At 39.6% G+C, this 131703-nt stretch overlaps 4 protein-coding genes across 4 annotated transcripts; all 4 read left to right on the forward strand.

Annotated features, from left to right (window-relative positions):
* The first annotated feature begins 9335 nt into the window (after positions 1-9335).
* Positions 9336-16506, forward strand: LOC139324511 (vomeronasal type-2 receptor 26-like). The gene is made up of 4 exons (XM_070954223.1): positions 9336-10166; positions 10764-10991; positions 12708-12834; positions 15611-16506. Exons 1-4 carry the CDS (start codon positions 9336-9338, stop codon positions 16504-16506), a joined length of 2082 nt encoding a protein of 693 aa, XP_070810324.1.
* Positions 16507-23470: 6964 nt separating this feature from the next.
* On the forward strand, positions 23471-37576 carry LOC139324512 (vomeronasal type-2 receptor 26-like). Its single transcript, XM_070954224.1, has 4 exons — positions 23471-24307; positions 26431-26658; positions 35010-35136; positions 36675-37576. The coding sequence occupies exons 1-4, from the start codon at positions 23471-23473 to the stop codon at positions 37574-37576; spliced, it is 2094 nt and encodes a 697-aa protein (XP_070810325.1).
* An 11637-nt stretch (positions 37577-49213) lies between these two features.
* On the forward strand, positions 49214-60366 carry LOC139324513 (vomeronasal type-2 receptor 26-like). Its single transcript, XM_070954225.1, has 4 exons — positions 49214-50053; positions 52604-52831; positions 56248-56374; positions 59471-60366. Exons 1-4 carry the CDS (start codon positions 49214-49216, stop codon positions 60364-60366), a joined length of 2091 nt encoding a protein of 696 aa, XP_070810326.1.
* Positions 60367-94176: 33810 nt separating this feature from the next.
* LOC139324514 (vomeronasal type-2 receptor 26-like) lies at positions 94177-103450 on the forward strand. The gene is made up of 4 exons (XM_070954226.1): positions 94177-95013; positions 97815-98042; positions 99139-99265; positions 102555-103450. The coding sequence occupies exons 1-4, from the start codon at positions 94177-94179 to the stop codon at positions 103448-103450; spliced, it is 2088 nt and encodes a 695-aa protein (XP_070810327.1).
* Positions 103451-131703: the final 28253 nt, after the last annotated feature.

Here is a 131703-nt window from a genome sequence, read left to right on the forward strand (position 1 = left end):
GGCTTTTTGGAGGAGCCCCTGCTAGAGCCCTCTCCGATTGTGACTACAAGAGATGTGGCTTTGGACCTAGTACAGATGGCAGAAGCTAAAGACCAGCATGTAACTCGAGCAATTTCTAAGCAACTTAAAGAAAAGCAACAACAGGAAAGACCCAAGTTACAACAATATAAGAAGGGAGTCAAGAGTACTACACAAGAATGTGAAGCCATGGGGGGAGCAAAGTTGAAGACTTCGGAAGATATTCGACAATTCTGCTCGTCGCTTCAAAAAAGTCTACATGACGATTAAGTTTCTATCTTGGAACGTGAATGGATTAAATTCACCACAGAAAAGGAAGAAATTATTTACATATTTGAGACAATTTAATAATGATATAATTTGCCTACAAGAAACTCATGTTAGAACACAAGATCAAAAATACTTGATAAATTCAAAACTAGGAACACATTTCATAGCTTCAAATTTGGAAAAAAAGAATGGTGTGGTTATTTATATAAATAAAAGACTGTCAGCTAAAATTATAGAAGCAGATGAAGGTGGTAGGTTTATAGCAATTGAACTGCATACAGTAAGTGGCCAAATTCTAGTGATTGGAATTTATGCTCCTAACCAACAACAGGATCATTTTTACAAAACTTTGCATTCCAAAATATTGCAATGGGACTATAGATCTATTTTAATCATGGGAGATTGGAATGGAGTAATTGATTCTAAAATAGATAAAAAGAGTTTGGCGAAGTCAAGGATTAGACTACCACAGACTTTTTTTGACATGAAAGAAGATTTGGAATTAAAAGATATCTGGAGAATACATAATCCAAAAGAATTGGACTTTACTTTTTTCTCAGATAGACACAGATCTTTTTCTAGGATTGACTTTATTTTATTATCAGCTGATCTACTTGTTAAGACAAAAAGAACAAAGATTTTTCCAAGAACTCTAACCGACCATAGCCCAGTATGGATAGAAATTGAGATGGGAAAGATTGACAGAAGATCATGGAGATTAAGTGAAAATTTGTTTAGATACGAAAAAAATATAACAGAACTTAAAAAGCAGATGAAAGAATTTTTTGAAATGAATTTGAATAAGGGTACCCCTATTGAAATCGTGTGGGATGCGAGTAAAGCGTATATGAGAGGGGTACTCATTCACATGAATTCTAAACACAAATCGAATCGACAAATGAAAAGATCTGAAATGGAAGCAGAAATAAAGAATAAAGAACAGCTACTTATTAAAAATCCAACAGATGAAAGAATATGTGGTGCTATAAAACTTTTGAAAGATCAATTTCAAATGCTTATGGCGGAACAAACAGCAACAAATTTACAATATGCGAAACATAATACATTTTGTAATGCTAACAAACCGGGCAGATGGTTGGCTTATACATTAAGGAAGAAGCAGAGCACACGGACTATTGATAGTATTGATATTGGAGGGAAGGAAATTTCTCAACAAAAATTAATTAAAGAAGTTTTTGTAGATTATTACACTAAATTATATGCTAAAGATAACACGCAGAATGGACTTATAGAAAAATATTTAGAAAATAGAAGAGTTACAAAAATTACCAACCAACAAAAGGAGAGAATGAATTATCCTATAACAGCTGAGGAGATTATTGCCGCAATTAAACAACTGAAAACAGCTAAAGCTCCTGGAACGGATGGTTTAACAGCGGTGTACTACAAAACTTTGCAAGCAGAAATGGTTGAACATCTTAGAGATTTATTTTGTAACATACAACAAGGGGGTAAAATACCCCCATCATGGAAAACAGCTTACATTTCTTTGATACCAAAAGAGCAATCAGGTCCTAAAAAACCTGAGAATTTTAGACCAATATCTCTTCTGAACAATGACTATAAAATATATGCAAAAGTATTAGCCAACAGGTTGATGCCAGTTATCCAAGAGGTGATTCATGATGACCAAGCGGGATTTATAGAGGGCAGATATATGAAGGACAATGTAAGGCAAGTTATAAATCTATTGGAATATCTTGAGAAGAATAAACAGATCCCTGCAGTGCTGGTTTTTCTGGATGCGGAGAAGGCCTTTGATAGAGTGGACTGGAATTTTCTATTAAAGACTTTAAAAAAGATGGACTTTGGGGACCAATTTATACAGGCGGTTTCAGCAATTTATCAAGAACAAAAGGCACAGATTATTATTAATGGAAGTTTGACAATAGATTTTAATATTGAGAAAGGAACAAGACAAGGTTGTCCGTTATCCCCATTGTTATTCATTTTAACACTAGAAGTCTTGCTGAATAAAATACGGGACTCGAGTACCTTGAAAGGAATAGTGATAAGGCAAGAGTACTATAGAATAAGGGCATTTGCAGATGATCTGGTTGTTACCCTAACACAGCCGATGGAATCAATAATTCAGATGAAAGACATTATAAAAGACTATGGTACAGTATCAGGATTTAGATTGAACCAGAAAAAAACTAAGATGATAGTTAAAAATATGACACAAGATCGAAAACACAAACTTGAAAGGAGGGCAGGTTTTGAGATTGTACCAAAGGTTAAATATCTAGGAGTTCAGGTTGCAGAATCAAATATGAAACTGTTTCAAAATAATTATGAGGTGTTGTGGCGAGATGTACAGAAAGATATGGAGACTTGGAAAAAACTGCAGCTGTCTTTACTTGGAAGAATAGCAGCAGTTAAGATGAACATTTTGCCAAGATTTCTTTTTTTGTTTCAAATGATTCCGGTGCTTAAAAGTGATAAACAATTGAAAGAATGGCAAAGTGGACTGAATAAGTTTGTCTGGAACGAGAAAAAACTGAGAGTGAAATTGAAAATTATGCAAGATGTTCCAGAAAGGGGAGGTCTTAAACTTCCAAACCTACAATTATATTATGAAGCAGCAGCTTTGACTCAAGCAAGTGATTGGTTTGGAAGGAAAAAGACTGGAATATTGAATATAGAAAGCTTTGATCTCGAATTTGGTTGGCATGCTTACTTATTTTATGAAAACAAAGTGGATAAAGTATTTAAAAGCCATATACTTAGAGATTCCTTGATGAGAGTTTGGAAGAAGCACCGACTCAAATGGGATTACAAAATACCGCTATGGCTGGATCTTGGTCATATTATGTGGAATACAAATATAATGTCACTCGGGGGGGTTTTATATAAAGAGGTTCTTTTTGCAGATGCGGGCAGATGGCAACTGAAGACATTAGAGACACTGTTGGAAGAAGGGATTAATTTAACTTGGTTACAGTATAATCAACTTCAACTGAGATGGAAAGAGGACCAAAAAATTGGTATAATGATGCATGAGGAAGAATTGGTTAGACATATAAAAGAGAAAGGTCCAATGCATATTAAAAGGCTTTATAATGTTTTGTTAGAAAGGGATTCAGAAACTGAATTGGTTAAAGACTGTATGATTAAGTGGGCACAAAATTTTGCAGAACCAGTGATGTTGGAAACATGGGAAAAAATATGGGTTCAGAATGTTAAATTTACACAGTCGCAGAATCTGAGGGAAAATTTTTATAAAATGTTTTATAGATGGCATTTAGATCCTAAGAAATTGTCATGTATGCACCCTAATGTTCAACCAAAATGCTGGAGATGTGACTGCCTAGATGCCACATATTATCATGTCTGGTGGACTTGTAAGAAAGTAAAGGCTTTTTGGATAAAAATTTGGTGGGTTATGCAGAATGTTTTAAAGAAAAAAATTCAGTTTTCTCCACAATTGTTTTTATTGGGTATAGTTAAAGGTTTTACATTGGGTGAAACAAAGTTGATATTGTATATGATAACTGCAGCGAGATTACTTATAGGCCAACACTGGAAAAATGAAGCTATGCCCACCATTGAGGAATGGACTTTGATGATGGCCAGCTTTGCAGAGATGGTGAAGATTTCAGCATATCTAAAAGATCGCTCACAAGAGACTTATGAATGGGAATGGAAAAAGTGGATAGATTATGTGCAAAACAAATATCAAACTGGGAAGTATCAGATAGCTTTTAACTGAAAGTATTATAAAGATAGAAATAATTGAATTTTGTAAGATGAAAAAATATATTGGGGGTGGAGGGGTTCAAGTTTTATAAAAAGGGGATTTTGATTTGGATTATATTCTGTGGAAGTCCGGGGGGGGGGGGTTAGGGCAGGTTAGGGAGGGTTAGGGAGAGGGTTGGGGGGGGGGAAATGGGGAGAAAATGTAATTGTAAAACTTTTAAAATAAAAAAAAATATGAAGAAAGGTTGCAAGATTTGGGTTTGGGTACTCTTGAAAACAGAAGGACTAGAGGGTACTTGATAATAATATTCCAGTATCTGTGAGGCTGCCACAAAGAGGATTTATTTATTTTCCAAATTTATTCACCAAAGAATCAGAGGACAGGACAAGAAACAATGGACGGAAAATAATCAAAGAGAGAAGCAGCCTGGAATTGAGGAGAAACTTCCTAACAATGAGAACAATTAACCAGTTTGCTTTCAGAAATTATGGCTGCTCCATCACTGGAGGTTTTTAAAAAGAGACAGCCACCTGTCTGAAATGATAATGGGTCTCCTGCTTGAACAGGGGGCTGGACTAGAAGACCTCCAAGGTCCATTCTAGATCTATTCTGATTCTGAGGTTCCTTCCTCCCAAAAAAGAAAACTCCTCCCGATATCGTCCACAGTCATATTTTTAAACATGGAAGACAATCCACATTAATATCCCTTGCCCAAATCTGAAAATTTGACGGTTATTTTGCTGTTGTAGGAAAGGTTCTGGACTAGAATTGGGAAATCATGATTTCTAATCCTCCCATAAGCCTCAGCTAGTATGTTGTTGTAGGAACTGAAGTATGTTGGAAGAAGTTGGTGTTGGAGAATTGCTTCTCACCTTCCCTGATATAATTCACTTTATTCATGATGACAAGTGCCCCATCTTTATCAGTTTGCTTAATTATGATATCATTCTTTTTAATGAGTATTAAATGTGTAGACCCCCCCCCCTCACCTCATGTAACAATGACTCTGGTCATTGTACATAATAATACAGTCCATATAGAATTAAAAAAAAATAAAGGGCAATGAAAAAGATGCAAGAAATTACGGTCCAATTAATTATGATATAACCAACTAGTAGGCTCTGTTCTATCATGACATTATGACATCATGATATTATGGCATGCATAAGTACACCAACAAGCCTACTGTCCCTATCCTAATGTCTCCTTTTATTCATATCCATTTCATGTATTCATAATCATGTTTATACTTATATCTGTTATCTAATACATGCTTGATAAATAAATAAAATAAATAATAAAATAAAATAAAATAAAATCCCGAGGCCAGTTATCAAAACCACTTTTTAATGCCCTTCCAGAACACCCACTGGATTGGAAAAAGCCTTAATTTCTGGAGAAACATTATTCATAGGATGGGCATCAGGACAGAAAAGGCTTTCCTTCCTCTTAAATGAGATCATCCCCAATGCTCCTTCTTTTTTCAAAATTTATTTATTTATTTATTTATTTATTTATTTATTTATTTATTTATTTATTTATTTATTTATCAACAAGCACAAGGAAACAAATAACAGTACAGACATAGGCATGGACACATGAAAAAAAAAATTGGCACAAATAAAAGGAAATAAATAAGCAAAACATAGCCATAAACACATAACATGATTTTTTTCAAAATCCCACAAGACTTGGCTTTGTCATCGGGCCTGCAGATCTCAGGAACCTGTGATATCTTGAGGTGGCTCCATTGCTGATCAAATCTACTATAATTGATTTTTTTTTACAGTTGGTGGAATTAGGTATGTGTAGTTTAATGAAAACAAGGATAAGGGGTGACATGATAACAGTCTTTCAACATCTAAGGGATTGCCACAAAGAAGAGGGGGTCAACCTAACCTCCAAAGCACCTGAGAAGAAGCAATGGATGGAAACTAATCAAAGATAAAACCAACCTAGAACTAAGGAGAAATTTCCTGACAGTGAGAACAATTAATCAGTGGAATGATTTCATCCAGAGGTTGTGGTGCTCCAACAATTGAATTTTTTAAGAAGAGATTGAACAACCGTTTGTCTGAAATGATATAGGTTTATTGCCTGATAAGGGGGTTAGACTAGAAGACCCCCAAGTCCCTTCCAACTCTGGTATTCTGTTATCTCTGTTCTGTTGTCTGTTCTGTTTATTGCTTTTACATTTTTTTATGTTACTCCACCCAGAGTTATTGTGAGATTGGCAGCAATCTAAATTGGATAAATAAAAAATACATCTTATTTCATTGACTCATACCGTGAGTTCAGCATTATTTCCTCCTTTCAAACCATCCTTAACCTCAAGAATCATGTTTCATCCCCACTCTTCATAGCAGCTTCTGCATTGAGCAGAAGATTGACAAAATGACTGCTGTAAATGAATTTATGATTTTTTTTTAACTATGTTTTACATCATGAAAATTTGGGCTCTGATTATACATCTGTATCTGCCCAACATGATAGCATCTTTCGAACAAAATGTCCCCAAATTTTCTCCCTCCATTTTTTGCTTCTTGTCTAAATTTTAAAAGTTTACAGCAATGGAGTTAGTATAACATAAAATCAACATGTTTCTCTTTGACAGTTTACAAAGATGCAAGAAAGGGAGAACTACAAGTAAGCTATTATCTCCCAGGTAATTACCAAATTAAGAATTATTGTTCTTTTCTCCATGTATCAAGGGAATCCTAACAAACAAGAGACAACCAATAACCCAGGTTAAAAAAAATCACATTACATTAATATCAGCTTAGAAGTACAGAATTAAAAGTAGAGAGAATAAGAAAGATGCACATTTTATCTGATATTTTAGTTTAGATACTATTCATGAGAGGCTGATTGATTATGCTTCAGCACATCAGTGAAATGGTAACATTGGAGTTACACTTTGATTTGTACAATGACTATATTATACACTGAATTGCTTCTATCCAGAACACTGGTTTTATTCCTTTTTTCTGAGACAATATGCATTTCTCCAGTCTGCAACCTCGGAAGTCCACTTCCAATTGTTCACAAGTATTATCAGTCTGGGGACATAATCATTGCTGCAATTATTTATCAAGTGTTATTTCTTTCAAATGAGATCACTTTTCAAAGCTTTCCTTCTCGTGAAGTACTTGATCAGTACATGTGAGTATCCTCATCCACATTCTCAGACTCATCTAGTTCCACTTAAATGCTCCTTCCTTCCTTCCTTCCTTCCTTCCTTCCTTCCTTCCTTCCTTCCTTCCTTCCTTCCTTCCTTCCTTCCTCCCTCCCTCCCTCCCTCCCTCCCTCCCTCCCTCCCTCCCTCTTTCTTTCTTTCTTTCTTTCTTTCTTTCTTTCTTTCTTTCTTTCTTTCTTTCTTTCTCCCTCTTTCTCCCTCTTTCTCCCTCTCTCTTTCTCAATCTTTCCTCAAATATAAAATGGTTACTATATTGCTAATTCCATTTGCCCTTAGCCATGCTGAAATTCTACACTTCAGAGAAACTTAGTCTCTCCTGATACTGCTGTCTCAAATGAAACAAGTGTTATCGCTTTTAATCACAACATGATATGGGTCATTTTTCCTCAGGAACCTTTCACATTCTTCTGCTTTTTGAGGGAGAAACATGACTAGTGTTATGGGGATGTCATGGAAAATAAAATGCATGTGTACTAGTATTCCCTAAAGATTTTCCATGCATCTAACCAAAGAATGAAACATGGTGGGACAATGGAAATGGATGGCCATTTTTACAGAATACAAAACCCAAAGGAAAAGTTAATTCTAGAATGTTATGTCCATAAGAATGAAAAGATATGAATCCTCTCCCTCACCATTCACTCTGAATTGGGATGTTATTGCAAGCTGCCAAATTAATCCTGGAAGAGACATCTCACCATTATTTTGAGAGTTTTCTAGAAGACATATCTTAAAGACAAAATAAATCAGACTACAAATGTAGTCAACGCTGAATATTGGTTTACTCTTCCCCCATGTCAGTTCTTTCTCAACCATAAAATCTAGAGCTGTTGTTTGTTAAAGACCACATTACAAGTGTCCCAAAGATGCCTTTTCAAGAGGCAACTGGACTTTCTGGTTTTTCTTTTAAGGCATTTTGCTTCTCTTCCAAGAAGCTTCTTCAACTCAATTCAGAGCTGAAGAAGCTTCTTGGATGAGAAGCGAAACATCTTCAAAAAAATCACAGAAAGTCCAGTTGCCTCTTGAAAAATCACTTTTGGGACAACCATGACCTAGATGACTGAGAATCTCCATAAACATTTCAAGTGTCAAGAGCATTACATATTGTGTGAATAAGAAAATGCATAATAATCAAAACATTGCAACTGTCTGATTCTGAGCTGGAAATATACTGATATAGTTTATAACTCTCACTGAAGGTTCCTCACTCATAATTACCAACACGCTTTGGCTCTGGCATTTGCTGTAAAGGAGATCAATGAACATTCCTCAATCTTACCCAATGTTACCCTTGGTTTCCACATTGGTACTGACTATCTTGAGGAAATTACAACTTATCATTTAGCAATGGAATTTCTATCTACAAAAGATAAATTTACCCCCAACTACAAATATAATGACCAGACCAATACGGTAGCTGTCATTGGAGGACCCCGTACTAAAACCTGTCTCAATATGGCAATCCCTCTGTGCAACTACAAGTTTCCTCAGGTGAGAACAGAAATGGAGCAAAATTGAAAGATCCAGTAGCTATTTACTATATCATTTTCAGATATTGAGTCCTCATGGTAGTTTTTCCCCAGAAATATACCAAAGCATCAGACAAGAATAAACCGGTTCATGATCTATAATGAAAATCAGACACATTATTGTATTTTTAACATAGTATGAAACTTCCTGATGCTAACTTGTTAAAGTAATTAGTTAGTAAGGCTCTTATGCTCTTTCTATTGAAACCAGAAGATTAGCTTACACTGATTGTTCATTTGTACTCTATGACTATCATTAAGTGTTATACCTTATGATTCTTGATGAATGTATCTTGTCTTTTTATGTACACTGAGAGCATATGCACCGAAGACAAATTACTTGTGTGTTCAATCACACTTGGCCAATAAAGAATTCTATTCTATTCTATTCTATTCTATTCTATTCTATTCTATTCTATTCTATTCTATTCTATTCTATTCTATTCTATTCTATTCTATTCTATTACCTGGGTACTGCCTAAAAAAATTAAGTGAGGATGCCAATGAACAAACAAACATATTGCATAGTTTATCTTGCAAGAATGCATTTTTGCCTGTATTGTTTTCTTCTATTTAGATCACATATGGATCTGCTCCACTGATGAACAAGGAAGCAGAAGGACATTTTGTCAAATGGATGTTCCCAGATGAGATGCACCAGTTTAAAGGAATACTATTTTTACTGTTGCATTTTGGATGGACCTGGGTTGGGTTGATTTCTCTGTACGAGGAGGATAAAGAGAGGTTCATTCAAAAGAGGCTTTCTATGTTTTCAGAAAGAGGAATCTGCTTCGACTTTATAGAAAATATCCCCCAAGTAATGTACGCTAATGAAGCTGCTGAGATGGTGGAGGAGGCAGATAAATTATACAAAGTCATCATGGGGAGTGCAGCCATTGCAGTGATCGTAAATGCTGAAATTACAGGTGTGGTGACTTTGAGAGTTATTGTCTATGGTTTAGATTCTGATGATATTCCAAAAGAGAGGAAAGCCAAAGTTTGGATTATGACTGCCCAGGTGGAGTTCACATCCATTCTTATACAAAGAAAGTTGCCTCTTGGTTTTCTCCATGGTGCACTTTCCTTTGCAATTCACTCAAAGGAATTGACAGGGTTCCGACAGTTTATGCAGAAGAGAAATCCAATCGTAGAAAGTGAAGATGGCTTTATTAGGGATTTCTGGAAAGATGCATTTGAATGCTCATTCTCCAGTGATATTAAAGATGGGAATGCTAACAGGATCTGCACTGGAGAAGAAAAGCTGGAGGCTCTTTCTCAATCTGTGTTTGAAATGAGTATGACTGGACACAGCTACAGCATCTATAATGCAGTCTATGCTGTGGCACATGCTTTGACAACCATGTGCGCCTCCAAAAATGGTAGAATAATTGATGAGAACAGATGGAATCTCTTCTTCCAATCACCATGGCAGGTAATGTTAGCTAATACAAAATTCAGGAATGTCATCAGGGCATGTAAACTGTACTGAATTGTTCATTTGATCAGAGCAAATTTATCTGTTGGGTTTCTAACTTTCTCAATTATTTGTTGGAATTCTCATTTTAAAAAAAAAATGTTCAATTATCATATCTTAGTTTGAGATATGATAGATAATGCATATCGGTAGTGGGTTTCAAATCCCGGCATTACCGGTTCACTATTGGGAGCGCACGAGTATGCATGCTTGCTTCACGAGTGCATGGCCCTTCTGTGCATGTGCAGAAAGTTCTGCGCATGCGCAGAGCATTTTTGATGACATCTGGGCAGGTAGATGGAGCCTCCTGCCACTGCTGCTACCAGTTTGCCCAAACCAGGGTGAACCGGTAGCAACCCACCACTGATGCATATGACAGAGAACATAATTTTATTCCCATTCTAAATATTATAAGACTGATGCAAAATTTAACAGCTTACTTTTTACTGGGCATAGGCCAAATTGAAATGAAGAAACAGAGTTACTTATACCCTTTATGGAATCTTGTTAACTTTCTGGTTTCTTCTTTTTTTTTTCTTGTTGATCTTCTTTTAGATCCATCGTTTTTTGCAGAAAGTCTCCTTTAACAACAGTGCTGGGGAAGAGATTTCTTTTGGTCCCAATGGGGAATTAGTAACTGGATTTGATATTCTAAATTGGGTCACATTCCCAAACAAGTCCTTTCTGAGAGTCCAGGTTGGAAAGATTGACCCCATGGATCCCCCAGACAAATTGCTTACCATTTCTGACAAGGATACTGTTTGGCCACTCATATTTAACCAGGTTCGTCACAATTTCCACTTTGAGGAAAATAATTTAGCCACTAGCCCCATATCATTAAACAATTTAAATACCATAATTTAACTTTAACTTTGGTTAAATTTTTAGCAGCCACAATTAGAAGAAGTTGCTTAAAGAAACTCTGTTTTTGAAATATATTTCAAATATACTAACTATATATCAAAATTTATCATATTGAAATATATTATTCAAAAACAAAGAATTTATGCTATAGATTCTGTATCTTCATTGAAAGAGTAGCATCATTCAAAACATAATTGCACAGTATCTATCAGATTCATTAAAGTGATGAAGGAAGACATTATTTTTCTAAGAGTGTAACTAATCTATGAGCGAAGGGATATGACACAGTAAACATCTTTCTTACTTCTTTCTATGTTTGTAAAAAAAAAAATTCTAAAGCTGATTTAGGAACATTATAGATCAGTTCAGTCTAATAATTTCAGAGAAACACCTCTCCCCAAATAGTTTAATTTGTAAAATAAAGAGAATCATTTTAATCTTTGGTGGGTATACCTCAAAGTAAACATCTTTTGGAAATTAGTGTGAGTAAATGTTTAGGATTATCGGCAAATCCTTAAATAGATGAACAAATTCCATTTGCTTTCAAATTGCTTCAATTTTCAGAGAAATAAATCAAGAAGGCCTTTCAAAACTACATCATTATGCTTTTGGAAGCAAAGCTGAATATAGCTCAATTTTGAAGATCAGATTTTTATTCTACAGAACATGCACAACAGTTTCAATAATAGATGGACCAGGCCAACAATGAAAGAAATCAACCAAGTTATAGAATAGAATAGAATAGAATAGAATAGAATAGAATAGAATAGAATAGAATAGAATAGAATAGAATAGAATAGAATAGAATAGAATAATTGTTGTAACTGTCAGGAAATTTCTCCTTAATTCTAAGTTGCTTCTCTCCTTGATTTATTTCTACCCATTGCTTCTTGTCCTACCCTCAGGTGCTTTGGAGAATAGCTTGACTCCCTCTTCTTTGTGGCAGCCCCTGAGATATTGGAACACTGCTATCATGTCTCCCCTCGTCCTTCTTTTCATTAAACTAGACATACCCAGTTCCTGCAACCGTTCTTCATATGTTTTAGCCCCCAGTCCCCTAATCATCTTTGTTTCTCTTCTCTTTCTTTTGAAAGAGATATGGTAAATGTAGAACCAATAAAATTTTAAAATTGGATCTCAATGAAAGTGTGTACCAAAAGATCCAGATTTGAAAAATCTCGCACACCAGTTTTTATTTATTTATTTATTTGTTTATTTATTTGTTTATTTATTTATTTATTATCAATTTTATATACCACCCTTCTCCCGAAGGACTCAGGGCGGTGTACAGCCAAAGTAAAAACATAGATACAAACATTAAAATACAGTTAAAAAGATATATATGCGTTTGGCTCCATAATTAAAAGAACAATAACAAACCTATTAAAAACATTTTAAAAAGTGTTAAGACAGCTCTGATTTTGGCTCTGATTTCCTCAGGAGGTATGTTTAGAATGCTATTCCTGGGAATGATCAGTTTATTAGTGCAATAGCTGTGAAAGAAGAGGCAACTGAAGGTTAAGAAACAAGTTTTGAATTAGATATGAACATTTGGGGTATGTTTAATTGATGAAAAGAACAATCCTGAAATATAAATTCTTCAGCTGAAAGACATCTCACTTTATTTATGAACAGACATTACCTCTTTCCATCTGTAATGAGAAATGTCCTCTTGGTCATAGCAAGATAAAAGTGGAAGGGAAATTATCTTGCTGCTATGATTGTCGACGGTGTCCAGAAGGAAAGATAGCTGACCAAATGGGTAAGCAAAGAAATGTATTGAATATATCAGTGATTTTATAAATGTAAATGGGTTCTGAATTTTTAACATTATGGTGACTGAAAATCTTGAGCTTCACATTATCATTGTACGTTACAGCAATGAAGTAATGGAATTGAATTTTCATAGTTCGACAAGCTATTTGATGCTAACACTAATCAGTACATTCTAACAAGTTGGATCAATGGATTTCGTAGATTTGAGTTGTCCCTTCTTCAGGTTCCTTGAATATATTTTAATTATTTTTGCAGGTTGATTGGTAGACTATCTAAAATGCTGACAATAGCAATAGTACTTAGACTTATATACTGCTTCACAGTGCTTTACAGCCCTCTCTAAATGGTTTACAGAGTCAGTCTATTGCCCCCAACAATCTGGGTCCTCATTTTGCCAACCTTGGAAGGATGGAAGGCTGAGTCAACCTTGAACCTGGTGAGATTCGAACTGCCAAATTGCAGTCAGCTGGCAGTCAGCAGAAATAGCATGCAGTACTGCATTCTAACCACTGTGCCACCATAGCTCTAATAGCATTTGCATTTAATACAATAGTAATGTTTTTCCCTAGATTTATACTTACTGTATTTTTACTTCCTAGTCCATACAGAATATATTCCTATACAATACAGTACATATGGCTGCCTAGGTGGCTTGAAACAAACCATTAAAAAAAAAAAACCTTATAAAAACAAAACCACCCTTGCCATGAATGCCAGACAAATCAACCTTCTGACTCAACTGCCATCCTAGATCTACACTTTGGGGAAAAGACATCTTCCTAGCTTACTGCAAGGCTAAAAGTGCAGTAAGTTCACAAAACTCAAATGAGAGACTGGGGCAAATGACTGGGGCAACTAAACAGAAAGTGTGCCTCCAAACTCATTAGATAATAACATTTAACAGAGGCAATCTGGGCAGGGGTGGGCTTCAAAAATTTTAGCAAGGGGTTCTCTGCCCAGTTGCTGGGTGGGCATAGCCATGATGGGCATGGCCTAGTTGGCCTCCTGCACCATGGTGAGGGGGGCATTTTTGTCTTCCCTGGGCTCCGGAGGTTTTCCTCAAGCCTCTGGGAGGGCAAAAATAGGCTCTGCAGGCTTCGCAGGCCCTCTCCGGTAGGCTTGTTTTTCACCCTCCCTGAGCCTTTGTGCATGCCCTGTGCTTACCTGCATCCAAATTGGGCTGCGTGGGGACTCTTGGGAGGGGCAGGATGGGCGGGGTCAACCAGGTGTGAGATTTAGAGGTTCTCCAAACTGCACATAATCTTAGCTAAAGGAGCCCCTGTGAACCCCCAGCAGCCCACCCCTGAATCTGGGGGTGCCCACTTCTCTGATGGCAGATAATCCATCTATAACTTGCAGGCCTTTAAAAGGGGAGAACCAGAAAGTTAAATTGCACCTGGAGAGCACCTAGGAGTCAGAACAGTTCATGCAACAGTAGAGTGACTCAGGTGTGCCATGAGGCAACCTGTAAGGACTTGCCTCTCCTCTCTCCTCAGGAAAGCAGAACGCTTGAAAAAAGCAACATTTCAAAAGGAAACTTTTATTGGGGGATAGTGATAGCAAGAAGAGGAAGGCAGGATGTGAAATTCCCACTCAGAACTGTTAGAATAAACATTGCAGAAACCCTTCCCTTATACCCAATCCGAGGCAAGCCAATCCACAGGTGCGAAGTTATTGTGAGAACTTGAGCTGAGAAGGCAATAAGAAGTTGTTCTCGGGTGCCTCTTTGCCCATTCTTTCAGAGCTGAGACAAAACAGATAGCCCCAGGCCTATCCCTCCCCCTCCCTTTCCCAAGAAGCAGGGGTGGGATACAGCTTATTTGGTCTGGTTCGGGTGAGCCGGTTGGTCCTACAATCAGCTGAGAGTGAACCGGTTCGTTCCAAGCATCAGCTGGGCCCGCCCGCCTGCCCCTGTGGTATGCTTACCTATATTTCATTCGTTTGAAGCTCAGCTGATCAGCACGGCAGAGTGGATTGCGGCACCTCAGCTGTTTCACTCACTGGGGCTAGTGGAAGGTAACTTTTAATGTTGTTTTAAAACCGCGATTGGAGTGCACTCAGCGAACTGGTTGTTATGTTGGTTGAATCCCACCACTGCCAAGAAGGTACAAGTGACAGAAATATCAGAAACAGGAAAAGTTTATAAAGGAGCATCCTGGCTGTCCCCACCAGCATTCTGATAGGGATCTATGGGGACCTGACACAACCAGACCTCCAAGTGCTACTGCATTGTGGACCAGTTTCTGTTTCATATGATCTTCAGGTAGAGGACATTTTAGCAATACAAATAGGATTTCTCAAAAGCTAGATATATCTGAAACATCAAGGTGTGGTGAATTTGAAGTGCTGTAACAAAATAGAAGAAGTGTCTCGGGTTTCATCTGTGAATCTTTGCTGTTCTCTTGGTTATTTTATTTGCAGATGTTTCACTACTGAATTGATAACATATTCGATATGAATTTCTCTGTGTCTATATACTGTGGTTTCCCTGCCATTTTTGGTGGGTATGGTGGTTCTTTGATTAGCATATTTTTCTGCCTGATTATTTGACTTTTTTAAATCCTTGCTTATCTGGTTGTTGGCTGTTCCTACTGCAGCACATTGTAAATTGTATTATGAATTATTTAAAAAAAAAATAAGCAAAATCCCTGTGTAAGTCACAGAATCTGGATTACTGGATCTAGTGTGTATTAATAATTGATGTTAAAAAAATGCTAGCATTTCCATGAATGGTTTTCTTTTTTGTTTCTTTTTTCCCCCAGACTTAGATTACTGTTTCCCATGTCCAGAAGATCAATATCCAAACAAAAATCAGGATCGTTGTCTTCAAAAAAACATGACTTACTTGACTTATCAAGAGCCTTTGGGGATTTCTTTGGTAGCCATAGCTATCTCCTTATCTTTCATCTCAGCTTTAGTGCTGGGGATCTTCATTAAACACTGGGACACCCCCATTGTCAAAGCCAACAATCGGAACCTCACCTACACGCTTCTCATTGCTCTCCTGCTCTCCTTCCTTTGCACTTTTCTCTTCATTGGACAACCAAACCAAGTCAAATGCCTTTTGCGACAAACTGCTTTTGGCCTAATTTTCTCTCTGGCTCTCTCTTGTATATTGGGGAAAACAACCATTGTTGTTCTTGCTTTCATGGCTACTAAGCCTGGATCAAAAATGAAGAAATGGATGGGGAAAAGAATGGCTCTTTCTATTGTCTTACCATGCTCCCTGATACAATTCACCATTTGTGTAGTGTGGTTAGCAAATTTCCCCCCTTTCTCCGATTCTGACATGCACTCCATGGCTAAAGAAATTCTCCTGCAATGTAATGAGGGTTCAACCACAATGTTTTATACTGTCCTTGGCTTCATGGGGTTCTTGACTGCCGTCAGTTTCATGGTGGCCTTCCTAGCTAGGAATTTACCTGACAGCTTCAATGAAGCCAAATTTATCACCTTCAGCATGTTGGTCTTTTGCAGTGTCTGGTTATCATTTGTTCCTACCTATTTGAGCACCAAGGGGAAATACATGGTGGCTGTGGAGATCTTCTCCATTTTGGCTTCATCCGCTGGATTACTGGTCTGCATCTTTTCCCCAAAATGCTATATCATTATACTGAGACCTGATCTTAATAAGAAAAAGCAACTAAAAAAGAGATAAACTAGTTTTCATGCCTGAAGCCTTGTATGAAGCAGAATTGATTATTTTATTTTTTTAACCATTTCTTGTACTTTGGTGTTGTACCTTTTTTTGTTGTGGGGATTGAGAAAAGGCCTTGGAAAAAGATGGGGTTGGCAAATTGCTTCTCAGCTACCCTGCTATAATTTACTTTATTCCTGATGAAAATTGCCCTAACTTTGTCAGCTTGCTTGCTTTGGTGAGCCATTATTTATAGATCAAATTTTTATATACCTCTCCACCTCATATAATTATTCTACACAATGTACATAGGAGGAAAAGTCCATATACATTAAAAAATAAAATAAAATGCAACCAAATTTAAAAGGTAAAAAGATAAAAAAAATGTGAAAAAGGATACAAGAGACTGCGTTTTAGTTCATTATGATATAACTATCTAGTAGGCCTCTGTTGGAAGGAAAATCCACTTGGTTCAGTTCCAAGAGGGGAGAAAGATGCTGGAAACAACATGGAGGCTGATTGGAAAAAAAAGTTTATTGATGAACAGAACCACACACAAAGACAGTGTGCAGTTCTGGGTCATCTGAACAAATGGCTGAATAGGTGGATGAATTTTCATAGCTTCTGTAACTTTGAAATTTGGGCTTTGGGTTTCTAAAAGAGTGTTGGACAATTCCTATTGTGGCTAATGGCTTTCGTCCTGTGTTGGATTTGGGTGAGGGGCTGCTTGTTCTAATCCTACCATTCTGCTTTTGTTACCTGTCAAACTTTGCTGCAAGGGGTTTCAAAATATCCTGTCTTGAATGGATTGCAGTATTTGCTTTGCTTATGAATGGAGCCATCTAGATAGTTGGCTTCTTCTTTCAATAAGCTCTTTATCTCTTTAAGTGGTGGCATCTGCTGTGGGCTGTTAAGAAAGACTGGGGGCTGCTTTCTCCCTCTAAAAACACGTTTCTTCATTTCTCCTTTAGGGAAATATAATATTCTGCCTTTTTTAATATTTCCCAAAATATTTCATTCTTTGGGGGAGGGGGTCTTCCCACATCCCATTCTATCATGTGATTACCAGGCCTATTGTCAAAACCACCTTTTAAGGGGTTTCTGGAAAGCCCAAGGTTCCAGTGACAAAATCCCCTAGGCAACAGGACCAATGGCATGCCTCTCCTGCTGGGCTATATATAAAATACCTTGAATTGACACCACTGTGTAAATGCTGCAAACATTGGTCACTCTGAATTAAATTTGATGGGAAAGGACATAAGTACATTTCTTATTCTTACTCTGACACCAGGACAGATAATGTAACTTGTCTCTTTTTCTATAAATGAAGAATCCCAATAGAGAGAGAAAGAAATCAAGAAGTTAGAGAGTAGCAAGAGAATATAGAACAACCATTGTGGCTAAAGAGTCCTTTCAATATCTAGAGAGCTAACTAAAAGATTGATGATGATGATGATGATGATGATGATGATGATGATGATGACGACGATGACAGATAGATGATAGATAGACAGACAGACAGAGATAGATAGAAAAATAGATAGATAGAGATATAGAGAAAGATACATAATAGACCTGCATAATTTTGTCATTTGATGATGTCAAGTTTGACGTCATCAGATTTGCAGATGACACTAAGCTGGCAGGAATAGCCAACACGCCAGAAGACAAGCTCAGGGTCAAAAGACAGACTTTACAGACTTTAACAATGGACCCTATCCAACAAAATGAATTTTAATGTGGAGAAATGCAAAGTTTTATATTTAGGCAAGAAAAACCAAAGGTATAAATACAGATTAGGTGAAACCTGATGTCAGCATTCCAAACTATGATTTCCCAGGCGCTGACATGAATGAGTAGGAAAGAGCCTGTCAGAAATAGTAGCTTGACTTTTCACCCAGTTCTTTCCCCCCGGCAGATAATGACACCTAGGTGATGAGAATAGGGGGGAATTCCTGTGACTTGTAGTAACTGAAATGAAAGATGGACTTGGAAGGTGGCCAATGAGACACTGAGATTTGAGGAACAGAAAGGGAGGGGTTTGGGATCGGAGGATCAGTTTCGGCTGCAAATGAGTTCAGGACTGGATCGTTATTCTTCAATAAATAAGAGATTTCATCAAAGACTTTGTGTTTGAGAATGAAATTTATTTGAGATAACATCGGAACCTGACACCTGGCTCAAAAACAGTAACTGTGAGAGGGTCATTGGAGTCCTAGTGGATGATCACATAAATATGAACCAGTAGTGTGTGGCAGCAGCCAAAAAAAGAAAGCTAATATAATCCTTGGCTATATAAACAGAAGCATAGAATCAAAGTCACATGAAGTATTAGTACCACTTTATAAAACCTCAGTAGGAGCACACCTGGAATACTGCATCGAGTTTTGGTCACCACAGTACAAAAAAGATGTTGAAACAGTGGAAAAACTGCAGAAAAGAGCAACTAAGATGATTAAAGCCTGGCGACTAAAACATATGAAGAACGGTTGCAGGATTTGGGTTTGGTTAGTCTAGAGAAAAGAAGGACAAGAGGTGACATGACAGCAGTATTCCAGTATTTAGGGGCTGTCACAAAGAAGAGGGGGTCAACTTATTTTCCAAAGCACCAGAGGGCAAGTGAAGAAACAATGGATGAAAACTAATCAAGGAGTGAAGCAACCTGAAATTAAGGAGAAACTTCCTAACAGTGAAAACAATTAAGCAATGGAACAGCTTGCCTTCAGAAATTATGGGTGTTTCATCACTGGAGGTTTTTAAGAAGAGATTGGACAGCCACCTGTCTGAAATGGTATAGAGCAGGGGTGTCAAACTCAAGGCCCAGGGGCCGGATCCGGTGCTTAGATCTGGCCCATGGGGCCTCTGAAAACAGCAAAGGACTGGCCCACAGTGCCTCTGCCAGTGAAAATGGAGCTTGGGAGAGCCACGTGCAGCCTTCCTGAGCTCCATTTTCACTGGCAGAGGGTCACAGCCGAAAACGGAGCTTGGGAGCCCATTTTTGCTGTCAGAGTGCTCGGGCCACCACAGGGCTCCCTGACATGAATGATGTCAAGGTGGCCATACCCACCCTGACCACGCCCACTGCGGGGCCCCAGGTCAAACACAATCCTGATGTGGCCCTCGATGAAATCGAGTTTGACACCCCTGGTATAGAGTCTCCTGCTTGAGCAGGGGCCTGGACTTGAAGACCTCCAAGGTCCCTTCCAGATTCTATTCTATTCTATTCTATTCTATTCTATTCTATTCTATTCTATTCTATTCTACTCTACCCTACCCTACCCTACCCTACCCTACCCTACCCTACCCTACCCTACCCTACTCTACTCTACTCTACTCTACTCTACTCTACTCTACTCTACTCTACTCTACTCTATCCCATCAGACCGTACAAGAAAGGCATGTCTACTACATGAACTGTCTCTCTGGTAACTATATATGGCATACTCAGGAAGGTGGGTCTTCTCTGCCATGGTACCTGCCTTATAAAAGCTTTCCCCCTCTAAAGTGAGGTCAACTCCATCCGTCCTTATTTTCTGGAGGTCCCTCAAGACCTGGCTTTGTCATCAGACCTAGAGTTCTCTGGCAACCAGTGACGTCTTGTGTTGGCTCTGTTGCTGATGAAATCTATTGTACGTGGAGGGTTTTATATGACTGTGGTTGATATGTTTATTGTAATTATGCTATTTGTGTGGTATGTACAGTACATCTTAACTCATTGACTCATAGCCTGACTTCAGCATTATTTTCCTCTTTCAAACCATCTGTGACCTCAAATACTCATATTATACTGCCATTCTTCAGAGCAGAAATTGCATTAAGCAAAGGAGTGACAAAATGATTGCAGCAAATGAACTCCTGCTCTTCTTAAACTATGTTTTAAACCAATCTATGTTTGGAATCTGGTTATAGTTATGTATCTGCCCAACATGGTAACGTCTTTCAAAAAAAAAAAAAATGTCTCAGATTTTTGGTTACATTTCCAACATTTACTAGACATTTTTTTGAACATTTTAGCTAACCTAGTAGGTTGTAGGTGCCATCTATAAAACATTGTATATAAGTTTTCTTTATACAAAACTGCCATTGTTAATTTATATATTACCATCTGTGGTGGACTTGTGTTATAACCAAAAAAAAAAAAAAATTGGGCTAAAAAAAGTCTCATGATTCATGATTAAGTTAAAAGTTCAAAACATTACAGCAGTCCTGCAGATATAAAATCACATTTTTTCTTTTGACTTTTTTTGCAAAGAAAGTACTATTGCAAATAAGCTATTATGTTCTAAGTAATTACCAAATTAAGTATCATTATTGTTTTTTTTTTCCTCTATGTCTCAAGGGAATCCCAGTAAACATGAAAAAAAATCTACAAGTACAGGTTAAAAAAATTGCACTACATTAATATCAGCTCAGAAATACATAATTACAAGTAGGGAGAATAAGAAAGATGCATGTTTAATTTGTGATAATTCATTTTAGATAAAGTTCCTAAGAGGCTGGTGGATTATGGCAAGCCCCTCCATTGAATGGTGAAATTGGAGCAACATTTTGACACTTACAATGACTGTATTTTATACTGAGTTGTTTCTGTTCAGAATACTGGTTTTGTTCTAGTTTCCTAAGACAATGTGGAACTCTCCTGTTCGCAACTGCAACCTCAGGGGCACTCTTCCAATTGTTCACAAGTATTATCAGTCTGGAGACTTAATTGTTGCTGCTATTATATATCAGGTCTTCTTTCTTTCAAATCAGATCATTTTTCAAAGTGTTCCTTCTCACGATGTGCTTGATCAGTACTTGTAAGTATGCAAGAAATAAGTGAGAAATATGTTTCCCTCACCCTCAAACTCAGCCACATCATCACCTAAATACTGTGTTTTCCTTCTTTCCTTTCTTTTTTCACTTCTCCTGTTCAAATGTAAAATGGTTACCCTATTGCAATAGTCCCCATGAATGTATATATTCCAGAGCTCAGAGAAACCTATCCTTCACTAATACTTCAGAATGCCCCATGATGTTGACAGATTTTATTTTTAAGAAGAGGAAACTTAAGAACATCAGGAGCCAATCTACAAATGTCTCAGCTCAATGTTAGATACTTATCCCCCACATCAATGTGTTCCAAATCATAACATCTAGGGCTATAGCTTGCTAAAAATCACATTTTATATGTCAAGGACAAATGATAAACACTGCATTTTAGGGGATTATGAAAATTATATATATATATATATATATATATATATATATATATATATATATATATATATATATATACACATACATATATATACACATACATATACATACATATATATATATATATATATATATATATATATATATATACATCAATTAAAATGTAGCACCTGCCTGAATTTGAATAAGAAATTTATTGACATAATTTACAACTCTTATTGAAGGTACCTCACTCATAATTACCAACACACTTTGGCTCTGGCATTTGCTGTAAAAGAGATCAATGAACACTCTGAGATTTTACCCAACATTACCCTTGGTTTCCACATTGCTACTGACAATCATAAGGAAACTACAACTTATCAATTAGCAATGGAATTTCTATCTACAAAAAATAAATTTATCCCCAACTACAAATGTAATGACCAGAACAATACAGTAGCTGTCATTGGAGGACCCCGTTCTAGGACCTGTCTGAACATGGCAACCAGTCTTTGTAACTACAAATTTCCCCAGGTGAGACATAAATATAGAGCAAGATGTTAAGTTCCCTTGCTCTTGAATGACTTCAGAATAGAATAGAATAGAATAGAATAGAATAGAATAGAATAGAATAGAATAGAATAGAATAGAATAGAATAGAATAGAATTTTTTATTGGCCAAGTGTGATTGGACACACAAGGAATTTGTATTGGTGCATATGCTCTCAGTGTACATAAAAGAAAAGATCCAGGTATCAGATCTTCATGATAATTCTCTTTACAAAGATCCCAGAAGCCTGAAACATTTGAGACAAGAAGGGATCAAATTTATGAAAAGGAAATCATCAAAATTGCTACACTATTTTGCTCAATGAGTAGCCCTTACATTCAGTTCTAAAACTGTGTGCTAAAACTGTAGCATTGGTTTTTTTTCTGTATTGCACTCAAGAACAGAAATTTTGATTAAACAAACACATGAGCACTGCACAATGTTCTTTAGAACAATTCCTCTTTTGCTTTTATTACTTTCTTACTCCCATTTACATCACATATGAATAGAATAGAATAGAATAGAATAGAATAGAATAGAATAGAATAGAATAGAATAGAATTCTTTATTGGCCAGGTTTGATTGGACAAACAAGGAATTTGCCTTTGTGCATACACTCTCAGTGTACATAAAAGAAAAGATACATTTGTCAAGACTCATAAGGTACAACACTTAATGATAGTCATAGGGAAACACTCAATATAAATCTTAAGGATACCAACAACAAGGTTACAGTCATATAGTCATAAGTGGAAGGAGATGGGTGATAGGAACAATGAGAAGATTAATAATAATGCAGATTTAGTAACTAGTTTGACAGTGTTGAGGGAATTATTTGTTTAGCAGAGTGATGGCATTCGAGAAAAAACTGTTCTTGTGTTTAGTTGTTCTGGTGTGCAGTGCTCTATAGCATCGTTTTAAGGGTTGGAGTTGAAACAGTTTATGTCCAGTATGCAAGTAAATATTTTCTGTAAATATTTTCACAGCCCTCTTTTTGACTTGTGCAGTATACAGGTCCTCAATGGAAGGCAGGTTGGTAGTAATTATTTTTTTTTGCAATTCTAATTATCCTCTGAAGTCTGTGGATTATATGGATCGTATGGATATGGATCAGCTTCATTGATGAATGGAGAAATTTTAATTAAACAAACACATGAGCACTGCACAATGTTCTTTAGAACAATTCCTTTTTTTTTTTTTTGCTTTTATTGCTTTCTTACTCCCATTTAGATCACATATGGATCAGCTCCATTGATGAATGATGAAATAGCAGCACTGTTTGTCAAATGGATGTTCCCCATTGAGGTGCACCAGTTTAATGGAGTACTACATTTACTGTTACATTTTGGATGGACCTGGGTTGGGAAAGTTTGCTTTGTTGAGGAAGATAAAGAGAGATTCATTCAGAATAGTCTTTCCATGTTTACAGAGAGAGGAATCTGCTTTGACTTTATAGAAAGTATCCCTCAAATAATGTATGGTAATGAAGTAGGTGAGATGGTAGAGGAGGCAGCTAAATTATACAAAGTGATCATGGGGAGTACAGTCATTGCAGTGATCTTGAATGCTGAAATTACAGGCCTGGTGGCTTTGAGACTAATGATCTATGCTTTAGATTCTGATGATATTCCAAAGGAGAGAAGTACCAAAATCTGGATCATGACAGCCCAGATGGAATTTACCTCCCTTCTTGTGCAAAGAGAATTGCCCATTGATTTTCTCCATGGTGCTCTTTCATTTGCAATTCAGTCGAAAGAGCTGACAGGATTCCAAGAATTTATACGGAAGAGAAATCCAAACTTAGAAAATGAAGACGGCTTTATTAGAGATTTTTGGAAAGATGCATTTGAATGCTCATTTTCCAGTGATATTAGAGATGGGAACATTGACAGGACCTGCACTGGAGAAGAGAAACTGGAGTCTCTTTCTCAATCTATATTTGAAGTGAGCATGAGCGGCCACAGCTACAGCATCTACAATGCAGTCTATGCTGTGGCACACGCTCTAAGGCAATTGTATTCTTCTAAATTCAAATATGGTCAAAGAGTTGATGAGAGGAGATGGAAGCTCTTCCTTCAGTCACCATGGCAGGTAAGTTTGGCTAATGCAAAATTCAGGAAGGTTACCAAGTAATTTGCTTAATACCAGAGGGAGAATAGTGGAGAATTTGCTTTCTTAAAATACCTGAAGGGGACACAGTGGCTCAGTGGCTAAGCCTAAACTTGTCAATTGAAAAGGTCGGCAGTTCAGCGGTTCAAATCCCTAGTTCCACGTAACGGGGTGAGCTCCTGTTACTTGTCCCAGCTTCTGCCAACCTAGCAGTTCGAAAGCAAGTAAAAAATGCAAGTAGAAAAATAGGGACCACCTTTGGTGGGAAGGTAACAGCGTTTTCGTGCGCCTTTGGCGTTTAGTCATGCTGGCCACATGATCACGGAGACATCTTTGGACAGTGCTGGCTCTTTGGCCTTGAAATGGAGATGAGCACCGCCCCCTAGAGTTGGGAACAACTAGCACATATATGTGAGGGGAACCTTTACCTTTATCTTACTAAAATACCTGAAGGCTTGTCTACCTTAATTAATAATGATATGAGTTTGTGTGTTCATAGCAATAGCACTTATATACCGCTTTACAGTGCTTTACAGTCCTCTCTAAGCGGTTTACAGAGTCAGCATATTGCCCTCCAACAATCTGGAAGGATGGAAGGCTGAGTCAACCTTAAATGTAGGAATATGTATGTATTAATGTATGACTAAATGTATGTATGTGTATTTAATGCACATTTGATGTGTTAAACTTTGTCAGCTACTTGGGTAGCATTAGCATTTCTCTTGTCTTAATTTTATTGAGAGTAAGATTTAAATGGAAAAACTTTTCTTTGATTTTTTTTTATTTTTAAACAAAACTTAAAACATAAAACAATTATCATCCATTACAATTACAGAAAGTGTATTGATCGGTTACAAATCTTTTGTGCTTAATCCTCTATCCAACATTTTCTTATTTAACAGTTTATTACATTATTATTCTCATTTACCAATTATTTGACAGTAGCTTATCCTCCATAAAGGAAATAAACCCCTCTTTATATGTTTAGAAAACTTAGAAAAACTTTTCTAAGCAGTTATAGATGGGCACATGCATTGTTATTCCTAGAGAAATGTAAATTACATGTCTGGATCCATTGGATGGCTTTCCTGATTTTTAGTACAGTACAAACTCTTAGCTACTATGATTTTCCACGTATCCATGAACATTTAAATACTATTCCCTACCTCCATCATAACATTCTCATCCTAAGGCAAAATGAAAAGAGAGGAAGGAAAAGAGAATATTATTAATTACAATGATAGCACATTTGCCAATCAACTGTATAAAGTTCATTTTTTATTATATTATATTTTCAATTTTTTAAAGACCATCCATATTTGGAAGAAAAGGCTTAAAATTTTCTACGATAGAGATTATTTTATGTACATTTTATGAAAACAGTGTGAATTCATTGTTCCTGGATTGTTTGATTAATCGATGCAAAGTGATCTATTGAAATTCTTCTTTCTTGATTTTGTGATGGAATTTTTATCTGAAATTGTTTTAATGAAAACAAAAATTAGGGAATAAGATAGTAAAAATATGTGGTGGAGAACACATTTCTCTTCCAGTTTTAGAAGTTGGTGTAGAGTGGTGATAATTCAATTTTCCATTAAATCCAGGCCAAACTGAAAGGAAGAAACTGCCAATCCACTCCAAAAAATTCTATTAACTCCCTCCCTCCCTTTCTCCCTCCCTTCCCTCCTTCCTTCCCTCCCTCCCTCCTTCCCTCTCCATGAAGGTTTCATCAGGGGTGAAATCCAGCAGGTTCTGACAGATTCTGGAGAACCAGTAGCGGAAATTTTGAGTAGTTCGGAGAATTGGCAAATACCACCTCTGGCTGGCCTCAGAATGGGGTGGGAATGGAGATTTTGCAATATCCTTCCCCCAGGAGTGGAGAGGGAATGGGAATTTTGCAGTATCCTTCCTCTGCCACACCCACCAAGCCACACCATGCCCACCAAACCATGCCCACAGAACCGGTAGTAAAAAAAAAATGATTTTCACCACTGGTTTCATGGTAACTGAAATAATAAGGAAGAAACTAAGATTTGTTTAACCCCTTCAAAGAATTCTGTTAATCCTTCCCCCCCCCATACTTTCTTTCTTTCTTTCTCACTCAGCTCCACTCTTTTCTACAGCAGCTCTCCTTTAATAACACTGCTGGGGAACATATTTCTTTTGGCTCCAATGGGGAATTAATAACTGGATTTGATATATCCAATTGGCTGACATTCCCAAACAAGTCATTTCTAAGAGTCAAAGTTGGAAAAGTTGAGCCTATGACTACTCCAGGCAGTCTTCTTACCATTTCTACCAAGGACATTATTTGGCCCCACAGATTTAATCAGGTATGTCTCAATTTTCACTATTATTATTATTATTTATTATCATTATTTATTTATTTGTCAAGCATGTATAAGGTAACAGATATAAGCATAAATATGATTATGAATACAGGAAATAGATATGAATAAATGGGGACAGTAGGACAAGGACGGTAGGCACGTTGGTGCGCTTATGCACACCCCTTACAGACCTCTTAGGAATGGGGTGAGGTCAACAGTAGGCAGTCTAAAGTTAAAGTTATGGGGGTTTGGGGATGAAACCACAGAGTCAGGTGGTGCATTCCAGGCATTGACCACTCTGTTGAAGTTGTATTTTCTGCAATCAAGTTTGGAGCGGTTTACCTTAAGTTTGTATCTATTGTGTGCTCGTGTATTATTGTGGTTGAAGCTGAAGTAGTCATTGACAGGTAGGATGTTGTAGCAGATAATTTTGTGTACTACTCTTAGGTCAGACCGAAGGCGGCGTAGCTCTAAGTTCTCTAAGCCCAAAATTTCAAGCCTGGTGGCATAAGGTATTCTGTTGTGAGCAGAGGAGTGGAGGACTCTTCTCATGAAATATCTTTAGACATGCTCAATGTCCAATATGCAGTCCGGGTTCCAGACAGATGAACTGTATTCGAGAATTGGTTTAGCAAAGGTTTTGTATGCCCTAGTTTGCAGTACAATATTACCAGAGAAGAAGCTTCACAAGATTAGGTTAACAACTCTTACAGTGAGCTCTGATACTTAGATCGTTAGAAATGAGTACTTCAAGGTCCTTGACAGAGTGAGGGTCATCTATGAAGTCGTATCTGCCCAGCTTGTATTTTGTGTTTTGATTTTTTTTTTTTTTGCCAATGTGTACAACAGAGCATTTGTTGGTTGAGATTTGGAGTTGTCAATTGTTTGACCATTCTGACACATAGCCAAGGTCTCTTTGTAGGGCAGTAGCATTGTCAGTGGTGTTAAACAGTTTTATATCATCAGCAAAGAGAACACAGTTGCTTATAAGATGATCGCAAAGGTCATTTATGTAAAGTATAAAGAGTGTGGGTCCTAAAACGCTGCCTTAGGGGACACCACTGTTAACAGGTGCAGGGTTTGATAGACTGTTCCCTATTTTGACTACTTGTTGCCTGTTTGATAGGAATGCAGCTATCCACTTATGCAGGGATCCGGAAATGCCATAAGATTTTAGTTTTAGAAGTAGTTTGTCATGTACCACTGAATCAAAGGCTTTATAGAAGTCTATGTAAATTGCACCTATTGCTTTGCCCTGGTCGAGTTGTGTAGTCCATATGTTTTTGCAGTGTAGGAGTTGAAGATTACAGGACAAATTTTTCCTGAAACCAAATTGTTTGTTAGAGAATAAGTTGTTTGTCTCTAAGTGGAGGGTAATGGATTGGTTTATAATTGATTCCATGACTTTGCAGGTGATACAACATAAAGAAATTGGTCTGTAATTTTCAACTAGGCTGGGGTCACCCTTTTTGAAGATAGGGATGACTGTGGCTAGTGACCATAGGTTGGGCAGGGAGCTGGTCCTGAAAGATTTTTCATAGATTATGCTTGGAGGTTCTGCTATGGCAGTGGAAACCTTTTTTTTTTTTTTAAAGAAGTAGGCACATAATCCATAAGGTCCAATAGATAGAGATGGTTTTAGGCTGCATAGTGGCTTTTCAGTGTTATCTTCTGTTAAAATTGATATGTAGTAGATTGTTGCAATTAGCTGTGGTATAACTAGGAAATGTGGGGCATAAGCCATTGCTGTTTACAAAGACTGAACCAAAGAATATGTTAAAGAGATTGGCTTTAACAGTTTCATCATTACAGTCTTTACCGTTATGTCCTTTTAAGGATGGGATGGATCTCGAGTCTTTAAGTTTGTTATTTACAAAATTATAGAAGGTGCAGGTGGATTTCGTGCATAGCAGGTTTTCCTCTTGTTTGCTATGGTAATTGGTGCATTCTGTCTTTTTCTGGTGGCATAAGGTTTTGTAGTGGCTTTTATTTTATTTATTTATTTATTTTTAATTTTAAAACAAACTTTATTCATTAAAAAACATTTAAAACAAATATAAGAAAAACATACAAGTTTCTCTTAATCAAAGACAAAAGTTACATAAGTAGTGGCTTTTAAAGTTAGCTACATAGCCAGTTTTGTTTTTTCACCAAAGTGGTTTTTTTTTTTTTTTTTTTTTTTTGATTGAAGCTTCCTTATTGTTATGGGAAATTTGTTTTTTCTGGTTTTGGAGGATATTAGTGGTACGTATAGTTTAATGACTCATTTGATTTCAAGTAAAAAAATGTTATAATGGTGTTCAGTTGTATTACTGCCAGTGAATAGAATTTGCCAATCAAGAGATGAGAGGTCAGTGTCTATGAGATTATAGTTGGCTTTTTTAAAGTTATAATTGGGGATCCCATCATTATGATAATCTTTGTAAGGATGTATATTGAGACAAAAGTCAATCATGCTGTGGTCAGTGTTGGAAATGGGTTCTTTTATTTGTAGACCATAAATTGAGTTTAAACTGTTGCAGAAGATGAGATCAAGGCAGTTGTTGAGTCTAGTGTTGTTAGTTACTAGTTGATCCAGTCCTAGATTAGTAACAGCATTGTCAGTTTTGGAAGACAGTTTTCTATTTGCTTCTAAACTGCCACATATTTTTGCTGGGGAAGTTGGGAGGGGGTTGTTGTTGGAGCGGTAGAAAGTTAGTTATAACAACATTCCGTACTCAAGGACTTTTGCCTGCGTCTGATGCAGACTGCATGAAGATTGTATCTGGTGGAGTGTGAAGAGTTGATTGGACAATGTGATGAACTTGTGGGTGTGGGGCAGGGCTGTGAACTCTTATCTGGGTGGGGGAAACCTGGAAGCTTTCAGATTCAGGTTTTCCCAGATATGCCAACATGACATCTCTAATAAATTGGAACTCAGGCCTCAGAGCTTTATTTTGTTGGGGGTGTTCCTTGGAACCCTGACACATTGTACAGGGTTGCATGTATGGGTTCAGTTGCACATTCATTTAGGGTCCAATTAATAAGAGGTAGATTGAGGTCAGTCTGCTACTGACACACGTATATGTAAATGTATGCATGTATCAGTCTATTCTTCCCCCCTTTGGGATATGATATTTATCTATTTTTAATTTCTGTGTCACCCATCTCACTAATACAGTGATTTTAGGTAGTTTACAATATAATAAAATGTTATAGAATACTACAAAATAACATTAGAATACAAAGATTAAATGTTAAGTAACAATATGATGGGAGTGAGTATTTTCCTGGGGGAAAGAATTTTTTTTCTACTGTCAGCCACCCCCCCAACATAGCAGTCTCCTGTTGGGGCCCCAAATCAAGCAGCAGAGCTAAGTTTTTAGGATCTTCCAGAAGACCATAAAGGAATATGAACATAAGTTAACTTCAACTTAAGCTTCAAACAAAAATGCAATCTTCACATAACAGGTAATATCAGTCATATTTTATTTATTTTTATTTATTTATTTTTAAATTTGTATACCACCCTTCTCCCTGAGGACTCAGGGCGGTGAACAGCCAAGTAAAAACATAAACTACAAACATTAAAATACAATTAAAAAGATATATATAAATTTGGCCCCATGATTAAAAATAATAACAGACAATTAAAAACATTTTAAAAAGTGTTAGGCCAGCCCGGCTTGCTGGAAAAAGAAGGTTTTAAGGGCACGGTGGAAGGCACCGAGGTATTGGATTCTCCTTATCTCTGGGGGCAGCTGATTCCAGAAGGTAGGTGCCCCCACAGAGAAGGCCCTCCCCCTGGGGGTCACCAGCCTACATAGTTTGGCTGATGGCACCCCTAGGAGGCCCTCTCTGTGGGAGCGCACAGGTCAATGGGAGGCCGTCAGTAGCAGCAGGCAGTCTCGAAGATAACTAGGTCCTTTGCCATGGAGCGCTTTAAAGGTGATAACCAACACCTTGAAGCGCACCCGGAAGACCACTGGGAGCCAGTGCAGCTCACGCAGGAGAGGTGTTGTATGGGAGGCCATGCGGCTCCCGTGACTACCCACGCGGCCGCATTCTGGACCAGTTGGAGCCTCCAGGTGCTCTTCAAGGGGAGCCCCATGTAGAGAGCGTTGCAGTAGTCCAGGCGAGAGGTGACGAGGGCATGAGTGACTGTGCACAGGTAATCCCGATCAAGAAAGGGCCACAACTGGTGAATCAGGCGAACCTGACAGAAGGTCCCCCTGGCTACAGCCATCAGATGTTCCTCCAAGGACAGCTGCGTATCCAGGAGGACTACCAGATTGCACGCCCTCTCTATGGGGGCCAAAGACTCGCCCCTGATAGTCAGTGATGGAGTCAATTGACTATATCAGGATGCCGGGAACCACAGCCACTCAGTCTTGGAAGGGTTGAGCTTGAGCCTGTTCCTCCCCATCCAGATCCGCACAGCCTCCAGGCACTGGGACATCGCTTCAAGGGCATCGTTGGGGTGGCTTGGGGTGGAGATGTACAGCTGGGTGTCATCAGCGTACTGATGGTACTTCACCCCAAAGCCACAGATGATCTCGCCCAGTGGCTTCACATAAATGTTGAACAGAAGGGGCGAGAGGACCGACCCCTGAGGCACTCCACATATAAGAGGCCTTGAGGTCGACCTCTGCCCCCTTGCCAACACGAACTGCGACCGGTCTGAGAGAAAGAAGGAGAACCACCATAACACGGTGCCCTCCATCTCAACTCTTCCAACCGGTGCAGCATGATACCATGGTCGATGGTATCAAAAGCCGCTGAGAGGTCTAACAGGGCCAGAACAGAAGAGCAACTCCTGTCCCGAGCCCTCCAGAGATCATCTACCAATGTGACCAATGCCATTTCCATGCTGTGCCCGGGCCTGAAACCTGACTGGAACGGATCTAGATAAGACGTTTCCTCCAGGTACTGCGGAAACTGTTGTGCGGCCACACTCTCGACAACCTTCGCCACAAAGCCAAGGTTGGAGACAGGACGATAGTTGGCTAATACTGCTGGGTCCAGGGAAGGCTTCTTGAGGAGAGGCCTCACCACCGCCTGTTTCAAGGCCATGGGGAAGTAACCCTCACTCAACAAAGCATTAATAATTCCCTGGAGCCAGCCTCATGTAACCTCCCGGGAAGCCAGTACTAACCAGGAGGGACACGGATCCAGTAAACATGTGGCCGCACTAAGTCTCCCCAGAATCCTGTCCATGTCATCAGGGGTCACAGAGTCAAACTCTTCCCAGATAACGTTCTCAAGACTATTCCTCGCCACCCTGCCCGAATCTACCCAGTCAGAGTCCAAATCCCCCCGGATCTGAGCAATTTTGTCATACAGATATTGTCCGAAATCCTCGGCCCTGCCTTCCAAGGGGTCCTCCCGTCCTCCCCGGTGGAGCAGGGAGTGGGTCACCCTAAACAGGGTGGCCGGAAAATTCTCTGATGACGCAATAAGAGCGGAAAAGTAATTAAACTTTGCCACTTTTATCGCCACTAAGTAGGTCTTAATATGAAACCTTACCAGTGTTCGGTCAGATTCAGCGAGACTGGCCCTCCAACCTCTCTCTAGGCATCTTTTCCAGCGTTTCATCTCCCTCAGCTCCTCGGTGAACCTAGGAGCCGTGAGGGATTGACACCGGGTCAGAGGCCACAAAGGTACAACTCGATCCAAGGCCCCACCAGCTGCCCGATCCCAGGCAGCCACCAGGTCCGCCGCCCAGTCGTGTGCCAGATCTTCAGGAAATGGCCCAAGCTCCATCTGGAACCTATCAGGATCCATCAGGTGCCTGGGGCGGACCCACCTAATTGGCTCCACCCCCCTGCGGCGGGGTGTAGCGGTTTGAAGGTCCAGACGAAGGAGTGAGTGATCTGACCATGACAAGGGTTTCATGTCTATATCCCCTATAATAAGACCACTCAACCACTGGCCAGAGACAAAAATCAAGCCCAGAGTGTGTCCCCCCCCTGTGAGTGGGGCCATGAACTAACTGGGTCAGGTCCATGGCCGTCATGAAAGCCACGAACTCCCGTGCCATCTCCGACATTTCACGAACGGACGGCAAGTTGAAATCAACCATGACCATAAGCCTGGGTGTATCAACTGCCACCGTGGCTATCACATCGAGTAGCTCGGGCAGGGCCATTGCTACGCGGCAGGGAGCCAGGTACGTAAGCAGCAAGCCCATCTGAACCCCATGACCCCATCTCACAAAGAGGGACTCACATCCGGCAATCTGTGACACAGTGATCCCTCTCGGACCAAGTCCTTCTTTAATAATAACCACCATCCCCCCTCCCCTCCCCTGGGCCCTTGGCTAATGGAATGCTCTGAAGCCTGGTGGGCACATCTCAACCAGAGGGACCCCTCCCTCCGGGCCCAACCAGGTCTCCGTAATACCTGCCAGGTCCGTTCCCCCCTCTTGAATAAGATCGTAAATGAGGGGGGGTTATTTACCACGGACCTGGCATTGCACAGTATCAGCCAGAGGCCCAGGTCCTGAGTAACTGTGCCACCTAGTATCCGAGAGGAGCCTTGGGGACCGGGGCGCACAATTGCTCTCAAGTAGCAAGTGCGCACCCCCAACACATGATATGGTCCCCTGCTCCCGCCATATCTGCCCCTCCCATCCACCGTACTAACTCAATTTTGTATCCTAATTCCTGCCATTGTATGCCATAATTTTTAAACTAAGATATAGCCCATGAAAAAGTTAACATATTCAGTGTATTAGAGAATATAGCATAATTGTTATAACTCTATTATATTATATTATATTAATAAAGACAATAAAGTTAAGATTACTCACAATTATTATTAAACAATTAAACAATATAATATAATTAATTTAATTATTTTATAATTAATTAATTTATAATAATATAATTATATAAACAATATAATTAATTTGCTGATAAAACATTATACTGTTTTAAATTATTGTTTATATTGATCCAGCTTAAATAGTTATTTAAATAAAATAAATGAAAGACACAAAAATATGTGGAATAAAAAAGAATTTTAATACTAGGGTTTCAAATTCTTTAAAATTAATCTGTTTCAATGCTTATGTGACTGATTGGAGCCTACATTTCAAAGAAAGTTTTTAATGTTAGAATTAATAATCTAACGTTAATTTGTCTGAGACAGATTACTTCACAAAATCCATATTGTAGTGAGGCAAGGGAATTTACACTGACATTGGAGGCATGTCAATTAATACATTTTTCATGCCTATGTTTTTGCAGATCCATACAAAATAATGAATGTAAGATTAAAGAAACTGCATTTTAGTAAAATAAATCAAAGTGTAGCCAAAAGATGGTATATTAATACTCACAGTAACTCAGTGGTGGGTTTCTACTGGCTCGCCCCGGTTCACGCAAACCAGTAGTGGCAGAAGCAGGAGGCTCCACCCACCCACCCAGACATCATCATGGATGTTCTGTGCATGTGCAGAAGGTTATGTGCATGCACAGAAGTGCCGCACGTGGTCACAGTTCTGAACCGGTAGTGAAGATAAGTGAAACCCACCACTGCAGTAACTGCATATTATACTAAACAGAGCACAGTCCTTAGCCTCTGATATTTCCAAATTGGTTTTAAGTGTAGCATGCCCCGTATCAGGCATATACAGGTAGACTATGCTTAATGATAATAAGTTCCAGTTACTATAGAAAGTGGTCTTACATATCGTGGATTTTATATGAACGTCACCACATTGTACCAAGTACCCAGATTGCTTTAAGAAGAGTAGGAACCCAAAACAAGATTGGAATCTTAAGGAAAGTGTCTTTTAAGGGCTCCAGAATGAAAAACTGTCCAAGCAGCTTCTGATATTGGTTTTCTTCAGAATAGTTTTTAAAATATAGTGTTTGCCACAATCACACCATTAGTAATATATGAGGGATAAGGAAAAGTAGAGGGTTTTAGTAGGTAATTTAAACCAGCAACAATTCTGAAAAATGGACCACCAAGTTTCAGATTTGATATAAAGATTTTGAGTATTTGTAACTGATCAAAAGTTATGATTTATAACAAAAAGTTATAAATCATGAAACATAACTTCTTTATCCCAAAGGTGCCATTTTCTTTTCTTTTCTTTTCTTTTCTTTTCTTTTCTTTTCTTTTCTTTTCTTTTCTTTTCTTTTCTTTTCTCTTCTCTTCTCTTCTCTTCTCTTCTCTTTTCTTCTTTCTTTCTTTCTTTCTTTCTTTCTTTCTTTCTTTCTTTCTTTCTTTCTTTCTTTCTTTCTTTCCAAGAGGCAACTGGACTTTCTGGTTTCTCTTTGAAGACGTTTTGCTTCTCATCCAAGAAGCTTCTTCAGCTCATAAACTTTTTTATGTGAAAGAATTCTGATTTTATTTATCAACAGACATTACCTCTTTCCATCTGTAATGAGAAATGTCCCCTTGGCCATAGCAAGATAAAAGTGGAAGGGAAATTATCTTGCTGCTATGACTGTAGACAATGTGCAGAAGGAAAGATAGCTGACCAAATGGGTAAGCAAAGGAATATATTAAATATATCAATGATACGTATTGAACAAAGTAGTACTTGTTGATAGACTATCTGGGATTCTTCCTTTGTATCTTCTTTTGATAGTAAAGGTAAATTGAGAGTGGTAATTCTTTTTCCACGGGTTTCTGGTTGGTTTTACATCCTATTCTATCCAGATGTAATGATAGATTGATTTGAGTGACAAAGTTATAGAATTTATATCATTGCAATTCTCATATGAGAATTAGATGACTGACAACCACCAATAAAAATAGGAATAAAAACAATATCGTCCCCACAAGGCACCAAACCAATCTTTATCCTGAACCAATGATTGGAGAAGAATCAGGTTCCACAAATATCTTGGCTGTAATACAGGACTTTAAAGATGATAATAGCCACCTTAAAGTGTACCCAGAAAGCAACTGGGGCCAGGGCAGCTCACGCAGCACTAAGATAACTCAGGTGAATGATATGGTACCCAGAAATGCTTTGCTGCTGTATTCTGGACTAGTTGCTTATACCAGATAGTCTTCAAGGGCAGCTTCATTGCAATAATTCAGTTGGGAGGTGTGATGAGAAGATGAGTAGATATTGAGGGAGTGAAGGAAGGGCCACTACCAAGGCAATGATCAGATAAAAGAAAGTTGTGTCCAAGATAGACTGTGAGATTTTGGTCAGTCGTTCAAGGTAGAGCATATTAGGAAACTAAACTCATGCAGGATATACTACATTTAGTATGAGGCAGGGGTGAAATCCAGCAGGTTCTGACAGGTTCTGGAGAACCAGTAGCGGAAATTTTGAGTAGTTTGGCGAACCGGTAGTGGAAATTTTGAATAGTTCAGAGAACCAGCAAAATACCACCTCTGTCTGGTCCCAGAGTGGGGTGGGAATGAAAATTTTGCAATATCCTTCCCTCAGGAGTGGAAAGGGAATGGGAATTTTGCAGTATCCTTCCCCTAGAGTAGGGTGGGAATGGAGATTTTGCAATATCCTTCCTCTGGAGTGGGGTGGGAATGGAGATTTTGCAGTATGCAGTAGCCCTGCCACGCCCACTAAGCCACGGCAACCAAGTCACAGCACGCCCACCAAGCCACACCCACAGAACTGGTAGTAAAAAAATTTGGATTTCACCACTGGTATAAGATTATAGTAATGGACTCCTGCAAATCTAAATGTGCTTCTCTCCTCCCTCCATTTATTTGCATGAGAACTAGGGAGGACTTATACTATAAACCCCGATTCAGCTTTCTTTTATCTGGCAGTGGCTCTTCCTCCTACCCTTCAAGGTCAATCTTTCTGTCCATTATATGAAGTGATTAAGAGCAGAGGTAGCTGTAAAGCTCAGGGCTTATTGAAAATGAGCATTCCAATAGTGCTCAGACTCTGCTTACATGCTCCTATAAATTACTTTAAGAAAAAAAAAATATCCAAATCCCCATGTCAGTCATTATATCTCAGTGTAACTAGTCTGTGATATGCATGCTTAAAAACAATAATGTTTTTATGACCTGTTTTGTTTTTCTTTCTTTCTTTTTAGACTTAGATGATTGTTTTGCATGTCCAGAAGATCAATATCCAAATAATGACCAGGATTGTTGCCTTCAAAAAATTGTAGTTTACTTGTCATATCAAGATCCTATGGGCAGTTCTTTGGCAATGATTGCAATCTTTTTTTCTGTGATGACAGCTTTGGTGCTGGGGATCTTCATTAAACACAAGGACACTCCCATTGTCAAAGCCAACAACAGAAACCTCACCTACATTCTTCTCGTTGCTCTCCTCCTCTCCTTCCTTTGCACTCTGCTCTTCATTGGGCAACCTGACCAAATGAAATGTCTCATGCGACAAACTGCATTTAGCATCATGTTCTCTATAGCTCTTTCTTGTATATTGGGGAAAACAACCATTGTTGTTCTTGCTTTCATGGCTACCAAGCCAAGCTCCAAAATGAGGAAATGGGTGGGGAAAGGGCCGGCTATCTCTATTGTTCTATCTTGCTCCCTGGCACAATTCTCCATTTGTGTGATGTGGCTTGCTATTTCTCCTCCCTTCACCGATTCTGACATGCACTCCATGGCTGAAGAAATTGTCCTGCAATGTAATGAAGGTTCAACCACTATGTTTTATACTGTCCTAGGCTTTATGGGGTTCTTGACTACAGTCAGCTTCACAGTGGCTTTCCTAGCTAGGAATTTACCTGACAGTTTTAACGAAGCCAAATTTATCACTTTCAGCATGTTGGTCTTTTGCAGTGTCTGGATGTTATTTGTTCCTACCTATCTGAGCACCAAGGGGAAATATATGGTGGCTGTGGAGATCTTTTCCATTTTGGCTTCAGCAGCTGGATTATTGGTCTGCATCTTTTCCCCCAAATGCTATATCATTATTCTGAGGCCTGATTTGAATACAAAGGAGCAAATAACAAAGAAACAAAATTGAAGTTTTAGCTAACAAAAGTGAATGAAGTCCAGTTTGTGACCGTTATCTTTTCAATTTTTTTGTAGTGTTTGGGTCTTCTGTACTATGTCATATTGGAACACCAAATTAATACACACAATGGTAACTATGAGATGTCTCCTGAGCAATCTCATGAACCTAGATATCTGCTCTGAATCTGCTCTTTCAAAAATTAGATAATATTGCTGACCACTCATATAAATAAAGGAAAATCAAGGAGGAATTAAAATCTCTGGGTAGTTTTATAATGTGAAAAAAATGTTATTGGTCTCCTCCAGCACATGAACTTTATACCTCTATGAGGGAGGGAATTTGGGATTTTGTCAGAGTTTGTTGCAAAATCAAATCCAGAAAGCACACACAGGCAAACACACAGCAGGATTCATTAACTTCTTTATATACATAATAATACATGAAGTAAATTTACAATACCAACACAAGGAGAGCACAGAAGTCTAGTTTCAGTTCAGAGTTCAGAGCAGGTAAGCCCAGACATGTTTATCTCTCAGCACAGAATCAGAATCAGAGTTTAAAGCTGCAGGGTTAAGCTATGCTCAGACTTCTTACTTAAGTTTCTGTTTCTAAACAGTTCCCATTGGCTGACCTGTTACCATGTCTATCCAAAGCCCCCATTGGCTGACTTAGTTGCTATGCCTATTCATTGACTGATCTATTTCAACTTTCAATTTGCATTCAGGTGCAGTGTGGCAGAAAGGCTTCCCAGCTCTATTTACCTCACACATTCAAACACCCCACATAACTTTATTCCCAGGCATCCAAGCAGGTGTTTCATCTTCATGTGATAAATGAGCCATACCCTGCCATTTCTAAGATGTGCTGACATCCAGAGGCAGCCAAACCACACCCAGTCTGTTAGCCTACAAAAGCAAATGCTAAGATGGAATGAGGAGAATTATAGAGGAAAGATGATAACAAATCTGCAGATAGGGAAATGAAAGTGAGATCTGGAGATTGCCAGCAATTACAAGCAGGCTGTCAGGGTTCTGACAGATGCCCTAATTAATTCATGAGTCTAGAGCCAAGTTTTTTAAAAAATCCAGTTATTTATTAGGAGCAACATGTTGGCACATACCCAAGTGGAGTCAGCTCTGCCCCATGTAATTTACGTCCCAACTATGACCCTGTTTCCCCCCTGCTCCTAGAGTGTGTCATAAATCACATTCTCCAATGGAGCACTTTCACGGGCTATAGAAAACACGCCTCTCCAGCTGGGTCTGGTAACCTAGGTTGCAGCCTTGAGAAAGTTATGCGTGGAATGTGCTTCTGGTTGCTGCCGTGTTGCTCCATCAGTTTTCCCCCCTCCCACCTATGGCAACTTGTGAACAGGCCAGGAATGCTTTACAAATTGACACAGACAAGAGGATTATTACACAACTGCCAGGACCTTAAACTACATTAAGCAGCAAACCTTGGTAAGGTTCATATCTGACCATGCCCATTGCTTGGAGTTCCATAGCAACTAGCAAAGGAGCAATCACACTGCAACAGCACTTCATTACAACTAATGCAAAAATGCAAACATTTTTGGAAAAAGACAATGTTGCATACTACTGTGTAAACTTCCTTGGGAAGCCACATTCTGATAATTCAGAATTGCTTCTAATATGCTTCATTATACTTGATTCTCATGAAGTTGGGAGAGGGGCAAATAGAACAGAGACAACACAGGGGAGACCCTTTGCTTCCCTCTATTATGGCTGCCTACTTTTTTCTCTTCTCCCTCTATTGCATTCCTCCTTTTTATGAACCTCTCAGCATTGAAAGGCTACATTTCTTTATGGCAGAGATAGCACTTGTACTAAAGTTGAAGCCTGGGGATAGTAGCAGCTGGCTGAGAGTGCTAAAGATCCCAGACTTCTAGCACTCTCACTTTTAGCCCCAGAAATTTTTCTGGGAGAGAAAATAATTGTACAGGATAATTTCCACTAATATTGCCTATCCAAATTTTGAAAATTGGACAGCCACTTTGGTGTAGCAGGTAAGGTGCACTTGGCACGAAACTGGGAGACCATAATTTCCTGTCCTAGTGATATGCTTTTGTGGGAATTGAAGAGAGACACTGGAAGAAGATGGTATTGGAGAAATGTTTTCTCATCTTCTGTGGTGTAATTTATCTTACTTATGATGACAACTGTCCTGCCTTTGTCAGGTTGTTTAATTATAATGTCATTGTTATTCCCGAGTCTTGGATGACATCTAATTCAGTCATGGTCTTTAGATATCAAATAGCCATTGGGTATGATGTTACACCATTCTGCAAACACTTCAAACTTTATTAAAATTTAAATTATGACATGATGGGAAAGAATATATGTAGATAACTTACTCTTGCTCTATGACAACATGACTGTTGCAATATTTTCAGGATCAGACTCAATGAGATTAGTAAGAGTTAAAGGTTTAAATATATTTCCTTTTATTTACAATAGGCATTCTATATTCACTGAATATTCACAGATAGAAGCGAGGAAAAGGGTGCAGGTAGCTCCTTATATATACAATGGGTGGAGCTATATGTGGGAGTGGTGAATTATGAATACATTAAGAAGTGAAGAATAAGTTAACCCCTGATACCCCGTTCATATACTATTTACACATTAGAGAATAAGGCATTTACATCTGACAAATCCCCCTCTAAATGCCGATTCGTTATGCAACACCAATTACATTCAGATTCAGGACAATACAAAACATATAACTTAGAAGTTAAATATTTATGCTGCTTAGAAGGTAAAGGCTTTGTCAATATGTCAGCTAATTGTTCTGAAGTATCGCAATGCACTGCTTTAATAAATCCATCCTGAGATAATTGTCTCACATGTTTAAATTTTATATCTATGTGTCTAGACCTTTGTCCAATGGCATCAGATCTAGATATTTCAATGGCTGCTTTATTGTCTTCATGCATAACAAAAGGCAAAGCAGGTTTTTTCCAAACATCTGAAATTAATCATTAAACCATACAAGGTTATTTGCAGCTTTGGATAAACAAACATATTCCGCTTCTGTCGTTGAAGTGGCCACTAGTTCTTGTTTACCAGTGTACCAGTAAACTGGACAGTCATTTAAGAGAAATATATAACCAGATGTACTTTTTCTACATGAGGTGTCTCCAGCCCAGTCCGCATCTGCGTAACATGTAAGCCTTGGTTCTTTATTATCATTAGGTTCTAACATTAAACAAAAGTCTAGTGTACTTTTCAGATATCTTAAAATTCTTTTAACAGCTTCCCAATGATACATTGTTGGTTTGCTGACATGTCTGGATAATAAATTGAGTGGTAAGGCGATATCTGGTCTTGTCCAATTAGATATATAAAGAAGTGAACCTATGATTGATCTATAAAATGTGTTATCCTTGAATTCGGGGGAAGATTCATCAGTATTTCTTAGAAAATCAGTTTGCATAGGAGTATCACAAGGTTTGGCATTGTTTAAATTGCATTTATTTAAAAGTTCTATGATCTTATCTCTCTGAGTAAGTTTGAATCCCCTTCTAGTCTTATTAATTTGAACACCAAGATATTTGTTTACTTTGCCTAGAGATTTCAACGAGAAATGTTCATTTAGCTTAGTTACAAAAGTTTCTCTTCTCTCTTTATGTTTTCCTATGTATAAAATGTCATCCACATAAATCAATACAAATTCAATGTAATCATCACCCTTTTTGACAAAGAAACAGTTATCAGCAGTGGTAGCGTTGAAGTCCATGGTTTTGAGTACTTTTACTAAACAATCATACCATCGTTTACCAGATTGTTTTAACCCGTATAAACTCTTGTTTAACAACCAAATCTCATTTTTGTTTGTGTATTGACTGTGAGGTGCTCTTACGTATATTTCCTTATCTAGTTTTGCGTGTAGATACGCAGTCTGTATGTCATATTGAAATACATCAAGATTGAGTGCTGATGCTACCACTAGAGCTGTTTTGACACTCTCTGTTCTTACTGTGGGGGAATACGTGTCAGTATAGTCCTCCGGATATTTCTGTGCATAACCTTGTGCAACTAGTCTAGCTTTGTATAGAGTATTGCCTCCCTCTAAGTTCTTAATTTTATATATCCACCTGGTACCAATAATTGTTTTATCTTTAGGTGCAATTGCAGGTGTAAATACATTTAATCCTTGTAAACTTTCCATCTCTTTCTTCATCGCTAATTCCCATTTTTCTTTTTCTTCATGAGGGAGTTTTAACACTTCCTCATATGTATTAGGTGTTGTTGGCTCACCATCCATATGCATTATATAATCCTTGTATTTATTTGGCATTTGATTTCTGGTGTTTCTAACAGTTTTTTCAGGTCTACTATCGTTATCATGCAAATATCTTGCTTCCTTTTTTGTTAGTGTGTCTGTCTTTATTTTGTGTTGGCTATTTGTCCAAGTTTTGGTTTTGTTTTTATATTTGTTGATATTTTGCTTTTCTATGGCCCCTTTCTCATGAGATTTTGTATCTTTGTATTTATTTGGAAATATTTCATTAAGATGTAATTTAGACCAGTTGGCCTGTTCATGGAACACAGCTGTTCTGGAGACTATAAATTTGTTATTATTATCAATGAATCTGTACCCTTTAGTGCCAGTCTCATATCCCATAAATCTGAGTCTTCTGGATACGTTTTCTCCCTTTCTTCTTAATTGCTTAGGTATGTGTACGTCTGCAGTGACTCCAAATATGTGCATGTGTGCTAATTTTGGTTTCCTATTATACATCACTTCATATGGTGTCTTATTTACAATACTGGACCAGGTTCTATTTTGTGTGTAATTTGAATAATGTAAGGCTTCTGACCAGAATTGTTTGCTTAAGCCAGCATCTTCCAATGTGCATCTAATCATGGTTTGTAATGTTGAATTCTTCCTCTCTGCAATCCCGTTCTGGAACGCAGAAAATGGACTAGATGTGTAATGTAACATTCCTTTGTCTTTTAACCATTGGGAGAATTCTTTAGACATGAATTCACATCCCCTATCTGTCATGATTTGTTTTATTTTGATATTGTGTTGTGTTTCTATGCGTTTGTAAAATTCTTTAAATTTTTGAAAGGTTTCATCCTTGTGTTTTAATGTATAAACAAACCCATAGCGGCTATAATCGTCTACTATTGTCAGGAAGTAACGTTTTCTATAAGTGATTGATGGAGTTAATGGACCAACTAAGTCCATGTGTACTAAATCAAAAATTTTGTTAGTTGATCTAGTAGATTTTCTTGGCCTGGGACTAGTTTTTAGTTTTGTAGATTTACATACTGAGCATTCCAAATAGTTTTCACAATTTTTTATTTTAACACCTTCTGCGTGTTCAGTCATTTTTTGTACTACGGGAAAACTGGCATGTCCTAACTTCCTATGTAAGATGTGAGCACACTCATCATGAATTGGCTTACCTATTTTTGGTTTTTTTTTTCATTGTGTGCATCTATGTGATCATGAGATATTTTACATTCATCATTGTCACTGTTGCTAATATTTTCATCATCTACTTCAATACAATCTTCCATATTTGAATCAATGTTATGCAACCATTTCTCCTTTGTTATCAGATAAGGTAGGCCTCCTTTAATCATCACAGTGCCTATATTTATTTTATTCTTTTCTAAAGTCGCTTTTCCTTTTGAAAAAACAATGTTAATGTCAGAATCTCTACTTTGTTTTATGGCACTTAATATGTTATGAGGTATTTCAGGTATTAGCAATACCCCCTCTATTTTTCCTAGACCAGGCAAGGTTACATTCCCTCTACCTAATACTTGAACCTTTTCTTGGTTAGCTACCTTTATTACAAATTTGTCTTCTGCAAATGAAGACAATATATTTTTGTTATTAGTGGTGTGATTAGTTGCTCCAGAATCAATAAGCCAATTATTGTTCTCATTTTGCTGTATGTTAGTGTTGTCTTGTTTATTTAATCCATTCAGTGAACCAGATTTTCTATCCTTTGAATTATCTCTGCCCCCTCTATTCTCTTTGTAATTTGGTGGGCTTCTATATCTATGTCTATCTATAGAAGACTGTCTATAATTGTATTTGTTTCTATATTCTGACCTATGTCTATCCTTTGAAATTTTGGGACAATCTCTTCTATTGTGTTCCCTGGATCCACAATTGTGACATTTAAATGTTTCATTATATTTTTCTTGGAAAGCTACTTTCCTATATGGTTTGTGTTCTGTGTGATTGTTAGAACGATTCCTTCTTGAATTGTCTTCTGCTATCAATTTATTGGATAGACTTTCTATGGATAAGTATCCTAGATTGATTGTGTCTAAATGTGACATAAAATTGTCCCATGATGGATCAAGTGAGTTGATAATAACACTTTTCATTGTTTGGTCTGAAATCACCTCCCCCCTCAAATGCAGCTCAGCTCTTATTTTGTTTAAAGATATTAAATGCTCACTTATGGAAACCCCTGGTTTTACCCTAGATGAAAAGAAATCTTTAGACATCCTTGTGGTGGTAGCTACACTGTCACTGTGAAACAAATTAAACATGCATTGAATAATTTCTGAAACAGTCAGATTTGGCTTAATGCTGTGATACATTGCAGGAGACACACTAGATATTATTAAGAAAAATGCTCTATGGTGTAAACAATCTATTTTTAGAGTCCAAGGTCTTTTTGGGGGACTAGTGATAAAAAACAGTAAGTTTTCCTTCATAAAGACAACCTGGAGCTGTTGATACCATTCTTGCAAATTAATGCCATCAACCCTTAGCTTTGGGAAGTCACTGGGTAAATTTCCGACATTATTGGGTCCATTACTTACAACCTGAGGTAGTCCGTGGTCTCGTAAATGCAGAAAATTGCAAAACGGCGTGGGGATGCTCGCAACGAGCCTGCACGGTCTTCTCGCTAGTTCATGTCTTCCCGGACCGTCTGCGTAGTTTTGCGCATGCGCGTTGTCCATTTCTTCTTTGGAGTCGTCGTGGAAGGTTCTCCCCATTGCGGCTCGCTCGTTCTGCTCCTCTTCAGACGAATCGGTCTCTGGTTCGATTTTGGGAGTCCTAACGACGGCGGCTGCTCTTCCTCTTCTTTTGAGGGCATTGGTGCTTGCTTCGGTCTGTGGCGTAGGACGGTATCGGCAGGGCTCTCTGGGTTCGGGCGTCGGCGCTCTCATAGTCAGGATGGGAGCGGGCAGGTCTTGAGGCATTGGCTTGCTCGCTCGCTTCTTCGTTAGTTTTTTAGTAATTTTTAGTTTTGGCCCAAATGCAGCAAAAAGCGTTTTCATTGCTGATTTTATTTGGTAGTTTGTTGAATCATCTTCACTTTCTGATTCTGATTCTTCTGAGGTGTTTGAATCTTCTTTTTCATTTTCGTTGTCTGATAATGCTTTTCGCGCCAGAAATTTTGAATTGAGCTTTTTGATTGGCTCTGCTTCGCTCACCTTGGAGGCCTGTTGAAACCAAGATGGCTGCCATTCAAAATTTCGCGCGGGATCACCGTTTTTCTTCTTCGCAATGACTTTCTCTGCAGTCATATCACTCACTATTTTTGGGTCTTTAGACTTTTCATTAGTGATGTTTTTCTCTCTCGCTGCTCCGCTGTTCTTCAGCATATCTTGGAGGTTCGCGATGAAGCTTTCATCATTCTTCTGGCTCTTTAATAGTTTTAATATCTCTGACCTGAGTTCGTTATTCTCTATTTCGATTTCCTCCTGGTCATCATTTTCATCTATTATTTCTTCGTCTTCAGTGGTGTATTCTTCGGATTCTCTCGAAATTGCGTTTGTGGATTCGTTGATTATTTCTTGTTCTGTTTCCATTTCTTTGCTGTAGGCCCTGGTGTTGGGCCTATCTTTCTTAGACATTTTTAAGTTTTTATTGAGTCAATTAACCATCCTCTGCTACCAGCTTGTTGCAATATTTTCAGGATCAGACTCAATGAGATTAGTAAGAGTTAAAGGTTTAAATATATTTCCTTTTATTTACAATAGGCATTCTATATTCACTGAATATTCACAGATAGAAGCGAGGAAAAGGGTGCAGGTAGCTCCTTATATATACAATGGGTGGAGCTATATGTGGGAGTGGTGAATTATGAATACATTAAGAAGTGAAGAATAAGTTAACCCCTGATACCCCGTTCATATACTATTTACACATTAGAGAATAAGGCATTTACATCTGACAATGACAAATAATATGGCATGTTAGAACAGTACCAAGAATGTAAATGTATAGAGAGCCATGTGATTGAAAGAATCTCTCAAAGACCCATTGAAAGAATCTCTCTTTCAAAATTCAGAAAGTTTTCTCCTAAATTAACACCCTTTCCTTCCCTAATGATAAAGACATGCAGATAGCTAGAGATCTAGAGAAAAATCTAAATGATGGTGGGTAATAGATGGTAAGTAGATGAGAGAGACAGGGAGAGAGGGAGGAAGGAGGGAGGCAGGGAGGGAGAGAGAGAGGGGGCAGGGAGGGAGAGAGATGATATAGGCCTTCTCCTTAAGGAGATCATAAGTATCAGAGGTGGGTTTCACAGAATTTTTCCACAGATTTGCTGTGCACCGGAAATGTGAGCATGCACTTTGCTTTCTCTCATGGCTAGCACGCATGTGCACCGTTTAGAAAACATGGCTAAATAGGATGGCATAGCACCGGTCACCACTACCAGTTCACCTGAACCAGTCTGAACTGGCTGAATACCACCTCTGATAAGTATGTTATAATTCATTGAGCCATATCATGACTTCATCATTGTTTCCCTGTTTCAGACCATCTTTGACCTGAAGCAATCATTACACTGCCATTCTTCATAGCAGATCCTGCACTAAGCAGTAGCAGCAGAACAAGCTTCTTGGATGAGAAGCAAAATGTCTTCAGTGGAAAATAAAGTCCAGTTGCCTTTTGAAAAGTCACCTTTGGGATAAGCAGAGGATTGACAAAAATGACCACAGCAAATAAACTTCAGTTCTTTTTACACTGTACTTTGAGTCAAGAAACTTTGGAATAAAAATGACCCAAAGTTTTCTTTTGTTCCTGTCTGTCTGTCTGTCTGTCTGTCTGTCTGTCTGTCTGTCTGTCTGTATATGGTGTTCCCCACCAATTTCAATGTCTAAGCTATACAATTTCACAGCAGTGCAGCTGATCTAGTGAGATAAATTAAATGTTTTCTTTTGACAGTCTGCAAACAAGCAAAGAAAGTATTATTGGAAGTAAGCCATTATCTCCAAAGTAATTATCAAATTAAGTATCAGCATGATTCTGTCTTCTCCATGTCTCAAGAGAATCCCAACAGACACTGAAAAAACCTGATGACTGCAGGTTAAAACATTAAATTACAATATATTAATATAATTGTAGGACTGCATGTAGGGAGAAGAAGAATAGGTATTTTAGGTATGATACCTCACTGTCCTCACATTCATGAGAGGCTTATTAATTCCACCTCAGCTTATCTGTTGAATGGTAACACTGGAGCTACATTTTTATGTATTCAACGACCATATTATATACTAAGTTGGTTCTATTCTCTACTTTGGCGTATCTATTTTTGTCCTAAAACAATGTGCATTGCTCCTGTCTTAAGCTGTAACCTCAGAAGTCCTCTTCCAATTGTTCACAAGTATTATCAGTCAGGAGACTTAATCATTGCCGGTATTATATATCAGGTATTATTTCTTTCAAATGAGATCACTTTTCAAAGTGTTCCCTCTCGTGATGTGTTTGATCAGTACCTGTAAGTAACCTCATTCCTAAATTTTCCTTCCTTCCTTCCTTCCTTCCTTCCTTCCTTCCTTCCTTCCTTCCATCCATCCATCCATCCATCCATCCATCCATCCATAAAATGGTTACAATATTGCTGACTGCACTGGCCCTTAGCGATGTCTAAAATCTGGGCTCAGAGAGATTTAAGCTCCCCAAATACTGAAGTCTCCAATGAGACCAATACAATTGCTTTAAATTTTAATATTAGATGGGTTATTTCCCATAAAAAAATGTTTCATGCGGAGAAAAGCATAACTAATTAGGCTGCAAGGTTACCCTGAAAATAGTATACTTATATCTTGTACTGTCTGAATTTTCTTCCTTTGCATCTCACCATCGAATGAAACAGTCTGTGGTGTGCCAATGGGATTTGGAATTACAATTTTTAGAGAAAACAAAGCCCAAATGTTACTCGCCTATAGAGATTCTCAGTCATCCAGGTCATAGTTGTCTCAAAGGTGCTTTTTCAAAAGGCAACTGGGTTGTTTTTGAGGAAGAAGAAGAAGTTTTACTTCTCATCCAAGAAGCTTGGATCTTCTTCTTCCTCAAAAAACAGTCCAGTTGCCTTCTGAAAAAGCACCCCTGAAACAAATGTTACTTGTAAGAATGTTATCAGCATAAACTTGAAATGATATGCATTCTCCCCTTTCATTAATTCTGAATTGGAATGCTATCGCAAACATCCAAATTAATCCTGGAACAGATATCTCATCATTAATTTGACAATTTTCCAGAGGAAGAACTTCAGTAGAGAAAAAGCACGCTACTAATGCTTTCTCAGTATAATATTAGGCTACTCTTTCCCCACATCACTGCTTCCCAATGCATACAGTAGGTTATAATTAGCTAAATACTGTATTCCAGTTGTCCAGAATAAAGAATATGCACCACATTTTCTGTATTTATGAATATACTGTAAAGACTATATTTAAAAATATTAACTATCTTATTCTGAAGCAGAAATATATTGACATAGTTTATAACTTTCACTAAAGGTTCCTCACCCATAATTACCAACACACCTTGGCTTTGGCATTTGCTGTAAAGGAGATTAATGAACACTCTGAGATTCTACCCAATGTTACCCTGGGTTTCCACATTGCTTCCGACTATTTTGATGACATTACAACTTATCATTTAGCAATGGAATTTCTATCTACAAAAGATAAATTTATCCCTAACTACAAATGTAATGACCAGACTAGTACAGTAGCTGTCATTGGAGGACCCCGTTCTAAAACTTGTCTCAACATGGCAGCTGCTCTGTGCACCTACAAATTTCCTCAGGTGAGTTTTTTAAAAAATGGTGTAAAATGGGAACTTCAGGATTTATTAATTTCAGATGCTGAGTTCTCATAATACCTCTTGTAAGAGATATCCCAAAACATCAGACAAGAAGGCAACCGATTCATATTCTGCAATGAAAATCACCATCCTTGCTGGTCTTAAACACATTATAAATCTTTCTGAAACCCAACTGACGTTTAACCTTAGACTATCTACTGTTGACCGCAACCCATTCCAAAGAGGTCTATAAGGGGCATGCATAAGCGAACCAACATTCTTACCGTCCCTGTCCTAATATCCCCTTTATTAGTATCCATTTCATGTATTAATAACCATGTTTATACCTATATCTGTTATCTAATACATGCTTGACAAAATAATAAATAAATAAATAAAGTTGTTAAACTGATAAGGAAGGCAGTCTATCCTTCCTAGCCAAGCCAGAAGGTTGGCTTATGCTAAGTTGCATTGTTGTTTTCAAAAATTAAACAAGGGTGACAATAAAGAAACATACACATCACACAATCTTTGGAAAAAATCTTTTTTTATTATTATTCTTTTTCCATTTAGATCACATATGGATCAGCTCCACTGATGAATCAGGAAACAGCAGCACATTTTGTTAAATGGATGTTCCCAGACGAAATCCATCAACTTAAAGGAATACTACACTTATTGCTGCACTTCGGATGGACCTGGGTTGGGTTGATTTCTCTGTATGAGGAAGACAGAGAGAGGTTCATTCAAAAGAGTCTTTCCATGTACTCCGAGAGAAGGATCTGCTTTGACTTTATAGAAAGTATCCCCCAAATGATGTATGGAAATTTAGCTGCTGAAATGGTAGAAGAAGCACGTAAATTATACAACGTCATTATGAAAAGTACAGTCACTGCAGTGATCTTAAATGCTGAAAGTACAGCCATTGTAACTTTGAGAGTCATTATCTATGGTTTTGATTCTGATGACATTGCAAAGGAAAGGAAAGCTAAAGTTTGGATCATGGCAGCCCAGATGGAATTCACCTCCATTCTGCTTCAAAGACTGTTGCCCATTGATTTTCTCCATGGTGCAATTTCCTTTGCAATTCATTCAAAGGATCTGACTGGATTCCAACAATTTATGCGGAAGAGAAATCCAAACTTAGAAAAAGATGATGGGTTCATCAGGGATTTCTGGAAAGATGCATTTGAATGCTCATTCTCCAGTGATGTTATAGATGAGAATGCTGAAAGGGTCTGCACTGGAGAAGAGAAGCTGGAGATTCTTTCTCAAACTGTCTTTGAAACCACCAACTTTGGTGGACAAAGTTACAGTATCTACAATGCTGTCTATGCTGTGGCACATGCTCTGAGGGCCATGCGCTCCTCCAAACTCAAAGAAGATCAAATAATTGATGAAAAGAGATGGAAACTCTTCCTTCAATCACCATGGCAGGTAATGTTGACTAATGCAAATTTCAGGAAGTGATCTGTTGGATTTCTCCTTTTGTCAATATTTTGTCATCTCAAAAATTTTCAACTGCATTATTTTAGTTAAGCATTCGGGTATGAAGAACATAATACTCTGCCAGTTTTAAAAAGTATAGGCTGATGTGAAATTAATCCATTACTTTTCATTAAAATTAAAAGAAACAAGCCAAGATTTGCCTGTGCCTTCAAAGAATCTTATTAACTTTCCTGTTTCTATTTGATGAGAATGTCAGGGTTCCAAGTAATACACCCATTGCAAACAGAACTCCGAGGCAAGTAGGCTCCTCAAAGAACAGTTTTATTAGGAGATATCATGTTGGCACAAACTGGTGGAAAGCCAGCTCTGAGGATTCCCACACTTTCCACCTCATTAAAAGTGAAAGTTCCCCCTTTCTCCAAACAATAAATCACATTGCCCAATCTGGGTATGGGCTGGTTGCCTGGTTTCTCCTTTCCTCCTCCTCTGGCCGCCGGCAGTTGAAATATCCTTGACTTATTTATTTATTTATTTATTTATTTATTTATTTATATTTATATACCGCCCTTCTCCCGAAGGACTCGGGGTGGTGAACAGCCAGCAGATAAAACACAAGAAATACAAAATTTAAAACAGTATTAAAATCTGTCTGCAATTAAAGTAAGATCGAATCTCGCCAGGGTCAAGGTTGACTCAGCCTTCCATCCTTTCTAAGGTAGGTAAATTGAGGACTTTGTATAAATATACAAAAGTATGAAGGCTATTGCTTAACACACTGTAAGCCGCCCTGAGTCTCTGGAGAAGGGCGGCATATAAATCAAATTAAAAAAAAATCCAATTAAATTAATTTGGCTCACAATTAAAACACCCCTATATTAAAACTGATAATTAACAATTATATTGCTGCATAAACAACTATATTGTTTTGGCTACAAAACCACATCTATCTCTACCCCACTTCATCTCCAAGCTGTGTCAAGCCTGAAGTCCTGTGAAAATAAATCCTGATAGGAAAAAAAAAACTACAAAAAAGAAAATGGCCACAGCCAAGTCAGCTTTGGGGTTGACAGAGAGGAGATGGAAGCAGTTACTTCAATCACCATGCATATATTGTTCACTAATCTTTGGAAGAATTAGTGCCTTTGAACTGTGGTGCTGGCATAAATTATTGGGTATGCCATGGACAGCCAGAGTAACTAACAGAGAGGTATAAAATCATATAAAACAGACACACCACTAGAAGCTAAAATCATAAGACTACATCAGATTTACTTTGGCCATATCATGCATACAAATTCATTGGAAACTGCAGTGATGCTAGGAATAGTTTGTGGAACAGGAAGAAGGGGTAAGCAAAGAACACTCTGGCTTGGTAACATCAAACCTGATACAAAGTTGAACATCCAACAATTGGAAGAAGCTATGCTTGACAGGGTAGCATGGAGAGCATTTGCCTACAAAATCGCTAAGAGTCAGACACAACTAAATGGTTAAAACAACGACAGCAACAACAATCAATGTCACTGTTTTAATTTTGGAAGTACTGAAACTCACAGAGAATAACTTTTCTAGACAATCATAAATGGACCCATCCACTGTTATTTCCTAGAGAAATGTAAGCTAAATCTCAGGATCCAATGTAGGCTTTCCTGAGTTATAATATTATCTCTTAGCTACTATAGTTTTCTAGGTCTCTATGACCTATGAGTTAAGAATTCCTGAACAGCATTCCATACCTCCATACTTAAATTGTCTACATAACAGAAGGGGGAAAGAGTTAGCAAATTATGTTAAAATGTACATAGCATTAACACAAGTAGATAGCAAATTTGCTATTAAACTGTATGAAGGATTTTTTTGTCTTTTAATGATCCCGAAATTCCTTGCATCGGGGTGGAGCCGGGGCAACTGACTGGAGCTGAGTATTTACTGGCCAGATGCCCTTCCTGTCACCAATGCGGAGTTCACAGCAGATAAATTCTCATTGTGCCCAGAGAGAGTAATATTTGCCTCTACCTAGGATCGAACTCACAGCCTCCTGATTGTGAGGCGAGAGCTCCATTTCTAGGCCACTGCACCACTCAAACTGTATGACGGAAATGGACATATAAAATTATTTGAAGTTATCCTTTTAATATCTTTTAAAGGTAAACCTCTGGTTTGATAGAAGGGCCACCTTGGCCCACATTTTTTTTTTTTTTTTTTTTTTTTTTTGTGATGGAGGATTTTCTCTTCTCTACCTTTTATGCAAGCAATATGAATTCACAATTCTTGGATTGATCAGAGCAAAGTGATTTGTTGGATTTCTCCCTTACTAGATTTTGTGATGGTATTTTTATCTGAAAACTTTTCAACTGAAAAAAAGTTAGGCAATAGAATAGAAAATGCATGCCATAGAAATGTATTTTCCTTCCAGTTTTAAAAGTGTAAATAAACAGCTTACTTGTTAAAATGGAAAGGACCAAACTGAGATTTGATCATATCCTTTAAGGAATCCTATTAACTTACTGGTTTCTTTTCTGTTTCTTCTTCATTTAGCTCCACCATTTTTTGCAGAAAGGCTCCTTTAACAACAGTGCCGGGGAAGAGATTTCATTTGGTCCCAATGGAGAATTAGTAACTGGATTTGATATTTTCAATTGGGTCACATTCCCAAACAAATCTTTTCTCAGAGTCCAGGTTGGAAAAATTGACCCCATGGCTGCCCCAGATAAGTTCCTCACCATTTCTGCTAAAGATGCTGTTTGGCCTTTCATATTTAACCAGGTGTGTCACATTTTTCAATTTTTAGGAAATCATTTAATCATCTCTGATCCAGAGACATAAATGATTTTTTTTTTAAAAAAAAACCAACAATACGTGGATTGAGTTATTTGGCAGCCTCCAATAGATGAAACTGACTAAAGAAACTGCTTTAGCGATATATTTCAATTATGCTGAATATATATCAAAATTAAAAGTATTGAAAAATATGCCTCAAAAACAAAGAATGTCCTCTCTCTCTCTCTCTCTCTCTCTCTCTCTCTCTCTCTCTCTCTCTCACACACACACACACACACACACACACACACACACACACACCTTTTATCTATCTCTCCAAAGCATAGCACTAATTTCATATATGACTGCATGCTATCTTTAAAATTCATTAAATAGGTGGTAATAAAACATAAACTAATCAATGAGGGAAGTAATATGGCAAACACACACAAATCACCTTGCAGCAAGATATGTAGTAAATAAATTTAATAGATAGATGATGATGTTAGATACATAGATAGATAGATAGATAGATAGATAGATAGATAGATAGATGATAGATAGATAGATAGATAGATAGATAGATAGATAGATAGATAGATAGATAGATAGATAGATGAATGTAGATAGATATACAGTAAATAGTTCTTTTGCACAACTTTCTACATGTGTAAGACAAAATTCAAAAGCTGATCTAGAAACAACATTATATCCCAGTTCAGCCTCATAATGTCAGAGAAATAAAACCTCCTCAATTTCTTTAGTATGAGATAAAAAAGGAACCATTTTAATCTTTGGTGGATGTGCTTCAAACTAAACATCTTTTGGAATCAGTTAAGTAATGTACAGGTGAAACTCGAAAAATTAGAATATCATGCAAAAGTTCATTTATTTCAGTAATGCAACTTAAAAGGTGAAACTAATATACGAGATAGACTCATTATATGCAAAGCAAGATAACTCAAGCCTTGATTTGTCATACTTTTGATGATTATGGCTTACAGCTCATGAAAACCCCCAAATTCACAATCTCAGAAAATTAGAATATTGTGAAAAGGTTCAATATTCTAGGCTCAAAGTTCCCACTCTAATCAGCTAATTAAGCCATAACACCTGCAAAGGGTTCCTGAGCCTTTAAATGGTCTCTCAATCTGGTTCAGTAGGAATCACAATCATGGGAAAGACTGATGACCTGACAGTTGTGCAGAAAACTGTCATTGACACACTCCATAAGGAGAGAAAGTCTCAAAAGGTAATTGCAAAAGAAGTTGGATGTTCCCAAAGTACTGTATCAAAGCATATTAATAGAAAGTTATGTGGAAGGAAAAAGTGTGGAAGAAAAAGGTGCACAAGCAGCAGGGATGACCGCAACCTGGAGAGGATTGTCAGGAAAAGGCCATTCAAAAGTGTTGGGGATTTTCACAAGGAGTGGACTGAGGCTGGAGTCAGTGCATTGAGAGCCACCACACACAGATGGATCCTGGACATGGGCTTCAAATGTCGTATTCCTCTTGTCAAGCCACTCCTGAACAACAAACGACATCAGAAACGTCTTACCTGGGCTAAAGAAAAAAAGAACCGGTCTGTTGCTCAGTGGTCCAAAGTCCTCTTTTCTGATGAGAGCAACTTTTGCATCTCATTTGGAAACCAAGGACCCAGAGTCTGGAGGAAGAACGGAGAGGCACACACTGCAAGATGCTTGAATTCCAATGTGAAGTTTCCACAGTCTGTGTTGATTTGGGGGGCCATGTCATCTGCTGATGTTGGTCCACTGTGCTTCATTAAGTCCAGGGTCAATGCAGCCATCTACCAGGAGATTTTGGAGCACTTCATGCTTCCTTCCACAGACGAGCTTTATGGGGATGCTGACTTCATTTTCCAGCAGGACGTGGCACCTGCCCACACTGCCAAAAGTACCAAAACCTGGTTCAATGAGCATGGGATTACTGTGCTTGATTGGCCAGCAAACACCATAGAGAATCTATGGGGCATTGCCAAGAGAAAGATGAGAGACATGAGACCGAACAATGCAGAAGAGCTGAAGGCCGCTATTGAAGCATCCTGGTCTTCCATAACACCTCAGCAGTGCCACAGGCTGATAGCATCCATGCCACGCCACATTGAGGCAGTAATTGATGCAAAAGGGGTGCAAACCAAGTACTGAGTACATATGCATGCTTATACTTTTCAGAGGTCCGATATTGTTCTATGTACAATCCTTGTTTTATTGATTTCATGTAATATTCTAATTTTCTGAGATTGTGAATTTGGGGTTTTCATGAGCTGTAAGCCATAATCATCAAAATTATGACAAATCAAGGCTTGAACTATCTCGCTTTGCATGTAATGAGTCTATCTCATATATTAGTTTCACCTTTTAAATTGCATTACTGAAATAAATGAACTTTTGCAGGATATTCTAATTTTTTGAGTTTCACCTGTACAGTATTATCTGCAAATCATTAAAGGGAAGATTAAACTCCATTTGTCTCCAATCTGCTCCACATTTCAAATAATTAAACAAAGAAAATCCCAAAAATCTATTCTCTATAAACAGTTGAATTTTGAAAATCAGATTTCTATTATGGAAAGATCACAAAAGTCTCACTAATGGCTTACAGTATCAGTGGAAAATCAAGCTAATGTTGGGACCCCATCTCTAAACGTGGAACCTCTAGACACTAGACACAAGAACAGTTTTTTCCCGAACACCATCGCTCTGCTAAACAAAAAATTCCCTCAACACTGCCAAACTAGTTACTAAGTCCGCATTACTATTAATCTTCTCATCATTCTTTTCACCCATCTCCTCCCACTTACGACTGTATGACTGTAACCTTGTTGCTGGTATCCTTAAGATCTATATTGACTGTTTCCTAATAGGATTTGATTGCTTATTTATTCCCTACGACTATCATTAAGTGTTGTACCTTATGATTCTTGATGAATGTATCTTTTCTTTTATGTACACTGAGAGTATATGCACCTAGACAAATTCCTTTTGTATCCAATCACACTTGGCCAATAAAGAATTCTATTCTATTCTATTCTATTCTATTCTATTCTATTCTATTCTATTCTATTCTATTCTATTCTATTCTATTCTATTCTATTCTATTCTCACAGAAAGCCTATTCCAAAGGACTTAAAAGTTATCCCACACCAGTTTTTAGTTCTAATTTCTTCAGAACAGATCTTTGGAATAGTAATCTTGAGGATCGTAAGTCAATTAGTGTAATAGATGTGTGATAAGGAGTAATTGAGGGATTCAGTGTAGGAATTTAAACTAGAAAGAAATCTGGACAACAGAATGCTAAGGTTTGGATTGGATAAGAAGAGTTTATGTATTTTTAACTGATGAAAAGAACAATCCTGAAATATAATTTTTCAGTTGAAAGACATCTAATTTTATTTATGAACAGACATTACCTCTTTCCATCTGTAACAAGAAATGTTTTCTTGGCCATAGCAAGATAAAAGCGGAAGGGAAATTATCTTGCTGCTATGACTGTAGACTCTGTCCAGAAGGGAAGATAGCTGATCAAATGGGTAAGCAAAGGAATATATTTTCTTTATCAATGACCTAATTTTTAATCAGTATTATAGTGACTGAAAATCTTGAGCCACACTTCATATTGTACAGTTCAGCAATTGAATATTTGAACTGAATTCTCATAGCTCAGCCATATATTTGATGATAATCACTAATCAATTCATTCTAACTTGCTAAGTTAGATTTCTTAGATTTGAATTTTGCCTTCTTAGGTTTCTTTGAATGTGTTCTAAATATTTTTCAGCGAACAACATTTTCCAGGTAAATTACAAAAACAAAAATAATCTTGCCACCAGTATCGGATGAATGAGTCAATTGTCTCCCCACATCCAACATTTTCAAGAAGAGCAGAGTCTTTCTAGTCTACTAAAATAATAAAAGAGTAGGGATGCCTCAGAATTCAGATGGATTCAGATTGAATTCTGATGTTGTCATTTGATGGGAGTTTGGAGGGTTAACCTCCAAACTCCCATCAAATGACAACATTTAATGCAGGAAATCTGGAGCATTCCCAGCCAGCTGACAATTGAAAGAGATAGAGAGAGATTGTTTCACAAATAACTAGGCCTCGTGACATTCCAGGCTTCAAGATAATACCCAGCAATTACAATTGTACCTGGAAACAACTGGGAGCCACAATGGATCATTTAACTCAACTAAGCTATGAGGCATTCAAACCTACACATACTGCTTCATTGGGGACCAGTTACTGTTTCCAAATGGTCTTCAATGGAAGCCCCATATGAAGGCATTCCAGCAATCAGGTTGGGATATAATTAAAGCTAGAGAAGGTTGTAAAAATCAGGGTATGTTGAAATTTAAGGGCCTTTGCACAACTGTGGGTTGTGTGCCATTTACACTCTTTCCTGGACAACAATCCCTACTCGTAGCCACTCATGCCCTAGTCACCTCCCATCTTAACTATTGCAATGTTCTATATAGGGCTGCCCTTGAAAAACATCCAGAAGCTCCAATTGGTTCTAAATGCAGCGGCCCACATGGTTTTGTGCTGACCTTAGTGTGCACATGTTTCAGCTCTCCTGTGGGAGATGATTGGTTGCTGATTTGCTTCTGGGTACAATTCAAGGTGCTGGTTATCACTTTTAAAGCTCTTCATGGCTTGGGACCAGGTTAACTGAGGGAGCGTCTCTTGCTGGTCACATCCACCTGACCCACTAGAGTGTAGTGGGTCCCATCCCCTAAGGAGATACAACTGATGGGATCCAGAAGGAGGGCCTTCTCTGTAGTCGCTCCCTCGCTCTGGAATATTACTCATACAGAAATTAGACTGGTTCCCACTCTGACACTAAGGTCCTGAAGACGTAGTTTTGCCAGTGGACCTGGGGAACCAGAGTGGGATAGAGCCCATTAGTTAGTTGATCTGAGTGTGTGTCGTCATTGAGGGGTGGTGATGGAGGGCTATTATTTTATTATTTTTTACTTTTACTTTTATTTTTTCTACATTGTGTTTTTATTATCTACAAGCTACCTAGAATTGCTGTGAGTGAATAGGAGACTATATAAACTATCTAGAATACATACATACATACATACATACATACATACATACATACATACATACATAATATACGACAATAGAAAAGAATATATGAGTCTTAGGTTTGTACTGTTGAGCTCCTGGTGCTTTTTGAGCTATGTTATTTGGACTGCAGATACTTCACTATAAAATAGGTAACATCTTCAGTGTTGAGTTTTCCCCGTGTCAATATACAGCTTGCCCTGACACTTTTAGTGTGGATATATATATTTTTCTGAGTATAATTTTTGATCTTATATTTGTCTAGTTTTAAACTTGGCTTATATGGGTATTGGCTGTTTCAGATAATGTGTTCTGTCCTTTTATTTCTTCCATAGTTTTTTTTTAATTACATCTATGGATAATTATTATGTCTATGTCTATTGTTTCCCCCTTATTATCCCTTTCTAATTACGGGTAAATATGATTTCTCACTATATAACAAAGAACCAAGCTCAGAATGTAACTGGGACACCACTGTATCACATTGTTAATTGTACTATGAATTTTTAACAAAGAAAAAAAAAAAAAAACCACACAAAAAAAATAGAACTGGTATGTAACTACCAAGAGCCTTGGTAGTACAGTGGTCTAAGGCACCCTGTTATTAAGCTGTTTATTAAGAATAGCTGCCTGCAATTACTGCAGGTTCGAATCTCGCCTAGGCTCAAGGTTGACTCAGCCTTCCATCCTTTCTAAGGTAGGTAAATTGAGGACCCAGTTGTGGGGGCAATAAGCTGACTTTGTATAAATATACAAAAGGATGAAGGCTATTGCTGAGCACATTGTAAGCTGCCCTGAGTCTCCGGAGAAGGGCAGCATATAAATCAAATTTTAAAAAAAATCATAGTATCATATGAGCCTCAGTGGCACAGTGGTTAGAGTGCAGTACCACAGGCTACTTCTGCTGGCTGCTTGCAATTTGGCAGTTCAAATCCCACCAGGCTCAACGTTGACTTAGCCTTCCATCCTTCCGAGGTGAGTAAAATGAGGACCCAAATTGTTGGGGGCAATATGCTGACTGTATAAACCGCTTAGTGAGGGCTATAAAGCACTGTAAAGCGGTATATTATTTATTTATTTATTTATTTATTTATTTATTTATTTATTTATTTATTTATTTATTTATTGGTTCGATTTATATGCCACCCTTCTCCGGAGACTCAGGGTGGCTTACAATGCATTAAGCAATAGCCTTCATACTTTTGTATATACCTGCTTAGTAGGGCTTTTGCCCCCCCAAGCGGTGTTCTTTTTTATACAAAGTCAGCTTATTGCCCCCACAATCCGGGTCCTCATTTTACCTACCTTGAAAGGATGGAAGGCTGAGTCAACCTTGAGCCTGGTGAGATTTGAACTTGCAGTAATTGCAGGCAGCTGGTGTTACTTAACAGCACTTTAGACTGCTGTGCCACCAAGGCTCTTATATGAGTCTAAGTGCTATTGCTATTGCTATTGCTATTGCTATCTTAGTGCATCTTATCTGTTACTGATAGATGATGCTGAAAAAAATAATAATGTTCCTATGAATGTTTTTCTTTTTTGTTTCTTTTAGACTTAGATGATTGTTTCCCATGTCCAGAAGATCAATACCCAAACAAAGATCGGAATAGTTGTATTAGAAAAAGCATAACTTACTTGACTTATGAAGAGCCTTTGGGGATTTTTTTGGTAGGCATAGCAGTCTCCTTATCTTTCATCTCTGTTTTAGTACTGGGGATCTTCATTAAACACCAGGACACACCCATTGTCAAAGCCAACAACAGGAACCTCACCTACATTCTTCTCATTGCTCTCCTCGTCTCCTTCCTTTGCACTTTTCTTTTCATTGGGCAACCAGACCAAGTGAAATGTCTCTTGCGACAAACTGTTTTTGGCATCATTTTCTCTATAGCTCTTTCTTGTATATTGGGGAAAACAACCATAGTGATTCTTGCTTTCATGGCCACCAAGCCTGGTTCCAAAATGAGGAAATGGGTGGGGAAGAGGATGGCTATCTCTATTGTCCTACCTTGCTCCCTTGTACAATTCAGCATTTGTGCAGTGTGGTTAGCAAATTTTCCCCCTTTCCCAGATTCTGATATGCACTCCATGACTGAAGAAATTGTCCTGCAATGTAATGAAGGTTCAACCACTATGTTTTATACTCTGCTTGGGTTTATGGGATTCTTGACTACAGTCAGCTTTACAGTAGCTTTCCTAGCTAGGCATTTACCTGACAGCTTTAATGAAGCAAAATTTATCATCTTCAGCATGTTGGTCTTTTGCAGTGTCTGGGTATCATTTGTTCCAACTTATCTGAGCACCAAAGGGAAATACATGGTGGCCGTGGAGATCTTCTCCATTTTGGCTTCAGCAGCTGGATTACTGGGTTGCATCTTTTCCCCAAAATGCTATATCATTATTCTGAGACCTGATCTAAATAAGAAGGGGCAACTAATAAAGAAATAAAACTTTTTATATATATACCATGCCTCTTGAATGCAGCCAGATTGCTTACTTTCACCTTGGTTTTTTTGCAGTTTTTTTTCTCCAATTTTTATTTATAAGTATAAACTAAACAGAACAATGAAACGTAGAAAACATAAAAACATATAAACATCCATTTCAATACATGTCCAGTTTGTTGCAACTATAATATACATTTCTCTTTGTATTTTGACTCTTCCTTATTTAGTCATTCTCTTTTGTCTATCTAATATCAACTCCCCTTGGAGCTCCGATTAGCTCCTGACCTTCGCACCTTCCTCTGTGAATTAAAAACTTGGCTTTTCAAATCCCTTGACCTGGACTGATGTTGGGGTTTTAATTGGTTTTAAGGGTTAATTTTAAAATTATTTAGATTTTGGTCTTTATTTTATATTGTGGCTTGTGTTTTATTGTTGTGAGCCGCCCTGAGTCCATTGTGAGATAGGGCGGCATATAAGCCGAATAAAATAAATAAATAAATAAATAAATAAATAAATAAATAATATTGATCTTTGTTGACCTATGTCTGTTCTTTGTTTCCATCATATTATATTTGGTCATTTTATTTACTTCCTATTGCTTCATCTCTTTCTTATCTTTCAACCAACTATACCACTTTTCCCATACTAAGTAAAAGTCATGTTCTCCCCTATTTTGTAATTCCTTTGTGAGTCTATCTAATTCCGCACATTCCATAATTTTATTGATTACTTTATCTGGTGTTGGTATATCACTACTCTTCCAGTGTTGTGTGTATAGTATTCGTGCTGCTGTTATCATATGTATAATTAAATAGGATGTTTCTTTTTTATAGTATCCATTCACTATGCCTAATAAGAAGCTTTCTGGTCTTAGTTCTATCTTTTGATGTGTTATTTCCTCTATTTGTATTTTTATCCTTTGCCAATATTGTTTCGCCATTGGGCAGGTCCACCACATATGGTAATAGGTGCCTTTGTGGTGGTTGCATTTCCAACATGTTGATGGCGTGCCGGGGAACATTCTTGCCAATCTGGCTGGTGGCAAGTGCCACCTATAAAACATTTTATAGAGATTTTCTTTATAGGGTACAGACATTGTCAATTTATAATTTATTTTCCATAGTTTTTCCCATTTGTCTAATTGAATACTATAACTGAATTTTTTTGCCCAGGTTATCATATTTTCTTTCACTACCTCTTCTTCTAATTTATATCCTCATAAGTAATTGTAATTTTTTTTATTGAAAAAGTTTTTCAAATACAGATTTTCCCCCCTTCCCCCCCTCCCTAACCCCCCCCAACCTCCCCTCCCCCTGTGGCTTCTCCAAAATAAAACCCAGATTAATAACAGATTATATAATACTTTAGCATCCTTTTACTCCACCCCCCATATGCTAACCATTTCTTTCTAACAATATTATTATATCCCCCCTATACTATACATTTCAGAACAACATTCAGCTGTAAAATTATATAATAAATCCTAATTTGGCATTTATTCAACTCATAATCTACCCATTTCCTCCACCCCCATACATATATCTCTTAATTCAAATCTTTTACGTATATTAATATCTGAACGTAACATTCCTTTTCCTAAACTAAACAATCAGTAAACTAACCTATCTCCACCCACTTTCCTACAGGTCTACTATACATAATATTTTTAATATCTTTGTTCTTCTGCCCACACCACTAAAAAATATTTCCGTATGTAAATAAAATCCTCAAATGACTTTAAGCTTGTAATCCATATGATATCTTCTGTAATGTCTTTCAACTGGATTGTAAATTCCATCACCCATGTTAGGGTAACATCAAGTTCTAGTTCCAACAGTGTGTTCAATATCTTCAATTACCATCTGCCCCCATCGTAATAAGTGTTTTCATATATAAAAAACCACCCGAGTGACTTTATATTTATATTCCATATAGTATCTTCTGTAATGTCTTTCATCTAGATTATTAATTCCAACCACCGTGTTAGGGTAACAACCAGATCTTCTGCATGCCCCAATCCCATAGTTCTCTTGCCTTGTAGCTCAACATAAACGTAATCCATTTGTCAAAGAGTCCAAAATAGAAAGTTCCAATCCACTCAATTAAAGGCCATCTTCCTCATCCCAAAAACACAGCACTGCAGAGATCTGTCATTCTTCTCAAAATAGTATAAACCAATACTTTGCCTCAGCTATATTTTCATGTATTTAATCATCTCTTAAGTAACTGGCATTAAACTGTTGTTTAGTCTAAAATTTTTAAGTTTTATAGAATCTGCTCCTTTTCTTAACTTTTTGTGGTTTAGGTCTCTATCCTGATTGCCTTTCTAGGACTTGTATATCAGCTGTTTGATTTCCATGCTGGTCTGTAACTTGTTAAGACTTCACATTAGGATCCAAAGCCGCCTCTCTTGTGTTTATAGGTAATCCAACTATAACCTCTGAAGGAGAATCCGAAATCGGCTCATCCAAAAAAGCCTCTGTAACTTGTTGTTTTTCCATTACCTCCATCACCATCTGCTTGGCCTGGGTTTCAATCTCTTGTTGATTTTGCTTTTCTTTATTCCCCTCGTGTGTTATACATGGAGATGTTGAATCCATTTTAAGAACCTTGTAGTAAAATTCTTCCGCTTTTTCAACAGTATTTAGTTGATATCTTTCTCCTTGATATCTCAATATTATACCAACTGGAGCATCCCACATAAATGGGATATTTTGTTTATTTAGTTCAGTCACCAAAAATCCAAAATCCTTTCTATCTTTTAACATCTTGGACGGCAGCTCTTTATATATCCAACTCTTTCTTCCATGCATTTCAAGAGTGGAGTTAAAAGACTTTTGCACAATATCGTTTCTTATTCCTTTATCAGTAAAGTAAATCACCACATCTCTAGGCAACTGCCTTTGCTTTGCCACCCAAGAATTTGCTCTGTAGGCCTTATCAATCTTACAGGATACCTCTTCAGGACTAATCTTTAAAATCACAGCCAGAACTTCAGCAGACATCTTTCTCAAATCTTCTCTTTTATTTTCCTGTATTCCCCTAATTCTGACTGCAAATTCCATAAATCTGAATTGCATCATTGTGACTTCATTTTCAATCCTTTGTTTTATATTATCTGCATTGTAAGTCTTGTAGTCAGCTTCCTTTATTTTTTTAGACTCTACTTCTAAGCTTTTTTCTTTAATCATTATTAAATCATTTTCAATTCTTTGTATTTTATTATCCAAATTATAAATCTTATAATCAACTTCCTTCATTTTAGACTCTATTTCTAAATTGATATCTTTATCCATCTTTATAATTGTTTCTAAGAAACTTTTCATATGTTGCTTCAGGTTATCATACTTTTGTTGAACCAACTCTTTAATTTCCTGTCTAAAATTCTCAAGGTTCTGATTCATAATCTTATCATGTCTTGCCATCTCCTCCAGTACAAATTCCCTTAGGTCTGTAAAGCCATTTTTCTGCGTCTGCAAGCTCACAACTTGTTCATGTGATTTATAAATGGGGGAAACCCCCCCCCCACAGCTTGATTGTCTGGCTTTGTCAATTTTAACGTCATCCTGCCACACAAGCAGATTTTTTTTCCCCCTTTATGGGAAAAAGATTTCTCTCCAAACAATATCAATATCAAGTCTCTAAGAAGAAAGAAGCATGAAGTAAGAATTTTTCTCTTCACTTCTAGCCAGCCCTATTGTTTCAGTTACTTTGTAACCTATTAAACTATTCAAACGGAAGGACTTTCGCTTTCAGCTTTCTTCTCAAGCCTCAGCCAATCGCCATTTTAAACTTTCTTTTTTCCCCCTTTCACTCTTCTTTACTTTTAAAATCAGTCTTAGAGTTGTTAGAAATACTTACAATTTAGGCGGATTTCATCCTACTTGTTCAGACGATCTGTTAGTTTTGTTAGTTGGTTTGGTCCCATCGCCTGGCTCTGCAAAGCGCAGAGTTCTCCCGAAGCCTGGAGCAGCGGTGAGCGAAAATAGGGAGCCTCATCCTGCTTCGTCCCCAAGAGTAAAACAAAAACTCTGGGGACTTCGCAGAGGGCTCTATCTGCCCTCACTGGCGCTATCTCACATTTCCTTAAGGAAATGGAGTTTTTTGAGCCGCCTTTCAGCTGTAAAGATGGCTCTTTATGGGCGACGGGTCTGGCGGTCTCAAAAGACCATCTGGTGGCGATGGAAACCAAACCGGAAGCCAAGTAATTGTAAATTTTTTTGATCAGTTTGTTCTGTGTCCCTTGCAAAATTTTATCTAATTCTGTTTGACCTTTTTGAAATTCAAATTGAGCCAAATCTTTATTGCATATTGATTTTATTTGTACAGTATATACGGCCACCAGTCAATGTCTGTACTCATCTCTTTTAGTTCTTGCCTTGTTCTTAGTTCCCCCTGATTGTTTAACAGATCTTTATAAGTTTTCATTTTGTTATAGTCCTATTTTTTTGCAATTTAGTAGTTCCGCATTCTTTCCTCCACCAGCTAATCAAACTGATATGCAAGGAAGTAACTCTGAAAATCACTTCAAAGTTCTCTTCAAAACCTGGATAGTACCTGCTCATAATGTTAGATAATTATTCTGGGCCTCGTTCAGAGTAAAAGAGAACGCTTAAAATGTGAGTCTCTCCTGGTGAAGTGGGGCCATGGGATGCAGGTGGGCCTGCTGATCGCGTACCTGGCTCCCTGCCATGTGACAGCGGCCCTGCCCAAGCTTCTCAACGTTATTGCCGGGGTGGCGGTTGATACCCCCAGACTTTTGGTCATGGGGGATTTCAACCTGCCGTCTACCGGTGAGGCGTCTGGGATGGCTCGGGAGTTTATGGCTTCCATGACAGCCATGGACCTGACACAATTAATTCATGGCCCCACTCACGTGGGAGGACACACTCTGGACTTGGTTTTTATCTCTGGTCAGTGGCGGAGTGGTCTGGATATAGGGGATATAGTTATTGAACCCCTGTCATGGTCGGACCATTCTCTCCTGAGACTGGACCTTTTGACTGCTGCACCCCACTGCAGGGAGGCGGAACCAACCAGGTGGTTCTGCCCCAGGCGCCTGATGGATCCTGATAGGTTCCAGAGGGAGCTTGGGCCAGTTCCTGAAACTCTGGCTCACGACTCGGCTGAAGATGGCACGACAACTTCCCCGGCACCTGGATGAAGCTATCTATCTAGACCCGTACCAGTCGGGCTTCAGGCAGGGGTACAGCACAGAAACGGCATTGGTCGCGTTGGTGGATGATCTCTGGAGGGCTCGGGACAGGGGTTGCTCCTCTGTCCTAGTCCTATTAGATCTCTCAGCGGCTTTTGATACCATCGACCATGGTATCATGCTGCAGCGGTTGAGGGGGTTAGGAATAGGGGGCACCGTTTTGCGGTGGTTCTCCTCCTTCCTCTCCGACCGCTCGCAGTTCGTGTTGGCAGGGGGGCAGAGGTCGACCTCGAGGCGTCTCGCATGGGGAGTGCCGCAAGGGTCGGTCCTCTCGCCCCTCCTGTTCAACATTTATGTGAAGCCGCTGGGTGAGATCATCCGTGGTTTTGGAGTGAAGTGTCATCTGTACGCTGACGATACCCAGCTGTACATCTCCACCCCAGACCACCCCAACGATGCCCTTGATGTGATGTCCCGCTGCCTGGAGGCCGTGCGGGCCTGGATGGGGAGGAACAGGCTCAGACTCAACCCCTCCAAGACCGAGTGGCTGTGGCTCCCGGCGCCCCGATATAGTCAGCAGGTGCCATCGCTGACTATTGGGGGTGAATCTTTGCCCCCCACGGAGAGGGCTCGCAATCTGGGTGTCCTCCTGGATGCACGGCTGTCTTTAGAAGAGCATATGACGGCCGTGGCCAGGGGGGCCTTTTATCAGGTTCGCCTGATTCGCCAGTTGCAGCCCTTTCTGGATCGGGACGCCCTGCGCACGGTCACTCATGCCCTTGTTACTTCCCGGTTAGACTATTGTAATGCTCTCTACATGGGGCTCCCCTTGAAGAGCACTCGGAAGCTCCAACTGGTCCAGAATGCGGCCGCGCGGGTGGTTATGGGCGCAACCCGTTATGCCCATGTGACACCCCTCCTGCGCGAGCTGCACTGGCTCCCGGTGGTCTTCCGGGTGCGATTCAAGGTGTTGGTTACCACCTTTAAAGCGCTCCATGGCATAGGACCCGGGTACCTCCGAGACCGTCTTCTGCCACCAATAGCCTCCCACCGACCAGTTCGTTCCCACAGAGAGGGTCTCCTCAGGGTGCCGTCAGCCAAGTTATGTCGGCTGGCGACGCCCAGGGGGAGGGCCTTCTCTGTGGGAGCCCCAGCCCTGTGGAATGAACTGCCCCCGGAAATTCGTAAGATATCTGACCTCCGGGTGTTTCGCTGCGCTTTGAAGACCCTGTTGTTCCGCCAGGCCGGACTATCAATACAATAGTTTTAAATTGGGGTATTTAAATTTATTGGGGTTTTAAATTTGAGCCATTTATTTAATTATTTTAAATTTTATATCATTGTTTTGTTTGTGTTTTAAATAGGCTGTACACCGCCCTGAGTCCTTCGGGAGAAGGGCGGTATAGAAATAAAATTATTATTATTATTATTATTATTATTATTAAGATCTGGTGGCTGCCTGGGATAGGACAGCTGCCGGTGCTCTGGATCGAGTCGTGCCTTTGCGGCCTCTGACCCGATGCCGAACCTGCCCGACCCCTTGGTTTTCTGAGGAGCTGAGGGAGATGAAGCACCAGAAAAGATGCCTAGAGAGTGGTTGGAGGGCTAGTCGCTCCGAATCCGACCGAACACTAGTTAGGTCTCATATTAAGACCTATCTAGTGGCGATAAAAGTGGCAAAGCGTAACCACTTTTCCGCTCTTATTGCATCGGCAGATAACCGCCCAGCCGCTTTGTTTAGGGTGACTCGCTCCCTCCTACATCAGGGAGCGCGGGAAGACCCCTTGCAAGGCAGGCTGAGGATTTTGCACAGTATCTGCACGATAAAATCGCTCAGATTTGGGAAGGCTTGGACTCTGACTGGGTAGATCCTGGCGGGGTGACTGAGGCTGGTCTTGAGAATGTTACCTGGGATGAGTTCGACCCTGTGACTCCTGAGGATGTGGACAGGATCCTGGGGAGGTTAAATGCAACCACATGTTTATTGGACCCGTGCCCTTCCTGGCTGGTACTGGCCACCCGGGAGTTAACACGAGGCTGGCTCCAGAGGATTATAAATGCTTCTCTTAGAGAGGGTTTCTTACCTCCCGCCTTGAAAGAGGCGGTGGTGAGGCCCCTCCTCAAGAAGCCTTCTCTGGACCCGGCCATTTTGGCAAACTACTGTCCGGTCTCCAACCTTCGCTTTGTTGCGAAGGTTGTGGAGAGTGTGGTTGCGCGACAGCTCCCACAGTTCCTGGATGAAACCATCTATCTAGATCTGTGCCAGTCCAGCTTCAGGCCTGGGTACAGCACGGAGACGGCATTGGTCACATTGGTGGATGATCGCTGGAGGGCTCGGGACAGGGGTTGTTCCTCTGTTCTGGTCCTGTTAGACCTCTCAGTGGCTTTTGATACCATTGACCATGGTATCATGCTGCGCCGGCTGGAGGGACTGGGGGTGGGAGGCACCGTGCTGCGGTGGTTCTCCTCCTATCTCTCTGACTGGTCACAGTCTGTGTTGGCAGGGGGGCAGAGGTCGACCTCGAGGCGCCTTGCTTGCGGGGTGCCGCAAGGGTCGGTCCTCTCGCCACTCCTGTTCAACATTTATGTGAAGCCGCTGGGTGAGATCATCCGTGGTTTTGGGGTGCGATGCCATCTGTACGCTGATGACACTCAGCTGTACATTTCCACCCCAGACCACTCCAATGATGCCCTCGAAGTGATGTCCCAGTGTCTGGAGGCCGTGCAGGTCTGGATGGGGAGGAACAGGCTTCGGCTCAACCCTTTCAAGATTGAGTGTCTGTGGATGCCGGCGTCCCGGTATAGCCAGCTGGTGCCATCGCTGGCTATTGGGGGTGAGTCACTGACCCCCACAGAGGGGGCTCGCAACTTGGGCGTCCTCCTGGACACACAGCTGTCTTTAGAAGAACATATGACGGCTGTGGCCAGGGGGGCTTTTTATCATGAATCCACAATCATATTTTTAAATGTTTTAAATTTTAAATGTGGAAGAAAATCCAGATAAATATCCCCTGCGCAAGCCTGAAAATTTGACAGTCATTTTGCTGTTGCAGGAAAGATGCTGGATTAGAACTTGGAAATCATGAATTCTAATCCTCTGTCACTGCATTTTTTTATTTCCCAGCTGAGCTTCATTATTTTTTGGACTAATAGATTTACTGTAGTTTGCCAAGTTCCTTATCAGTATTTTACTACGCATGTCCGCATTCTTTCACTTGCTTCACACTTTTTTTCCTTTGTTCTCATGCCACGGGGGTGTCGACTGTTGGAAGGCAGCCGGCCCGAATTACTTTCAAAAATGTAGCAATTAACTTTCTTAGTTAGTGAGGTGTTTTATTTTCTTTATAACAAATAAATGAGTTTTATTAGAAACTTTTCTTCGCGTTTCTTTTTCGGAATATTGCAAACAAGGAGGAGCCACGATCCATCTCCTCTAATTAAACCAGGGTGATTTGTCCCAGAGCCAAACATGGGATTAATAAATGCCCTGACATCTGGTAGCTCTCGGACGGTTGGATTTATGGCTTTTTCCTTGTTTTGTTATTTCTGATAAGAGCGCATAGGCAATTAGTTTTTAGCTACTGAAGTACGCTAATTATCTTTGCTAAAATGCCGAAACAGAAGAAAAAGGGAAAAATGAAGCACAGAGCTTTATCCTCTTTGGAAGAAGAACAGGAGATAGTAACGCCCTCAAGATTCCAGCCTCTTGCTACGGCTACACAATTGCAACAAGAAGGTGCCATGGGTGAAGAAGATCTGAAAATGTTTTCGGAAACACATCAAAGGACAGATATCAGAACAGCTGCTTTTGAAGATAATGAACTGCGACTGAGGTCGGTAGCTTTTTCTCAATTTGCATGCTATGAATCTATCTTCCCAGAGCCCACAGATTACGATGTGCTTGGTGCTAGGCCAAGAAAGTTTCCACAAATGGCAAAGCTTTTTCACCCCCATGCAGAGAGAGAAGTAATTCATTATTCTTCTCAAAGCCCTGAGCTCACCCAGCGTGAGATGTCCATCAAATCCTATCGTGAGCATGTAAAATATTATGAAAATGAACTGTCTCGATTTAAAAGAGATTTGTTTATGCTGGAACAAGAAAAGGCAGAGTCCCGTGACTTAAGATTTTCAAAAGAGGCCATCTTGTCTTCTTCCTCAGAGCCAAAGACACTCCCCCTGGTGGATTTTGTGTCAGGCCAATCAGACCAGAGAGCACTGCATACGTCACATGAAAGTCTCCCTGATCAAGTTACATATAAACCTGCCACGCAATCATTTCTTGTAACTGGGCTGCCCGAAGCTAAAGGTGCAGCACCATCTGCTGGCGAAAGTAATTTACTACAGGAAGCTGAAAGAGAAAGGAGCTTAGATGAACATTTTAAATTACTACAGCAGACCCTGGCAAACCTGTCTCTAACTCACTCAGAGATTCAAGCTGAAATGCCACAAGTGTCTCCACGGGCTCAAACTCCAACACCCCCTGGTGGTGATGGTGTCTTTTTAGATGGAACACAGGCATGCTTTATGCAGCAAAGGCAAATGACTGCATCTCCAGCAGGTCATGCCAATATTGCAGATCAAGCACAAATGGCAACTGGAATACAGCAAATTCCAGTGCATCAGCCACAGCAACCACAAATGCCTGCATATGTGCCCCAGCCACAAGTGCAAATAGGGCCACCTCATGGCCCACCTCCAATGGCACAACCAAGACCATTTTTAGGTCCACAACAGGCACAGCAAATACCACAGGCATTTCTGCCAGCACAGCCAGCGTACCAAATGCAGGCTCCTTACCAGGCATTTTCTGTCTCTCCACTAACTGGTGAGTCAAAACTAAAAATGTCAGGACACAATTACAAAGCCTAGGTCAGTGAGATTACACTATTGCTTCTTAGAGAAGGCACTCATTTTATGGTTTTTAATCCTCCTGCTCAACCTTGGATTTATGCAATAAGAGATTTAGAGATAAGAGCTCGCACAACATTATTGATGTCCATGGATACTGAACTGCAGGTCACTTTTCCACCAAATACAACAGCCCAACAAATTTGGGCTGAATTGGAAAATTGCTACAGGCCTGTCTCAATTGAATCTTCATGTTTACTCATGTCTGAACTCCATGGTTCGAGATTGAAACCTGGTGAACAAATTGGAGGACATTTGACCAAACTGAAAGGTCTGAGAACAGAATTGAGAGAAAGAGGCCATAACATTGGAGATATTCAAATGATCAGCATCATTATTAACTCTTTGAATGATGAATGGAAAGATGCTGTTACAAAAATTAACCAAGTCCCAATTGCTCAACGCACAGTGGACAATGTCTGTAGACTTTTAATTGAAGAAGAGGCATTCATGTTGGCCACGCCACACTTGAGAGGACCGCCCGCATCAAGAGCTCCAGCTAGGCGCCCCTTCCGAGGAAGGACCTACGCTCCAAGGATGCCAAGATGCTACACCTGCAATCGTGTGGGACATGCCACCCGGGATTGTCCCCAACGAGTTCCAGCTCCCGCCACGTACCAGCCCAGAGGAACAGATTCCAGAGGCAGAGGCAGAGGCGGAAGACAAGGTCGTTGTGGTCCCCGGCGTGATCCACAAGCCCCACTCGCCACATTGGCTTTAACCAATGATCCACAACCTCAACCAGAGTACGACAGACGACTCCTGTGGACTTTGGACAGTGGTGCAGCATTGCATGTTACCTACAGAAAGGAACTTTTCACAGAGATGCATGAGCCTGAACCTGAACTACGTGAACTTTATTCTTTTTCAAATCATCCTTGTCAGGTCAAAGGAAAAGGAACTGTTTTTGTTGAAGAGCTCGATGCATTCATTCCTGATGTTTATTACATACCAACAGCAACCAGTAATTTGCTTAGTAAGTGTCACTTGTCTAGAATGTTAAAGTTCCAGGTTCACCACCTTGAAAAAGCAAGTTACGTAGTTAAAGATGGAGATATTGTTGCTGAAACCATATTAATTTGTGGTGTTTATTACTTAAAGCCAAAGCCTAAAACACAAACACAGGCAAGTATACAAACTCCAAAAAGAGAGAGCACAGGCCCAGAGAGAGATGCTCCAGAGAGAGATCCTGTTGCTATTCCAAAGGGTCCTAAAGCCAACAAAAATTGAATTGGTAAACAGGTTGCTCAGAGCAAGCCTGAGGTTCTGCATAAAAATGTTAATGTTGAGAATTCACTAACAGGTAAACCTTTGCATTCTAGGTGTATCCACAAATGGCATAGAAGATTGGGGCATGCCAGTTTCCGTGTTCTTAGGAAGATGCCGGAGTTCGCAAAAGGTTTGGATCTAAAGGGGTGTAAGGTGTTTTTGGATTGTGCTGTATGCAAAAAGGCCAAATCCAAAGCAGCAGCCATTCCCAAACACGCTACACACCTGTCAACACGCATTTTTGATTTGGTTCACACTGACATAGTTGGTCCATTCCCGCCATCATTTGGTGGTAGAAAATATTTTCTAACAATTGTTGATAATTACTCTAGATATGGATATGTATATCCTATGAAAGAAAAATCAGAGACCTTTCAGATCTTTAAAGACTTTGCAACCCTTGTTTCTACCCAACACCAAGTTCGCATCGCCAGAATCCAGAGTGATCGTGGTGCCGAGTTCATGTCTCAGCGTTTCCAGGACTGGATGCGTAAGAATGGAATTATTCATCAGACGTCGGCGCCTTACACACCGGCTCATAATGGAGTCGTAGAACGAAGACAAGGGGTACTGCAAACCATGATGCGTTGTCTCCTAGAAGACGCCAACCTTGGTAAGATATACTGGGGTGAAGCTATCAAGTACACAAATTACATTGTCAACCGTACTTGGAGCAGTGTAACAAATCAGACTCCTTTCTTCATGTTGTATGGCTACAAGCCCAATCTTAAAAACATCCATATTTTTGGTTCATATGCTATGGTGAACATTCCTTTAGCTCAAAGAAGAAAAGGAAGTCCAGCAGCAAAGAGACTGAGATTTATGGGTATTGATGATAACTCAAAATGGAGCAGATTTATTGACTCTAAACATGCAATTGTGATTTCCCAATCTGCTAATTTTGAGGAAGATATTGACTGGTCCAGGATTCATTCCAATGATCCTGGAGTTTATTTTCCTAGAGATGATACCGCTGATGCTACGCAGATTCATGATCAAGATTCCACTGATTCTTCTCAACCCGATGTTCCGTCTTCGCAAGCCGCGGATGCTGACGCTAGCGACAAAAGTGAGGACGAGGACGAAGCAGAAGAAGACTGGACAGTTGTTCCGAGACTTGCTTCACTTGCTTCACACTTTTTTTCCTTTGTTCTCATGCCACGGGGGTGTCGACTGCTGGAAGGCAGCCGGCCCGAATTACTTTCAAAAATGTAGCAATTAACTTTCTTAGTTAGTTAGTGAGGTGTTTTATTTTCTTTATAACAAATAAATGAGTTTTATTAGAAACTTTTCTTCGCGTTTCTTTTTCGGAATATTGCAAACAAGGAGGAGCCACGATACATCTCCTCTAATCCTTTGTCCCAGAGCCAAACATGGGATTAATAAATGCCCTGACATCCTCCCTTAGGCTTTAGGTCTTAGCTAATATGTTGATGTGGGAAAACATATGAAGAACAGTTGCAGGAACATGGCATGGCTAGTCTAGTGAAAAGAAGGACTAGGGATGACATAATAGCAGTATTCCAGTAATTGAGGGCTGCCACAAAGAGGAGGGGTAAATTTATTTTCCAAAGCACCAGAAAGCAAGACAAGAAACAACGAATGGAAACTAATCTAGGAGAGAAGCAACCTGGAATTAAGGAGAAACTTCCTAACAGTGAGGACAATTAACTAGAAGAACAGTTTGCTTTCAGAAGTTGTGGGTGCTTCACCGCTGGATTTTTTAAAGAAGAAACTAGACAATCACTTGTCTCAAATTATATACTGCCTCCTACTTGAGCAGGGGTATAGACTAGAAGATCTTCCTTCCAGCTCTATTGTGATTGATTGACGTATATTGGAAGAAGGTAGTTTTGGAGAATTGCTTCTCACCTTGCTTGATGTAATTCACCTTATTCATGATGACAAGTGTCCCACCTTTGGCAGTTTGCTTAATTATGATATTATTTGATGAGAATATATTTACCAAATTTTATAGCCCTCCACACACAAACATCTTATGTCATGACACTTGCTACATAAAAGGATTATCTATATAGATTAAAAAAAATAAATGGTGAAAAAAATACGAGAGAGAATTCTATTTAATTATGCTGTAAACATCTAATAGGCCTAACTGAACTGTTCATTTTTTAAAAAAATGTTTTTATGTTATAAGCCACCTATGGTCATTGGATATGAGATGAGCAGCAAATTTCATAATAAATAATGAATAAAATATGATCCCTTAGGCAGTTGTAAAAGGGTAAAATGCAACAGAGTATAGAAAAGAAAAAGAAGATAGTAACTCAATTTTTTCAGAAACTTTACGAGCAAGATAATGTGACAGCCGAAGAAATAAATCAATATTTGAGTGGGGAGGGAATGTCGGCATTAACAGAGAAAGAAAAAGAGATACTAAATAGGGATATCACCATAGACGAGCTAAAGGAAGCGATTAAGAAGCAAAAAAATAATAAAACCCCAGGGACAGATGGTATACCAATTGAATTTTTTTTTTTATTTGATTTATATGCTGCCCTTCTCCGAAGACTCAGGGCGGCTTACAATGTGCTCAGCAATAGCCTTCATCCTTTTGTATATTTTTTATACAAAGTCAGCTTATTGCCCCCACAAACTGGGTCCTCATTTCACCTACCTTAGAAAGGATGGAAGGCTGAGTCAACCTTGAGCCTTGGCGAGATTCGAACCCTGCAGTAATTGCAGGCAGCTGGTCTTAAGCAGCTTAATAACAGGGTGCCTTAAACCCTTGTACTACCAAGGCTCTTGGTAGTAGAATTTTATAAAGGATTAGGAGAAACATTGAATTGGATTCTACTAGAAACATGTAATGAAGCATTGATAGAGGCAAAGCTACCAGACTCATGGAGGGAGGCATACATTTTGCTGATACCGAAGGAAGGAGCAGATATAACACAAATAAAAAATTATAGACCGATCTCTCTATTAAACACTGATTACAAAATCTTCAGGAATATAATGGCAAACAGGATGAAAAAATTATTGAATCATAGAATACACCCAGATCAAAACGGCTTTTTACCAACGAGGAAAATAAAAAACAATATAAGAACAGTAATCAATGTATTAGAATACTATGAGGTGCATTCAGAGAGGGAGGTAGCACTGGTGTTTCTGGATGCACAAAAAGCTTTCGATCACATTAATTGGCAATTTATGATTCAGCAAATAAAAAATATGAAATTCGGGGAGAGATTTGAAAAAATGATAGCCTCTATATATATGAAACAAAAAGCAAGTATATTAGTAAATGGAGACTCTACTAAATTTTTTGAAATAAATAAGGGAGTACGGCAGGGATGTCCACTTTCACCTTTACTTTTTATTTTAACATTGGAAAATTTACTTATAAGAATTAGGTCAAATAAAAGAATAAAAGGACTAAATGTAAAACGAGAAGAATACAAGGTCCAAGCATTTGCGGATGATCTTGTATTCTTCATAGAGGAACCATTAAAACAGGACAAATTTTAATAAAAGAGATAGAGGAATTTGGAAAAGTAGCGGATTTAAAAATTAACAAAGATAAGACTAAAATGTTAACGAAAAATATAACAGGAAAACTAATAGAAGAATTAGTTAATCAATTAGGATTACAGGTAGTAAAAAAGGTGAAATATTTAGGTATAAATTTGACAGCCAGATATGCAACCATAAAGGAGAACAATTATGGAATTTTAGTTCAAAAAATAAAAGAAGATTTAGAAAAATAGGAGAAATTAAAATTATCACTATTAGGGAGGATTGCAGCAATAAAGATGAACATACTGCCGAGACTCCTTTATTTGTTTCAAACAATCCCGGTAAAATTGGATAAAATTTTTTTCAACAATTTGAATAGAATAACTACAAAATTTGTGTGGGAAGGGAAAAAAACCAAGAATCAAATTCAATATTTTGCAGGACAATAGAACTAGAGGTGGATTTGGATTGCCAGCATTGGAAAATACTATAAAGCAACAAGTCTGACATGGATTAGAGAATGGGTGAATTTGGAAAATCAAAGACTATTAAAATTAGAAGGACACGATTTGCTGATGGGGTGGCACGCCTTCTTATGGAACACCGGGAACAAAACATATAAATATTTCAGTAATCATATATTAAGAGACTCATCTGTACATGGCGAGAAATCAAAAACAAACATTATATAAAAGTTCCGGGATGGTTATCCACAATGGAGGCAATAATACACTCCAACACAATAGCAACACAAAAAATGATAAGATATAAGGAAACATTGGATTCCCAGGGAGTATTAAAAACACAAGAAGAACTTAGAGAACAAGGAATATTGATAGAATGGTGGCCCTACTTACAGACAAAAATAAGATACAAAAAGGATCAAGAGGAAGGAGGAATTGAACTAAAACCGAACCAATTAGATAAATTTTTAGAAGCCAAGGAAGAAAAATTAATTTCAAAAATTTATAAATACTTGTTGGAATTTGACCTAGCAGAGGAATTAGTAAAAGGACAAATGATAGCATGGGCAAGAAACATTGGACACAATATACAATTGGAGGACTGGGAAAACGTATGGGAAACTAATTATATCATGACAAAATCAGTAGTTTATAGAGAGAATCAGTATAAAATGTGGTATAGATGGTATCTGGCACATTCGAGATTAGCGAAGATGTATCCAAATTTAAACCCAACTTGCTGGAAATGCAAACAGGCACAGGGCACATTCTTTCATGTCTGGTGGCTTTGCCCAAAAATTAGGAAATACTGGCAAAAAATAAAAACTTGGCTAAATAATAAATAAATAAATAAATAAATAAATAAATAAATAAATAAATAAATAAATAAATAAATAAATCTGATTGTAGATATATACTTACCCAACAGAATAGCATCTTTGAAACAAAATGTTCCCAAAATATTCTTCTTTTGTGAATATGCTGGTCCCTCATTTTATGTTTCATGTCTAACATTTTAAGGGTTGTTCTAAGATAAAATAAATTTGTTTTCTTTTGATAGTGTATAAAGAAACAAGAATAATAGTACTGCAAGTAAGCTATTATCTCCCAAGTGATTGTAGCATTGGTATCATCACTGTTCTTTTTTGTCTCAAGGGAATCCTAATAAACATGAGAAAACTATGAGCTCAGGTTAAAATATGTGTTGCATTAATATCAGCTCAGAAGTGCAACATTACAAGTATGAAGAACACAAAAGACACACATTTAATATGGGATACTTCATTTTAAATAACGTTCATAATAGCTTGGTTGATTATGACTCAGCTGATCAGTCGAATGGTAAGACTGGAGCTACAGTTTGATGTCTACAATGAGCATATTTTACCCTGAGTTGCTTCTATTCAGAACCCTGGTTTTATTTTTTTTCCCTGAGACAATGTGCAATTTTCCTGTTCTTAGTTGCAATCTCAGAGGTCCTCTTCCAATTTTACACAAGTATTATCAGTCCGGGGACTTAATCATTGCTGCTATTATATATCAGATCTTCTTTCTTTCAAATGAGAACACTTTTCAAAGTTTTCCTTCTCATGATGTGCTTGATCAATACCTGTAAGTATCCTCATTCCCAGGTGCATCCCCATCACCACCTAAATGTTTTTCTTCCTTCCTTCCTTCCTTCCTTCCTTCCTTCCTTCCTTCCTTCCTTCCTTCCTTCCTTCCTTCCTTCCTTCCTTCCAGCAAGGACTTCCTGAAATGAAGCAATTTCTTTTAACTGCAACAACGGATGGGTCATTTTTCTTCAGGAATATTCACTGTCCTCCTGCTTTTTGAGGGGAAAAGCATGACTCATCCAGTCCATGGGGTTGTCATAAAAATAATTTACATGTACGCTGGTACTTTCTAAATGTTCTTTCCTGTCATCTTACTGAGAAATATAATGCATTAGGACAATGAAAATAGAAGACCATTTCCGATCTCTTTTTTCTTTTCTATTGTGTGTTGGTAATCTCCATTTTCATCTTGTAATTGGTAGATGGTTCTTTTCTCTCTCTCTTTTTTAAGTTTATAAGATAGCCATCTTCCTGGCTTATTTGCTTGTCCGAAATATATTTGTTTGGTTGCCTTCAAGTTTCTAACCAATTCTTCTTGATCAACTAAATTAAGTTTGTGTTTATGAAAAATCAATTGTTCTCGTAATTGGGAATTTTGAGGGCTGTTCTGTAATTTGGTCTCTAATTTTTTGATTCCTTAATTTTCTTGGTCAATTCCTCATCTTTCAATAATTGAGAATCTAGCATCCATCTTCTTCTTGGTTTTTTTTCCTCCTTCCAATTAATTCTGAGTGGGTTGTGGTCTGCCCACGAGTTCGGTAAAATTTCTACTTCTTTCACTTCTGCTAGTTCTCCACTCATCCAAGCCATGTTGATGCGTGACCATGACTAATGGGGGTTCTAATAGAAAGAAAATTGTCTCTTTTCTGGATTTAGTGTTCTCCAAATATCTATTAAATTTAATTCTTTGGTCATTTCTACATATTTTATCATATAGAGCTTTGTAAAATTCTTTTTGATTATCATTAGGGGCATAAATTACCACTAATAATTTTTTTAAAAAAATTATCTGTATTTCTATTACCAGAATTCTTCCTTTGGGGTCTGCAAATATTGTTTGCCTTGATCTCTTCTTTAATGTAGACCACTATTCCTTTCTTTTTCTCCTGATCTGCAGAAGCCATAAACAGAGTCCCTAATTTGGGGCAATCTAAATATTTTTCGTCTGTTTTTAAAATGTGTGTTTCCTGTAAACATATAATATCTGCATTTTCTTTCATTAAGTTTGCAAAAATAATTTTTCTTTTTGTCGTTGAGTTTAGTCCATTTATGTTGATAGATAAGAGTTTCACCTCTTTTTCCATTACCCTAATTGTATCTCATTTTTTGTCTTCTGTTTGCTCTTATTTCCCTTTCTGTTTTTTTCGCTGTCTTAGGCTCTTCTATTTTTTGTTGTTGTTGGTTGGTATCTTTTACTTCTTGTTCTTCATCTTTATTTTTTGGTTGGTCTTGTTCTTCTTGAGAGTTTGAATCTAGAACTTCTCTGCTTCTTTGGTCTTCCAACTCCACCAGTTGCTCCTAAAGTTCCTGTGCTTTTTCCAGAGTGTCTCTTTTGATTTTCTTCCCAAGTGACCAATATCCCTTCTGGAATCAGCCATCGGAACAGAATATCTCTTTTATTCAGGTTTTTAGCTAGGAATTTATAATCCCTTCTCTGCTCTCTTACTCTTCTCAGGATTTGCTTGAGGATCTGAATCTCTTTTCCTTTATATATTATTGCTTCTTTTCTGGATATCTTATATATTATGTCTCAAACTTTCTTCCTTGGGAATCGAATGTGGACCTCCTTGGGAGTTTATTTTTTCTTGCATAGCTCGTATTGGCCCTGTAAACGTCATCCATTTCCTTCAACGTTTCCTCCTTATCTCTATCTAGTGCTTCAGCTAAAATTTTCTTTCCTGTCATCTTACCGAGGAATGAAATTCATTAGGACAATGAAAATGGAAGACCATTTCCACAGAATACAAAGACCAAATGTCAGGTTGATTGTAAAATGTTATGTCCATAAGAGGGAAAACATAGAACTATAGGACTCCTTCCAGGGGTGGGTTCTACTTACCTTTACTACCAGCTTGCATCATGCCTGTGCACATGTGCTTGCTTCGCTGACATGCACGTGCGCTCTTCTGTGCATGCGCAGATCAACTTTTAAAATTTTTAAAATTTTTAATTGGTGAATTTTATGGATAAGGGGTTTTAAATTGGGGGAAGCCAAAGATAAATTTAATTTTGTTTTATAGTATTTTAATGTTTATATTGTATGTTTTTTTAATTTTGGCTGTTCACCACCCCGAGTCCTTCGGGAGACGGGGCGGTATAAAAATTAAATAAATAAATAAATAAATAAATAAATAAATAAATAAATAAATAAATAAATAAACTTTGATGATGTCCAGGTCAGTGGGTCTGAACCGGGGACAACCCACCACTGAATCCTTCCCCCTCCTGTTCACTCTGAATTGTTATTGCTAACTTCTAAAGTAATCCTAGAAGAGATATCTCATCATGAGTTTTGATAGTTTTCTAGAAGACACATCTCAAACAGAAAAGAAAGCGAGCTACAAATGTTTGCTAATGTGATTCCCAAACCATAAAATCTAGGACTATTGTTTGCTAAAGATTACATTACAGATATCCAGAACAATCAATATGCATTAGATTGTGTGTGTGTGTGTGTGTGTGTGTGTGTGTGTGTGTGTGTGTGTGTGTGAAAAATGAAAACAAAACAACTGTCAAATTCTGAAGTAGAAATATATTGAGATAATTTATAACTCTCATTGAAGGTTTCTCACTCATAATTACCAACACGCTTTGGCTCTGGCATTTGCTGTAAAGGAGATCAATGAACATTCCTCAATCTTACCCAATGTTAGCCTTGGTTTTCACATTGCTACTGACTATCTTGAGGAAATTACAACTTATCATTTAGCAATGGAATTTCTATCTACGAAAGGTAAATTTATTCCCAATTACAAATGTAATGACCAGACCAATACATTAGCAGTCATTGGAGGACCCCGTACTAAGACCTGTGTTAATATGGCAACTGCTCTGTGTAACTACAAATTTCCTCAGGTAAGATCAAAACTGGAACAAGACCGGAGGTTCAACAGTTATTCAGAGATTGAATCTGCATGATAACTCTTGTAAGAGGTATCCCAAAACATCAGACAAGAATGCAAACAATTCAGAGTTGGTATTCAGCAGGTGACCAGTTGACCAGTTCTGGAGAACCTGTAGTGGTAATTTTGAGTAGTTTGGAGAACCAGTAAACACCACCTCTGACTAGCCCTACCCCATCTATTCTCTGCCTCCCAAATCCCAGCTGATCAGGAGGAAATGGGGATTTTGCAGGAACCATCCCCTGGAGTCAGGAAGGAATGGAGATTTTACAGTATCTCTCCCCTGGTGTGGGGTGGAAATGGAGATTTTACAGTATCCTTCCGCTGCCATGCCCACCAAGCCATGCCATGCCCACCAAGCCATGCCATGCCCACCAAGCCACACCCACAGAACCAGTAGTAAAAAAAATTGAATCCCACCACTGAAACAATTCATAATCTGCAATGGAAATCAGAACCATTCTTGTTCTTTAACATACTATGAAACTTCCTGATACCAAGTTATTAGTCTAATAAGGAAGATTCTTGTGTCCTTTCTATCCAAACCAAATAGTTGGGTTATGTTAAGACTTGGTGACTATCTTCAAAAATGAAGCAAGGATGCCAATGAACAAACATACATATTACCCAGATTACCCTGGAAAAACCCATTTTGCCTCTCTTGTTTTCTTACTCCCATTTAGATCACATATGGGTCAGCTCCACTGATGAATAAGGAAATAGCAGCACAATTTGTCAAATGGATGTTTCCAGATAAGATGCACCAATTTAAAGGAATACTATACTTACTGTTGCATTTCAGTTGGACCTGGGTTGGGTTGATTTCTCTGTATGAAGAAGATAGAGAGAGGTTTATTCAAAACAGTCTTTCCATCTTTACGGAGAGAGGCATCTGCTTTGACTTTATAGAAAGTATCCCCAAAATAATGTATGGTAATGAAGCTGCTGAGATGGTGGAAGAGGCAGATAAATTGTACAAAGTCATAATAGAGAGTACAGCCATTGTAGTGATCTTGAATGCTGAAATTACAGCTGTGGTGACTTTGAGAGCTATTATTTATATTTTGGACTCTGATGATATTCCAAAAGAGAGGAAAGCCAAAGTTTGGATTATGACAGCTCAGGTGGCATTCACCTCCATTCTTATGCAAAGAGAGTTGCCCATTGATTTTCTCCACGGTGCACTTTCCTTTGCAATTCACTCAAAGGAACTGACAGGGTTCCGAGAATTTATGCAGAAAAGAAACCCTAACTTAGAAAAAGATGATGGATTTATTAGGGATTTCTGGAAAGATGTATTTGAATGTTCATTCTCCAGTGATATTAAAGATGAGAAAGCTGACAGGACCTGCACTGGGGAAGAGAAGCTGGAGACTCTTTCTCAAGCTATATTTGAAATGAGCATGACTGGCCACAGTTATAGCATCTATAATGCCATCTATGCTGTGGCATATGCTCTGAAGGCCATGCACTTCTCCAAGCTCAAAAAAAATAGAATCATTGATGATAACAGATTCTTTCAATCACCATGGCAGGTAAGGTTTGCTAATACAAAATTCAGGAATGTCATCAGTTTATGTAAACTGTACTAGTTTGTTCCATAGATTAGACCAAAGTATTAAGTTTCTAACTTTTTCAATTTTGTGACAGAATTCTCATTAAAAAAAAAAACAATTATAATATTTTAGTTAGGATAGGTAATGCACATGACAGAGAGCATAATTCTCTTCCTATTTTTAATATGTAGACTGTTGTAAAATATAACAGCTTACTTTTCATTAAGCATAGGCCAAATTGAAAAGAACTAAGTGAGATTTCCTCATATGTCAACTTGCAAAGCATCCCTGGCCTGCTGTTGAGTTGCCATAGGCAAGAGGGATGGGAAACTAATGAAGCAGCATGGCAGCCAAAAACAAAAGCACATTCCAGACATCTCTCTCTCAAGGCTGTCTCCCATGGTTACCCACAGCGGCCAGACGGGAGTGATCTCTACAACCTGTGAAATTGCTCCATTGTTGAATGTGATTGATGACATACCCTGTGTTGGGGAGGGGGAAAACAGGATCATAATTGGGGCATAAATTATGTGGGGTCAGAGTTGGCTTCACTTGGAACGTGCCAACATGAAGCTCCTAATAAATAACTGGATCTCTTTTGAAGCTTGATTTGATTAGGGCATCCTGACAGCACCCTTTAAGGAAACCTATTAACTTTTTCATTTCTTCATTTTCTTCTTATTTTAGTTTCACCATTTTCTGCAGCAGGTCTCCTTTAACAACACTGCTGGGGAAAAGGTTTCTTTTGGTCCCAATGGGGAATTACTAACTGGATTTGATATTCTAAATTGGGTCACATTCCCAAACAAGTCCTTTCAGAGAGTCCAGGTTGGAAAGATTGACCCCATGGCTCCCCTGGAAAGGTTTCTCACCATTTCTGCCAAGGATGCTGTTTGGCCCCTCACATTTAACCAGGTGTGTCACTTTTTCCACTTTTAAGGAAATTTTTAGTCACTGTCCCTTATCAATAAATGATTTAAATACAACCATAACACTTGGATTAATTTTTTAGCAGCCTCAGGTAAATGAACTAGTTTAAAGAAACTGATGAAAAGAACAACCCCAAAAACAAAAATTCTTCAGTTGAAAGAAATCTCACTTTATTTATGAACAGATATTACCTCTTTCCATCTGTAATGAGAAATGTCCTCTGGGCCATAGCAAGATAAAAATTGAAGGGAAATTATCTTGCTGCTATGACTGTAGACGCTGTCCAGAAGGGAAGATAGCTGACCAAATGGGTAAGCAAAGGAATATATTGAATACATCAATGATTTAATAAATGTAAATGGGGGCTGAATTTTTAAAGAATATTATGGTGATTGGAAATCTTGAGGTTCAAGTCATTGTTGTACAATTCAGAAATGAAATAATTTAATTTTCATAGGTATTTAATGATAACACAGGGCCACAGGGCCTGGTGGCTCAGCAGACTGATAGCATTGTGATTAACACCAGCTGTTTGCAATTACTGTAAGTTCAAATCTCACCAGGCTCAAGGTTGACTCAGCCTTCCATCCTTTCTATGGTAGGTAAATTGAGGACCCAGTTTGTGGGGGCAATAAGCTGACTTTGTATAAATATACAAAAAGTATGAAGGCTATTGCTTAACGCATTGTAAGCCGCCCTGAGTCTCTGGAGAAGGGCGGCATATAAATCAAATTAAAAAATAAATAAATAAAAAAAATAACACAAGTCAGTTTCCTCTAAGTAGCTGGATCAATCAATTTCTCAGCTTTGAATTCTCCTTCTTAAGTTTTTGTGAACATAATCTAAATATTTTTCAGGAAAACCAAGGCTTCTTCTTTTTTTTTTTTTTTTTAATTGAAAAAGTTTTACAAATACAAATTTTCCCATTTCCCCCCCCCCCTTTCCCTCCCTAACCCTCCCTAGCCCTCCCCTCCTCCCATGACTTCCCCAAGGTGAAATCCAAATCCAAATCATATGGTATCATACTTTACCGCCCATCTAATCTACCCCCTGTGTACTATACATTTCTACATGACATTGAACTATACTATACATTTCTACACAACATTCAACTAAAAGCTATCTGGTACTTCCTAGTTTGATATTTATTCTGCACATAATCTATCCATTTCTTCCACTCCCATGCATAGGTCTCTTGAGTCCGATCTTTTAAGTATGCCGATATCTTCACCATTTTTGCAAAACTGGCCACCTTCAAAGTCCATTCTTCAATAGTAGGCATAACATCTCTTTTCCAATATTGACCAATCAGTAACCTAGCTGCTGTCACCATATACAATATCAATTTTATTTCACCCAGTGAAAAGTCCTTAACTATGCCCAGTAAAAGCAATTGAGGAGAAAATTGGAGTTTTTTCTTCAGAACATTTTGCATAACCCACCAAATTTTTATCCAAAAAGCCTTCACTTTCTTGCAAGTCCACCATATATGATAATATGTAGCATCTAAACAATCACATCTCCAACATTTTGGTTGAACATTAGGATACATGCATGACAATTTCTTAGGATCTAGATGCCACCTATAAAACATTTTGTAAAAAATTTCCCTCAAATTCTGTGACTGTGTAAATTTAACATTCTGGACCCATATTTTTTCCCACGTTTCCATCATAACTGGTTCTGCAAAGTTTTGCGCCCATTTTATCATACAATCTTTAACCAATTCATTTTCTGAATCTCTTTCTAACAAAACGCTATAAACCCTCTTGATATGCATTGGGCCTTTCTCTTTTATCTGTCTTAGCAATTCTTCTTCATGCAGCATTAAACCAGTTTTTTGATCTTCTCTCCATCTCAGTTGAAGTTGATTATACTGTAACCAAGTTAAATTGATCCCTTCTTCCAACAGTGTATTTAATGTCTTTAGCTGCCATCTACCCCCATCATTAAAAAGTACTTCTTTGTATAAACCCCCCCCGAGTGACTTTATATTTGTATTCCGTATAATATGACCAAGATCCAACCACAACGGTATTTTATAATCCCATTTGAACTGGTGCTTCTTCCATACTCTCATCAAGGAGTTTCTAAATATATGGCTGTTGAATACTTTATCCACTTTATTTTCATAAAATAAATATGCATGCCAACCAAATTCAAGGTCATGACTTTCTATATTCAATATTCCAGTCTTTGTCCCTCCAAACCAATCACTTGCTTGTGTCAACACTGCTGCTTCATAGTACAGTCGTAGGTTTGGAAGTTTAAGGCCACCCCTTTTGCGAACATCTTGCATAATTTTCAGTTTGACTCTCGGCTTTTTCTCATTCCAAACAAACTTATTCACTCCTTTTTGCCATTCCATCAGCTGTTTATCACCTTTAAGCACCTGAATCATTTGAAACAAAAATAAAAATCTAGGTAGAACATTCATTTTAACTGCTGCTATTCTTCCAAGTAAGGACAGCTGCAGTTTTTTCCATGTTTCCATATCCTTTTGTACCTTTCGCCACAACACCTCATAATTATTTTGGAACAGTTTTATATTTGAATCTGCAACTTGGACTCCTAGATATCTCACCTTTGGTACTATTTCAAAGCCTGCCTTCCTTTCAATTTCCTTCTTTTGATCTTCTGTCATGTTTTTAACTATCATCTTGGTTTTTTTCTGATTCGGTTTAAATCCTGATACCATACCATATTCTTCTATAATGTCTTTCATCTGGATTATTGATTCCATCGGCCGTGTTAGGGTAACAACCAGATCGTCTGCAAATGCCCTTGTTCTGTAATTCTCTTGCCTTATAACTATTCCATTCAAAGTACTCGAGTCCCGTATTGTATTCAACAAGACTTCTAGAGTTATGATAAACAACAACAGGGATAACGGACAACCTTGTCTTGTGCCTTTTTCTATACTGAAGTTTGTAGTTAAGCTTCCATTAATGATAATTTGTGCTGTTTGCTCTTGATAAATTGCTGAAACCGCCTGCACAAACTGATCCCCAAAATCCATCTTTCTTAAAGTCTTTAATAGAAAGTTCCAATTCACTCGATCAAAGGCCTTCTCCGCATCCAAAAACACCAGCACTGCAGAGATCTTCAAGGTTTTGGTTACCACCTTTAAAGCGCTCCATGGCTTAGGGCCTGGTTATTTACGGGACCGCCTACTACCACCAATAGCCTCCCACCGGCCAGTACGCTCTCATAGAGAGGGACTCCTCCGGGTGCCGTCAGCCAAACAGTGTCGACTGGCGGCCCCTAGGGGGAGAGCCTTCTCTGTGGGGGCACCTACCATCTGGAATGAGCTCCCCCCGGAGATACGGAGGATCCCGGATCTGCGCTCCTTCCGCCATGCTCTGAAGACCTTTTTATTCCATCAAGCGGGCTTGGCCTGATCTCTTCCCTTTTTAAATATGTAAATTTTAATCTGTTTTTAAATTATTGGGGTATTTTAATTTGTCTGGGCCAAAAAGTTTAATTTGATTTTATCGGGTTTTTAAATTTTGTGTATTTATGTATTTTATTGTTGGCTGTTCACCGCCCCGAGTCCTTCGGGAGTAGGGCGGTATACAAATCAAATAAATAAAAATAAAATAAATAAAATCTGTTTATTCTTCTCAAGATATTCCAATAAATCTATAATTTGCCTCACATTATCCTTCATGAAAACCAAAGCTTCTTGATAGACTATTCAAAATGCTTCCTTTGTACCTTCTCTCTGGAAGTAAAGCTATCATTAAGTGTTGTACCTTATGATTCTTGATGACCGTATCTTTTCTTTTATGTACCCTAACAGGGTATGCACCAAGACAAATTCCTTGTGTATCCAATCACACTTGGCCAATAAAAAATTCTATTCTATTCTATTCTAATTATTAATATTTTCATTTAAGACAATGGTAATGTATTGTCTTCGGTTTTTGCTTATTTTTAATTCCTAATCCACCCAGAATCTATTTTCTTATCAAGTTATAAAGTTGTCAATCACATGTAATGACCCTAGGTCCATGATAGTGAACCGATGGCACGCGTGCCACCTCTGTCATGCGTAGCCATATTAGTGGGCATGCGAGCTCAGCCAGCTGATTTTTGGGCCTTCTGGGCCCACAGAAATAGGGAAACAGGGCTTGGGGGGTGGGGAAGGCCCATTTTTGTCTCTCACCTGGCCTCTCTAGGAGTCGCTGGAGCAAAAAAGTCACTTCTTGTCCAACCGCTAATTGGGAAACGGGCCATTTCTGGCCTCTGGAGGGCCTCCGGCGGGGTGGGAAAGGCCATTTTCACCCTCCCCAGAATCATAGAGAATGCTCTGGAGCCAGGTGAGAGACAAAAATGGGCCTATGGTCCATCACATGCTGGGGAGCGGGAGGGGTCAGATGCACATGTGCGGGGGTGAGGCACATAGAATTATGGGTGTGGACATGTGTGTGCATGACTCCCCCACCCCCTCCCCCTCCTGGCGCATGATGGCAAAAAAGTTATCTGCCCTAGGTGCTCCCCCCCCCAAATAACATTTTTAAAAAGAAAACCAGCCTTGTCATGAGTGCCAGACCAATCAACCTTTTGACCTACTTGCCATCCTAGATGAACACTTGGGGAAAAGCTATCATCCATTTTACTGCAAGGCTAAAAGTACAGGTTTCCCTCAAAACTCAAATGAGAAAGTAGTGCAAAAGGTTGGGGCCGCTACACAGAAAGTGTGTCTCCAAAGTCACTTATTTGATGGCAGATAACATTGGAAGGAGCTGGTCTGGAATAATAGACAGAATAACAGACAGAATAACAGACAGAATTACAGAGTTGGAAGTGATCTTGGAAGTTATCTAGTCCAACCTCCTGCTCAGGCAGGAAACCCTACGCCATTTCTGACAAATGGTTGTCCAACCTCTTCTTAAAAACTTCAGTGTTGGAGCATTCAGAACTTCTGGAGGCAAACTGTTCCAGATTAATCATTCTAACTGCCAGGAAATTTCTCCGTAGTTCTAGCTGGTTCTCTCCTTGATTAGTTTCCATCCGTTGCATCTTATCCTGCCTTCAGGTGCTTTGGAAAATAGGTTGACCCTCTCTTCTTTGTGGCAGCCCCTTAGATATTGAAACACTACTATAATGTCAACCTTGTTTTTTGTTTTTTTTTAACCATTGAATTTCATTTTGTTAAATAGGACCTAGTATTCAAGTCTGTCAAGATCCTTCTTGTATCTTGAACCTATCTTCTGGGGTAGTGGCTATTCATGCCATTTTGGTATCATCTGCAAATTTGATGAGTTCCCCTTCTATCTCCTCATCCAAATCATCAATGAAAATATTGAAGAGTACTGGGCCTAAGACAGAGCCTTGGGTTCTGCCTATAACTTGGTCCAGTGAGAAGCAAGCCTTTAAAGGCAGAACCAGAAACTTGAATTGCATTGCAAAGCAACTAGAAACCCAGAATAGCTCATGGAGCAGTAGCAAAACTCAGGTGTGCCATGAAACAACCAGACCTGCATATGCGGCTGCACTGTGAACCAGTTACTGTTTTCCAATGGCATTCATGTAAAGGACATTCCAACAATCTACATGGGATGTCTCGAAAGCTAGAGAATGCTGTAAAAACCGGGGGGGGGGGGCAATTTGAAATGCTGTAGCAAAATGGAAGAGAATATAGATGTCTCAGGTTTCAAGTGTGGAGTCCTTGCTGCTCTCTTAGTTTGGTTGTTTTGTTTGCAGATATTTCATGGCTGAATAAGTAGCTTCTTGAGCAAATGTTGGGATTTCTCCAGTGGTGGGATCCTGCTGGTTTAACAACTGGTTCAGTGATTGCGTACATGTACTGACCGGTTTTCACCCAAACCAGTCCGAACCAGTAGAATCCCACCCCTGGATTTCTCCTTGTCTGTATACTGTATTTTCCCTACTACATTTCATGGACGTATGATTTTCTCCTTGGTACTTCCGCGATTAGCATATTTTTCTTCCTGATTATGTGTTAGTGTCGAGTGTCAGACAACTCCTCGACACAAGATCCTGGGGAATATGAACCACCTGAACATGAGCAACTGTACAGATCCAGAGCACGATGGACCAGAAGAACAAGACACGGTGAAGGGGGGTGTTGTAGCGATTAGGATGGCATGGTGATATTAGGTGGTGGACGGTATAGGGGAACGGGGGGGGGGGGGCGATAGATATCTCGCCGTTAGCATGAAGCAGATCCCGGTGATGAAAGAAGACAGTGAAAACCCGGAAGTAAATGACGACCCACAATTAACCAGAATGGGATAGGTAGCACGGTTACTTTAAATCTGTAATAGAGCAAAGGTGGGGCGTTTGAATAGCATTCTATAAAGCTGGATAAATGGCGGAAACGGCCGTCTACGACTTTATTTCTCATCGAAGAACTTCAGCGCTTACTGTATGACCACCGTATAAGCTACGATTAAACTGGATAGCCTCACCTTCTGAGCGTGCGTGTGTGGTGTTTGTCTGGTGAAGCACAGGCGGTTCCAGAGGAGGCTGACATATAGTTTTAATCCATGCTTATCTGGGTGTTGGCTGTTTCAGAGAATGTATTCTGTCTTTTTGTTTCCCTCTTAGGTTTATCATCAATATTATTCTTGTCACTGTTGAATGAGAGGTTTATCTATATATAGCAAACAACCAAGCTCAGATTGCAGCTAGTATTCCACAGTAGCACATTGTATGTAAATTGTATCCTGAATTATTTTATGAAAAAGGAGGAAATAGAATCCTTTTGTAAGTCATAGAACCTTAGTGGATCTAGTGTGTAATTAATAATTGATTTTTTTAAAAAACTATACCATTTCTTTAAATAGTTTTCCTTTTTCTTTCTTTCTTTTTTTCCACAGATTTAGATGATTGTGTTCCATGTCCAGAAGACCATTATCCAAACAAAGATCGAGATAGTTGTCTTCAAAAAGCAATAACTTACTTGACTTATCAAGAGCCTTTGGGGATTTCTTTGCTGGTCATAGCAGTCTCCTTATCTTTCATCTCAGCTTTAGTACTGGGGGTCTTTATTAAACACCAGGATACTCCCATTGTCAAAGCCAACAACAGGAACCTCACCTACATTCTTCTCACTGCTCTCCTGCTCTCCTTCCTTTGCACTTTTCTTTTCATTGGACAACCTGATCAAGTGAAATGTCTCTTGCGACAAACTTCTTTTGGCATCATTTTCTCTGTAGCTCTTTCTTGTATTTTGGGAAAAACAACCATTGTTGTTCTTGCTTTCATGGCCACCAAGCCAGGCTCTAAAATGAGGAAATGGGTGGGGAAAAAAATGGCTATCTCTATTGTCCTACCTTGCTTCCTGGTCCAATTCACCATTTGTGTAGTGTGGTTAGCAATTTTTCCCCCATTCCCAGATTCTGACATGCACTCCATGACTGAAGAAATTCTCCTGCAATGTAATGAAGGTTCAACCAAAATGTTTTATACTGTGCTTGGCTTTATGGGGTTCTTGAATGCTGTCAGCCTCATGGTGGCCTTCCTAGCTCGGAATTTACCAGACAGGTTCAATGAAGCCAAATTTATCACCTTCAGCATGTTGGTCTTTTGCAGCGTTTGGGTGTCATTTGTTCCAACATATCTCAGCACCAAGGGAAAGTACATGGTGGCTGTAGAGATCTTCTCCATTTTGGCTTCAGCAGCTGGATTACTAGGCTGTATCTTTTCCCCCAAATGCTATATCATTATTTTGAGACCTGATCTGAACAGGAAAGAGCAACTAATAAAGAGATAAAATACTTTTTATAACAGACCCTTCAATGAAGTAGAATTGGGTTCTTTTACCATTTAGTTTCCTGCACTTTGTAGTTGTACATACTTTAATAATATCTGTACATCAAGGTGACATACAATGGAGAAGAATGTGATATCTTCCAAATTCACATCAGAATTTAGAGAGGTGCTCTTCATCTTTTGTTTGAAATGTTAGACAATTATTTTAGATCAGGGGTGTCAAACTGGTAGATAGATACTGTAGATAGATACTGTAGATAGATAGATAGATAGATAGATAGATAGATAGATAGATAGATAGATAGATAGATAGATAGATAGATAGATAGATATGTTTCTCTTTTGGGCCCCCCAAAAAGGACTAGGGCTTATTTTCAGGGGTGTCTTTTTTTCTCCCCCATGTACAGGAGGCCCACTTTTGCTTGCTCGCAGGGAGGCAGGAGTCCGTGCAGCACGCCAGTGCCACTGCCATGAAGTGAGGGAGTGGAGCTGCCCCACACACCCTGTACTGGCTTACCTCATGGACCCTGAAGCCAGTCCACCCACAACCTGACACCTGCCTCACCTGGTGGCCATGGAACCATCTCTTTTCAGCCTCCTGTTTTGTTGCAGCCATGAGCAAGCAGAAGTTGGCTGGCGGCCACATGGGCTACTGCTGCTGACAGGTGTCAGGGCGTGGATGGCCTGGCTGTGGGCCCTGAGGTAAACCAGTCCAGGGCATGTGGGACAGCTCCACCACCACCCTGCCTCGCTTCATGGTCATGGCACCACGAGCAACTAGACAAAATGGGCGGGCAGGTGGCTGGCTGCGTAGGTTATTAAGTAGGGCTTATTTTGGGGGTAGGGCTTTTATTAGGTACACATGTAAAAACATGCTATGGCTTATTTTGGGGATATTTTTGGGGAACCAGGGTAGATAGATAGATAATAGACTTGTTCCTTTAAGTGGGCCTAAGCCCCATCAGACTCACTAGAAAGGCTCAGTTTGAACTATATTTGGCAGATTCAATGAGATGAACCGACTCTGCATGGATCCCTACCTTATGGAACATTCCAACATTATTTCCCTCTATCAAACCATCTTTGCTCTCAATCAGTTATCACTTAAACTGCTACTTTTCATAGCAGAAAATTTTTAAGCAGAAGATTGACAACTTGATTGTAACCCATGAACTTCAGTTCTTTTAAAATTGTGTTTTAAATCAATACAGTTTGGAATCTGATTATAGATATGTATCTGCCCAAAATGGCACCATCTTTAGAAAAAAAAAGACCCAACAGTTTTTTTCTTTGGTGCATATGGTGTTGCTCAGTGGTGGGTTTCAAAATTTTTTACTGCCAGTTCTGTGGGTATGGCTTGGTTGGCGTGGCAGGGGAAGGATACTGTAAAATCTCCATTCCCTCCCCAATCCAGGGGAAGGTTACTGCAAAATCCCCATTGCCTCCTGATCAGCTGGGATTCGGGAGGCAGAAAATAATGGGGGCAGGGCCAGTCAGAGGTGGTATTTACCGGTTCTCTGAACTACTCAAAATTTCTGCTACCTGTTCTCCAGAACTGGTCAGAACCTGCTGGAACCCACCTCTGATGTTGCTCCCCATTTTCTCAATCAATATGTTTCATGTTGACATTTTGCACAGAAGCAAAAAAAAAAAAATACTATTGCAAGTAAGCTATTACCTTCTAAGTAATTATTAAATAAAGTACCATCATTGTTCTTTTCTCCCTATCTCAAGGGAATCCCGGTAAACATCGAAAAAACAAAACAAAACTATGAGCCCAGGTTAAAAAACTGCATTACATTAATACAGACACAGAAGTACAGGTTTACAAATAGAGAGAACAAAAAAGAAGCATGTTTAATCTGTGTTACTTTGTTTTAGATAATATTCCTGAAAGGCTGATCGATTATGACCCAGGTCATTATTTGAATAGTAACATTCAAGCTATACTTTGATATCTACAATGGCCATATTTTATACTGAGTTGCTTCTGTTCACAACACTGATTTTATTCTTTTTTCCTAAATTGATGTGCAGTTCTCTTGTTCACAACTGCAATCTCAGAGGTCCTCTTCCAATTTCTCACAAGTACTATCAGTCTGGAGACGTAATTGTTGCTGCTATTATATATCAGGTCTTCTTTCTTTCAAATCAGATCATTTTTCAAAGGGTTCCTTCTCACGATGTGCTTGATCAATACCTGTAAGTATTTTAAAAGTATATGAGTAGTATTTTACTCTCACCCTCATCCCCATCACCACCTAAAAGTTGTAATTTTTTTCTTCCTCTTTACCTTTCTGCTCAAATTAAAATGCTCACCATATAGCCCATTGAAATTATCCTCAGTCATGTATAAATTCTAGGATTAAAAGACACTTAGCCTCCACTAATACTGCCGTCATAAATGGAAAAACCATGGCTTTTTTATTCATCTATTTATTTTTTTATTTTTATCCCACCTTTATTATTTATACAAATCATTCAAGGGGAAAAACACATCCAACTCACCTTTCTCCTTTATTTTCCCAATAACAACAACTCTGTGAGGTGAGTTGGGCTGAAAGAGAATGACTGGCTGAAGTCACCCAGAAGGTGAGACTTGAATTCATAGTCTCCCGCGTTTTACCCTAAAACAAACTGGCTCAAATTGACTGTCTTCTAGAAGAACATTTTTAAGAAGAAAAGAAATAAGCATACAAATGTTGTCTCAGTTCAATCTTAGCTACCCATTCCCAATATTAGTGCTTCCCAATCAATACAACCTGGGGCTATTGTCAGCTAAAGACCACATTACATATATCAAGAGCAAATAATAACCACAACATTTTGGATGTTTATGAATGTATATAACAATTAAAATGTGATTCTGAAGCAGAAATGTATTGACATAGTTTATAACTCTCACTGAAGGTACCTCACTCATAATTACCAACACACTTTGGCTCTGGCATTTGCTGTTAATGAGATCAATGAACATGCTGGAATTTTACCGAACATTACTCTTGGTTTCCACATTGCTACTGATAATCATGTGGACATTACAACTTATCAATTAGCAATGGAATTTCTATCTACAAAAGATCAATTTATCCCCAACTACAAATGTAATGACCAGACCCACACGGTAGCTGTCATTGGAGGACCCCGTTCTAGGACATGTCTCAACATGGCAACCAGTCTGTGTAACTACAAATTTCCACAGGTGAGACATAAATACGGAGCAAGATGTTAAGTTCCCTTGCTCTTGAATGACTTCAGGTATCAGATCTTCATGATAACTCTCTTTACAAAGATCCCAGAAGCCTGAAACATTTGACACAAGAAGGGGTCAAATTTATGAAAAGGGAATTGTCAAAATTGTTACACTGTTTTGCTCAATGACTAGCCCTTATGTTAAGCTCTAAAACTGTGTGCTAAAACTGTAGCATTGTTTTCTTTTCTGTATTGCACTCAAGCACAGAAATTTTGATTAAACATGAGCACTGCACAATGTTCTTTAGAACAATTCCTTTTTTGCTTTTATTGCTTTCTTACTCCCGTTTAGATCACATATGGATCAGCTCCATTGATGAATGATGAAACAGCAGCACTATTTGTCAAATGGATGTTCCCCGTTGAGGTACACCAGTTTAATGGAATACTACATTTACTGCTGCATTTTGGATGGACCTGGGTTGGGAAAGTTTGCTTTGTTGAGGAAGATAAAGAGAGATTCATTCAGGATAGCCTTTCCATGTTTACAGTGAGAGGAATCTGCTTTGACTTTATAGAAAGTATCCCCCAAATGATGTATGGCAATTTAGCTGCTGAAATGGTGGAGGAAGCAGATAAATTATACAAAGTGATCATGGGGAGTACAGTCATTGCAGTGATCTTGAATGCTGAAGTTACAGGCCTGATGACTTTGAGACTTATGATCTATTTATTAGATTCTGAGGATATTCCCAAGGAGAGAAAAGCCAAAGTCTGGATCATGACAGCTCAGATGGAATTCACCTCCATTCTAATGCAAAGACCGTTGCCCATCATTTTTCTCCATGGTGCTCTTTCCTTTGCAATTCACTCAAAGGAACTGAGGGGGTTCCGAGAATTTGTGCAGAAGAGAAACCCAACATTAGAAAATGAAGATGGCTTTATTAGAGATTTTTGGAAAGATGCATTTGAATGTTCCTTCTCCACTGGTTTTAGAGATGAGAAAGCTGACAGGACCTGCACTGGGGAAGAGAAGCTGGAGTCTCTTTCTCAATCTATATTTGAAATGAGCATGAGCGGCCACAGCTACAGCATCTACAATGCAGTCTATGCTATGGCAAACGCTCTGAGGCAATTGTATTCCTCCCAGTTCAAATACGGGCAAAGAATTAATGAAAGGAGATGGAAGCTTTTTCTTCAGTCACCATGGCAGGTAAGTTTGGCTAATGAAACATTTTGAAAAGTAATCAGGTGATATGCTTAGTGCAACAAATATAAATTGGGGAGTGGTTGCCTCTTTTAAAATTGGTTGAAAGATAGTCCATCATAAGAAGTTGCTTCTGGCTTTTGTGGTGAATATGAAAGACAATTTGCAGACTGTCAGCATTCCAGAAAACCACAACTCCAATTAAAAACTCCGAAGCAAGCATTTTCTCAAAGTTCCATTTATTGAAGTAGGTATAATGGCACATCTGGGAAAACCCGAACCTGAGAGTTCTGGGTTTTATCTCAGTAAATCAAAATCCCCAAAACTATCCCCTCACTCATCAATCCATCACATGCTCCAATCAGCATCTGTCCCATCTCGAGACATCACTCCAACCACTCCTGACCTTGACTAAAAGGAAGAATGCTATTTTGTCTAAATACATTTTCTCTACTAAATCCCCCCTCCTACTTTCCCACACATGAGAAGGTGACAGTGTGGAAGCTTCCGGGGCTAATATGGCTTCCAAAGCTGACACAGACTATTTTGACTGCTATCTGGAAATATCCAAACATATTTTTTTAAAAAAACCATTACGTTTTTGTAAAGTTATTTCAACATTCAGGTCAATTATACAGTAATGGATAGAATGGCATTCCTTCAAAGTAGATTGTCTGTCTGTCTGTCTGTCTATTTTTCTCTCTTTCTCTCTTTCTCTATCATCCATCTATCTGCCTGTCAACCCGCCTATCTATCTATCTATCTATCTATCTATCTATCTATCTATCTATCTATCTATCATCTCTATCTCTAATTATCAGCCTGCCTTTCATTGAGGACCTGTATATGGCACAAGCCAGAAAGAGGGCTAAGAATATATCCAGTTTACCCTGAACATAAACTGTTTTATCTTCTCCCCTCAGGACATCACTATAGGGCATTGCATGCCAAAACAATCATACATGAAAACAAGTTTTTTTCCCCATATCATCACTCTGCTTAAACATAAAATTCACATAGTACAGTCTTATGCCTAAAGACATCTAACTATGTAGTAGGACAATATTACTATTATCTTTCTATTACCTACTCCTATTGTCCTTTCCTATTACCTACTCCTACTCCTTAGTATCATGTGACTATCACTTCATTGTTTCTATCTTATGAATTATAATTGTATTTTATGATTTATGATTTAGCAATTTGTTGCTTAATGTCTATGGAGATTCTCAGTCATCCAGGTCATGGTTGTCCCAAAGTTGCTTTTTCCAAGGGCAACTGGACTTTGTTTTTCCTTGGAGACATTTTGCTTACAATCATAGTCTTTTCAGCAGATCCAAGACAGCTTCCCACCCATTTGCACTATTCATGTGACCCTGAGGGCACAGAGAAACCACCTCAACATCAGTGGTGAGTTGCCTCTGGTTCACTCCGGATCTTGCAAACCGGTAGTTGCAGTGTCAGGAGGCTCCGCCCACCTGCCCGGACATCATCACGGATGCTCTGTGCATGCACAAGCTAAGTGAGTGCATGCGCATGCACGCTCCCATTGCGAACCGGTAGCGAAGGAAAGTGGAAACTCCACCCCTACTCAACATCTCTCAGAATTAGTTCTAATGACTAAATGATTACAAAACTATAAATCCTTCCATCCTCCACCATTCAGTCAGAACTGAAGAAACTTCTTGGATGAGTAACGAAACAAGGAAAAACAAAGTCCAGATGCCTTTGGAAAAAGCATCTTTGGGACACTTTATTATACACCTTGTATGTACACTGAGAGTTTATTCACCAGAGACAAATTCCAGTCACACTTGGCCAATAAAGAATATTCTATAATGGGAACATGGGGAACTCGCCAAAGGTCTGAAATGGTTTGTGTGGATGTATGTATTTAATGCATGATATTTGTCAGGTTGACATGTAAAACTTTCAAAGGTACTTGGGTAGAAGCATTATTTCTCACTGTCTTAATTTCAGAGAGACTAAGATTCAGGGGAAACAACTTTCCCCTGTTATAAATGAACCCATGCACTTTTATTCCTAGAGAAATGTAAATTAAATGTGCAGATTCAGTTTAGGATTGTCCTGATGTTTAGTACAATCTCTTAGCTACTGTGATCTTCCTGGTGTCCATGAAAGTTTTAATACTTTTTCTACTTCCATTCTCTCATCATAATAGTCTCACCATAAGGCAAAATGAAAAGAGAGGAAAAACAAATTTTGGGGAAATGAGAATATCTTTAGTTCAATTGAACCATATGAAGAAAATGTTTTTTTTTTATTATCTTTTCAAGATTTTAAAGACCTTCTTTGTTTGGAACAAATGGCCTAGAATTCTCCATGTTGAAGTTTTTAATCTTATCTACATTTTATGGGAGCAAAGTGAATTCCTAATTCCAAGATAGTTCAATTTATCAAGACAGTGGGATGTATCAGATTTCTCTTTCTCAATTTTGTTATGGAGTTCTCATCTGAAAATGTTTCAGCTGAAAATAAAGTTAGGCAATAAGGTAGAAAATGCATGTGGGAAAGAACATATTTCTCTACCCATTTTAAATGGAGTAGAATGATGAAAATGCAAATTTCCATTGACCTTAAATCAAATTGAAAGGAATAAAAACTGAGATTTGCTAATCCCTTCAAAGAATTCTATTAACTCTCTCTCTCTCTCTCTCTCTCTCTCTCTCTCTCTCTCTCTCTCTCTCTCTCTCTCTCTCTCTCTCTCTCCCCCTCCCTCCCTCCCTCCCTCCCTCCCTCCTTCCTTCCTTCCTTCCTCTTTCCTTCCTTCCTTCCTTTCTTTTCAGCTCCACCATTTTTTGCAGCATGTCACCTTTAATAACACTGCTGGAGAACATATTTCTTTTGGCTCCAATGGAGAATTAGTAACTGGATTTGATGTTTACAATTGGGTGACATTCCCAAATAAGTCATTTCTAAGAGCTAAAGTTGGAAAAATTGACCCTATGGCTCACACAGACAATCTTCTCACCATTTCCACCAAGGACATTGTTTGGCCCCACATGTTTAATCAGGTGTGACATATTTTTTCACGATTATGAAATCATTCATCTACTGGTTTGTGGGATTAAGTTAATTTTAACCAGGTGTGCTCAATTTTCACTTTTTATTAAATCTTTCAGCTACTAACCAGGGTATGTACTTTTTTTCCTTATGTGCAATGTGAACATACTGTAAATGTGGAAGTGTATACAATAATAACATATTTGAAGTAAGAATATAGCCAAAAATGCTGCATTAATGCTCACATTAACTGCTTATTATACTGTATAAATCAGAGCATAGTTCATAGCTTCTGATATTCCCAAACTGACTTTAAGTGTAGCTTGTTCCATATCAGGCATATACAAATAGGATAAGCTTAATAAAAATGGGCTCCAATTACTGTATAAAGTTGGCACCTCTGCCAACATTTTCATGGGTTATATATGAACTGTACCAAGTACAGAAAGAGTTCAAAGAAGACTAGGAATCCAACACAAAATTGGAATCTTAAGGAATCTGTGCTCCAAAAGTTCCAGAATTAAAATCTCTGCTACTGATTTCCTCAGAGGACTACTATATTGGGCACAATCATACAATTAATCTACTAGGTATGAGCTATGAGTAGTTGAGAGGATCAGTGGGGAATTTAAACCAGAGAGAAATTTGGAACACCGAAGTTTGGATTCAAAATGAGGAGTTTGGGTATGTCTAATTCAGGGGTCTGCAACTTTAAACACTTGAAAAGCTATTTGGACCCGTTTCCCACAGAAAAGGAAACACCGGGAGCCACAAACCCCTTCTTGTCCCTGACTATTTCTTGACCGGCCACAAAACTAGCATATGTAGTTAAATTAAACATTCTGTTTTCTTCTGAAATTTTTATTTTCTTGGATTTATCCACGGTTGGCCTACTTGAAAAGATCAATAAATCATGTGCCAGTGGATGTCGCACATTGGCGGTTGTGGTGCATATTTTGAGTGACAGGGAGCTGCAGCAGAAGGGTGAAAGAGCCACATGTGGCTCCAGAGCTGCAGGTTGCTGACCTCTCATCTAACTGATGAAAAGAACAATCCCCCAAAATAAATTTGTCATGTAGCAGAATTCTGATTTAATTTATCCAATAGACATTACCTCTTTCCATCTGTAACAAGAAATGTCCTCTGGGCCATAGCAAGATAAAAGTGGAAGGGAAATTATCCTGCTGCTATGACTGCAGACGGTGTCCAGAAGGGAAGATAGCTGACCAAAGAGGTAAGCAAAGGAACATATTGAGATATTAATGTTTAAATAAATATAAATGGGACTGAATTTTCAATTAATGATGCAATGCCTCAAAATGTTGCAGTGCCTGAACATCCTAAGATTGTAAAATTTAGTAATGAAAAATTTGGACTAATTACTGTGGCTTCCAGGGAAGAAATGGTAAACAGAAGAAAAACAGAGCTGACTGTGCCAGAATAAAGAGCTAGGCAAGTAAACCTTTTCCAAAAAAAAATTCCTCTTCAGACAATAAGAGGACTTGAGATCTCCCACAACTGTTCCAGACTTATGGTCCTGGTGATGAGGCCACAAAAGCAGTTCAGAAGGTTTAGAGCTCTGGTAGGTAGGAGAATTGCTATCTTACTCAAACCATAGGTAAAGGTAAAGGTTCCCTTCGCACATATGTGCTAGTCGTTCCAACTCTAGGGGGCGGTGCTCATCTCCATTTCAAAGCTGAAGAGCCAGTGCTGTCCGAAGATATCTCCATGGTCATGTTCTAAATGCCAAAGACACAGGGAATGCTGTTACCTTCCCACCAAAGGTGGTCCCTATTTTTCTATTTGCATTTTTAATGTGCTTTCAAACTGCTAGGTTGGCAGAAGCTGGGACAAGTAACGGGAGCTCAACCCATTATGTGGCACTAGGGAGTCAAACTGCTGAACTGTCAACCTTTTGATCGACAAGCTCAGCGTCTTAGCCACTGAGCCACCGCGTCCTGGTCAAACCATAGTCAGCATTTTAAAAGGGGCAGTATATTTGCAGACTTCCTTTTAAATCAGTTTTGAAAATTCCTTGTTAACTGCTTTTATGCACCTGCTTTCTTAAGCCTGGGAGTTTAATTACAAGCTTTGTAGGGTGACCAATTTTCTATCAAGTGCCAGACCAATCTTCATCCTACCCAGAGGTGGGATTCACTTACCTTACCTAGCGGTTCGCAAATGTGAGTGCGCACATGTACAGTGCTCATGCATTATGTCTGGGCGGGTGGAGCCTCCCACAGTCACTGCTATCGGTTCACCTGATCCAGAAAAAACTGACTGAATCCCACCACTGATCCTACCTCAATGGTTGAGTGGAGAGCCAGTCCCCACAAACGCACTGGTTGATACAGGGCTTTAAACATAAACAACCAGCAGCTTGAATTGAATGTTGAAATGACTGGGATCAGCGTATTTATTTATTTATTTATTTATTTATTTATTTATTTATTTATTTATTTATTTATTTATTTATTTATTTATTTGTAATATTTATATGCCGCCCACTCTCCGAGGACTCTGGGCAGCTTACACCAAAGACAGTATACTAAATAGCATATTGCGCCCAACAATCTGGGTCCTCATTTTACCCACCTCGGAAGGATGGAAGGCTAAGTCAACCCTGAGCCGGTGAGATTTGATCTGCTGATCTGCTGAACTAGCAGTCAGCTGAAGTAGCTGCAGTACTGCACTCTAACCACTGCGCCACCTTGCCAGTGTAGTTCACACAGAAGTAATATAACTCAGATGAACCATAGGGTGTCCAGAAATGCTTTCCTTCTGTAGTCTGGACCACTTGCAGGTTTTGGATGGTCTTCAACAGCAGCCTCAATGGGAGATGTGATGGGAAGAAGGATTGACCTTGAGGGTGCCAGGGATGAGCCACTACCACGGCAATAGTTAGATAAAAGAAAAATGTGTCCAGGACAGAACTTCTATATTTTTGGTCTAAAGATGCATCTCTCCTCCCTCCATTTGTTTTTATGAGAATCAGGAAGGCCCTGTAGCAGTGGTGGGATTCAAAAATTTTTACTACCAGTTATGTGGGCATGGCTTGGTGGGCATGGCAGGGGAAGGTTATTGCAAAATCCCCATTTTCTCCCGATCAGCTGGGACTCAGGAGGCAGAGAATAGATGGGGGAGGGGCCAGTCAGAGGTGGTATTTACCAGTTCTCCGAACTACTCAAAATTTCCGCTAGACCGCCAGAACTGGTCAGAACCTGCTGAATACCACCTCTGCCCTGTAGGAGACGTTTTCTAGACAAATGATGATGATGATGATGATGATGATGATGATGATGATCATCATCATCATCATCATCATCATCATCATTATATTCATCAAACATGAAATTCAGTCAACCGAACATTTAAAAATGTGTCACAAATACACATTTGTATATTAGACTGGTGCTAATAGTTGATAGGGGTTGCAGCCAGTGTCCTAGGTATCAACCAAGTATCTTCTTAAAATATACGATGTTCCGAGTAGCACAGTTTTTTGCAGTTCCACTGGTGTTATTGCAGGAAGCTGCAGTTTCTTGATGTGTTTTGTAAAATTCTTGGACATGGTACCAAGTGCCCTGATGTCAATGGGTATCACTGTTACATGTTTCATCCATAGCCGTGTCGTTTCGATGGCCAGGTCGCAATATTTCATGATTTTTTTTCCAGTTCTTTTTCTTCGACTCTGGTGTCTCCTGGTACAGTGATATCAATAAATTGCATGCTTTGGCCCTCGACAACCATGATACCTGGAGTGTTGTGCTCCAAATGACGATCTGTCTGTATTTGAAAGTCCCACAAGATCTTTACCTCATTTTCTCCATCTTCAAGATCTTCATTTTCAACAATTATTATTATCTCTTTTATTCATTAAACATGAAACTCAGTCAACTGAACATTTAAAAATGTATAACAAATATCCCTGACTGGCTCTGATGCTTGATACAGATTACTGCCAGTGTCCTAGGTATTAACTAAATATCTTCTTAAAATGTATGTTGTTCTGAGTAGCTGGCACTACAGCAGGAAGCTGCAATTTCTTGATGCATTTTGCAAAATTCTTGGATATGGTACCAAGTGCCGTGATGACAACGGGTATCACTGTTACATGTTTCATCCATAAATGTGTAGTTTTGACAGTCATGATATATTGTGACTTTTCCCAGTTATTTATGTTTTTATTATTATTATTATTATTATTATTATTATTATTATTATTATTATTATTATTATTATTATTATTATTATTTCTGTTGTAGTTCTGTCTCTCAAGGTCAATCATTCTGTCTGTTGCATGAAGTAATTAACAATAGATGTAGATGTAAAGCTCGGGCCTTACTGAAAGTGGGCACTACAGCAGATTATATATAGATTGTATTATATCTTACATTAAGGAAAAAAACCTTAAATCCATGTAATTTAAAGTAGCTTGGTGTATCTAGTCTGTGGTTAATGATTCATGCTTAAAAATCGATAATGTTTTATGACCTGTTTTGTTTTTATTTCTTTTTCCCTAGACTTGGACGATTGTTTCTCATGTCCAGAAAATCAATACCCAAATAAAGAACAGGATAGTTGCTTTCCTAAAAGGATAACTTACTTGTCTTATCAAGATCCTTTGGGTGGTTCTTTGGCAATGATTGCAGTCTTCTTTTCTGTCATGTCAATTTTGGTACTGGGGATCTTTATTAAACACCAGGATACACCCATTGTCAAAGCCAACAACAGAAACCTCACCTATATTCTTCTCATCGCTCTCCTCCTCTCCTTCCTTTGCATTCTGCTCTTCATTGGGCAACCTGACCAAGTGAAATGTCTCATGCGACAAACTTCTTTTGGCATCATGTTCTCCATAGCTCTTTCTTGTATACTGGGGAAAACAACCATTGTTGTTCTTGCTTTCATGGCCACCAAGCCAGGTTCCACAATAAGGAAATGGGTGGGGAAAGGGCTAGCTATCTCTATTGTCCTAACTTGCTCCCTGATACAATTCTGCATTTGTGTGATGTGGCTCGCAATTTCTCCTCCCTTCCCAGATTCTGACATGCATTCCATGGCTGAAGAAATTGTCCTGCAATGTAATGAAGGTTCAACCACTATGTTTTATACTGTCCTTGGCTTTATGGGGTTCTTGACTGCTGTCAGCTTTACAGTGGCTTTCTTAGCTAGGAATTTACCTGACAGCTTCAATGAAGCCAAATTTATCACCTTCAGCATGTTGGTGTTTTGCAGTGTTTGGGTGTCATTTGTTCCCACCTATCTCAGCACCAAGGGGAAATACATGGTGGCTGTGGAGATCTTTTCCATCTTGGCTTCAGCAGCTGGATTACTGGGTTGTATCTTTTCTCCTAAATGCTATATCATTACTTTGAGGCCTGATCTGAATACAAAGGAACAACTAACAAAGAAATAAAATTGAACTTTACCTAACAACTTGAATGAAGTCCAGTCTGTGACTTCCATCCTTTCATATTTTGCAAGTGTTTGGGTCTCCTGTATTGCATCTTATTTTGGTTTCAAGATGTTGGTAGGAAAAAAGTTAAGGCATTAACATTGTGTTGCATTTACTGTTTAAACTCCTCCCAATATTCTCCTTAACCATTATCAAAGTGTCCAGGAAAATCCCTACTAATATCCTACTAATATTTGTAATATCTGAAAATTTGTGACCGCTATGGTGTAATGGGTTGGATGTAGGTCTGGAAGCTGGGAAACCATGAGTTCTAATCATCTCTTAGGTATGAAAGCCTAGGTGATGTGCAGAGGTACATCATGTACTGTAGCAACTGGTTCGCCCAGCACCAGAAATGTGAGCGCACACACACGCATCCTCGCTTTCCTCATGCATGTGTACGGATGTGTGCGGTATCACAAAACACGGCAATTTGCTCGCACACGCCATCCACACCTGCATTTAGCACAGGGGTGAAATCTAATTTTTTTTTTGCTACCAGTTCTGTGGGCGGGGCTTAATTAGTGGGCAGGGCTTGGAGGTAAGATGACTGGGTGGGCGTTGCCAAGTCAATGTCACTTCTTTGCCCTTTTTTAATCTACCAAACACAACACAACACAACTGGCTCACCCACAATGTAAAAGCAGCTGTGCTAGACCCAAAAAGGCCCCACAATAAGCAGGAACCTCACACAGCCACAAAAAGCCCAAAAAACCAACTTTCACACTTTACACACACAAAATTCCACATACAGCTTTGTGAGATTTTCTGTGTTTGTGTAGTTAGAGTGAAACACTACAGAAACACACTAAATCTCAGAAAGCTGCACAAATAGTATTTTATTTTATTTTTATTTTTATATAAAAGCAGCTAAATTTAAAACTTCCTAAACTTTAAATGGCTATGTCTAAAAAAAGAACAACTAAAAAAAAACCTCAGTTAACTATTTTTTTTAAAGCTCCCAAAGGGGAAAAAAAACTTACCCAATAGAACAGGGTCTCCAACCTTGGCAACTTTAAGACTTGTGGACTTCAACTCCCAGAATTCCTCAGCCAGCTTTGCTGGGAGTTGAAGTCCACAAGTCTTAAAGTTGCAGATAGAGCAGCTCACTGATGAGCTTGATTGCAGGCAGGGAGATTCAGTTGCTAGCTGATGCAATGGATTGCAGGTATTACAGCAAGCGTGTTGCGACCAGCAACTAAGGTAAGCAAGCTGGAGGCTGGGAGGGGGGGGAGAAACTTTTTTTCTTTTAAATGGGTCTGACAATCCAAGCTGAGAGCTGGGATCATCAGAGTTTGGCTGGTCAGAGCCATTTAAAAGGAAAAAAAGGCTCTGATGATCGCGTGGCTCAGCTGGGCATGGGGGGCGGGGGCAGGGATTTTTGCTATCGGTTCTCCAAACTGCCCGCCACCATCACTACCTACTCACCCGAGCCTGGAGCATTTCACCCCTGATTTAACATCAAAAACAGCGATATAGAGCAGGATTGCACCTGTGCGAGGAGGCGGGCCCACCTGCAGGTTGCCACTACCGGTTCACCTGAACTGGTCCAAGCTGGCTGAATCCCACCTCTAGTGATGTGCAGTCTTTCTCATATGCCTTAAAGACAGAAAAAAAAGCAAACCATTAAAAAACAAGTTGGGGAAGGAGAGCCAACCTTTTACTTCTGTTGCTGCAAGTGAGACTTTTTTTTTTTCAATTACAATATTAGAATGGCAACAGAGAAGCATCCAAAACAGAAGAAAGAAGAACAGGTTCATTAGAGCAGACTACAGAAAGAAGAATTATGCCAGAGGTGTTGCAGAAAATGGTGGAAGACTTGAGCAAAAAATTGTCTGAATCAGTGAATTAATTAAGAACTCCCCAGAACTACATACTGTTAAGATTGGGTTGTGATCTGCATGAGGCATTGGGACAGTGGTGAAATTCAATTTTTTTTTTTTACTACCGGTTCTGTGGGTGCGGCTTGGTGGGCATGGTGTGGCTTGGAGGGTGTGGCTTGGTGGACATGGCAGGGGAAGGCATGGTGGACAAAATCTTCATTCCCACCCCACTCTGGGGCCAGCCAGAGGTAGTATTTGCTGGTTCTCCGAACTACTAGAAATTTCCACTACTGGTTCTCCAGAACCTTTCAGAATATGCTGAATTTCACTCCTGCATTGGGAGAAACTAAAACTTCTTTGTTGGATGTTGTTAGGATATTGGAAGCCTATTCTGCAGCATTACTAATGCCTTTCCAAAAATAGGCATAGAGAGCTTTAAAGATGATATTTGGCTATTTGTAATGAGTGTAATCAGTGATCATCCTAATCCATACCACTGAACCATTGGTGGGTTTCAAAATTTTTTACTACTGGTTCTGTGGGTGTGACTTGGTGGGCATGGCTTGGTGGGCGTGGCTTGGTGGGCGTGGCAGGGAAAGGATATTGTAAAATCTCCATTCCCACCCCACTCCAGGGGAAGGTTACTGCAAAATCCCCATTTCCTCCCAATCAGCTGGGACTTGGGAGGCAGAGAATAGATGGGGGTGGGGCCAGTCAGAATGTTTACTACCGGTTCTCCGAATTACTCAAAATTTCCTCTACTGGTTCTCCAGAACTGGTCAGAACCTGCTGAAACCCACCTCTGCACTGAATCCTGACCAATTCAAACCCTTTTTAAGTGGGAATTGGCTTCCTCCGTGAAAAATCTTGAGGGATTTGGTGAAGGATGGAAAATTCTGTTTCCCTATGTGCCTTTGCTATTGGACAGTTCTGAATTATACTTCTTTGCCCCATTTTTTTTCTGAATATGGCCAAAGGAGAAGGAATGGAATTATTATAGTGAAAGATCTCTGAAGGTGATCCATAAGGATGTCAAGGATAAAAAATGAAAGCATTCTGTAAAATTAAAGATGAATATTCCCATCTCCCAATCAGGTTTCTTGAGTAGGACAAAATTAAGGTGAATGAAAGTTACTAAATTCCATATTAATCTGAAAACTTACTTGAAATTGTTTGAGAACATTAGGATCCTATAGATATCTGTGGTATATGAGTTCACCTATCTTTTCTATTACTTTGTAAAAAAAGGTTTTCTTTAGTTTTTTAAAAAATCTTGCAACTATTTCTTTGAACAGTAATGTTTAGGTTCCTGTCCCACCAGATATTTAATGGAATCTTTCCCAACAAGGTCTATACAGTGGTGGGATTCAATTTTTTTAACAACCGGTTCTGTGGGTGTGGCTTAGTTGGGGGTGTGGCTTGGTGGTCATATGACCGGGTGGGTGTGGCTAGCTAGTCATGTGACCGGGTGGGTGTGGCTATGTGCATAGGGACTACTCAGAGGGTGAAAAAAGTCATTTCTGACTGGTCCTTGCACTTATGACCATCCTCACATTTATGCCCGTTGCAGCATTCTTAACAACCGTGTTAGTCATTTCACCAATACTTCTCTTCACCACGGTGACAAGATAGGGCATAAAACGTAAAATGTGAACAGAGTCGTAAGTTTAAGGACTGGTCAAAAGTGTGAGGACTGGGAAAAAATAACTTTTTCAGCCTTCTGACTAGTCCATATGTACATAGGGACTATTCAGAGGGCTGAAAAAAGTCATTTGTGACTGGTCCTCACATGTTTGACCGGTCCTTGCACTTATGATCTTCCTCACATTTATGCTTGTTGTGGCATTCTTAACAACTGTGTCAGTCATTTCACCATTACTTGTCTTCACCATGGTGACAAGATAGGGTGCAAAACGTAAAATGTGAGGACAGTCGTAAGTTCGAGGACTAGTCAAAAGTGCGAGGACCAGTCAAAAATAACTTTTTCAGCCCTCTGAGTAGTCCATATGCACAAAAGAACTACCCAGAGGGCTGAAAAAAGTGATTTCTGACAGGTCTTCGCACTTTTGACCGGTCCTCACCCTTATGACTGGTCATCATTTATGCCCATTGTAGCATTCTTAACAATTGTGTCACTCATTTCACAACTGCTTCTCTTCACCATGGTGACAAGATAGGGCGAAAAACGTAAAATGTGAGGACAGTCGTAAGTTCGAGGAGTGGTCAAAAGTGCGAGGACCAGTCAAAAATAACTTTTTCAGTTATTACCTCTGAGTAATCCATATGCACAAAAGGATACAGCAATAGAGAGGGATGAAGGAAGGAGAAGAGAGATGGAAGAAAGAAGGAGAGAGAGGGAAGCAATGGTGGGTTCCTCCTGGTTCGGTCCGGTTCGGTAGCGGTGAGGTGACGATATGACATCACCGAACCAGTTCTCCCACCCGCCCTCCCACCCCCCCACCCACATTATTCTTACCTTTTATTTGGTCCCACCCCCAATCTATTGCTGCCTCCTGAGTCCCAGCTGATGACTAGAGGGAAAAAAACTGTTTAAACTTTTGCCACGGGGAGTCAAAGGGCCGTCCTACAGCTGATCAGTGTTAAAAGCAAACAAATGAGTCGGGTCGTAAGTGCGAGGACTGGTCATAAGTGCGAGGACTTTCCTGAAATGACTCTGACCAGCTAGCCACGCCCACCTAGTCACATGACCTCCAAGCCACACCCACAAAATAAGCCACGCCCACAGAACCATTAGTAAAAATAATTTAGAACCCACCCCTGGAGGGAAGGAAGAGAAGGGAGGAAGGAAGGGAAGGGAAATTAGAGTAGGAGTGAGGGTAAGAGAGGGAGGAAGAGAGGAGAAGGAGAAAGGAAGAGGAAGTAGGGAGGAGAAGAAGCGGCGGCGGGGAAAGAAAATAAGAAGGAAAGAAAAGAGAGAGGTAATAGGTTTGAGGAGAAAGATTGCTGTACAGTAAAAAAGATGAAATGGAAGAAAGGAAACCCCAAACAAATATAAAGATATTAAGATAAAGAATGAATTGTTAAACTTTAAAGAATAAAAGAGAACAAATATGAATAAATAGCAATAATTAGAAACACACATACAAACATACAATTTATTTTCTTTGAACAGAGTATTTGGCCGGTTCACAAATTTAAACAGTGTTTAGTCATTTCAATTAAATTTACAATTTCTATATTTCCTTTTTGCCATATTTATTCCTCATCTATTTTTTTAAAAAAACAATATTACCCTTCATCCTCATCTCTAATCTTAATCAAATTCAATTTTTCCCTTCTATTCTATATTATACCCCTTCCCATTGTCATCTATTTTTATATCCATCCTCACATTGGTTAATTATGTAATATTACAGTTGCTTAATACAAATTCAACATTTTAATATAAATCAATTAGTTATATAACTATCTTTTTTGTATATTAATCAATATGAACATGAATATTCCAATTATTTCCATGCAATCCAATTTCTTACAAATCAATTAATTATATTTACCAATAATAATAAACCAAATAATTTTCCCCATATATTCCTCCAAACCACAACTTAACCATTTCTGCTTTCAACACAATATACAATTAATAGTATCTCAATTATTACAATTCCCTAGTTAAATAGAGCTTTTTTTCTTTTGTGTTTTAAAATCTTGAACTCTCCTCTTTTTCCCTAAATTTCCCATTGTTTGCACCTACCTTTTTTGGTGAGGAAAAAGAAAAGAAATCTGCCTGCCTAATTTTCCAACGTTGCAGCAACAATAAAGCCAACAGCCTGCTTAACTTTCAGTTTCGCTTTTCAGCATAGCTAGGGGAAAAAAAATCTTCTCCAGCACTCTTTGCAAGCAAGCAGCAGAGCTCTGAGCAAAACAGCTGAGAGGAAATCAGCTGAGAGTCGGGAGGCCTATCTAATCAAGGGGCTAATTAGCCTATGCTGAAGCTCCGCGGGTCAATAAAATTACAAAAAAACACCGAACTGTTTGTTAAATTGCTGGGTCGCCCGCCCCTCACCCACCACTATTTATTGGCAATAAATAGTGGTGCGGAGGGACGGGGCGAGCCAGCAATTTAACAAACGGTTCGGCCGAACTGCCTAGAACCGGCAGAATCCCACCACTTGGTCTATATAGTTAGCCAAGAATAACAAAGATCTACCAAAGAAATCATTGTGCTCAACACCATCTATACATATTTGAAGTCCAGAATATATATAATATATATTATATTATATTATATTATATTATATTATATTATATTATATTATATTATATTATATTATATTATATTATATTATATTATATTATATTATATTATATTATATTATATTATATTATATTATATTATATTATATTTATTATATATTATATATATATATATAATCAAATGAAGAATCAGCTGCCAAACTGACTTCCTTTGACATTGGCATTTATTATTGACAAATATTATTGATTTTATACATAGCAATAGCATTTAAACTTATATACCGCTTCATAGTGCTTTTACAGCCCTCTCTAAGCAGTTTTACAGAGTCAGCATATTGCCCCCAACAATCTGGGTCCTCATTTTACCCACCTCAGAAGAATGGAAGGCTGAGTCAACCTTGAGCCGGTGAGATTTCAACTGCTGCAGTTCAGCTGAAGTAGCCTGCAGGACTGCAATTATATCAATTTTTTTCCACGGAGAAAGTAAAATTGTTTTATATAGTCCTCCCAATTGGGCATTTGATCAGTCGAATGCATGGTGTGGATTCACACCTTTAAATGGTGGTTTCGGGCGCTCTTTTTGGCAGCCCCTGGTAGCTACCTCTCCCTGGTGTTAGCTGACTCCTATACTCGTCGATGGGAAAGGGAGCTGACAAAGAAACTTCACCTGCTAGGTTTTTTGGGGGATGCATTGGGAGACTATGACCTTAAGGACACCCAATCTAGTGTAGTCCAACGGCTTCTGGACATAGATTTGCAATATCTAAGAGCTAGAGCTAATAAAACCTGCTCCCCTCTGATCTTCAGCCAATCTAACAATTACGGACTGAGGATGGTCTCATATTTTTACACTTTAACCATCCCTAAGTATAGACGTTTGTTTCACCGTCTTGCCCTCAGCATTGCTGGACGGACGATTTAAGAGGCTCCTGATAAGTGAACGGTTATGCCCCTGTGATAGAGCTGAGGTTGAAACTGTGGAGCATGTTCTTTTATATTGCCCTATGTATAACGCAGGCAGGACTAAATTACTGTCTCTCTTAGAAACAGATCTCTCTGGATCCAATGCTAGTAATTTGACCTTATATTGTTTAGGGGATGGCTCCTCACACATTACTTTTCAGGTTTCTAATTTTTTTTAAGAGCTGTAACTATTAGAGGAGAACGATGTAATTCCTCTCAGCCAAGGCTTCTGGTAGCCAACTGTTTATGATGTTACTTTCCCCGTGTTCTTTTGTAATTATATTTGTATTTTGGTCTGTGATCGCAAATAAAAGTTTTATTATTATTATAGAGCCCTCCCCGCCAACTTATTCATAAGTTGATGATGTATACCGTGCAGATGACCTCAAAGTAATTTATATTTTGATTCACCCCATTTCTTTGATCTCAACAGGAAATGAAGCAGAAAACTCTCAGATGCACCTGAGAAGCAGGTGTATTGTGTGGGTGGGGGGACATGACATCTGAACTGATGTACAATCTTTGAAAATGAGACAAAACTCTAATTCAAGATAACAGAGGAATGTTATGTCTTGACATGTAACTGCTTCACTTCATTCTTCTTTGGGATGTTGTTTCAAATGTGGCACCCTGAATTTTATCATGAATTTGAAATTCACCGAATTAAGAATGCTAAAGCGATCAAAGAACATGCTTTGAACATGAAAATGCTCTCTTGTCTTAACAGCTAGGCCAGTTTCTTTGAATCTCTTACACTTTGGACTATGATTTGGTAATCATAAGAGTTTAAGTGTCCACAGCTACTGGTAACGTGAAGCACAAAACTCAGTGTGTTGGTTTGATACTCCCAATGGTGCTTTTCAAAAGGCAATTGAACTTTTCTGGTTTATTTAAGAGTTAACAGTAACAGAGTTGGAAGGGACCTTGGAGGTCATCTAGTCCAACCCGTTGCTCACGCAGGAGACCAGTACTAGGGATTTGAACCACCGAACTGCTGACCTTTCTGATTGACAAGCTCAGTGTTTTAGCCACTGAGCCACCTAGTCAGGTTATTCCTTGAAAACATTTTGCCTCTCATCCAAGAAGCTTCTTCAGTTCTGACTGAATGGTGAGGAATAGAAGAATTTATATTCTTTGCAGTCATCTGTTTGTTAGCACTCTGAAGGTCAGTCAGGATGGTCACTGAAGATTTATCTTCAGAGTAAAAGGTAAAGGTAAAGGTTCCCCTTGCACATATGTGCTAGTTGTTTCAGACTCTAGGGGGCAGTGCTCATCTCAGTTTCAAAGCTGAAGAGCCAGCGCTGTCTGAAGACATCTCCATGGTCATGTGGCCGGCATGGCTAAATGCCAAAGGCACACGGAATGTTGTTACCTGCCCACCAAAGGTGGTCCCTATTTTTCTACTTGCATTTTTTACGTGCTCTCGAATTGCTAGGTTGGCAGAAGCTGGGACAAGTAACAGGAGCTTACCCCGTTATGCGGTACTAGGGATTCGAACTGCTGAACTGCCGCCCTTTCGATCAACAAGCTCAGCATCTTAGCCACTGAGCCACCACATCCCCACCTTCAGAGTACTAAGTAGAAGATGACTGCAAATAATATAAATCCTCTTTTTCCCCACCATTCAGTCAGAACCTTATTGGATGAGAAGTGAAATGTTTTCAAGGAAAAAAAACAAACCCAAAAAGTCCAGTTGCCTTTTGAAAAACACCTTTGGGACAACCATGTCCTAGATCCGTGATGGCGAACCTATGGCACGCATGCCACAGGTGGCACATGGAACCATATTGGTGGGCACCCAAGCATTGCCCTAGCTGAGCTCCAGCATGCATGTGTGCACTGGCCAGCTGATTTTTGGGCCTTCTGGACTCACTGGAAGTCGGCAAATGTGCTGTTTCTGGGTGGGCCTCTGGGGGGGGGGAGGCTGTTTTTGCCCTCCCTAGGCTCCTAGAAAGCCTCTGGAGACTGGGGAGGGCAAAAAATGGGCCTACCGGGCCCACCATGCCATCACATGCCAAAAGCGGGGGGAGCATGGGGACTCATGTGCGCATGCATGGGGGGGGCAGGGCACATAGAATTATGGGTGTGGGCACACACACGTGCGACTACCCTGCACTCCCCCAGCTTTTGGCATGTGATGGCAAAAAGATTAGCCATCCCTGTCTTAGACGATTGAGAATCTCCATTGACATATTGGTGAGACTGTATAAAACAAGAAAATGGAAGTGTTGTTGGGTTCTAAAGAAAGCATAAACCAATGTGTTTTATTATTCTCGCTGAAGGTTCCTTACTCATAATTACCAACCCACATTGGCTCTGGCATTTGCTATAAAAGAGATCAATGAACGTACTACAATTTTACCCAATGTCACCCTTGGTTTCCACATCGCTACTGACAATTCTCTGGAAAGCACAACATATATTTTAACAATGGAACTTTTTTCCACAAAAGACAGATTTATCCCTAACTATAAATGTGATATCAAGGACAGTCCAGTAGCTGTAATAGGAGGACAACAGAGAAAGACCTGCCTCAACATGGCAATCATACTGTACAACTATAAATTTCCACAGGTGAGAAAAAAAAATGAAGCAAAATTAATTTATTCCTGATGGAAAAACAGAATAACAGAAAGACAGAATTAGAGGGACATTGTAGATCTTCTAATCTAACCCCCTAAGCAGGAGATCCTATACCAATTTGGACAAATGGCTCTTCTTAAAAATCTCCAGCGAAGAAGCACCCAGAGCTTCTGGAGGCAAGTTGTTCCACTGGTTAATTGTTTTCACTGTCAGGGAATTTCTTCTTAGTTCTAGGTTGCTTCTCTCTTTGATTAATTTCCATCCATTGCTTCTTTTCCTGCCTTCTGGTGCTTTGGGAAATAGGTTGACCCTTTCATTTCATGTATCATTTCATACAATTATTTCATATGTCATTTCAGAAAGTAGCATGGTAGAAAGCATTACTTCCATAATTAGGGGACTGGAGCCTAAAACATATGAAGAACAGTTGCAGGAACTGGGTATATCTAGTTTAATGAAAAGAAGGACTAGGGGAGACATGATAGCAGCATTCCAATATTTCTGCCACAGGGGCTGCCACAAAGAAGAGGGAATCAAGCTATTCTCCAAAGCACCTGAGGTTAGAACAAGAAGCAATGGGTGGAAACTAATCAAGGAGAGAAGCAACCTAGAACTAAGGAGAAATTTACTGCCAGTTAGAACAATTAATCAGTGGAACAACTTGCCTCACAAGTTGTGAATGCTCCAACACTGGAAGTTTTTAAGAAGATGTTGGATAATCATTTGTCTGAAGTGATGTAGGGTTTCCTGGACTAGAAGACCTCCAAGGTCTTTCCAACTCTGTTATTCTAATTCTAATTCTAATTCAATGTCTTTGTTCTTCTGAAGATTCTTGGAATGTTTCATTAATATAATACATTCCTCTTGAAACGGAATATGCCTCCTACTTCTTTCATTAGGACTTCAGTGCTTGGTTATTTTCTCCCTTTTTCACATTCTTCTTCCAATGTACTCTTCTCCATACCACACTGCTCATTTACAACTACCAATGGTCCCCATGATACCTTTTTTTCCAGAAGTATCCCAAATGCATGAACTGGAGGTAGGAAGCTGATCAATTTATAAAATGGGAAGGAAATACTCCACTGTTTTTAATGCTCAACATACAGCCTTTCCAGATCTATACTGTAAAGCTGATAAGGAGCACTTTGGTATCAATCCCACTCAAATGATAAAATGGGGTTATATAGAGATGTGGCTCAGTGGCTAAGATGCTCAGCTTATCAATCGAAAGGTTGGCAGTTCAGCGGTTCGAATCCCTAGTGCTGCGTAATGGGGTGAGTTCCTGTTACTTGTCCCAGCTTCTGCCAACCTAGCAGTTCAAAAGCACATAAAAAATGCAAGTAGAAAAATAGGGACCACCTTTGGTGGGAAGGTAACAGTGTTCCATGCGCCTTTGCCATTTAGTCATCCCTGCCACATGACCACAGAGACGTCTTTGGACAGTGCTGGCTCTTCGACTTTGAAATGGAGATGAGCACCGCCCCCTAGAGTCGGGAACGACTAGCACACTAGCACTATTCAAATTATTTCTTTGATGAAATCCCCTGTTTGCCTGTATTATATTTTTAATTTAGATTTCATACGGATCAGTTCCATCAATGAATAATGAAGCAGATGCCATTTTCTTCAATTGGAAATCAAATAAGACCTATCAGTTTAATGGAATACTATACTTATTGTTACATTTTGAATGGACATGGGTAGGGATCGTTTCCATGGATGAGGGCAATAAACAGAAGTTCATTCAAAATAGTCTTCCCATGTTTTCTGAGAGAGGAATCTGCTTTGACTTTATAGAATCTGTTACTAAAATGAAGTATGGTAATGAAGCTGCTGAAATGATTGAAGAGACAGATAAATTATATCAAGTGATCATGAGGAGTACTGTCAGTGCAGTGATCTTGAATGGTGAAATTTGGACCATAATGACTTTGAGAATAATGATCTCTTTATTAGATTCTGAGGATATTCCCAAGGAGAGAAAAACCAAAATTTGGATCATGACAGCCCAGATGGAATTTACCTCCATTTTGATGCAAAGACAGTTGCCCATTGATTTTCTCCATGGTGCTCTTTCTTTTGCAATTCACTCAAAGGAAGTGATAGGGTTCCAACAATTTATTCAGAACAGAAACCCAAACTTTGAAAAAGAAGATGGTTTTATTCAAGATTTCTGGAAAGATGCGTTTGAATGCTCATTCTCCAGTGATGTTACAGATGGGAACACTGAAAGGATCTGCACTGGAGAAGAGAAGCTGGTGACTCTTCCTAATTCTGTCTTTGAGACCACCATGAATGGACATAGTTACAGCATCTACAATGCAGTCTATGCTTTGACACAATCTCTGAAGGCCATGCACTCCTCCAAACTCCAAGCGGGTCGAATAATTGATGACAGGAGATGGAAGCTCTTCCTTCACTCACCATGGCAGTTAGTGCTAATTCCGCTAATTTTGCTATTGCAAAATTCAAGAGAGATATAATGCCTTGCTCTCTGCAGCAGAGTACAAATCAGGGAGAAAAGGTTGCAATCTTAGACTGGTTAAATCATAGTCAATCTTTAAAAAGAGTTATTTTTTTGCATATAATATGAAAAGTAATTTACACATAATTTTGAGTGCCACCTGGTAATGTTACATGAAATACATACATATATGCACATAAATCCCTGTTAATGCTGTTCCAATGGTGTTTCACATGTCCATGTTATCCCTATAATCTTGGATGGAAGTTGGATAGAAGTTGAAAAAGAATTACTTTTAAAAAATGTGCAAAGTCAAAAATACATGGACGCATTTGAATATATGAGATAGAACTGGTATTGCATATTAAATACATAATATTGTATTTGACCATTTAAAATTTAAAATGTTTGGAACAACCTTCTAACTCAACAACATTATTATTTGTCAGCATCTCAACTCAAAATAATTGTTCTACAGCAAGCATTGATGGGAATATGCATTTTTTTTCTAAAAGAAAGTCAATCAAACATCAGGATTAAGTCTAGGGCCTTCTTGAGTTATCATACAAAGTTTTAGCTGCTAAACTATTTCTCATCTCTGAAAATTATTTTAAAAAGTCATTAAAACTATTTGATATATGTATTCCCTAATTTTCAACATTAGATACAGTAAGTTGCAAATGAGAAAAGAATCTTGTGAATGTTTGAGTAGGGTTCCTTCAAGAAATGAACAAGTTTGCTAATAAACAGATAAGATGGACATTTTCTAGGTTTTCAAATGATCTTTTCAGTGTTTCTTACAATCAGCCCCCAACTGGAAAGGAAGGAGTATTGTTAATGGTGAAGAAATTTGTCTGGACTGCATTTCAGTTCCCAATTCTGGATCACTCTATTGAGCACAGCAATATGATCTGTAGGATTTTTCCTTTTGTGATGGAATTATCATCTGAAAAGTTGTCAAGTAGTGTAGATTTGACTGTTCATTGAGCATAGGCCAAATTGAGAAAAGCAGGTACACCTGTGCCATTCAAGGAATCCTGATAATTTTTTTCTTCATTTAGCTCTACCATTTTTTGAGGCAAAAAGATTGACCCCATGGCTCCCCCAGAGAAGTTCCTCACCATTTTTGAGAAGGAGATTATTTGGCCCCACATATTTAATCAGGTGTGTTTCATAGTTCACTTTTTGTGAAAACTTTAAACCATTGATGTTTTAATGAGGTTTAAAAAGGAGTTAGCTTAATTGTTTAACAGACTAATTTTTCTTTTGAATGAGATACAAACAGAACCAACTGTTGTTAGGCCCACTGCAAAGCTCTCCCAATCTGTGGGTTTATATATTTTAAGACATTTCTACATGAAACAATCCTTCTTATTGAAACAGAATATATCCCTTTGGATGTATTGAAATATATTTGAAATTTATTTATTTTTATTTATTAATTTAATTTATATACCGCCCTTCTCCCAGAAGGACTCAGGGTGGTGTACAGCCAAAATAAAACACAAAGATATAAAATTTAAAAAACAATTTAAGAAATATTAAATAATTTGGCCCATATCTAATTAAAATAAAACTACCCGTTTTGGACATTTAAAAGTTAAAAGTTAACGATTAAAATTTAGAAATTAGGCCAGCCCGACTTGTTGGAATAAAAGCATCTTGAGGGCCTGGCGGAAGGTGCGTAAATCAGGAATCCTCCGCATCTCAGGGGGCAATTCGTTCCAGAGGGCAGGAGCCCCCACAGAGAAGGCTCTCCCCCTGTGGGTCGCCAGCCGACATTGTTTGGCCGATGGCACCCAGAGGCGCCCCTCTCTGTGGGAGCGAATTGGCTGGTGGGAGGCTATTGGTAGCAGAAGGCGGTCTTGTAAATACCCAGGTCCTAAGCCATGGAGTGCTCTGAAGGTGGTAACCAATACCTTGAATCACACCCGGAGGACCACCAGAAGCCAGTGCAGCTCGCGCAGGAGAGGTGTTATATGGGAGCACCATGACGCTCCCATAATCACCCATGCGGCCACATTCTGGACCAGTTGGAGCCTCCAGGTGCTCTTCAAAGGGAGCCCCATGTAGAGAGCATTACAGTAGTCCAGGCGGGAAGTGACAAGGGCATGAGTGACCGTGTGTAGGGAGTCCCGATCCAGAAAGGGACGCAACTGGCAGATCAGGCGAACCTGATAAAAAGCCCCCTTGGCCACGGCCAAAATAAAGGAAAGTATCATTAGAAAATATTTATTTTTATAATCTCTCTCTCTCGCTTAAGTAATCCAAGTGGTGTAATTTTTTAAAAAAATAAAAATTTAAAAATATTAAAAAATAATTTTAAAAAATTATTCTTATCATGACAACATATTTTCAATAAAAACTGTTAAAACTAGGAAGCAGATTTTTTTTAGAAAAATAAAGAGACATATAAATGTGGAAAAGAATATGGCAAGATGATATGTTTTCTGAACTTTTCCTAAGGGAGAACTCTCTAATGTTTATTTATACATTTATTTCATCTTAATAATTTCACAGAATCATATCCTCCCCCCCCACCACCATTTTTATTTTTGGTTGAAATATCCAAATACAGTTCAGCAGTTCAGATCTCACCAGCTCAAGGTTGACTCAGCCTTCCATCCTTCCAAAGTGGGTAAAATGAGGACCCAGATTGTTGGGAGCAATATGCTGACTCTTTAAACTGCTTAGAGAGGGCTGTAAAAGCACTATGAAGTGGTATATAAGTCTAAGTGCTATTAATGTGTGTCTGTGTGTGTTAATGAGGAAATCATTCAGAATGAAAGAAAAGTGTACATTTCTTTCCAAGTCTTTTTTTAGCTACAGTTGTGTCAAGAAAAAAAAAACCTTTCTTTGTTTATATATCATGTGTCTAACCCCCCCCCCCCCCAATGTCCCTCAAAGAGAGGCTCTGGGCTCTGTACAATGTAATATAATCCTGCTAATTATTAGCAGACAGTTGGGTACCTCACTGTGGAAAATCAGATGAATGCCATCATTTCACGAAACTTCAAATAAAGTATATCATATAATTTCTGTACCATCTCTAGAAAAATTACATAGGAAATATAAAGTATTAAAAGATTCATCGACCCAACAATTATTTATCAGTAACATCAGTGTGTATATTTTATCAATAAATATATATTTTAATGAAGATATCTATCAACTTAAGCATTTTTCTTGTTACTTAATCTGTATTTAACTTGGTGATTTCCTGTTACTATGTTTGATTACTACTATTGTATAAAATTGTTTTTAAAAATAAAAATATGCAGAAAACAGCACTTAAGAGTTCTAAAATTAATATATTTCAATAGATGTATGCAGCCAGCATTTCACACAAATTTTGGTTTTTTTTGTAAAAAGTTTTTCTTTATTTTTTACACACACACACATACACACACACAGAAACATACAATGTATTTTTGCTGATCAGAGTATTTGGCTGGTTAACAAATTTAAACAATTTTTAATTTTTACAACTAAGATTATCATTTCTATACCTCCTTTTTGCCATTGTGTTCACTTTCATCTATTTTTTTACCAATTTTACCCTTAATTCTCATCTCTAATTTTAACCAAATTCCAATTTCCCTTCTATTCTATATTAAACCTCAATCCATTATCAGAATGATTAATTTATGATGTTACAATTGTTCAATTCTTACAGGAATAGTGAGTCCACTTATTTTATGGCTTACATTTTCTTAAGTAATACAGTCCAACATTTTAATATAATCGGTTACTTCTGTAAGTATCTTTTCTATTTATATATTCAAACACTTAATGAAAAAGAATATATATATTATATAATATATATATATATATATATATATATATATATATATATATATATATATATACAAAGCTTTTCCAATTAGTTCCATTTTCATACATCAAATAATTTCCCCATGTTCCTCCGAACCACATTTTTATCATTTCTACTTTCAGCACAATATATCATTAAAACTATTTCATCTATTACAATTTAAAAAATATTCTGACTGTTATCCTCTACTTGCTTCCCCTATGTATTGTTTCAAATCTTCACTTAATCATTTTTAAACCATTAACAGTATTTCAATTATTACATTTTAAACTTATTCATATTTCTCAAAAAAGAAAAACAAAACAAAACTCATCATTAGCTAGATTTCAAAAATATAAATGATAATATTCCACTTATTGTACAGTTCATTTTCACCATCATATACTTTACCATTATTACTTCCTACAATTCACATTTCAGTTCTAAATGTATACCTCAACTTCCTCTTTCATTTCCTTCTCCTTTTCTCCCTTTCCAGTTTTATTTTTACCTTTTTCTTTCACCTTCTTTCCTGCACTTTAAAATCCTGATCTCTCCTATTTTGCCGTATGTTGCCCATTGTTCCCTCGCTCTTTTCTCTCTCTTTTTTTATTTCACCACAGTTTAACCCACTGTTTAACCCAATATTGTCATTCTGTATATAAAAGTTCTGGATTCTTCTCTTCTGCCCTATATTTCCTTTTTCTTTCTTTTGTATTTTTTCACTGTAAATCCCAGTGTAATCATTTAAATTCTTTATATCCTTTCTGTTCCACTCTTTTTTCCATGTTTGTCTCTTTCTTTCTTCCCTATTACTTTCATTGTTAATCCCAATGTAATCTTAAAAACCTGTTTTTTATTATTACTATCCACATATTCTAATACATTTTCACATTTGGTCTCATTTTCTTTATCTTCTTTATCTCCAGCCTCTGTGTCTCGCTTCTCCCTCTTTGTTTCCTTGTCAGCTTGCACATGTTCTTTCTCGTTTTTTATGTCCTCAGATTTTGATTCCTCATATATCATTGTAGTTATTTCTCTTATTTCCATTTTCCATGACAAGTACATCGCTTTAATCATTTCTCTAATTTCCTGTGCCATTTTATTCTTTTTTTTAAATTTTAAAACAAAACTTTATTCATCCTAAAAAAAACATTAAAAAAAAAACATACAAGTTTCTCTTAATCAAAAACAAATTTACATATACAGTACACAATTTCATCTATTGACTACTTTCTATTATTATATATACATATATACATACAGACAGTGACTTATTTCCTTTTCTATCCATTTTCTATTATTCTTTTTAAGTTGATATTGTTCCAATTTTAAAAGTTCAGTAGTATTCCTCCCCCCCCCAAAGTCAAGCTGCTTGCAAACAAAAGGATCCTCCCCCAAAATTCTCATGGCTATTATCTGTAAAGTTCACGATTTTCCAAAACACAGACCAATGTTCCTTTTTGCTCCTGATGGTGTCTCTCTGCAATCCACAATTTCTGGTTATCTAACAAGTATCCATTTTGTTTCAGTATGTTAACAATCTTAACTAGTTTCTCTTTTTCTTTTTGGTTTTAAGAATACCAAGTCAATTTTGTAGATCAGTCCAAATTTAAACAGCTCTTTTCATTTCTTTTTCCCTTTTTGTTTATACAGCACTTCTGTTACAAAGCTTATTATCCATTTGTCTTTTTATTTTTCTTAATGTTCACGAGAAAGAGGAGAGAAAAAGGATCTAATTATTCCTTTCCGATCCTTTAATCAATCTTGGGGTAATTTCTTTCATTTTTAAGAATGTCCACATTATTTTCCAAATTGTTTTGTTCAAAAATCTATTTTCTATTCGGGTTCTTTTTTTGTCTCTTTAAAAATACGCTCCAATGTCCTCTTTTCTTTCCCCCATGCTTATTAGCCACCATTTTCTCACAGGGGTCTTCAGGGTTTTTTAAAAAAAATTCCCTTATTTTGAGTTGGCTAACACTCACCTGGCTCCAAAAACTCCATTCAAATCATTGCTCCTGCTCCATGCTTAGTCCGGTGGCCCCAGCTTCATGACAGCCTCAATGGCTGCCTCCCCTGTCGCCAAGTCATAGACAGCTACCTCTGACCATCGAGAAACTTGCCTGTTCCTCTTGGTCTTCTTAGGTACCTCTCTTTCAACCCTGTCCCTACAGGACGGTTCCAATCTGAAGACCCCTTGGCAGCAGTTTGTCAGTCTGGGTTTTTGTGGAGCTCATCAGAGCCTGCAAATTCCCAGACTGTCTCGCCGCGACGCTTCCGTTCGAATCACAAATTGTTATTTTTGAAGTGGCAAGAGAGTAGGATAAAATTACCTGAGGAAAATTTACTTCTCAAAACACTATGTGGCCTAGGCTATTTTTTAATGTGTGAAAATCAATTCAGATGTTAGACTGGATCAAAGAACAGGCATTCCAGTATATTTGTCTTCAAGAATCCATTCGTTACAATTATTATTATCTGATTATTAAGTAAAGCAAATGCATCTTGGAGAAAGAAAGAATTCAGCTTCCTTTACCAAATAGCAGAGAGGTGCTGTGTTCACAATCACACTAAGCGCATATGATACCGAGGAGATCCACAGAAAATACCTTCTATTACTTTCAGATTTGTTTTAAGTATAGCATGTTGTATCCAGTGGTGGGATTCAAATAATTTAACAACTGGTTCTCTGCCATAATGACTGCCTGGGTGGGCATGGCCTTGGTGGGCGTGGCCAAGGGTGTGACAGGCAGTACTCGGCCTCCTGCACCCCCCTGGGAGCAAAACTGGGCTGTGGGGGGATGTGCCACCCCCCCATGCCCCATTTTGGGCTTAGAAGGCCTCTCTACAGCTTCCTCAGAGCAAAAATGGGCTGTGGGGGGGCTTGCCACATACCCCCACACCCCGTTTTGGGCCTAGTAGGCCTCCTGGGAGCAAAAATGGGCCATGGAGGGTGCATTGCACCCCCCCCGTGCCATATTTTGGGCCTAGAAGGCCTCCCTGTACTTACCTGGAAGCCAAAATGGGGCATATGGGGATTCCTGGAAGAGGTGGGGGAGGGGAGGGGACAGCCAGCAATTTAAATACCGGTTCACCTGAACAAGCCTGAACTGGCTGAATCTCACCACTGGTTGTATCCATGCACCTTGGCATATAGTCATGCTGGCCACATGACCATGGAAATGTGTTTGGCAATACTGGTTCTCTTGGCTAGGAAATGGAGATGAGCACCACTTTCTAGAATCAGACCCAACTAGAAAGGAGAAATCTTTGTCTTTTTATAGCAGGCCCCACATAGGATATAGTCACACATGATAAACCTAACCAGGATGACCTAAACGACTGCACTAAAAATTGAGTTTGCTAAGCATCACAATCACTGATTCTGCGTGAACTTCATTACTGTAGGAAGTTAGCACCCACCCCTTTCCTGGAAGAGTGAAATATTTTAGGAAATATGAAAAAGGCAGAATATTATATTTCCCTGGATGAGAAATATGAGAAGCATATTTTACAGACAAAGCAGCTCTCACCTTCCTGCCCCCCACCCTTTGTCAATGGGCCATTAAGGCCTGGGCTGTTCTGTCCCCGTACCCACACACACACAAACACAGCCAGCCGAGGGTTAAGGAAACACTTTGGAACGCACCCAGTTTCTTTATCTCCCACTTGGCAGCAATAGACACACCGTCTGCCAAGTGCCTTTATTTTCACAGTAAAACAGAAAGATTAAATACTCAAGAGTCCAAATGTCCGACAACAAGAAATCTTTCTCAGCAATTCCGGACGAGGCTTTAGTGACTATCCAAGGTTTGCTTTGTTCGTCACAAGGATCCCTGACCACCACCCTCTATTATATAGTCTCTGGGGTGTGGTCCAGTGACTCAGTTCTAATCCCTAGCACGCCTCCTAAACTGCTGCAAACGTTTATCACGCCTTCGGAGGCGTGCATCCAGGAATGATGTTTCTTCGTCACTCTGATCCGAGCCACCTGTCTCCCTACTGATCTCCTCTCCCTCAGCCGGCACCTGAGACAATGCCAGAGGGGAGGGGCCTGGAGAGGGAGGCCTGGCTGACTCCTCTTCTTCATGCTCGGAGCTTTCTTCCTCCGATGGGACAGGCTCAGAGGGCGGGGCCACAACACTATCCCCCACCACAGGGCCCTTCCCCCGGGTCTGACGGTCGGGATGGGGTTGGGACGGGAACTGTTCATGGAAAGCCCGCACCAAGTCAGGGGCCGGAACGGCAGACACGTCCACCCAGGTGAAATCCTCGGGCCCGTACCCCTTCCAGGCGATGAGGTATTGGAAGCGCCCCTTCAGCCAACGGGAGTCCCAGATACTGTCCACCTCGTACGTCGAGGCATCATCCTTGTTGGCTGCGGCTGGGGGGGGCAGGCGTTGGCGGCGGAGATGGCTCGCGGGGGCCTCAGGGACCAGGAGGGACCGATGAAAAACAGGGTGGAGCCGCATGGAGTGGGGTAGAGTCAACTGGTAGGCCACCGGATTGATGACCGCCTCGATAGGGAAGGGACCGATAAAGCGTTGGGCCAGTTTCCTCACCGGCCGGTCTGTGGGGAGGTGTTTTGTGGACAACCACACCCGATCTCCTACTTCCAGCAGTGGCGTCGCCCAGCGGGCGCAATCGGTGAACCGTTTATAATCCTCTTTTGCCCGGATCAGCTGCCGCTGCACCAGTTGCTGCACCGTCTGCAGCTCTGAGAGGAAGTCCTGGGTCTCGGGAACAGGGGAGTCCATGATGGTCAACGGGAAAAGCCGTGCATGGTATCCGATGTTGGCATGGAACGGGGTCATCTGGGTGGAGGTGTGTTGGGAGTTATTAAAAGCGAACTCCGCCAGGGGAAGGTACTCGGCCCAGTTGTCCTGCTGCTGGTTGACAAAACAGCGGAGGTACTGCTCCAGTATGCCGATGACCTTCTCCGTGCCCCCGTCAGTCTCCTGATGGTGCGATGACGACAGGCACACCTGCACCTCCAGCACGGCCATCAGGCTTTTCCAGAAGTGGGCCGTGAACTGGGCCCCGCGGTCCGAAACCACCCGGTCCGGCAGGCCGTGGAAGCAGAAGATATGCTGCAGGAACAGGCGAGCCGTGGTGTGGGCCGAGGGCAGGCCGCGGCACGGGATGAAATGTGCCATCTTCGTGAGCGCATCCACCACCACGAGGATGGTCGTGTACGTAGTGGACAGGGGCAGGTCTGTCAGGAAGTCCATGGAGATGGCTCCCCACGGTCTCTCCGGTGTCGGCAGCGGCTGGAGGAGTCCAGGAGGGGGGCCGGACGCGGCTTTGGCCTGTCGGCACGTCACACAGGACGTCATGTAGGCGTGCACATCGTGCCGTACCCGAGGCCACCAAAAAGTCCACGTCACCAAGTTCAAAGTCTTAAAGAAGCCGAAGTGCCCCGCCGCGGGATTGTCATGGCACTGGTTCATGATGAGGGCTCGGAGCAGACTCGTGGGCACGTACAGCGGACCCCGGTGTCTGAGCAAGCCCTCCTCCACGGTCCATGGGGACGCGGGGCCGACGTCCACTCTCCGCTGCTGTGACCAGTCGTCCCGTCGCTGCGCTTCCAGCACCTGAGCCCGCAGGTCCACCGGTTCCTGGACCATGGCCAAGGAGTCCGCTGGCAGCACCGTCCGGGGGGGAAGGGAGTCCTTGGGGCAAAAGTATTCCGGCTTATGGGATAGCGCATCCACCCTCTGGTTGAGGTTGCTCGGAATGTATGTGACGTGGAAGTTGAACCGGGTGAAAAACAACGACCACCGGATCTGCCGCTGGTTCAACTTCCTGGCCGTGGTGAGGTGCTCCAGGTTCCGATGGTCCGTCCACACCTCCACCTGGTGTCGGGCCCCCTCGAGGTGATGTCGCCAAGCCTCGAACGCGGCCTTGATGGCCAGCAACTCCTTTTCCCAGATGGTGTAGTTGCGCTCGGAAGGGCTGAGTTTCCGGGAGTGGTATGCGCAGGGAAAAAGAGTGCCGCCATCCACCGGAGCCTGTAGCAGCACCGCCCCAATCGCCACGTTGGACGCGTCCGTCTCCACCACAAACGGACGGTGTGGATTGGGGTGCCTCAGGACTGACTCCGTGAGGAAGGCCTGCTTGAGGACCTCGAAGGCCTGCTGCTGCGGGGGCCCCCACTGGAACGGGACCTTCTTCCGAAGGAGCTGGGTCAACGGCAAGGTCAGGGTGGCGAAGCCTGGGATGAAGGTCCAATAGTAGTTGGCGAATGCCAACAGACGCTGGACGTCCTTCACCTGACGCGGGGGTTCCCAACTGCGCAAGGCCTCCACCTTGCGCGGGTCCATCGCGATGCCCTCGGGGGTGATGATGTGCCCGAGGAACTCTATGGAAGTCTGGAAGAAGTAGCATTTCTCCAACTTTGCATAGTGCTGGTGCTTCCGCAGGCGCTGCAGGACCTGGCGGACATGCTGGAGGTGACTTTCCGGGGTCCGGGAATAGATCAAAATGTCATCCAAGTAGATCACCATGAACCGATCCAGCATGTCCCGGAACACGTCGTTCATCAAGTGCTGGAAGACTGCGGGGGCGTTGGTCAATCCGAACGGCATGATGGTATACTCGAAGTGTCCGTACCGAGTGCCGAACGCCGTCTTCCACTCATCCCCCTCTCGCACGAGCACCAGGTTGTAGGCCCCTCGGAGATTGAGCTTAGTGAAGATCGAGGCCTCCAGCAACCTCTCCATCAGCTCCGGGATCAGCGGAAGGGGGTAGCGATTTCGCACTGTGATGGCGTTCAAGCGCCGGTAGTCGCAACACAGGCGCAAGTCCCCCGTCTTCTTTTTAACGAAGAGGACCGAGGCCGAGAGCGGGGAGGTCGAAGGCCGGATGAACCCACGGGCCAGGTTCTTTTCCAGAAAGTCCCGTAAGGCAGCCAGCTCGGGCTCCGACATGGAGTACAGGCATCCCGAAGGCAGGGGCGCGTTGGGCATTAGGTCCACCGCACAGTCGTAGGGTCGGTGCGGGGGCAAGCGGTCCGCCTCCTTCTCGCTGAACACGTCAACGAAGGGCGTCAGCTCCGGAGGCAAGGAGACGTTTGGGGCAGAGACATCCTGGCCGGCGCAGGTGTGGCGAAGGTGGTCGACACACTGCAGGCTCTGGAACGAGATGGCGTTTCTTGACCACGCCACCTGAGGGTCATGCGCCCGAAGCCAGGCCATCCCCAGGACCAAGGGAAAGTGCAGATCCGCCGTTACGTAAAACTGGATCGCCTCCTCGTGGTTCCCAATGGCGAGGCGCAAGGGCTGGGTAGCGGATTTGATGGGCCCCGCCATGAGTTCCCGCCCATCTATAGTTTTGACCCTCAACGGAGGGTCCACTGGAACCAAGGGGACTTTGTAATGGGCCACAAAGGCCTGGTCCATAAAGTTCGTGGTGGCCCCCGAGTCCACCAGCGCGTGCGCCTGGAGCCCCTCCGACCGGTTAGCCAACAAGACCCAGGTGTTCAAAATCAGGTGCCGAGGGGGCTCACAGTCCACAGCCGCCGACTCCGGCGGGGCATGGTCACGTGCCTGACCCAGAGTTTCCCCTAGGCCAGGCCTGGCCCGTTTCCCGGCTGGTCATGCCGAGACTCCGGAACAGGCTTGAGCGGTCCACTCCGCTTCCGGGGACACGAGGCGGCAAAATGTCCCGCCTCGCCACAATAGAGGCACAACCCCCCTTGATGTCTCTGCATCCGCTCCTGGGCCGTCAGTTGAGGTCTGGCTGCTCTGAGCTCCATGGGCTCCTCAGCCGTCGCCACAAAACGCTGTGCGGTCCGGAGCGCTGTTGGTGCGAAACGCAGGGGTGCTGACGCTGTCGGTAGTTCCGGAAGAGCCCGACGGGGCCGTCGCCGTTGCAGGCGGGCGTCGATGCGCAGGCATTGGGTCACCAGCGCATCGAGGGTCGGTGGCGCCTCCACACGAACCAGCTCGTCCTGCAACTCGTCGGAAAGGCCGTCCTGGAAGGCGTCCATCAGCGCCACCTCATTCCAAGCCGAATCCTGGCCTAGCAGTTGGAACTCTGCAATATAGTCCTGCAGGGGGCGCTTGCCTTGGCGGAGGTCCTTGATGCGCCTCGCTGCCGTCTGCACCCGGAGAGGGTCCTCAAGCATGGTGCGCAGGTGTTGTAAAAAGCCCTGAAAGTCCAGGAGCAAGGGGCTATCTTGCAACAACAGGGGCGTGGCCCATCAGGCGGCAGTGCCAGAGAGGGAGTTGATAACAAATGCTACCCGAGCCCGGTCATCCGGAAAATCCTCCGGCCTCATCGCCATGAACAGTTGGCATTGTCCCAAGAAGGCCGGAAACATCTCCTGCTGCCCAGAAAACCTATCTGGCACGTTCACTGGGCATCTTGGACGGGGAGGGGGAGGAGGGGGAGCTGCAGGAGCATTTCCCAAGGCAAGTTGGGCAGTTAGCTGTGCTACTTGCTGTTGCAGAAGCTGATTGGCTTCCAGCATCTGCTGTATCTGCTGCTGCAGCTGTTGGTCCATCGTGGGTTAACGATGGAGTATGTGGTGACAAACAAGATGTTCTGTCCCCGTACCCACACACACACAAACACAGCCAGCCGAGGGTTAAGGAAACACTTTGGAACGCACCCAGTTTCTTTATCTCCCACTTGGCAGCAATAGACACACCGTCTGCCAAGTGCCTTTATTTTCACAGTAAAACAGAAAGATTAAATACTCAAGAGTCCAAATGTCCAACAACAAGAAATCTTTCTCAGCAATTCCGGACGAGGCTTTAGTGACTATCCAAGGTTTGCTTTGTTCATCACAAGGATCCCTGACCACCACCCTCTATTATATAGTCTCTGGGGTGTGGTCCAGTGACTCAGTTCTAATCCCTAGCGCGCCTCCTAAGCTGCTGCAAACGTTTATCACTCCTTCGGAGGCGTGCGTCCAGGAATGATGTTTCTTCGTCACTCTGATCCGAGCCACCAGTCTCCCTACTGATCTCCTCTCCCTCGGCCGGCACCTGAGACAATGCCAGAGGGGAGGGGCCTGGAGAGGGAGGCCTGGCTGACTCCTCTTCCTCATGCTCGGAGCTTTCTTCCTCTGATGGGACAGGCTCAGAGGGCGGGGCCACAACATGGGCCAGTCTATTCTATATAACAAAGATCTGCCTCCTTCAGGCAGAGCCATAGTAGAAATTGCCAAAGATAGGATTAGCCCTCTACACAATAGCAGCAGAAACTCACCACATGTGACCTGGGAAGCACATGTGACCATCAGCCAGCAAGGCCCCCACCCCCTGGGAGTCTGACAACCAATCAGGATACTCTTTTGGGGCCCCAAGAAATGCAGAGCCAGAGAGAGCATAAAAACCCAAGGATTTTCTGTATCTGCCCCTTTTCTGTTCAGGAATTCAAGCCATGTGATCCTGTCCATCATTAAACCATCTTTCCAAGCAATCTCCATGTTTCCAGTGTCTGTTTCCCCACTTGGAGCAGAACCTAGAAGGATGTTTCTTCCAACAATTACAATGCACTATATCTAGAAAATATTCTAGTAAGAGTAGAACCCAGTCACAAGTTTCTTTTAAAATATATTTCCAATTTACAGTATCAGATTAAGTTCACACTTGCTCTTCCTTGTATGGAAATCAACTTAAATATGGATTGTCCCATTCATTGATGAAACATTTTAGTATAACATCTGTGAGATAACGGTTAAAGGATTCTGTTGGAAGAAACATCAATTCCAGGGGGTGGGGGTCTTGCTGGCTGATGCAATCTTCCCAGGTGCCATGTGGTGAGCCTCTATCTAGATGGGTCCCATTGTATTAGTTTCTGTTGCTATTGTGTTGCAAATGTCCTTTGACAAAGGATTGGGTTTCTGCCTCTGTCCCATTAACAAAGGGTGGGGGGCAGGAAGGTGGGAGCTGCTTTGTCTGTAAAACATGCTTCTCCCAGGGAAATATAATATTCTGCCTTTTTCATATTTCCTAAAATATTTCACTCTTCCAGGAAAGGGGTGGGTGCTAACTTCCTACAGATTCAGTGGCAAATCTTAAAAAAGAAAGAAAGAAAACTGGAAAATGTGTTTTCAGTGTTGTATTTGCATGCAAATATTTTATTTATATAGGCAAAGAAAAGAACAATCCCCAAATATCATTTATTTATGTGAAAGAATTCCAAAAATTTTTTTTTTATTAACAGGCATGGCCTCTTTCCATATGTAATGACAAATGTCACTTAGGCTATAACAAGATAAAAGTAGAAGGGAAATTATCTTGCTGATACGACTGTGCGCTGTGTCCAGAAGGGAAAATTGCTAACCAAATTGGTAAGAGAAGGAAAATATGGATTCTTTAATAAATATTACAGTAATTGCAATCTTGAGTTTTGCATCATGCTATATAGTTCAGTTTTCAGTAATTGTTCCTAGTTCAGCGCTAGAGGCAGTAGATGACAAAGGCAATGTGTTTACCATAAAAAAGGTTACCTTTCTTAAGGATCATTGGATTCAGATTATTCTTTCTTATGTTTTCCTGGAAAAGAAAGTGTTGTAAGAAAACAAGATTTGTTAGTGGAATATTCTGAATGCTTCCTTTGTATCTTCCTACAATTTTACATCAGACCCAATTCCTAGTAATTTTTTATCCATGCCATTTTTTTGCAATTATGTTAATGTTTTGCCACTGGTTTCTACTCAGATTTTGTTCTTACTTCCTATTGTATACAGTTTCTCTCTATTTGTTAAATATTTTAACATGGTGATATGTTTCAATTTAGAAATAGAAATAGAATAACAGAGTTGGAAGGGACCTTGGAGGTCTTCTAGTCCAACCCCCTGCCTAGGCAGGAAACCCAACATCATTTCAGACAAATGGTTATCCAACATTTTCTTAAAAACTTCCAGTGTTGGAGCATTCACAACTTCTGGAGGCAAATTGTTTCACTAATTATTATTTTTTTTAATTTGATTTATATGCCGCCCTTCTCCGGAGACTCAGGGTGACTTACAATACGTTAAGCAAAAGCCTTCATACTTTTGTATATTTATACAAAGTCAGCTTATTGCCCCCACAAACTGAGTCCTCATTTTACCTACCTTAGAAAGGATGGAAGGCTGAGTCAACCTTGAGCCTGGTGAGATTTGAACTTACAGTAATTGCAGATAGCTGGTGTTAATCACAATGCTTTTAGTCTGCTGAGCCACCAGGCCCTTCCAATGTATTAGAATAATTGTTCTAACTGGCAGGAAAATTCTCCTTAGTTCTAAGTTGCTTCTCTCCTTGATTAGTTTCCACCTATTGCTTCCACCCTCAGATGCTTTGGAGAATAGCTTGACTCCCTCTTCTTTGTGGCAGCCCCTGAGATATTGGAACACTGCTATCATGTCTCCCCTAGACCTTCTTTTCATTAAACTAGATATACCCAGTTCATACCACTCTTCATAGGTTTTAGCCTCCAGACCCCTAATCATCTTTAGAGACAGCTACACAAGAGCTTTTTAAAAATAAGAACAGCAGCACATTATAAATTGTAATTTGTACTAAAATAGTCTTTAGAAAAAGTTTAGAAGGAAAATGTATGTGCGAAGAATTTAGGGCAACAGAATGAATAGCCACAGACTATGCAATGGTCAGATTAAAAAAATACAGAAGCAATGGGAGCATGGCAAACATCTCAGAAAAAACCTTCCCTGGTTTCTTAAATTGTGAAGGCAATGGCTTTCTCAATAATAATGTATGACTGTGAGAGTTGGATCATAAGGAAGGCTGAGGGCCAAAGAATTTATGCTTTCAAATTATAGTGTTAGAGAAGACTTTTGAGAGTTCCTTGGACCACAGTCAATCAGTCAATCCTAAAGGAAATCAATCCTGACTGTTCTTTGGAAGGACAGATACCAAAACTGAAGCTCAAATACTTTGGCCACCGAATGAGAAGAGAGGGATCATTGGAAAAGACCCTGATGTTGGGAAAGATTAAAGGCAAAAGGAGAAGGGATTCATTTTATTTGTCCAGATTTATAGATTAAATGAATCATAGGATTTTAATGGATTAACTTCATCTAATCCTTTTATGGTTAAAATTAATAATGTTTCTATGAACAAGCATTTGTTTTATTTTTAGATTCAGATGATTGCTTCTCATGTCCAGAGGACCAATATCCAAGGAAAGACCTGGATAGTTGCTTTCAAAAAAGCATACAATAATTAAATTATCAAGAGCCTTTGGGGATTTCTTTGGGGATTATTGCAGTCTCCTTGTCTTTCATTTCAGCTTTAATTCTGGGGATCTTCATTAAACACCAGGGCACCCCCATTGTCAAAGCCAACAACAGGAACTTCACTTATACCCTTCTCATTGCACTCCTCCTCTC

This window comes from Pituophis catenifer, unplaced genomic scaffold, assembly GCF_029215685.1.
Source record: "Pituophis catenifer annectens isolate HBS135680 unplaced genomic scaffold, rPitCat1.0.hap2 SCAF_15, whole genome shotgun sequence".
NCBI lineage: Eukaryota > Metazoa > Chordata > Lepidosauria > Squamata > Colubridae > Pituophis > Pituophis catenifer.

Excerpts from the sequence above, each read along its gene's own strand:
- LOC139324511 (XM_070954223.1), top strand. The coding sequence starts at position 9,336 with ATGAACAAGGAAGCAGAAGGACATTTTGTCAAATGGATGTTCCCAGAT. Across the intron at positions 10,167-10,763 it reads TCTTCCAATCACCATGGCAG|ATCCATCGTTTTTTGCAGAA; the intron begins GTAATGTTAGCT and ends ATCTTCTTTTAG. Across the intron at positions 10,992-12,707 it reads GGCCACTCATATTTAACCAG|ACATTACCTCTTTCCATCTG; the intron begins GTTCGTCACAAT and ends ATTTATGAACAG.
- LOC139324513 (XM_070954225.1), top strand. The coding sequence starts at position 49,214 with ATGAATCAGGAAACAGCAGCACATTTTGTTAAATGGATGTTCCCAGAC. Across the intron at positions 50,054-52,603 it reads TCCTTCAATCACCATGGCAG|CTCCACCATTTTTTGCAGAA; the intron begins GTAATGTTGACT and ends TTCTTCATTTAG. Across the intron at positions 56,375-59,470 it reads GAAGATAGCTGATCAAATGG|ACTTAGATGATTGTTTCCCA; the intron begins GTAAGCAAAGGA and ends TGTTTCTTTTAG.
- LOC139324512 (XM_070954224.1), top strand. The coding sequence starts at position 23,471 with ATGAATGATGAAATAGCAGCACTGTTTGTCAAATGGATGTTCCCCATT. Across the intron at positions 24,308-26,430 it reads TCCTTCAGTCACCATGGCAG|CTCCACTCTTTTCTACAGCA; the intron begins GTAAGTTTGGCT and ends TTTCTCACTCAG. Across the intron at positions 35,137-36,674 it reads AAAGATAGCTGACCAAATGG|ACTTAGATGATTGTTTTGCA; the intron begins GTAAGCAAAGGA and ends CTTTCTTTTTAG.
- LOC139324514 (XM_070954226.1), top strand. The coding sequence starts at position 94,177 with ATGAATGATGAAACAGCAGCACTATTTGTCAAATGGATGTTCCCCGTT. Across the intron at positions 95,014-97,814 it reads TTCTTCAGTCACCATGGCAG|CTCCACCATTTTTTGCAGCA; the intron begins GTAAGTTTGGCT and ends CTTTCTTTTCAG. Across the intron at positions 98,043-99,138 it reads GGCCCCACATGTTTAATCAG|ACATTACCTCTTTCCATCTG; the intron begins GTGTGACATATT and ends TTTATCCAATAG.